Consider the following 144,179-nt stretch of genomic DNA (forward strand, 5'->3'; position numbering starts at 1 on the left):
CGCATGCCAGTCACGTATCAAAGCAAACTTTGCGTTAAACTTCTGTACTTTTCAATTCACGGTACAAAACAAGCTTAACCGATCGGTGCGGCAGCTGAAAAGGCTTTTCTGTTATTCTTCTTCTCGGATGTTACGGTCAAGATTAACCAACTGTTTAGGAGTTTTATTCTATAGTTGTAATAGTATATAAATGTGAATGTATACCATAAAATTAGCAAACAACTGATATGAATGCTACTGATACACAACAAAATAATATAGTTGCTTTGTTAAATTGATTTGTTTATCATCATGGCGCGCAAAGGGACGCTGAGTTGATATTGTGCCAACAGTTGAAGCAAATGTGTTCGTCTACATATTCATTAAAAGTTGTGCAACTCTGCTTCACTGCAAACTACATCTTTGACACTTTAGTTTTTAGAAGAACAAAAAAAAAACATGGAAAAAATCCTTCACCATAGCACACTTCACGAACTCTAATTAGCTTTCGTCAGCATTTCTTTGCCCGTGCCGGTGAGTGAAGATTCTGACTTATCGAGCACACTTGAACATAAAACCAGCGCAACTTTTTGTCCGCAGCTCAGCTGTCTTTTACCTTTCCTCTTGCTGCTGACAGTAGAAAAGAAATGAAAAATGATGAAGTTATTCAGGAAATCTTCCCCTTCTGCACCGGGGTGAAGCAGAATAGCATGCAGAGCAGAAAATAAAGCACCGACTACGAAAGCTCTCCTACCGGAGAAGTTTTCTTTTGCGCTAGCATTATTTAAATGAAACGTGCAAACGGCAAAGTGTACTCCAGTTCTAGAGGTGGGCAAAGAAGTGTTTCTATTGATTTTTTCAATCGAATCAATCTTAGAACATGTTTGGATGCAATTAGTTTATGTTTATTTTCAAATTCGTGACCGTCATAACTTAAACAATAATGTTTTTTGTTTTTCGTTTGTAATACAAGAAGCTCTTCAGCGTGATTGGTTTTCAGAGTTTATAGTATAATAAAAACAAATGAACAATTATGCTCAATAATCACAAATTTCGCCATTAATTACACGAGCATTAGCTAATTTCTTAACATCGAACAACGTTGTAATCTAGAGACTGTTGGAACAATGCCGACCGCGGGGAGGAAGCCAGCAAACTTGCCCTTATTAATGGGACTGTTTTGATCCACCTTCGCCGCTGGTCGCTCCCCGCCTCCCCGCTGAGGTCATTATTTAGCAGCAATGTTTAACGTGGCGGATAGAATAAAATTACAATTATTCACCTTTAGAACGGTTCCGAAATCTACCACTTCCGGTGCATGCTATTAAATCGAGCCCAACGAAGGTTCACGTTACAATCCCTACTTCCGCCAGCCGCTTGCGTGGTATGCAGGAAGCGGTTCTTCTAGGTGAATATAACAGCCAGAAAAAAAAACAAGGAAAACAACTTAGGATACTTTGAGATTGCTCCCATCGCTTTATTTGTGGGTCAGGATGGAGCAGGGCCGGGGGGGGGGGAGATCATGGGGCTGTGCACACCTTATTCGGTAACGGTAAGTTTAATTTCGTATTCAAATTGGCCACTTTGTTACTTACCGGATGGGACCTTTTCGCTTCGATCCTCCGCTCAACCGAATCTTCCGCCGCCCCGGGTGGTAGGTTTGCCGATTGGTCCTGCATCATGGGGCCAGGGGTGGGATGAGTTTTCATCTCGCTACCTGGCGTGCATTGTTGTTCGGGAGGGAAAATTTCGTAATTATTTTCAAGTTGTTTTGCCATGTTCCGTCGCACCCCGCTCTAGCCTAGACGGTCCGTTAATTCTTTGTGTAGGAATTCTTTTCCCTTACCCTGTGGGAGGGATCATTTCTGTGGTTGCTTTTTGATTGTCGGTAGGGCGGGCGGTACCGTGTGGCTTCCTTGCCATTGTTTGGAGTGGTGGTGATTTTCATTCAGCGCGCGGAATTAACAAGCACTTCTGGAAAGTTCAACCGACAGAAGTAGTTGAAGAATGAAGTGATATTTAGACCTTAAGGCTAAAATGTGATTGTTGAACATTATTTCCGTTCACTTCATTCGGTAGCTTTGATGGAGAAAATAGTCCAAGCATCAAAAGAAATAGCATTGTTTGAGCAAGACTCCATCCAACCCTCTCCACATGCTCACTACAAAATGCACATTACGTTCCGCATTTTGTGGCCCCAATAAAAGCGGCATCAAAAAGCAAGTCAGCACTAACGTCATTGGGAAGGTCGAATCGATATAAGCAGCTTTATATGGTAGATGCAGGGTAAATTTGGGTATGGATTTTACAGGGCAATCATACCATACGATTGATACTCGAGCCTGTTGTTGTTTTCGCCAGAGGGGAGATAAAACTGGCTTCCTTTGGCAACTTGAACTGGTAACGTTTACGGCTAAGCTAGGCTAAAGTCCGACCGGTTTGTGTAACTCCCAAACTATCGCTTCCGGGAGAACCGCTGGACCGGTTGGATGGTTCGGAAAGATGTGGCATTATCTTTATTTCTTTCATTCGGGTGCATTTTCTTACGGCTTACGGTCAATCCCGTGTCGGATTGGGCGGAGTGAGTTTAGCTCGGAAGTTTCACAATACTTTCGATAGCCTTGATTCCACAGTAATCGAGCTTTGTGACGCTCAAGTACTTTCAGTTTTTCAGAAGGAACCACTCTTTACGGTACCGTTGTATAGGCGATTTATACTGCATAGTGATGGAATTGTTGTTTCACAGTATGTTTGGTTTCTTCTTCGATGTTTCATTCGGTACTTAACTGTTTGATTTGATTGTTGTTGACGGTTTAACAAAATTTGGGGGAAAATTATAAGCTGTAACTATTTGGCTGCTTCGAAATCTTGTAACTGTATTTTTATTACGATTTTTCAAAGACTATCATAATGTATAGTGTTGAAGAATCTTTAATTTTTTATAGAATGCGTGTAATGTAACATGTTAAAATAAAACATGCAATTTTTGTATTTTCAGTTGTGACGGCCAAGCCATTGTTGCTTCGAAAAAGCAAACCATTGGATCCTGATTCATATGCAGAACAGTAGAATTTAATTGCGACGACTTTTAATTGTAGTTAGTTAATAGCATCGCGGACAAATGCTTCACACTGCGTAGATTGGCTGCTCTATGTAAAAATAAACTGTATCTGAAGTATTCTTGGCTTTTAGTGACTTATTGATTTCCCCCATAGTAGGAAAGTCAGTCCTACACGTATGGCGGCACGATCCAATTCGGGGCTTGAACCCATGTCGGGCATATTGTTAAGTCGTTCGAGTTGATGACTGTACCACGAGACAGGCTTAATGCCTACACACCCTAAATTGATAATCTTTATTGACCTAAATAGTATCAATTAAATGGAAATGGGAAAAACAAAAACAAATGACATTTTATGTTCATTATCAACATGCTTTCTTTTGAGCTTGACTGCCTGCTTCAATGAAGCTTACTTCAAAGGAATATTCCCGACCAGATAAAAAGGATTCAATATTTTTAATATAATCGCTCGGCGCACTTGAAGTAAATGTGTAATGCTGCCAGAATGAAATAATGCCATTGCTTACCGTACGTCAAAAGCAGTACATGCCAGGTTGATAGCTTTCATTTAAAATCGTTTACAACAAGGAATAGGTAGTAGAAAGTGTGCAGTGAAGGCTGTATGCAACCGGCGGATGTGATAGGACCCTATGTAATGTATGACCATAACTTTCCAAGATCCTTAACTATATTAAAACAAAATTAGGCAAACATTTCCGATGAGGAAAAACATGAAGAGACGCATACATAGTGAGTGTGTCTCGCTTTATCTCTTTTGCTTCGCCTATTGCTAATCCCTCGATCCTGGCTAGCCGTACATCATAGCGAACCGTCGATAGCTTGAGCCTCGTTGGTAGGAGACGGTTGCTAGGTTTGCCTCTTACTCAGCCTCAGATTGGTGGTAGTATGATCTGTACTTAATTGAATTTGAAACGGTATTTTAACAAACAGCAACGTACGAGCTTCTTGGTCCAACAGCAGCCTTGCTCTATGTATGTGTATGAGAGAGAAAGAGAAAGCAAGAGCCAAGAGTGAGCGAGATGGAAAGAGTAAAATGTCACTGAATCGGAGAGTCATTGGAGAAGGTTGGGAGGGTGTGGTCCGAGCAGCTTTTTCGTTTCGGAAACGATGCACGTACGTTCGAAGCTGGGAGGCTGTTGCAGAAACCATAAAATTGTAATCTAAAATCTAATATATTCTGTAATGAGAGTATGCCGCGGGTAACCTGCCTCCGCTAGGGCGTTGTGTCAAGTGCCGGCAGGTTCGCAAAAACCGATTACTTCAGGTGACGGTGTCAGAGTCGCAGTGTATCAAATTACAAGATGAGTAGAAAAGCTAATGGCTTAAAAAGCTGGAGTGGAAGGCTGGAACAGCAGCGTGGTATTTTTCCGTTTCATCCTGTTACACAAATCATTCGTACCATTTTCTAGTCTCTCTTTCTTTTCCATTTAATAACCGTTGGGAGATGTGCACTTTTCTAGCAATGAATTTTCAAAATGACCTGTCGTGATAGAAGGACGCTATGCAGTAAATATGGCACTGCTGTAGAGACACTGTTGACACTGGAAACAAATAAAGAAAAATATAAAAATATTAAACCATTTTTCCATACTTTGCTATCATCAAACATTGACAGCAATACAAAAAAAGAAGCTAGCAACGGAAATTAAAAGTATTTTGTATTTAATAGCTTGTATTCCGCTCGTCATTTGTTTTTAGAACATTCAATCCATTAGAAGCTTTGCGTTAAAAAAAGGAATTGCAGGAGCTATACCCCCATACAAAATGTGTAGGAACAATATCAACCGTTATATTTATCACCAAAAATAGTTAAAATCTGTTAAGTAGGAATATAGTAAAATTATGTAAAATAAAGTATCTGTTGTGTTTGCATATAGGAAAAGTAATTTAAATGTAGGCTATAACATATTTTATATTTAAGTTACATTTATTTTAGTTTATATTTATATATACTAATTTATATCGCTTCTCATTATCACTTCAGCAGTAACATGCATTTTGCAAACACGTATAAATACTTATATTTGTTTGTCAATATTTGTTTTACAATAATATGGAGTGTTTAGAAACAGTTTTTGAAATGCATTTCATTGAAAATAAAGTTTGTTCCTAACAAAATTTGTTTTTAACATCTTTTCAACTTGTCGCTATACGTATGCAGCAGTATTCCCTTAACGCCTAGCAGAATCGATGTACTCCATCGACCATAACAAGTGTAGCAAGCTGATATAGGGCAACGGTTCAGTTAAAAGTGTCTGAAGCGTATCGGGTAGAGGTTCGGGATAAGCACCAATCATGGCTATGCATAATCAGTGTAGCTGTATGTTTGACAAAATCAGTCACCCGAAAACGGTTTACTGTGCCCAGCAATTTCACTCAAACGAAGGGCCCATTTTCATACAAAAACAAAAAAAGCAGCACACATACACATACAAAGAGCGTTTTTCTGCCTTTGCTTATCAGACAAATATGATTGAGAATTGATTGGTTTTGTACAGTTGCTAAGTAACAGTGGGTCCAAAGGAAGCAATAAGGATATAGGAATGTATTTTTGGCAGTAACACGAACTTCCTGCTTTTATTAATGTTACAAAGATAGAAAAAAGATCAATGTTGTATAGATAGACTACTCTAATGTTTAATTTTAGATAGGTGGGCAAATTTATAGTTAACTTTTTTATGCTTTTTGATGCTGGACACATTTTGATGCTTCTTAAAGCAGAAGCAATATTTTGCGAGAAAAACAGAAACGACGTCATTGCAGTAAGAGACGTAGTGTTATGTTTGCTTCTCTACTTATCGCTATAGAAACCGAACTGCTCGTTTGTTTATCTGGCCTGTGGCGTACGAAGATCCAGCTGGTTATACGCTTTGGTAAGCCTTCCCTAAGCGCAAGCAAAGGTTGACAAATAAGATCGCTTATTCTCAGATAATAAATCGTCCTGACCACCCTTTAGCTCACCTTTGCAATTTGCAACGCGTAAGCACTTCCGGTGTCGGATGGCGCTGCGCTCGACCGGAATACGAACGAAGCGGCGGCACACGGCATGGCAGCGACGGAGTTTCGGCACGAGCGAGTGTTTGAAAAATTTCTTCGTTAAGTTCCGCTCTAACAAGCTTCATTTATCACTTACCGGTTTGACCCGGGTTGGCCGAGTGCCGTGGCATGCCGGTTACGGGCGACCGAGTGAAAGGTTTGTGGCCCCGCGCAGTATGCAACCCCGTGACGATGTGGCGCTTAAGCAGTCAATCACTCTGACAGAATGATTGTCGTCTGTGGTCACTTTATTGGACGATGTTGCCTCTCAGAGCGGTAGGTGAGTACGGATAAGGCAGACTGTAGAGCATAAGAGTGAACCCTTTTCAGACGGGGCGATAAATGCGGTGTGAAAGTATTGGAATGTTTATCAAACGGAACGGCATTGACTATGAGGGTTTCGCAATCGATCAAGAACTTGCCATGACATAGAAAAAGAATTGGTGAAATTTAGCGAACGTAAAATAAATTCAATTTCAGATACATTGGAACAAAATTATAATTTTACTGATGAATATTTGATGCTTAAAGATGATGGAAACACAATATTTGTGTTTTAAATTGCAATGATACTGAATATCCTTGGAAAAGTTGTATTTAATCCCACAGTAAAATCAATATTTAACAAATTTACATAATTTATTCCACGCAACATATATTGATGGCGACCTGATAAGCTGGATCATTATCATTTAAATCGATTTGATTTGTAACGTAGCAGAAAAACAAACAGTAAGCAGTGGTGCGGTATTTGATGAGCAATTTTAAATTAATCGGTCAGTGAACGAAGATAATAATAATAAAAAAAAAACACCTACACAAATTTCAGTTATGAGGCCTATCACATTCATGCTGAAGGTTGATTTTATTTCCGGAATGGTTGAAGCTGTACGCACCGCTTGTTCGACCGGTAAAGTTGGGAGATTGTACTCGGAACAAAAGTAAAAAATAAAACGCATACAAATCAACCCGGAAAAGTGCACCAGTCACCACAACCACACACAGCTAACCGCTGCACATCGCAGAAAGGGGATGTTGTTTTATCACCACCAAAACCATAAACCAAATTGAATGACTAACTAATGTTGTGCGGCACGATTTTGTGCGTATTTTGCTCGAGGAAACATTCGGGAGCACATCTAAACGGTTCGCAATATGCGTACCAAAATCCTGTGCAAAAGCTGCTTTTTGTGTGGTCTGTCTGGACAAGTGCCATGACGTATGGTATCCCTAGAGAAACATGCACACACGAGCAAAGGGGTAGTGAGTGTGAAAACACCTAATATTGAGCAACCTCAAAGTGAATCCGCAACAAATATCAATAGTTTGCGTATAAGTTTTTATCCGCCTATAATTAAGAATTAGAAACACGAATGTGTGAAAGCAAGGTATCAATTGCAACAATGCTTTATTGTAGTTTATCAGAAAGCAACAAATCTAACAGAACTTCATTAACTCATTAATTAAAAGGAGGAAAAAATACTTTGTTTAATGTTGTTCTATGCTATTGTATCTGCATGTAGTTCTGGGAAGTTTTGAACTTGTTGTAATGTTGTTTAAAGTAGTTTAAGTATGTTATATTTGTTCGTCTGTTAAATAGAAGATTATGTCGAAGGATCTATCTCGCGAGGCAATGCGTCATTGTGGTGGAAAAGATTAATTTATCATAGCTGTCAAAACATCTGGAATATGGAACCCACTTAAAACCTATATCCTAAAAAAATACACATCGATTTAAAAAGGAATCACCTTTTATGCCCGTTTTCTGGAACTAATATGACGGTAGAACACATTTTAATAGAGTGTTATAAATACTTTACCTAAAGGAAAAAAAATAAAAGCTTGGAGATCATTTAGAAGCTGCTCTATCAAACAATCTTAATTAAATAGAACAAGTTTTGACTTTGAAACAAATTTGTATGAGCAAATTTAGAAATATACAACAATATACAAGTGCAATTGAATAGCAACTTTTTTTCTTTTTTTTCACTTTCTATTATTGAAATTAAATTAACATTAAAATACCTTTTGTTATGAATTTTTACTTATCTTTTTGGACTATTATCATTCATATTAGTAGATCTATATTAAATACTATCAATATGAGTAAACTTTGAACACCTATAATTTACGAGACGCAAATGCTAAAAAGCCTCGTAAAAAATATAATAACAGCGTCTGTTAAAATCAAGAAGCTGCTTACTATCCAACACATGCCCTTACCCCTGCTAGGTTTAAAATCCTGCTAGATGAAACAAATAAAACAAGATATTTATTTTTATTATAATATAAAACATATTGGATATAAAAATTCTAAGAAGGACTAACAGTGTTGCACAATGTTGTGTACAGCTTTTGAAATCAATTGTAGTTAAGGGTTAATTATATATATCTAAAATATTTGTCGTTTGTCAACAATCATCACCATGTGTAAACTCCATCCTAAAAGCCTGAAAAGCTCCGAAAATAAACTACAGCAATGAGTGTTGCGTTGCGATACTATCCATTTTGTAATTAATTGGCATTCCTGAACTTATGTTCTATCTGTATGAAGACCCCTTTTCAGTTGTACAAAATGGTTTCACGAACTCCTGCTAATCTCAGGTCACAAATCGCAAACATGGCGGGTTTAGTCGATTCCAGTCTCTATTGAGATTGTTCGAAAAACTTTAACACAGTTTGAAAACACTTCTATAATTAACAAATAGGAACGATTAAGCCTTCATGGTATTCGTAATTTTGTGAATTAACTTAAAGGTATTAAAATTTGTATTCATTTTATTATCAGCCGTTTTATCGGTACTATGTGCTCAGTTCTTGCACTTTCAGCCGACTGAATATTTCCGACATTTGCCGTATTACGAGTACGCGCTGGTCGATATTTTCATATCGCTGTGAATCAGCATACCGGCGACCCGGCGAGTAAATTTATTCGTTCGTTATTTTACGAGCTTACTTCACTTTTCTGTTTATGATACGATGTTCCAAATTTATTATACCGAAGTTGCGGCTCATGAAACACTGAAAAGCGGTTTGGCCAAGGGCACGAGGCATTGGAGATATGTTTATTTCTTTGTTGGAAATGTATATATCTGTTGAAGGGAAATTTACACACTTTCAAAATTATTAGAAACTATAATGAAATAGCAAACGTCATGAAACACATTCAACAGATAGGTTAAGTTGAATACTCTACTCCAACAATGCTGGTGAAGTGATTTTAGCATTGCCCTTCCTTTGAAAGCCTTCTTCAGATAGGGGAAAAAACAAGCGGCACAGAAAAAAGAAGCAATTCTTATCCAATCATAGTTTTCCCGGGTCTTGGATCTCTCAACTTTTAGATTTCAACTTCTACCATTCCGTGTGCTGCACGTGCTTCAGGACGTTTGTCTGGGTTGGAATTGTACTGCTTTTTCAAGACGTGGATCGATACTTTTCTCATTTATTTTCCTTTTATCACGAGGACAATCCAGCGTGTGGATATCCGCTCGGCTGTCGGTCGGTGCCACTCGACAAGTTGCCTCGGCTCCTGTTAGCCTTAAACGCCCTTCAGCACTTTCCTCCGATCGGTCCTGTTTTATGTATGCTTTTTGTTGTTGTTGCTCTGCTTCTACTCACCGATGCCCACGGACCGCCATTCCAGCTCATGAATATTAAAATGGTAAAAAGTAGGACTACTGGTAGAGGTTGACAAAACAAAAAAGTGCAAAATGAATAAGCACACCAAAAAAAAAAAAAAATCTAAACATTACCAAATGCCTCGTGTATAGCAACACTTTCTCGCAAAGACGCAATGCTCACGTGGCGCTGCATATGTATGTATGGGAGACGAAAGAGAAAGGAAGCAGGAAAAGCCCGTTAAAGGGAACGTTGGCGATGTTGAAACTGAAAGAGCGGATGTTGGAGTGTTGTTCGCTCATTGCCGCAGGACTTTCTTTCTTTCCAGGGGTACATTTTGTTGAAATCTCTACACAATAGAGACTACTACTTCCTACGCAGATACGAATCGTAACCGAAAGGTAAGAGTGTTGATAGCTGTCTATCAGCTAAGAAATGTGAACAAATGAAATGCTGGACATCTTGTCTTGTGCACGACAGTCGTTCATGTTGCGCAATGATAAACATAAAAATGGGAAAATTCAATTTAATGTACAGGTTGCAATACCTCACAGTCAAGCATGCAGCTATACATATCGTGCTCTGCACTTTAAGTGCAAGTGTTCTTAACGCCTTTAAATGATTTGTTATACAATTCCAGGAAGCCAAAGGCTGCACGGTAGCATAAGATCATATCGCAATCTATACAATTGCTTTACACGGATAAAGTAACGGCTTAAATTAGAGTGTATCAGGAAGCTCTTTTAAGCATGCTTTATAATGGGACCGGTTTGATTCGGATTCGGGGACAAATTGAAAAGAACCGACACAAGAACCGACCTGTACTATACTGTTCGTTGTAAATCATCGTACACCCACAGATTGACTGACGAAAGAAACACGGTGTGCTTTGTGAGGAAACGGTACCACACTGGAGAGCTGGTTTCATGGCCGAAGAAGAGTGAGTGCTTGGGTAGTAATTTCCCACAGAATTGCAACATTGTTTCGTCGGGGAAAAATCCAGGAGCACAACATCAGCTTAAGGACAAAAGCAGATAATCATCATTCACACAAAAACACGGCTACAGTTTCCAGAAGTGCAGTGGCACTATCCGGGATTATAGTGCAATTCTGCTGCATCCAGCTCGTACCGGGGTGGTTTACAGAATCATCCAGAGCCGTGTCGGTACCAGCCGTTTCTACGGTGCCCATTCACCATTATGCGGAAGTGAAATCGGTGAAGTATCGTAACACAAATGTACCGAGAAGGGGAAAAACACAAAACGATGGTACGATCATTTCGGCGTGCCTCTCTCTGTACGTCCCTTTCGTGGGTAAACAATAGAGTACATCGAACGGGATGGAGCGTTGGTTGTATCTCGAATGACGAGATGGGGTTAGTATTGTGTTCGTTTTAGATCCGCATTGCTCGGGTTGCCGAGTGTTGCAGTGTAATGCACATATATAATAGGTTGATTTTCATCCGGCCCGGGTGTTGGAAAGGTGAATGTGTAAGGAAACCTTATCACATTTGTGTCTACCCCGTAGTGTCATACAAGGTGGGCGGCTCATTAAAGAACGCCAGGCTCAGGATAAGCAATTTACACTCGATGTCGCTCCTTGTCTTGTCTGCCATAGGTTATGGTGGCTGATTATTTACGTTTGTTTAGGACCATCCATTAATTTTGTAATGTATTTGTCTAATGCCTGTAGGAGGGTTGTGTTATTTGCATTTGGTGTTTTAGCGGTATTTTAGTTTGTCTTTTTTATGGGTTGTTTTGCTACATCGATTCCAAAGATGTACTGTTAATTAATTAGAACTGATTGGTTGTGTTTATAAACCGAACTATTAAGTTACAACACGATATTTTAAAATTATGTAACTACAGAAGCAACTCATGCAATCCTCAACAATAGCATAATTTTGAGTTAGAAACCATGGGACTTAAATACATTGTTAATGATAAAGCTCTGAGAAAAGTGGATTTAAGGAGACAAATCAATATTGTAAAAATTACTATTTTTTCAATGCATGTAAGAGATTAACTGAGTTGTACACCACTGCATAAGTAACCGCTAGTATAATAGGAGAATTTTATAAAGAATTACGATCAGTCGCACTGAACTCACATACATGTGGAAATAAATAATTTTGCTGTAGCAATAGTAGTAGTAGCGTAACATTTTAGTTTTTATTTATAATGTAAAAAGTATAAATACATTTAAAGACTTTAATTTTACTTCAATTCAGAGCGTAGAACGAAGCGGAAGTAACATCATAAACGGAAAGTGTATTGTTCGATACAATACTAACTAAACCCCTTTGCGGAGAACCAATTTTAACAAAAAAAAATTGAAAGCACATCTTAAGCTTTAAAATTAGTCGATGATAAACCAACAGAGGAAATGTTTAAATGAATGAAGAAACGTAACAAGGAACACATCGCGTCTAGGAACTGCTTCTCTGCGAAAGGCGCTACATTCCAACCCGTAAGCATCGTGTTGCCATTTATCCGTTCGAGCTCAATATTTTATTTCATTAGTTACAACCGGTACCGAAGGCGGCCTGGCTCCTACTTGAATGGAGGCGAACACAGCGCCTCCAGGGAAATCAAGACCGGGCGCTTGGGCGCGGACAGAGGGCTAGAAAAACGGGATACGGAAACGGTTCATTTAAAATCTGTTCGCAAACGGTGCGACTACGGAAACAATCTGCTAAATTATGTATGCACTTCTGATTTTACTTTACAGCCATCGTGCAGTGGACCAGCAGACCTCGGATAGCATGTTGGGATGGACCGAAGGGGGACCATAGGGCAGCCAAACAACGTGTTGGACAGATCGCTAGTGTCGCCAAATTTATTTCACCTCGTTGAAAGCACCATAAATTGTTACGAGTGATGGTACAGCGAAGCTACTCGTGTTCTCGTGAGGGTCGAGATGTCATGTTGCAGCTGGGTAAGGTGTGCCGTTGGTAAGATGTACCGATTGCGACTGCTTATCGGGATCGATTTTCCACTGCCGAGTGGTTGTAACACACCGCACCATCATACTCACCAGCAGAGGTTCAGCTGGGGGTTTAGGAGTGGCGGTTCTGCTGGAGACGGGTTGTACAGCATGAAAGGCAATTCATTGGGTTCCGATTATTATTGGTCGAGCAGGAGGAGGGCACTCACGTCTGCTGCCAGCCCCAATTCATTGCCCTGTCATTAAAGCTCAAAATAATTTACCAGGATCCGCCTTACACATTAACGCAATAAATGTCTGTTGAAAAGGTATCCATTAGAAGTTCTGTCGATCGGTTGAGCCAGACCTGGACTGGGCAAGACGGCAAGATTAGGTTGGATAAGAGGAGCCGTCTCTTCTGTCAGGCATAAGCTTTCTCTCAATAGGTGGTTTCGAGGAATTGTATTTTGGCAGCACTATAGACAGAGATTCGTTTTATTGAACGATGCAAATTACCGGCTCCAGCTTGTGGTTGTTCGTCAGAGAGGTGTTGCCGACTTTAATGGAACAGTCTTAAGTGAGTAGGATAACGTGTTTGATGGAGCAAAGACATAACATTTAGATGGCATCCTTTGTGTGATGTACTTTTCAGCGTTTTCTTATTCAACTGTATCACGTGAGTCAGAAACCAACTGTACGAAACGTTATGCATGTAGTGGTGCATGTGTTTTTCGAATAGCCCGATAATCATGGGTCCAACTGTTGAAGTTGAGCTCAAAATAACCGTAATGGAAATCGCAGCTTGATGTATTGATACACACCACCCCGAACGGAGCTAGAAGCATTAAACAAGGGCACGTACCCAATGCGAACACAAATCACTGTAATCATAGTTAATTTTAATTTATGTCACACTCACCAACCAGCCAGCCATTGGACGCGTTCGAAATCCCCCCGGGTGGCTCATACTATTATCAAATATAATTAAAATTGATTATCCACCACCGTCTTACTGGTGTGTCGCTGGGACAAATTTCGATTTGGAGTTCTCTCTTTCTCTGTCTCTCTCTGTATGTCCCAAACGGGTACCAGTGTTTCAAAAGTTAAATCAGCACTTTGCTCCCGGGTGGTATCAGCGCTGCACTCAATTTGTGCTAGTTTCGTAGTGCTATCTCTGCACAGTGCTTTTGACTATGGATCGGTTATGTACTACTGTTATTGATTATCATAGCAATTTTGGTTTTTGGGCACTGTTGGGACAGTTGTGTTGTGGTGACGGATAGTATTTGGTGTTGTCGACCCGACCTCAATTGGATGTTGTCTGTGCTTGATTTGTGCATTGAATAACACAGATTGATATTTTGTGTTCAAGTTTGACTGCATTACAAACCTGTACTGGTGATAAAAAACTTGAATGTATAAAAAAATGTCATAAAATACAGTTTTTTTAAAGAAACGATTGGCATGAGCCATGATCTTGCTTCCACGTTTCATGATATAATGCGTCTGAGGTACGAATCATTGTACGTGCCGGATTATGCAACTTAAGATCGCTGATGCCTCTCACAACCAAATCAGTCCTTTCCCACACTACTGCTTTCTAAGGAAATGGTGTTTGTGTTTCAACCCGAATACGTACTTACTTTAATGCTGTAGTAAAACTGGCGAGCTTTATGAACGTATCATAAATGAATACGTGATACTCTGCATCCGTCGGAATGCAAATAACGTGCGTTCAGGCAAAAGCAGCATGCTCACTATACGTTCATTAAAATCCATCATGATGGGCGTTTTGGATCTGGACCCTCTATTTCGTTGGTTATGTAGAAACAAAATTTTGAAAAAAAAAGCGTTTTTTATTTCATTATCTTTACAATGCACAGTTCCAAGTGCTCAGACTTTATACTAAACGACAACTTCTTTTGGTTTTGGGTGATTTTCAGGCACGATGACGTAGGTTTAGGAGACATAACGTTCCCTTCTCATAGTTGGTAGATTTGTCCACCGACCAGCTTGCAACGATAGCTACCGTGACACAAGCCAGCAAAAGATAAGCGAAACTATTTAGCTGTGTTATGCATTTTAAAAATGCCTGCAACCGTTGGACGGTATGCAAGTGCTTTACTTTGTGCGAGCGATAATTTTCCACGCGTTTCAGACAATCTTGGAACGACCGGTAAGGTTGATGTTTTTTTGCGTTGCTTGAACGTTGCCTACGTTGTCATACCTAAAGATGTGAAGGTCGAGGATCTTGGAAAAAATAAATTGCTTAGTTACAATATTATTTTGTTTTGTTAAAATTTTATTTTTGTGTATTTGAGCTATTTCTCGCAGGCATCTTTTTGCTACCAGAATAGAGCTTTAAAATATAACTCATAACAGAGCACTATTTTCTTTAATAGAGTAAGTATACTTAAGTGCTGGTCTCGTGGTACCGTCGTCAATTCGCACGACCTAACAATATAACTGTCAAGGGGTCCAGGCCTCAAAGGATCGTACGTTGAAATCAGTCCAGTCTGCTTTGGATAGTCAATAAGTCACTGAAAGCCAAGTGGTACAGGTAGTCCTTAACCGGAAACGGTTGTTGCGTCAAAGAAGGAGCTGAAGCATATTATGTTTGGTAGCATAAATACTATATATAATAAATACATATTCACCATAAGCATTGTTACACAAGTAAGAGGAATGAAAGGTTTGTTTGAGCTTGAATTTTAAATTGTTTTTAAACTGTTAAAGGAATGATCTCCACTTGAACTAAAATATCCTTTAAAAGTATATTGAGTATATTGAGTTTCAATACTCCATAATAATAGGCTGTCAGTGGCTTATTAAACACACATAGCAGGATATTTAGTTTTACGCATGGGGGGCATTGTCCAACCGGTGGTTCAGCCCATGACGAGAATATTGGTAAGTCATACGAGTTGACGACTATGCCATGGGACCGACCCAAATGCTTTTATAGCTTTCACAACAAACTTTCATAACTAACCGAAATTCCGGCGGGTCATGTGAATATTGTGAATTTTAAAAGTGCACCACTGGCTTCACTTGAGTAAAAATAAATAAACATTCCAAATAGGCTCTCGTGTATTAAATCGGAAGCTCTTACTAAAGCGCAACCGTCAGCGCTATGATTGTATTGCTGTGTCTGTTACTGTAAGCCCGTACCGGTGCGGTGGACGAGTTTCGGCGAGCTCTTGCATTCGGGTGAAATTGCTGCTTCCATCGTATTATTGCTAACGACCCTCATAACAACTTTCATAAGTTCATTATAGCCAATATGATGAGGTCGTTCAAGTAATGGCGGAAGGTATTGAGCAGGTAAGCAGAAAGCAAGTGCGGCTAACATTTTGCGGGCTTCACCATACCCGGAAAAAGGTTATGTCGTTCACGATACCTTCCCAAGGTGAATGATATTGATTTTTCGGGCGAACACTTCCGGCGGGTAGCTGGATGCTGGAATTTATGGAGCTTCTTAAAACCTGTGAAATGGCTTTTTATGCAGTCCGACAAAAAAAAAAAAAGAAATGTTTGCATTGGCGTATCATTTTTGTAAAACGATTTTATATCTTGCAAAACGATTTGATTAGTTTGAGTAAAATTTATGCTAGTTGTATTTTGAGCAAGAACACTATTTGTAAACGACAAATATGAATGGAAAAGGGTACCTTTTTTGTGTAAAGATATATATAACCGTGCCACTCGTGTTGTAAAATGCAGTGCTCAAAGTAACGGCTATGAGATAGAGTGCTGAAGCATTTGCAAAGCCGTCGAGTGCCTGCATGCAAAGCAACCTGTCAATGTGTAATCCCTTATTTAGTGCTTAGTGGCACTTACATGGTTTCGCATTTAGGAAACAGCTGTAGAAACCAGCGTTGATGGCTCAATTTTTAACATATCGTTTTCCGCCCGAAAACGATGCTTCATTAAATACAGCATTCCACGATTCGGCCTTTGTGCTAAGGGGACGTGCTAAGGCTTTACTCGTTAGCGACAAGCAGCTTAGTAGTTGCTTACCCGGGATGGGCATAGGCAGTTACCATCCTTAACCATGATAACACTCCTGTCCCTCGTTCCTCTCTCCTTCAGTTTGAGGTTATCCGAAATGTTCCCTCCCTTCTTCGCCAACGATCAATAGTGTTGTTCGGGCCTGAGAGTCTGATCTGCTTGTGCACATACATACATACCACGGTGGGAACGATTTCAACGGTATAAGGGGGAATGGCTTGTCACCGACCTAATAGGCGGCACAGGTAACGATAGCGTCCCAACGGTGGTTGCACGATAAAAGGACGAAATGAAAATTACCAACCTCACTCAGTCGGCTTCCGGTGCTTTTGAACGGTGCCAACCATCGGAGGATGCCAACCCTAGCCGATTTGAATAGGCTACAAAAGGTAAACGAAAATGGCTACATCCGGCTGCCTCGTGCTCAGCGGACCAACGATTGGGCGCTAAAGGGCAAGGGCATGTAATCTTAGCTGGTCCAAATTTTCCCATAATGTTGTATCCTCCTTCTCGTGTCCGGGAATGGGGGCTGTGTTTTGCGTTCGAGTGGTTACCGGTGGGGTGCGGTAAGGGTGCGGGTTTGTTGAGTGCCTTTTGCCTCAGTGATGAGTTTGGGGGCGATGCGTCATTTTGTGGGGTGCTTTTTTGTTGTTGGCGGTTTCGTTCACTCCACACCGGACGTGCGCTTTACACATAATAACCTAAATATGACAAATGATAATTTCGCCTTTCTTCTCGAATTCGTTGAAACGGAACCCATAGCACGCTTTCCGCGAACACCTTATATTGCTGAAGTTCGTTCGAGTTTTCCCATCACTTTTTTTGTTTGGTGCACTCTGCATGCGGTTGAACGGAAGTGGGAGGATAAAAGGAAGCGCTAGCGGTGAATTATTTAGCTCTAGAAGCTTCTTTCTTCGTCTCTCACTTTTACACCTATTCGTAGTTTTAATTTGTCATCGTTTGCGAGCCCGAACACAGCGCACGAAAACCGCCAACCCATGTTGGTGGGCATGTGGGCAGGATGGCCGGCTCACGGTTTACGAAAAAAGAGAAGAAATACTAATTCCACCGAAAGGTTATTGGAATGCATAAATCAAGCGGGTTATTGTGCCCGCGGGCACATCGAACCGTGGGGTGGAGTTAGGCGGTGGAGGCGAAATTCTTTAAGGTGCGGCGCATTAGCAGGTCCGTTGAGGTGGGATGGTTATAGTGAAGGATCGGAATGTGTTGAGCGAATGGAAGGAAAAGATATGAATGAAAAGCGTGCAGACAGGTAGTTAAGTCCGGTATTGAAGAGCTGAGACATTATGAGATATTAGACAAAACAATCGGGTGATTTATTGCGCTGTTAATTTGGACAGTGAAGAGCATTATCAGTGAGAAAGTTTAAAAGCAAATTATTATGTTTTATCTACTTAGAATGAAATGGAGCTGCACAAATATATAAAACCTTAACTTTATTATTATCGCACTTCATCCTCAGAGTAATAATAATATTTATTCTAACTGTTTCATCACATTAATTCATGACACATTTTTACTATGGAACTATACTGTAATAGTAGCAATTATTAGAAAAAGAAAAAAAAAGCCAATGCTCCCAAGAACTGGCTACTGCTGCCTTGAAATGCTGCCAGTGCTCTTTGCTTTTTGGTCAGACAATATTAACAGTCATGTATTGTAGGTCACTTTAGGCATACTGTGCTCATTACACCGACCAGGAAAGTTGTGAGAAAATGGACTTAATGAAAAAACAAATTTCCTTTGTTCTGAGATGAAGGTGGCGCTGCTAATGCATCGGCCTTGCACGAGCTTGCCGTAAGCCTCGTCTCGGAGCGAACGTTCGGTCACGTCGATATTCGGCACTCTGCATTGCCTGGTGAGCAGCTTGCAGTGCCAAAATTACAGAACTGGCAGTACCGGCTTGTTGTTATGTTGTTTGGTAAACCAGCATGTTGAAGCATTGTGTACTCACCTCTTTCATGTTTGTACAGGGCCGATTGTCTTGCACCTGTTTGCTAGTTAAACTGTATACCAGGTATACCGTGTGGAAGCTTAGATTAAACATCTTTTAGGGTTGTGCGTGTGTGTATGAGCACGTATATTATATTTCCCACATTTCTTTTGCCCTGTTTCCGGCTTTACTAAATGAGTTAATTTAAATGTGTGCGTGTTTTTGTTGTTGTTGGGAATGGTGTGCTGTTATGAAATTAAACTGTCGCTATTAAAAATGGCCGCACTTCCGAAATGGGATTGTTTCAAAATGGGCGTTGGCGAGATATGATATTAGCAATTCTATTATTTATAGAGAAATTAATTTGCATATCATAGCGATAGTAACAACCGTGTCGTTTGCTTTTTTTTTGAGCGCGTCCGCTCCACAAAACATCACCACCGCCAACACCAAAACAATACGGTGAACTGGCGCGAGCACGAGGATAAGTCACGAGATCGTGCGAATAAATCATCCATATTAGCGCTTGGGTACGGTGCAAGCACTGCAGACGAGTAGTGATGGGCACAGCACACGGTTGCACCGCACGATAGAGGGTGGGGGGGCAAAGCGGGCGTTTCGGGGGTGGGTACAACCATCGGGCCATTGTTTTGTACAATCTTTTCAAACATCAGGACTGAAACGAGATTTTAATTAATACGTATTCCAACCGAAATGAACTGTAAACCACATTATTAAGCCGGGGTCGGTTCGTTCATCACGGCCAGGTGATATTGACGGTGGCGTCGCAATGGTGCCGGGAGTGCTGCGCGGTAATGCTGCGGTGAAACGAAGTTTGCAAGTGATTGAAAATCATGTACCGGCAACGATTTAGGACACTTGCAGCGTTACATCCTGAACGCCTGCATGCACGGTGCAGCACAGGAACAGAAATGCATGAGCGTATGCATGCATGCACTCGCCTGGCAGAACGAATATGCCAGGTGTGCTATTGTAATTATGAACAGTTTAATTAGATTGCACCACCTGGAGCTGGGAGTGCTGGGAGAGAAATGAATGCTAAACACGCAATACTGCGTGGAGCAATTGGTGTCTAGCGGGTCGTATACTCACAGCACAATGTGTACATTCTGTGAATGGTTCTCGATTTAGCGAATATAAACTGAATCATTTCAGGGCTATCACACAATCAAAATTTCAATCGCACATGAATCACAATGATTATTGATGTATTAAAATATCCTGATTGAGGGTGAGTTTGTGTATGTTGCTTGGAAAATGATAAAACCATAAGCTGAGATGTATTTGGGACCACATTTATTCAAACGATATCCTGCACAATCAATGATATAAAACATGGGATTTTAATTTTAATTTATCAATAATACCATAAGCTCGTTTTACCGCAGGCCGTACGCCAAAGAAAACTACCCGATCAAACTGGGAAGCATAACAACACTGTTGTATGTTTTCCTTGCCCTTCACACTTCACTTACCATCCGTAATGAAAACTGACGTATCGTGTTTCTCCCCACTGGGTCACGAATACGACTCATACCACGCCACCGTTTAACCTACACCGCTGTATAGCAATGGGATCCCAGAAAGGGGAAATTTTTCATTCGCACGCAACGTAGAGCTTCACCGCATCACCCGCGTGCAGGTGGAAAAATGGGCAAAAAATAGCAAAATAACGAAAATAACAGCCACCGCGTAAAAAGTCGAAGCAGATTGAAATGTGCTTCTCAGTGGGCGTTGGTGCGTTTGCGTGTATGTGTGTGTTAGTGTTTTTTCTCGAACAAATTAATTCCTGCGGGAGGCCACAATTTGCCAGGAATTGCCAGCGCGAGGTATGTTTTTATTCACCCTGCGCACAAAAGCGGCTCAAAAGAACAGAATGAAAAATCACACACGCATATAAAGGTCGCAAATGGTGGATTTTAAGTATAAATTGCTTCCCGGAATAAAACTGTTGACTGTAGAGCAATTTTACTCCAAAAATCATCAAACAAAATCGATCAAAAGCGCAAAGCAGCAAAAGGGTGGCGGGTTTATGAAACTCTTTAGCAGCGTGCTTTAGCCATGTCTTACGCTTGAAGTTCTTATAATATCAGCAATTCTCGCATCTACCACATCACAAGTATCGACAGCAGAAGAATAAGATGGCAGTGGATATATTTTTAAATTAATTTTCTAGGAAAATATCAAAGCTCTGAGTGTCGAACCTTGGAGCAGAGTTTGCAGAGCGCTGTTCCATAGCGGACTGGAGCGACAGCAGGACTGGTGCTTGCCAAAGGGAAGCTGAATAATGCTTTCCCAAAATTCTCTGCAACATGATGCTGGTCTCTTGGGATCCATAAAATTGTTGAGTGTAATTAAAACTGATTCTGCTGCAGTACCGTCTTGCGGATGGGTGTGACAGCGTGGCGGTGCGATTAGTGCGAGGCGGATGGAACAAAAATGCCATCACCTGTCGACAGCACGGGCACACACATACACAACGCGCGAGCGGTAATTGAAAATTACACGGTTCGATCTTATCTTACCGATGGGCAATGATTTAATAGGTGCTCTGAAAAGCTGTCCTTGGTGAAAGCCATGTCCCCTGTCGATAGTAAAATTAAACGTTCGTCGCTTGGCGCACCATGGGTACAGCGTGCGTGCTACTCTCGAATGGATTGATTTATGGGGAGATTTATGACGCAAAAATGTCTTGTCCCTCACGTGATTTGAACGTGAATGGTAATTTAGTTGGAAGCGAAACCAAAGATTGGTCAAAGGTTTTCCGTAATTAGGGGCGGACCTATGCGGATGCGGCAACCCGAATCTAGCTGGCGTGACTAACTGTTTTTATGTTTGCAACTACAAGGTGCCGAGAAGCTGAATAGCATAAAGACAAAGGAAAAAGGATCAATTTTATGCTGCTGACAACAGCAAGCCCCACCTGCAAACGGCAGCTACCGAGGACATAATTAATGATATGTTTATTACCCATCAGAACCAACGCCTCTCAACAGCCGGACACTGGCCAACTCAGGGGGGCGCACACGCCATCGACCCAGCTACGGGTAAATGATTGATGCCAGCCAGGGTGACCTTTTCGCTGTTTTCGACACGAGCAACAGGCAGCAACATACCCCCTTGAGTCTTCCGGGACCGTGGTTAGGGAAACTTTCGGGCAGGGGTGGTTAGTTGATCATCGCTAACTGGAGAACGTTGTGCACCAGCCTACGAGACGAAAGGCTATAAGGTGACAACAGCAAAAGACGAACCCAACAAAACACACTCCATCGAAGCGCAACGGTTTTTGCTTTGAGATATACGAGCTGATAATTAAGCCAATCATTCCAATAACCGGCAAATATCGGCTAAAGTTTGCCCTGACAGAGCGCAAGTTTTGTGCTTGAAACAAAACTCTTCGTTTACGGCGCGAGAGAGCTGGGCGGGAATTTGTTGTGCATGTTTAAATAATTCGGATAGCAGCAAAGTTTGCTGAAAATTTTCATTCTTTGCCGACTTTGATCTTTACATCTTGCAAGCTCAAATGACGCGTTTAAGGTACATTCATCCGTTTTTTCCGAGACTTATCCATTTGAGTCGAACGACCATTGTGCGTATCGGTGCGGTTAAGATTAAATGAAAGATAAATCTGTACCGAATCGCAAGTGGCCGCCCTGGTCGATATAATCTTCTCGAAAGCTGACACACTTGCTGGTTGCAGTGTTGGTGTATTTGTGTGTGTATGTGTGTTTCTTCCTGCTGGCAGCATCGTTGGCAAAAGGAAACGCACCGGCAAACCGGCCGGTGGCAGCAGCAATGAGAGGGAGTGCGCCCACAAGTGCGTACATCTTGTTTGATATGATTTTCAATCCGCTCATGCTTGCTCGCTCGGTGGCCTGCTAGGGCTGGCGCAAGGGAATGGAAAATTTCCAGAAAAGGAAGATTAATTAAACATCATTCCTCCGGCTGGCGCTCCGCTTCTGGCGCGGGAGCACATCATCTTATCGCACTGTGGAAGCGTACGCGAGTACGCCGGGAGGCTCTCCCGCTTTAATTAATTGCATTATACAGATCGTTGCTGGTGGGGTGCCTGAGTTTATGTTTCGAGAGAATTAGCGCCCGAGCTGAGCCATGAAATTGGCCCACGCAGGCCCGGAGTTCGTTGGTGCAAATGACATGGTGAAAGGTAGGCATTTTTTTCTTCCTCATTTCAACTACTGCAGGTAATATTTTACGTAATTGGTATTCGTTAACGCGTCAGGTTTTGGCGAGTGATGATTTTGCTTTCCGAACTACGCAGGACTATCGAGATAGGAATGCGATAATTTCGTTGGAATTGAAATTAATATGTATGCAACAAAATATTACGCGTGTTTTATTATAATTATTTCATTAACGTTATGGACTCAGATGTCATTTTCATATCTGGAAAAATGAATGTGTAAGAATAGAAAACTACTAAGTTTAACAGTACTTTTTAGGCAAAAATGTTCAAAAGACGTCATCATTAAAAAAAAGGTTAATATTGGTAGCGATATTCCAATATATTACAAATCAGGCTAGTAATGTTTAACATATTTTATTTTTCATAGATTGTGTGGTGTAAATATTAGTGGTTCTCATATATACTCGTTATCTTATTCGTTAATCTAAAATACGATTTTTGCTAGCTGAATTTAAGCAAAATGAAAAAGCCAGTTACCTTTACTGATATGCTTAAAAAGTTTCAGTAACAGTGCTTTGTACAACTATCGATTAATTAAATCATTTAATCAATTTAAATCAATTTATAGGACACAAACTTCATAACACTAGTTGTTGGAGCTGTCCGCATTCATTCTCTAAACGGTTCGTTTGATAAAGGTTTAAAAAATCATTCAACATTAACGGCTTATAATAAAATCGTCTGTGTTAAAGCTTAAGCTATCAGCCTGATCGCCCGACTTTGCCGAAAGGCGTCTGTCGAAGCGTACAACCGGATAATGGTGGTGGTACATACGATCAATACATGTCTGCAATTTCAAGACACTCGGTATCCATATCCTTACCCAGCCATGCAGTCTCACACATGCAGGGAATGAATTTAGCACCACACGATACTTGCTCAATGTCATGCTGGTTTGACGATCCCCATTCAGTGGATTTCAACCATAACCATAGCCGGTAACAAAACGGCAACAAACAAGAGGTTGAGGGAGGGTGAGGATTTGCACATCAGGAGACATCCCGACAGGCGGTGCATTCCAGACATACGAACAATTTGCACTCGCACAGTGATGGAACGGGTAGCTCACAGCCCGTGGCTAACGGTGTTGGTGTTGGGTTGCAATCGATTTTACTTTTGTTTCATCTAGGGGTTCATGGGGTAAAATGACCCACTTAAGGAAAATTTATGTATTGCATATTCAATAAGAAGCGATTGTTGATTTTTATTTTATATGTATTAATATATTAATATTAATTAATACAGTTCTTCTTGGTGCATTGTTGTAATCTATAATGGAATTTTTGCCATTTTTCGCTCAAAACATCATGTTATTTTAATTCTTGTAAGAACGGCTTAGTTGGCTGTATCACTTCACATATCGTATTATAAACAAATCAATTTTGGAACAATTTGATTTTGTTATCTGCTTAGTCTAAAACACGCCTATTCTGGGTTAAAATTCACCATAGCAAAGAGGCAAAACGCAACGTTTAGAATATTTTTGATTGAAAGATTAGTATATCTGCATACTTGTCGAAACAATTTTGTGCGATTTGAAGGTCTAATAACAATTTAAAGGTCAATGAAATCCACGAATAAAAGACATCCATTTCCGGATTTTGATCCTTTAACGAAGCAGTTAAAAAAATACATCAAAACGTGCCCAAACCTAACCACGTTTCTGTGCATGTTGAACTGTATAACTCTCACAACAACAATTCTTTGTTTCGTTCTTGACTGCTTGCTACTTTATCACGAAAAACGCGTTTTCATACGGAATTCAAAAAAAACGTGCGCTTTTCTCCAGAAGTGCATATTACCCCAGCAACCCCTACGTAGTCTTTCGCTTGCTTTGCGTCGTTGATGTATGCTTCTACTCACAACCGAAGGTAGAAGTGGATACTATTTCGTAACCATGTCAAACGCTTTTGTTGTCCACATGCTGATCCACCGATTGTCATAGTGGTCCGCAACCTTCTGTAGACAAGCTTTTTTTCTTTATTTTGATAGCTTCGCAAGCTTAGTTTTATAGGGATTTATTAGGCCTCGCCTTATCGATGGATCAAATGGTCCGTCGAAATAAAAAGAAGGCTCTAGCTATTTATAAATAGCTACCAAGTTTGCCACGAAATCCGACAATATGCTCAATTCAGAATTCCGGTTAAAAATGGTGATTTGCGTCTTTGTAAAAAAAAACATTGCCGACCTCTGATTTACCCGAAACAAAAATAAATGGTTTGAAAAAGGGTGGAAATTAAGCTCAGGTACGATTCAGTATGGACGTCATCTCCTGCTATGCTCGGAACAGTGCTTTGTGTCTTCAATGCGCAATCGATGCATATATCGACCCTCCAAGGATTGCAGTAGTATTTGCCCACCTCGCTGTGTCAGTAGCTAAATACTGCATCACCAAACTGACAATGGAGACAGCGGGAGATGGGAAAGTGCAACACCTCTGTTATACGGCTCATTGGATTGTGGTTTTGCGAGTCAAGCCACTGGAAAATATGTGTCTCGTCGAATTACGTTTACCGCTTCATAGCGTACGTACCCAAAATGCTACAAAGCGTGACATAAATATAGGCAAATGCTTGTTTTGCATGCAGCATGTTTGAGGGTATATTTCTTCCCTGATTTGTATGAAAGTCTAAATATGCTATGTGTTTGTGTTCGCGATAGTGCAGCACCGCTCGCCGCATTGACCGCAAGTGTGGATTAAAAAATAATTACCTCAGTAAGCTGTGGTTTGCTGAAAATATAAACATAAGCGCCGCGTGGAACACGCGGATGCATGCATCAAAAGCCCTCGTTACGAATGGCAATCGGGTGATTGTTGCGTGTATTGAAGTGAAAGCTTTTTTACACCTTTCAACAATACTCGGACGCGAATGAACGGCTCAAACGGGCGTATTGAAATGGTTGACCTCGTTTCCGTAGTCGGCATGGGCTGAAAGTGCTTTAGCACTAAAATAAGGCATTTCCGCGCAAATGGTGTGCGGTTTGCGCGGTTCCATTTTAAAAGGCGTTTGTTTTACGCAAATGCTCTCGCAACACAAGCCACAAGATGACAAGTGTTTCATGCGCGCCACAATCGTTACGAATAAAAAAGCAATAACTCTTCACGAAATGTTGCCTCCCCAACAATTGTCCAACTGCTTGCAATTGGGTAGATTAGAAATTGCGAAGGAAGCGACAACTGTGGGACAAATTTATAGCCCCCTTGAAATCACTCAGGCGTAACATATTGAAGGGTTATTTCATTTCGGCGCATTACATAATTTAACTGCACTCACCGCCGTCAGTACGCAAATGGAGATCGCGCAAGTACGGTACGATAAATTGAGCAATCGATTAAGACACGGCGGAAACACAGCGGTGCAGTGGGGCAGTAGTCAGCCACCGAACTTCAGGCGGGCATTCAATTTCAACACCACACCGTGTGGACAAAACCACAGAACATCGAGAAGACACGTGCCAAGCGCGAGCAAATCGGAGTTTTTGGGGGCAAGAAAGTTTTGCGGGGACGGGCAGCATTTCCGAACCCACCGAAGGAGAAGTGGATGTGGCAGCAAACCATAAATCATGGTCACTTCACCCGGAGCGACTCGCCGGCTCAAGGGGGAAGATTTGTTGAACAACCGGAATCAAATCCGGAATTTAGAGTCTCATAAAAAGGAAATAAAACTTCGCGCAGAACGTGCAGTGAAACGGGCCGGAAGTGGAATGGAGGCACACCATTTTTGGGGAAAGTAATTTACTTTTACTTAAGGGTTTTGCTTGTTTCGTGTTCGTGTCTTTTTCTCCTCCCTTCTTTGTGCCTTCGCATGAGCAAGCGCAAATATAAAAAAAATACAATGATCCTTCGTAAAGTCCTCGCTATGTAAAAAAGGTAACCATTTGTTGTGCGCACGGTAGTCCTGGGGGGATCATTGTTGAGCGTTGTCGCTGTCTTTTGGGGATGAGTTTTAAAGGGGATATTTTCCTGCACACTATGCCACTCTCTCTCTCTCTCTCACGACCACCATCATCAAACATTGACGAGCGATGCCGCGAGTTGTTGCGTTGCGTATTGGCAATGGTGTCGTTTAGTTGAAGTTTGCTGCGCTGCGAACGTTGCGTTATGGGCGGTTTTTGTCGGTATCGTACCATTGGGGAAACTTTTGTGTGAGGATTTTTTGTTGTTGTTGCTGTTATTCTGGTTGCTGTTGCCAACTTCCCAGAACTGTTTGATTGTGTTTGCATTGTTAGACGAAGGGCACGAATTTTAACACCACCGACCGGTAGGTGAAAGGTGTTTAATTTGTCCTCTCCTTTCTGGTCTCCGTTCCCTTTTGCCACTTGACCACCCGATCGTTTTCCGGTGAACAGTCGAGAATGTTAAATTTACGATGAAATTCAGAATAAATAATGCAAAATAAAGTCATACAGAGTGAACGATGTGCTGAGGTCTGCAGATTTAAGTTCTAGATTGCAGCTTAAATGGAGGAAGCTACCAGCGGGAAGATTTAGCTGGTAGATCTGTTGACGTAGAAGTATGTTAAAACTCGTGCCAATTAATTTCTGTTGTGATTTTATTTTTATTAATGTGATGCCAAAGAAAAGAAATTGTGTACAATGGAGTTTCTAGTAAGTTAGTGAAATGCATTGATTTTTTAAACAATATTTACTTACCCGATTTCAATAGCTTGAATAAATATTTATTATTCAACGTGTAAATTTCCCACACACGCTGCTCCCCGCAGTAACCATCCCATGGGTGAACACAACTCGAGTAAGTACACAATCAATTCAATTTCAACGCTTCCGTCGCCATATTTATTTCGAGCATCGGTTGGAGAACGTTACTTTTTTGTATCTTTGATTCGAGTCATTCGATCCCACCACATTGCCTGCCGTCCAACCAATACGTAATCTCGAGCTCTCAGCTTCTGCTTCGCGAGCTTCCGGAGTATTCCAGTGTACATTACAGTTTGTGGGTTTGTTTTTTTGTTTGTTTGTTTGGTTTGTGTGCTTTACAAGTAGTTTAAATTCCCATCAAATTTGTATGTTACGTGTGTTGCTTAGCGTGCGACGTTTTGGTTTTGCCTCTTCCGTGTTTTCTTGTAGTACTCTCTCTCTCTCTCTCTCAATACCTTTAGTTTAGCTCATTAAGTTCGGAAATATTTACAGTGTTAAAAGTAATCTGCACTGCTCATCTTATCTTTTTGCCGCATCTTTTGCCGTCCTGGTCGTGTACTGCCTCAACGATATTTAGTTCCTCCTCTTCTTACATTTGTTCATTGGGTTGGTTTTAGTTTTGCATTGTATACAGAGTTTGCCGAAACGATCTTTCAAACGACTGGACAGCCTACGGGAGTACGAAAAAGGTGTGTGATGTCGCTTGGAAGAAAGGATGCTAGTAGGTAAGTTAACTCTCACCGAAACGGGTCGAATCATCTCTCTTTAGTGCTTAACTTTACGTTTGGAATGAATTTTAAACACACAATTATAGCTATGTTTCGGTGTTTCTTTTTTTCTGTACCGCTATGCAATTCCTCCTGCAGTCCCTCGGTTTCACTGTAGCACGTATGATGTAGCAAACCAACGACCTAAATCAACTAGACGACGGCAAACGCAAAAAGAGTATCAGAGAGGGAGCAATGGAAGGAATGCATGCGGGTAGATTGTTTTTGTGATGACTGTAACATCTTTATGTGTTTCTTTCCCTAAATCAATTCCACCTTTTGCCATGAGTTCGATTATGTGTTTTTTAGTTAGTGTTTGCTCCAGTAAAGGTCACGGATCCTTTGCACTCTGCGAGCATTTCGCACGGAACAGAACGAGAGTTTTGTTCGATAAGGTCAGTCTTTAGAAAATTCTATTAAAATTAAATCGATCATGCTTTAACAAAGATAAAATCTGTTCGAACAACGTGAAAAACTTGCTGCTTCGGTACTACGTGTACTACGTTTTGCACGCAGTGTGTTTGCTTATCTATTTAAACAGAATTTCATGTCTCACACGCCGATCACGCCCCTTTATTCGTCAAAGTGTTGTCGTTATTTTTTTTTTCGTTTTACGAAAGTTAAAAATAATGTTTGCTTTTGATAAGTGTCGTGCTTGGGGCGCGCGACACGCAAACGGATCATTATCCGGTAACGATATCACACAATAACACGGTTCAACGGTAGTTTCCCATTCGTGTGAAGTTCCCAAAAACCCTCCAAAGTTTCACAAATTTTCCTAAGCTTCTTTCAAAGAGGATTTCTTGCAGCTATTTTTTGCGTCACGTTACTCAGTTATTCAACGTGTCAAACAAAGCTAAACAAAGTATGTGCTTATAACAAGCATCTTAAGCACCGTAATCATTCTATGTCAAATCATAAAACATGGGGAAGTGCTTGGCTAGCAAAAAAGGCAATTTACCAAAATTACAATCCACTTTTAATGTGCCCGATGGACAACGTTATTAATAAAGGCTTGTTGCTCATTTTTGGTCATAATTAAAACTGGTTGTTTTTGTGTGACGGTCCGGGGCCTCACTTCATTAACCGTGTGTCTAGGGGAAGAGGATGGCGTTAGCATCCGGGGGGGCAAACGAGGGGGAAAAAGCGACACAGGAAATTCCATTCACAGCGCACAAATCACGAGTCACTGAAAATATGTTTTGCACATAATCCACCGCCGGTGGCAGAACGAACAAACGCTTTCGGCGTGCCTGGCTGAGCAGCGCAAGGTCCATTCCAACGTGCGCTACTAACAACAATGATACAAGCAAGCGAGCAATGAGAAAAATCAACAACAACAACAGAAGAAGAAAAAAAAACAACCATCCCCAAATAACATTCCAACCCCTTATCTCGCTCGTTATGGCGGCTTATCGAATACTTAATCAAAGATACAACTGTGGCCGGCAAAACTGTGTGCTTGCATATCGCCCGCACCGGCCGTGTTGCGTCTGTGCTGCCGTGGCCCACATTCACACCGAAACCGGATAACCGGTTGAGGCGCTTTTTGCTTCCCGGTGTACGCCCGCTTGGCCGTCCGCCTACCTACGCACCCCGCACCCCACGGAAAGGAGTTTATTATGTACAAAGAGATTTTTATTGTTATTGTTATTATTTCCTAGAATTTATGATGCCGCCTCTTTGGTCCTACATTCAAACAATAGGGCATTATTTCTGTCCCCATTTCAGCCGCGCCTTGCGCCTCGTGCCGGGGCTCAACAGACGGCGAAGGTGTACCAGTATTGGGGGGCCAAGGGCAGGGGAAGCTCGAAGGATTTCGGATTAAGTTGGTATCCGGCCGGCACTGGCGGGGCGGGTCTGGCGGCTGAAGGGATGAATGATTCAAGGTAATGAACCCCGGAGCCTGGCACCGGAAAAGAAACCCATCGCCCGGGTGCTCCACTGATATCGCTTCCTCCCCTCCCCCCTCTTCTACCCTTTGGTTAATGCTATCAATCATTTGCGGGAGAACAATGGTTGGTGAAGCAAATAAATTGCCTGTTCAAACAGTCAAAACACGCCATGCGGGATGAGGGAGGAGAAGTCTAGGGAGGAATGGTACAGAAGAAACACAATCCAAGCCGACCGAACAACAGCACGACAAATAGTTGTTCGCTGGTTGTTGGAAGCATTTCATGAGGGAATGATAAAAATACCTCACAATTGAACGGTTGAAAAAAACTGCTTACAAACGCACAATTTCTAGGATCTACGCGGTGATGCGGCTCCTAGTTTGCTCGTTTGTCGTCGTTCTTTGCTGCTGTCACTGTTCAGCAGCACCGTACTGTCAAATAAATAGAACCTCAAGCAAGAAGGTACAATATTTTAACGACTTCGCCCTCCCGGAAACATGGCAACGGTGCTAGATTGCTTTCCCCTTTTGCAAGGCCTCCCTCTCCCAAAAGCTGCTATTTGCACACGAGGGCAAGTGGCGCGAACAGGGTCGGCAGTGTTCATCGAAAACTGTCAACGGTTGAGCGCGCTTGGCAAAAACAAGCCGCTTGGCAAAAATCAAAATATTTTCCAATTATCAGAACGCTTCCATGCAGCGGCCCCAACCCGCAGCAAACGGAAGCTTCAGCTCATCCCCATCCCCATGGTCCCGATGGTGCGGCAAAATGTTTTAATCATTAATTTGGCTACTCTGAGATGGGGCGTAAATGAGGCAAGGCGTGTTGTTGGGCGTTCTTTCAAGGATGGATGGCAAAATTAAGGCTCATCCCGTGCCATCTCTTCAGCTCAAGAGCAAAGGCAAAACAGCAGCAAAGGTGACCTTTGGCTGGCACTCGCTCATCCGAATCCGAAAGGGGAGGCACAGCGTGGAGGGAGTGCCCTGGGAAGGAGGATAATTTAGCTCAGGAAGTGTCACTGATAAATCATAAGCGAAAACCGTTCGCCTGACAGAAATGCAAAATTAATGTTTTAATTTTACCCGCCCCCGGTGGCGTTTGCCCGTCCGTGCCGGGCATTCGGGATCGTTGTGTGCGGGAGCGGCCGGAGGGAGGATGGGGAAACAAAACAGCCCGCCCTATTCTGGCACCGTTCGACATCATTATTGATTAATTACACACCTGCTTCTGGCAACGAACCAGCATTGGGGAGGCTGCTAACAACGGACAGCCGGAAGGATCCTTCCCGCGCGTTATCATCGCCGCTATCGTCAATCGCCCTTGGAAAACTTCACTTTCGCACACTTTGATGCAAACATACACACACACTCACACACACACATACATACACAAACACTGGTGGACATGGTCGGCTTGTTTTCGGCTAAAAATTGGCTTCGCTCCTGCACTGGCTCGGCCCGAACCGTCCCAGCGCGTGTGCTGCGGCCGAGCATCCCCTGGTTTGCACTAATTATTCATAACCTATTGAAATTCATCATTACCATCCGCTCTCTTGGGCTTGCGCGCGGCAGTGGCCGTACCCCGGGGGGTCCCCCTCCAACAGCCGGGTTTTTGCCACTGAAAAGAAGACCACGCGCCACCGGGCGCCTCCATCCAACGTTGGCGTCCGCTACGGGGCGGTTACAGGGCGGTCATGGCGCCATCGAACGCCAGGCTCCTGCCGTCGCCCAGGCAGTTCATCAGTATGTTCCGACCGTGGTCGTGGTCATCGTCACCCGGGGCAGCCACTACCGTTCGGTCCTCGAGAGCGAACGACACTTAACGTCACACGCGCAGCTCGTCCATCGTGACGGTCTGGGAGGGATGGCCCACGCTCACGCCACCGACCGTCGCCGCCGACAGGTTCGACTTGACGCAGCTCTTCTTCGTGAGCGTACCGCAGTTGCTGCCGATCAGCTGGAGTGCGTGTGCGGGCAGCATTCCACCGCCGTCGCCCGGCACTGACTTCAGGTGCTTGGGCGGTGGCGGTGCCCGCTGCGGCAGGTCGGCAAACTCGGGCGGCGGCATCTGGTGGTGCTGCAGCGCCGGATGATGGTGCCCGAGTATGGTGGAGGGGTCCGCCTTCGCGTGGATCGTCAGGCTTTCCAGCTCGCCGCAGATGTTGTTGGGCATTTGGCCGTTTTCGTTGCGCTTTTTCGTCTGCAGCGTGCCGTGCCCGCCGGGACCGCCCATGCCCGGGCCGCCGCCGCGCGGCTCATTCAGCCGCGTCTTGTCCCGCTGGTAGTACACGCCGGCAAAGATCAGCACGTTCAGTATGAGCAGACTGCACCCGATCGCGATCGTGACGCTCAGCGCGGTACTGTACGCGGCGAAGCCATCCTCCTGCGAGGAAGACATTCCACCGGCTCCGCCAGCCCCACCGCCTGCAGCGCCACCGTCATCGTCACCTCCCTCGGACGATTCGGCCGTCACCGGGTGGACGGGCCGGGTGCCCGGATAGTGGCGGCTACCGTTCGGCAGGATGCCGTACGAGGAGAAGTTCAGCAGCGAGAAGACCTGCGTGGTGAAGAGCGTATAGTTCGACCCGATCGTGGCCGGATCGCGCTGGGGCGGGTTGAGCGGTTTCACCGTTGGCAGCGCGGCCGGCTGCTCCTCGTCGTCCGACTCCAGCTCGTGGTGCCCGCTGGGGACGTCGTCGTTGCCCGGCTTATGCAAATCCGGCACGAGGTTCAGCCAGAAGGACAGCCGATGCGCCCGGTAGTGGTTTTTCAGCTTAGGCTTCGTGTCTGGTCACATGGAAAATCGTGAAAAAGAAAAAGCGGGTTAGAACAGGCTGAAAGAGGCACAGGCATTTCAAAAAGGAAATTCCTGAAAATTCACATTCGAACAGCCGGAGCTTTGAGAGCAAAAAATCAAACGCACACGGTACGATGCCTCGCTTAGGTCGGGAAGTCGGAGCGTTACCGTGCGCCCGAGGGGACTTTGACTGGTAAACGCGATGCCCGACGCAGCCTATCATCAAAGTGGTGCTATCGCAATCTAATCGCATTCGGCTGATTCCTGGTGGCCTCGGTGAAGGATATTTGACACTGATTGGTCTGCCCCCGTAGGCAAAAACGGGAAACAATCTCTGAATCAATATTGAAAGCAGCCGAAGCACATACGATTTCCGATCGTTCAACACACACACACACACGCAGTGGGAGACATGGAGGAAGAATCAGTTCGCTATAAATCCGCAGCGCACGCACACAAAAACAAGATGAAAAGGCGTCCGAGTAATGCGAGTAGTGTTTTATGCACTGGCCATTTTTTCGAATGCATTTTCAAGAGTTCTGCATACTCGGTGCCTTTGTTCGTTCGAACGATCGTTTTGTTCTTTTCGTTTGGATGACATTTGGTTGTGCACACTCGCACACAAAGAATAAAGCTTCATTTTCGCACCAGGACAGGTTGAATAGCAAAGCTGGAAAAGCTCCGAATAATGGAAAGGAGACCTCCTACCGAAATCTACGCAGCAGGGGATGGTTGGAGACTACTCACCAAGATTGAGATATTTTTTGTGCACACTCTCGTACGGCGTCCATTCGATGTTCTTGAAGCGCGTCCGGTCGCGTACGTGATCATTTTCGAGCTGTTCGTTCGGGTTGCTGTGCGGAAAAGAAGGAGCAGTGTTTTTTAAGTGCGTCATGCGAAAAGGGATGTTAGAAAACTCGACACTGAAAGGAATATAAAACCATTGGCGAAATTTTGAAGTGTACCGAAAGCATCACGAACACGGAACCGAACGCGGCACATAACAAGCAGGTAGTTCCGAGTTAGTGGCACGGCAAAGTACGAATCGTTCCCTTCCGGGTGATTGTTGATAGGGGGCTGGGCACTGGGCAGAGAGGGCGTACAACACGGACGTGCCCACATTGACGCTGGAGGATTGTGTGCCGGATTTGGCAGGTTTTTAGCTGCACGCGGTTAACAGCCCGTGAGACTAGGGACTGGGGAATGCTCCACGGGATGGAGCGAGAATCGAGTAGATGTGAACGCGTGACGACATTAGGATCGTGTCGACAAGTGAACAGAAGGAAGCTTTCAGGCGTGGATGGAAAACGAACGGTGGAAGATTTGAAGGGATGGAACAGACAAAACCCCAAAAGCAGCGTCGCACGTCGCATGAACCGGTTCCGTACTTACCCGGTGCGGATAAAGTTTGACCAGTAGATCATAACCGCTTCCGAGAGGGCGATTTCGGACTTGGTGTAGTTTCGCGTGAAGTGATTGAATCCTCCGACCAGTGGTGCACCGAACAGATACGGCAAATCCTCCCCATGGATACAGCCTTGTCGCTATTTGACGCCCGGCAGAGAGGAAAAGAGAATGAAAAAAAAGGATAGAGAGTCAGTGTGGAATAGACACCGAGAAACAGAGTTGTGATTGAGAGCAATGTGATAACAAACATGAATTCAGATTATGTTACGAGCGTGAAGCGCAAAGTTATGTGTCCGTGTGGCATGTTAGCTGGTTGTCGCTGTTTTTTGTTTTTTTGCTTGTGGTTGTTCGTCGTTTATCTTTTATTCCTTTTCTGCTTAGCGTCCGGAGCGTCGGGCGGTGCTGTGTTTCAGGTTCAACTCGAGCAGGGAATATGATTTTTTTTGTTGTTGTTTATGCTGCATTCCAGTTCCCCTTGGTTCTCTTGGTTGATTTCGCATTCCCACAGTTGGTGTTTCATGTTTTGTGGTTTTGTTGGCAACTTTGCGAACAAATCCATGCAACACCGTGGAGAGAAATTTGATAGGAGGACGGTACGAGCGTTAACCACACAACGGCAAAAAAGGCAAAAAAACCCGAACAATTGTTCTGGCGCTGGAAGTTGGGATCCTCGCATCCCGCTAACGCACACACAAAATCTCTCCGGCGCAAAAATGGTTGAGCCGGGGCACGAAAATCCAGGTCACGAATGTCAACTGTCGAGTCAACGGGCTCTGTTGGCAGATTTCGTAAGAAGTCAGCGTGCCCTTTTCCACGCAATATTTGCACAGCATTGGAAAAGGATTATGATTTGCTTTCTTTTTTTACTTGGACCGGATGAAACCGGCGCCAGATTATCGTTTTTACGCTTCGCACACGTCACCCCTACCCCCGGTTCGGTGTACAGTTCCGGTTTAATCAGCCCGATCGAGTCTTGATGACGTTTCCGAAACCACAGAAACCACACAAACCGCGTGCACAAACAAAACCCACCCATCCTGACCGTCTTGGGATGGCTTTTAACTTGCGTGGCGTTGGAAAACGCACCTTCCGAGATTCGAAGGCAAACCTGCCCCCTCGCTCTCCAAAAAACCACCAGTTTGCGGACCGAAAAAAGGAAAACGAAACACAAAGTGCCCTGCTAAAGTTGGGCAGCAGTAAAACCGTTCACTGGTGTTTGTACCGGAGCAATACCGAGCAGTGGGTCAAATGGCGCACATCTTCCTTGAAGGATACGGCATTCGTGTTCGTGCGAGGACCGGGCAAGGTGCAAAGCCCTCCTACCCGCTGGTTGGATAAGCTTTGGAGATTAGAGATGTGTGTGTGTGTGGTTTTACCTTCGTCAAGCGTTGAGTGTTGGCGGTGCGAGCGAACGGAACGACAGCATCGCAGCACCGTTCGGCATTGTTTATACGCTCATTAAATTGATTGTAAAACATTGCACAAATATTTCCCGCTCCCGGTGCAAATGCAGCCCACACGTACACGAATATTCAGCATTTGTAGTACGGAAGCCAAAAAAAAAAGCAGCACAATGAAAAGCAAATAATGTTCGTTCTGCGGTTTCGGGTTTCCACCGCAGGGTGGCGATTGTGGGCGAACATAGTTTTGCTGTCCTCGCAGAGGAACCAGGTCAGCAGTTTCACAGGCGCCTTGCTGTATCTGTAGTCTCGCGAAAGCTTTGTACAAAAGAGCTGCACATTCCTTCGACTCGGTTCGACTGTGGTTCGGTATGGGTGAATTCGATCAATAGGGAAGAGCGGGACCGAGCTTCGCAACACCCTGCGGAAAGCGTTTAAATAACGGAACGGTTCGTGGAAGGGAGAGCCAGCGGACAGCGGCTGAGATTGACAGCGTAAAGTGTTGGCCACAACAGGATATTTAATCTTTGACCCGGTCTCCAAACAAGAAGGAGCGCCGGTACAGTGTTGGTTGTTTTGTGCAGCTACCACCGCCACCAATGGATAGCACATAACCGACCGTGATAAAACCGTCCCATTCAATGTTGATCGTTCGGAGCGGTTGTTTTGTCCTCTTTCGTGCGTCCTTTCCACCTGTTTCGTTCCGTCCAGCCCACCGCCCGAAGGACATCAGCGATCGGACAGCGGACGAGAATACGTTGTAATAATTCATGGAACAACAGCAGCGTGGACGGACCACAGTTTTGCAAACCGTACAACCAGGCGATGCGATACGGGATTGGAAAATCTAATCCACCGCGAAAGCATTATGGTGATCCCTTTCGCTCAGCAGGCGAAAGAATTTCAATTTCAGCAAATATCTTAGGAGCGCTGGAGAGTGTGACGGGGAGGAGAGGAGCAAATTTGGATGCGTTTTGTTGTTGCCGTTGTTCGCCGTCCCAGGCGGCATTACGTTACACGTTCCCACCGGCAGTAGCAAACTTGAGCAATTTGCAACCTCAAACAAATTGGCATGGAAAGAATGTTTTTATTGAAAGTGGTAGAAAATGTTGGGAAGAAGGAAGGAAAAGTTTTGCTGCAAGCTGCTCAGCAGCGAACCGATATAAGAACCTTCCGAGCCTTACAATCTGCTAGAGCACAACTGATAGAACAATCATTAAAGCACTTATGTTTGCAAAACTGCTCTGGCGTCTGTTTCAAAATCGAATGAACGGAATCGCTGAGCAATCATTCGCTGTCTTTTCAAAAGCTTTGTTTTATGTCGATTTTTGATAAACTTTCCGAGCGCTCTTTTTGATTGCCGATCATCGCTTAAAACTCGGCGTGCCGGTGGTACTGTCAGACATTCTTGCCGGGTGGTGAAAAAGTTGGAGATATTCGCTCAACTTTCTTTCAAACCACCGATTGGATAAGATTTAACGGCAGTGAAAAATTCTTTCCCAATGCCCAAGAAGAAAGGCAGAAAAAGCGATAAAAAAGTGCCAAAATGTGTGAGACTCACTGGATGTTTTTGACATTTTATCTGCTGTGGACAGAAAATTAATGGATTTTCCGCCCAACCATTCGATTGGAAAATGGATGTATCCCCGTGTAAACGCTGCCCAGTGGTGCTGCGCACTGTTGGCCATTTGAACTCCGGTGTGACGGCAAAACCCGTTTGGCGTTTTCCAGCTGAAAAGAGTAACGTTTGTGTGCGTGGTGTTGGGTACCGGGAGAGCGAAAAACACAATCTCTCTCGTGCAGAAAAGGGGGGAACGAAACATAAAACGCTAATGGAGCTGATTACCGGAGCCTTTCTTACCTGCGGAAAGTCGCCAAATTTCGTCTGATAATCGAACACGTACAGAAACGAATTGCGGTGATCAGCGGAATGTAGGTCGGCCGTCTGTACGGCGGGCGCCACGATACGTGCATCGCTCAGCGCTTCTAGCGTCTCGTCTCTGCACGGAGGGCCGGGTGTGTGTGTGCGTTTGTGGCATGAAATCAAACAGAATGGAATATGGAAGAAAATAAATGGTCTGAATCGGCAGCGAACCAGGTCGGTGACGTGAGCCCCCCTGTACCTGATGTTGATGGGATGCTGCACCGGCCGCTCCCAGTCGGTGTACTCGTTCACGATCGTGGCCAGGATTTCGTTCAGATGGAAGCTGTACGTGCTTCGGACGTAGTTCTTCAGAATTTTCGCCCTCCGGTCCGCCTCGATACCGTACTGGACGTCTTCGGAGTTGAACGCAAAGTACGCTTCGGCCCGCGTCACACCGACCAGTAGATCGTACCTGGGCGGGAAGAAACAAAGGCGCAAAGGTTTAATTACCGGTGAGCGATTACGCCGACTGGTGATCCGCGTGGGGGTGTTTTGTCCCGGGACCGGAACAAACAGCCAGACCGTGCTCGGTACCTACTTGGACAATTTGTTAATAGCTAGTTTGCGCAACAGTATCGCGTTGATGGTGTTGAGCGTGTTGTGGATATGAGCGGATGGTTTCGTTGCAGCCGGATTGCCACTGTAGTCACTGTAGTGCGTCCCGTCCATCTGCTGTATCTCTCCCGTATCTGGACGTTGGGCATAAAGCGTGATTTAATTACTGGCTTTGTGGAAAGAAAATCCATTCGTTTTCCCACCAAGCAATCCCACTTGGGCCGGGAAGCTGTGTGAAGCTCGTGCACTGGACACCTACCTATTACAACACCGTCCACGCTGGGTCCGAACGCGTTGCCAAAGTCCGGTGCGCGCACGCTGGTGGATAGAATGTCCTCGAGCGGTTTGTCGCGCAAACACTTCAGGAGCAGCTGGTGAGGTAGATCGGGCGAACAGTTCACGTGGTGCGATACGTAAGCGGCGAACTTGGCCGGCTCGCCCACCAGTGACCACGGTGCGAGCCCCGATCCGGACATCATGATCGCCCGATGGAAAAGCAGTCCTGGTGGGAGAGAAAGAGAAACACGTGAGCACGTGGGCACTGCTGACCTTTCGCTTCACAGCTTAGCGCCCAGTGTCTGTTACGATGAGCATCTCTCGGTGCCTTCATTGATGTGGATAAAACGCAAATTGCTTTTCACGGGTAGGATTCTACGGCAAAACCGCCGTGTTACACCGGAAAAGCACCGGTGCCTTTTTGGCGTTGCAGCAATTGGAATCGATTTTCGGCACACGCTCTGCTAAGCATCACCATTGTAATGCACTCAAGAGCACGCCACCGTGCCATTGAATTGAGAAGAGTGAATTTAAATCCCGTGCGAAAATGACGTGCGGCTACGCCCGTGGACGAACGGTGAAAATGGTGAAATCGAAACGCCACTCAACAGGATCTAACACAGGGGGCGCATAATGGAGGGCCTTTAGCTGTCGGTCAAATATTTAGTGAAACGTTTCATTAGCAGTCGACGGTTAGCCGGCCTGGCAGGGGAATGGTTATTACCTAGAAGTTAATCATTCCGCTCTAGTTGGCTCGCGACACATCGCGTCGTGCGCTGTGCAATGAAGGCTTCACTGATTCGTACAGTTAAATTTGAAGCAAACATAAACAATTTTCCACAGCCAGTGCAGCCGAAAATGGAACATTAGCAAACATGCCATGCCAACATGCTGCCATCGACATAAATCAGCAGCAGCAGCAGCAACAGCAATCGTATGAATTTGGAAATGGCGTTATTAATGCTCGTGCAGTTCCGTGGAGTTGTTTTCATTTTATTCCTCTATCACCTCAGACCTCCGCGCTCCCCCCAAAAAAGCTCGTTTAACAATGACACGTACAGGGAAAATACTAACAACAAAAAAGGCATGGAATAAATCATAAAAATTGGTCACAATTTTTAATGTATCGCACACGTGACGGGTCTGTCGCAATGGCAACAGTGGGAAAGCGTTCAGCCGTGGCTTGGAGCGAAACAATTTAAAATGCAGCATCTTGGATTTGCGTGTTTATTGATTTGGACGTTCGTCTTGTTTTATTATTAAACGTAAACGACACGCCGTACCACGAACGACATTCGTATAGGATGGCTGCCGTTTTGGATAAAGCATTGCTACAACTGGCAGGGACTGTGTGATGGCGAGAGAAAAATCTCTCACACCTTTATATTTATCGTACAGTTCTTCCAGACTTTAAGGCGCCTTGCCTTTGCCTCGCGCAAAGCTTACGGATTGCGCCCACACGCCCCAAACATAAAAGCTTGGTGCTCTCGCTCCTTGGCACGATGGTGATGATGGATTTATTCATTCCATTAGCGATCGGGCGATGCGAGCGAACGAATGGAAATGTTGGTAAAGTAATTGATGATTATCAAACAAAAATTTATCTTGCCCATAATGGAAACGTGACAAGCGAATAGACGCGTCAGATACGCGTCACGGTGTCTTCCACGGCGTCGGCGTCTTGTTTTCGCGCAAACCGTACGGCGCCGTCATCGTCGCTGCCGTCCATGACTGTTTCATTGGATGGTGAATGAGAGGTTAGCTGTTTTCTTATGCTAATTTGAAATGGTTTCATTCACGAGCGGGAACGGTGGGCAGCATTTTAAAGCTGCAGATAGTGGTTTTACGATAATGGTACGGATGGCGTACTTTAAAGTGATTCGTTTAGGGAAGGCGAAATTTAATGAATGTTATTATCGCCGCACGCTTTTTTTCGACGCTTTGAAGCAGAGGACGCTGTAACAATGTTTGGGGCCGAACTTTCTCTTTTATGCTAAGCTCACCTTCTGGGACAGCGGCGGAGGCGATCAGAAAGTGAACACAGGCGGCACCGGTTCCGTGGCCTGCGAGTGTTACACTTTTCGGGTCACCACCAAAGGCCTCGATGTTTTCCTGTATCCAGTGCAGGGCGGCAATGATATCCATTAGACCGTAGTTGGCCGGCGCTTTCGAGAACCGGTCTACGTTGGCATTTAAAAATCCTGCTCGATGAGAGAGAGAGAAAAAGTGCAATATTAGATTGTGTTGCTGTGTTAGCATGCACGCCCCTATTCCTCCCACGTTACTTGCCTAATATTCCTAAACGATAATTGATTGTAACTACTAAAATTTGTCCATAACTGGCTAGAACCGATCCATCGTACGGGTTCCCACTGTTCCACTCGTAGGATTCACCGTGCACGAACACCACGACGGCGTATTTGGAGGTGCTGGAGCTTTCCCGCGAGCCAGCTGAAAGGATGAATTAAGCCAAAAACAAATAAGCACTCCAGGGCGACTGTGGAAATTCGTTGGAAGAAATCGCACGGTGTAGAAAGGCCTTTCGAAGCGGGTTTCTTTCTTGTTTCTCTAATTGTTTTGCTGTGAGCAGGGTTGAGTAAGGAACAACAACAAAAAATGGTGATGAGTGAAGTGAAACTGATTCCATGTTTTGATAATCGGGCCTGTCTGTTTTGACAGCCGAATGAGCGTAAATCGCACTTCAGTGAGGAGGAAAAACATTTTGCGCTAGATTGAATGCGCCCGAGGCGAAATGTTTTGTCGCCTCAAGGACGTCAGCAACAGCTCAAGCATCGTTACCGATTTTTTTTGCCATTCGCTTGCACCCGTGCGTCTAGCGAAAGAGCATCCTTGTTGTTGTGTTGAAAAACACTTGTCGAAAATGAATTTGGTGTAATCCCCATTGGAGCGTTTTCCACTCTTGGGAACAGTCGTCCCAAAGCAAATTTGATGCTTCGTGAAGGATTGGAGTTTAAGCCGTGATTGAAGCTTTCAATGTTGGTTAGCAAAAAACTGGGAAAAATACCTCCTTTATGCTGCTGCCGTTTGCTGTCTGTCCTAAGTCTATTTTGTACGTTTACTTTTATTTTTCTTTTTAACAGTGTAATATGAGGTTCAAATGTTGACTGTACGTTTAGTTTATTTGTTAAATTAATCAATAAAAAATGTAAAGTTGAGCTAGATGTTTTCAAAAATGTCTTCCCTGTTAAAATCCCATGTCTGAATGCCTAGTAACTCTCAGGAGCTACTAAAAGCCTCTCCAATAATCGCATTCTACGGTCTAGCACCTCCCACCGGATCGTTATCGGGGGTTGACGGGCTGGATTGGAGAGGCACAAGCCGGAGCACATAAACTGTCCGGGCTATATGATTGCTTCGAACAACGGATCAGCGTCCGCGTGTAAGGCTTCGAAAAGGAGAATCAGTAGTTAAGCCGAAGCGCTTAAAAGTTGGTTGCCATCGATGCCGCGACGTATGTTGCTTGCGCCCACTTCACAAGCATCCGAAGCGCTTGCCGTGATTGTGTGTATGTGTGTTGTGAAATGAGCTTTTCCTTCGGTTTCTGCTCAGTCGCTTCCCTGCCCTATCATCCGACGTCCGGGACAAAAAAGGAGCCTTCCAGGCCGCCTTTGCGAACGGGGCTTGCCTAGAAAATAAAATCTATCTGTCAAATGAGCTCCAAAGGTATGTGAGCTGCGCTAAGCTTATAATTGGATGCTTATGTCATATTGTAATCTTCTCTTTCCGTTTTGCTCCATTGGGAGCGGATTTGCTACACGTTTAATCCATTAGAATCTTCCTTTGTTGTTGACTGTCGGCGTTCACTTTCCGGCTGTTGGATGTTGGTGGGTGTTTTATTTATCTTGTTTTCTTCTTTTTTACTTCTCTGTCTCTCTCTCTCTCACACACAGTCTCGTTGTTCTCCAAAGTCTGTCGGTCTTTTTGGTCGGCCGTTTTTTACGTCCCCAGTCCCTGTTTCTCCCATTCCTATAAGCTACTTGCCTATCATCCGTGTAAGTATGGGAAGGCTCGTGCCTTGGGCGATTCGATACCGTGTCAGTGAAGTTCTCTTTGTTACGTTTCCTCTTTCAATACATCCGACAAATGGCGACTTGTTAAAGCGGGTGGTAATGGTTTGCGATACTGGAGTGCTGGGGATATAGTTTGTATGGTTTCGGTATTGTGTGCCACCGGTTGTGCGTGTTGGCATTGTACATCAGTAGCGGTATAATGGCACATCGACGTGCTGGCAACAAACGCTTACACTTGGCTATACTTAACATGGTTTATGAATTAAGCGGAAGGTGTCTGTCAGTGGGGGTTTCTATTGAATGTTGCTAACTACAGCAGTACATAAAAAAAATAAAATACGCTCTTAACAGATATCACTTAAAACTAGGCAATGAATTCGACCGAAATGGAGGCATTATATGATATAAAAAACTATTGTTTCGTTTAAACCAGAAAAAACAGCTCGCGTATATTGGTTAAATTAACTTTATGTTTGAAGCTAGTTTTATTGTTAAAAGCAACGTAGTGTTTAATGATGTAAAAACTCCATACAATGAGTTTGGGGATTGTGCGCGAAATGATTAGCTATTGACAAATTAAAACAGTAAAAAAAATAATATTTTCGATACCGCATGTGGAAACTGCCAGCATTTCGAGATTGTATTGTATTTTATTTTAATATTAAGCTAATAATTCATCGACTAAAAGAATTTAACAAGGTCAAAGTTCAGTATTAAGCACTCAGGATTCAGCATTCAGGTTATAAATAACTGTCTCAACCTACGTAAAACATTGTTTTCAAATATTTGTGCCAATCGTGAACGTAAATATGATTGCACTGAGTTTCAATCCACGCTGAAATCCATTTTCTTCAAATACGCCAGGTAAAAATTATAGTGCATAAATCAAGCGTTCAGGGATTTGTTGAATATTTGCACAATAAATTTCAATATGCCTTACATTTTTCATACCTTTTTCAGCGTGACCCCAAGAAAGAGAAAGAGAGAGAGCAAGAGCTATACGGGTGTACTCGCTCGTTTGTCGTTCAATTTTCTTCGTGCGACAAAATATGCTCCAGCGCTAACACAATAACCGCAGGCCGCCTTAGACATGTGAGGGGTACGGTATTCGGTGCTTGTGTTGCTTCGTGGGCCGCCTTATGCTATGCGATGGAGCCGTATCTTTTCTTCTTGCCCCACTCTCGCTGAACGTGGTGGTAATGGATGGGAGGGAATTGGGAAGAATTTATGATCGCAACCGTGAAGGACGAAAACCGTTCGAAGGATGGACAAATCGATTGGCCGGCAGGAGGTTGTGAGGGAAAAGCTGGGCAAGTGTGAGAGACCGCCAGGGCTAGGCGTAGAGTGTGTGTGTTTGTGTGTGTGTGTGCGCACACATACACACGCTGTTCAGGGTACTCGTCCAAATTCAATTTATCTCAATTCAAGTACGAATTGCTATCCACTGACGGGTCCAAGCGCTACCACTTGAACACGTATCGAATTTTCTTCCATGGCGACCTTCGCTTCGTTCCATGCGAAAAGTAGCGTGGTGAGGTTGAAAGAGAGACAGCAAATACAAATGTTCCAGCACATGCAGGATCATTTTTAGGGCGTGGAGAAATTCTTACCGGGCTTACCGTACTACACAGCACACGGCCAGGCTTAGTGTTTTGTATTCTGGTCTGGCCGTAGGTGTAATCAGAATTCATCTTTATTAAATAGGTCCATTAATAAGATATCCCACTAGATCGAATTCAATTGGATGGCGGCCATACGGTTAGGTCTCGTGCGAACGGCCAGTTGAGACAATCGTGCAAACGGCATCAGCGTGGGGTTTTGTATTTAATTTCGCACAATTTTAGGGGTAGAAGAAACAGAGCCTAGTCGGGGGCCAAACTCAAGGTTGTTTTCCGTGAGCCTAGCAAACTACTACTTGCCGGTACCAACTTTTCCATTTAAGAGGTAGGAAAGCGATTGGAAGTACAAAAAAAAAAACACTACTAAAACAAAACAAAAAACATACAACACAATCGACCCACACTTGAATTGCTGCTTCAACTCGTTCGACCCAACCCGGATGCATGTTTCATGAGCCAAATGTGGAAGATCTAAAGCAAGCGGGAGCGTTGGACAGGAACGCCCGCTGGCGCTAGTTGGTGCGAGTATTTAATTCCGAGTTTTATCGATGCGCAACGACCTGCCGTAGTCGCAGGAAGCTATCGAAGGACGAGAAACGGCCGCAAGTGTAGCATGGACCCGGTCAGTACATTCATGGGTATGTAGCCACCTACCCAACATAGTTATACACGTATGTATTTTGCAGCAGAAGCTCTCTCCGGTGTTCAATAGAGCTTCACGGGACGCCTTCTCATAGGTCCACCGGGCTTATTGGTCAGGCCAGCAGTTGGTCAGCAGTTGTTTGATTCCGGTTCAAACGAACGGTGCTCATTTAATATTTATGAAATGCTGTTGTCCCTTTTCGCTTCATTTTTTTTTCTTTCGTCCCACTCATGGGTCAGATGCTGGCTAGGGAACTTATTTAGGACACACGGGTGGCGGGTACTGGACCCGAGGACAGGGAAGGGATGCCCAGCAGACTGCTGCATTTGCAATGAGTACCGGATGTCTTTGGGAAATTGTGGGGCCGGACCGGACGTGAGCAGATGATACACCCACATGGCAGCTTGGAAAAAGGTTGATTAATTTTGAATAGTTCAGGAAGGATAATTGCTGGGTGAAAGCCCTCTGTTGTCTTGAGACAATGGTACACAATGACTTCATCAAGTAAAATGCTAAGCTGTGTGAGCTATTTTTGCCAAACAAACTACACGCATCATTTAAAGCAAGTCAGCTTTCATTTTGAGTCACTTCTACTTCTTCAGGGAACATTTTGATTTTATATGTTTACATCAAGTGTAGTTTTACGCTTTAATTACGTGTTATTTTATTATATTGGCATTTATCAAAATATGAGTTAAATAAGTTTATGTTTGATACATTTCCCTTTATTTATGTTGCTGTTTGTACACTTTTTCATTGATCTAATATCTAACCCAATACATTGGTTTATTATATTGATTGATACTAACCGAGATAAGATATCTGTGCCTTGTTTGGGCAATAAATATTTGTTTGTACGGTTTGTACCCGACCGTTACGACAGTAACCTCTACATTTAGATAATCCTTCGCACGCAAATGTTTGCCATAAAAACGATTTGTCTCTTCAGCCGGCCTCGGGTACGGGCTACCACGTATCGGAATGAATAATTTTACGCCCGTGTCGAAACTTTCGAACCCTGGAGCGGCTCAACCGTATCAACCGGATGAATCAATCAAAGTCAATCGTATGTGGCCACATTCACGTGAACCTTTCGCAGTTCGCAACCTTCGATTAGCATTTTCGTACGCCTGCGAGAGAAGAATTCCAACCACGTCGTACGGCTCGTGGCAGGAAAATATGTAAACTATGCTTATATTTCGAACATTCATCCACGCCCGAAGAGAGCCACTCTCGGGCACTCATCCATCATTGCAGTTTCCAAATCGAACCCCTGACCCGAGGCGCTTTAAGCGTGCGTGCGACAAACGGCCGTGTCGGCGGAAATGTGAACCACACTCCCCTTCTCATGCCGTCCGTTGGGGACGTTCGTTGGCACACTGTTTGTGGCGATGTCGTCGTCGTCGTCGTCATCGCCGAGCATGGTACGTTCCGGCCATACCGAGCCGTCGAGCTCAAGTCGGAAGTGTCAAGTCACGCTGCAAACCGGCGACTGGCGCCTGGATGCTTCGGTACGGTACGCTTGTTTGTCTAGCGGTCCCGGGAGCCGTGGACTCGCTCGGTACATTGGCACTGCATAAAGCGTTGGCAAATGAGTTTGTGTTTTGGGTGCGGCACAACCCATCGTGAGGCGGTACCCAAAGGCTTCACAAACGCACACAAACAACGTTTCGGACACACATGTGTGTACGGTCCCTGTTTCCACCATGCGTGGAAAGGATAAGACGCGTGAGTAAACAATGAAATCATTCCACTCTGCGCCACCCGCGGGAGTCTTGCGCCCACGCTGAATTGAGTACTCTCGGCGAGTTCCGAGTACGGGGAAGATTTATTGATCAATCAAACAAATGATTAATTGTTGGTGGAAACTGTCAGTTACGGGCAAATGCGTTTCGGCGTCATGCTTGTCCTCGTCATCGACGAACGACGAGTAAAGTTTTTCGCCCTCCAGCTCTGGTGCAATCGAGTGACGGCCTGACGCTACACACAAACACTTACACACATGCACAACCCCGCTGGGAGCGGAAATCCTCCAACGTTGAGCTGTGGGAAATTTAATTTATGTGAGCTAATAAGATGAGACGTCACATTTTGACCCGTTCGTTTCATTGGGCTGGTGTGTAGCCCTTGCCGAAGGGTGTCGCAAACTCCGCTTCAACGCGTACAGGCAACCGTAGCCGTGGTTGGTACGTGAGGGTATTCCATGGTGAAAGATTTGCAGCACAAGTTGTAGGAATCTTAGGACATTTCAGGGTCGCGTCTGCAATTCCTTGCCCTGGTTTTAGGGCTCGTTCACGAGAATCTTCCCTACATCGAATCACTAAAATACACATATACACTCACGATTCATTCCAGCGGATTATGAAAGGGGGCAAGAGGTGGCACACATAAAAAAGCACCCGAAGTTAACTACACACCCACTGGAAATGGTGTGTATAATTAATGACGGGTTTTATGGGTGTTATGATAGAGCGAGCAGTAATTGGAAAACTCGTGGTACATGAGGGATACCTCGTTCGGGTGGGATACATAAAATATGTCGAACATGACCATTGTGTTTTTCTTCGGTTTGTTTATGGTGGAAGGTAATGATACGATTGGATTGAATAAACGAGGTGCAATGGTTTGGACTAGCGTTGGTACAGGGCAGCAAGAGCGTAAACTCTTGTACTGGGTAGAAAGTGGAACATGAAATCGATCATACTCATTCGTGTTTTTTTGAATATTAATTAACTAATAGGATAACATAAAAGAAACCTCTCTGCAAATCTGTTAATGTTATTGAAGGTGTTGATTACATTACACGCTAGATTGTGTCATTTCAGCTTTTATGGTAATGTAGTTCGTAACTGATTTTATTTTTAACTTGGATGCAAAATCTATAAAGATAAATGTTTATAATTTGATGGTTACTGCAACATAGTGTACATTGCAACAAGTACATTAGATATGAAACATATAACATAACAGGTACTGCACCTGAGGGCCGGCATTGATTAATTATTGGTTCAACACATTGCATTGAAAAACGTGTCTAAAGATAAAAAAGCCCTTCCAAATTGTTCCTCACAAAGGATTACAGCTTGCTATGTAATGTTTTTTTTTAATAATTGTGGAATTATCATACCGATTGATTTTTTTTAAATTCAGAATGTTTAAATAACCTGTTTAACAGCTTTCAGGCACATTACTTTCATAAATTGATGATAGATTATTCAATAAAGCACAATTATTCCTACAAACAGGTGCGGAATAAAGATTTTTTTTGCAAGATTTTGTTTCGATTATGATTCTGATTCGAATAGAAATCACCATAAATGAAGTTCTACTAAAAATGAAACAATATCGATCTTATTTTTTTGTTAGACTATAAGCATTGGAATGATCGCAGCATTTGGTGTACGAAAAAAAGGTGTAATGCCAAAATTTATCTAATAGAGATATCTCTTCCATATTACGACCATAAAGACGGTTCAAAAAACTTAAAGTCTGATATTTGAGTTGGTAGGATAATGAAAAATGTAAAAAAATATTACCTCTCGGACAAAACTCCGTGCCAAACCAAGGTTTAAATGACAGATAAGTGACAAAAGCTGTGTACTATTTGACGATAGATTATGAAAATTTTGCATGATTATCTGGTGATAAAAATAATAGTGTACTAAATTCTTCAACAAATTAAGCAAATTTAAACAGTTACACAAATTCAATGTAAACGATTGTTGATGGTGTGCTAAAACGTATACTTTTCTAGGAAAGTATTTTTTCTACACACACGACGAATGTAATATGACGTTTACAATAGATCATTACAGGCTCAAATATGATATGATGATTATGTGTGGCAGCACAACTTATGTGATAAACGAAAAAAGTTGGTTAACATCATTCGGTAAGTTGAGCCAGAGCTCTTACAGTACGTTCATAGCGATGCATTTATTATTAGGGAAACTTTGTCATTTTATAAATTTGCTATTTAGTGGACCTAAACGCATAAAGCATCAGAAAATGAACCAAAAAACTTGAAATTATCTGGATGAAGTTTAACACACAAATATGTTTAGAAACAGTTTTAAAGTATAAAAATGTCGTTAGAAGCACGTAATGTAATTACTTAAGAATGGATTTTTGTCAAACATACTGCAGTGATCAAGTGATTAGTATGCTGTCCAGCTCATACACCCCATGCTAAATCATTTAATTACCCCAGTTCATTGATGTTTTTTTTTAAATGAAAATAGTCTAAATTAAACAGCTTAGCTTAGTTATGTGTGAACAATTGGAACAAGTCCAGTATCATTCGTTGTTATTTATACTTTTGCTCATAAAATATAGGTTCAGAGAACTAATTTGTATCAATGAGGTGTATTTTCATTCCTGGAATGTACATTATGTATGATCACGCCCTGATGCCAATGTGCGTATGTATGATATGTTACAATAAAAAATTTAAAAATTTAAACTGCTGCTATTTTAATAACTTTTTTATTTACAAGATTACAACTTTAAACGTACTAGAAAGATTATGAATTATTTCAATCATTTGTCGAATATTGGAGATTAAAACAGTCCATGCATTGCTAGGGAAAAATATGAAGGGCTTGATAAACATGGGTTCAATTCCTGTATGGACCGTGCATCCCATACGTAAGACAGACTATGCTGCTTTGTGTAATAGCTCAGTCATTGATAGCTAAGCTCATTTGTGAGTCAGGCAGGTTTTGACCGAAAAAGGTTGTTGCGCAATAGAAGAAGAAGAAACGGATAATATTAGTAAATCGTAAAACATGTTATGAATTTTTATTATTATCATCCTATTTTTATTATTATCATTTTTTGTATGAATAATTGCGATGTAACGAAGCTTTTTTTTTTTGTATTTGATCTTTTATGCCTTTCACGCAATATGCTATCGCGATTACATATTCTGACGTATTCTTAATGCACACTTGATACATAAGATCATGTTTCAGCAATCGCATTAGAATGGAGTTCTTCCGCAAGGTAAAGTTTAAATTGAATATATTTCAGTTCATCCATTTACAAAGTTTAAATAAATTGTGAAGACCATAACGATTGTTGGATAACAAGGTGTACTTAGAATATGATTTATTAATTTCCATGCTGTAGGATATCATACGATTCGTAATGCTTACGATTTGTACTTTTTAATTGTTTTTGTGTTTCTTTTGAGTAATGATTGATTACACAGTGATGTATACAAATTATTCGTAGCATAAAAGATTAAAATAAAAAAGCGTTTGGTGTGTTACATGTTTGAAGGAAAATTTGTTGGTAAAAAACAATTCATGTTGCAAAACACTTACACAACTGTGCAATAAAATGTTTAACATAGTTGTTCAAAATAGATGCATTTTGAGTGGAACATCGCTGGATATGTTATGATAGTATTTATTTAAAAAAAAATCAACATTTCGAGAAAGCACAGACTATCCAAAATAAAAATAAAGTCTAAAATAAACTTGGATGCGGCCGCGAACTTGGTTGCTCCAACAATTAGCCAAGCAGCACTTGTACGTAAACATTTCATTTCATACTGTGTTTTACTTTAATAATTCGGACGCCAAAACGAAGACACACTAGCTTATATAGGTCAGAAAGAAATAAGGAGCATGTTCAATTAAACGATTCATTTACCATGGCTAGAGTAACAGCTGCTGGTCGTGAGGATTACTATTAAGCATCTTGAATCGATTTTGTAGAATATATAAGTGTTAAAATTCAAAAGAATCTTTTTTAAAGGCTAACACTTATCTATAAATAATTTAAAGTCATTGTTCATTTGAAGCTTAAAATCGCAAAAGCAAAAAATTTTAGAACAAAACATCTAAGATCAAGCTGGCATTTTATTCCAACCTTTCATCTAAGCGCGATTGAAATATCACCCACTAATTATTCCGCTTTCAATTTATAGGAAAAAAATCACGGATGTTTAACATAACAAACGAAACGGTTGATTAATGCTGAAGGTTTTGTTTGATTTGGAGCACAATTTATTCGCAATCGCGCATAACGTCCTGTAACCGAGGTGCGGTGCAATGCGCTTACCCAAAATCAAACAAACTCAATTGAAACAGCTTTAATTTTCCTAGCGTGCTACCGGGTGAACCAGATCAAAGCATTGATCACGTCCGTGCAGTTCCCCCTGGGTAGAGCCAACCAAAGGTCACAGCACACACATACACTGACGCTCACAGAAACCTTCATTTTCGGACGCCCGGAAAATGTTGTTCATTAGATGAAAAGCAGGTTCACGGGTGGCCGGTTTAGATTTTTCGTGCCTGTCTTTCCTTTCCTTCGTGCTCGATGACGACCTTCTGCACCCTCAATGAAGGTGCTTTCGGGCAGGAATTCGTGAGTTGATTAAGAATCACCGGCATTTTAATGGCGATTGAAGAATGTGGCCAACAAAGACAGACTACCTTTTTTACGTTGCTCATGCCCTGAACCGGCCCTCGGTAAGCTGCGTCAGGCATCGCTTGTTCGAAATAAAATATGGTGGATATTTTGCTTTTTTACACATTCTCTCCTGCTTGTTTCTTCTTCCCAGCAGGGGGAGTGAAGTCTGCGGCGGATGGCCGGCCGGATTCATACTAGATTATGATTTCATCGAACGACGCCGAAGGACGAGAAACCATAAAAATGGCACATGAAACAGCGTTCCTTGTACTAACCGTTCAACCGGTCCGTGCGGCAGATCGCGACGACCATCGGCAGCTCGGTCGGCTGGCTATCAAAAAGGGATTTTATTTTATTCGTTCTGAACTTTGTGCGAAAGGCTTTGTGGCAATATTTGCTTTCTATCTCGCTCCGAGGAAAGGCCTGTTCCTTTCTTTCTCGTCACTGTCACTACGATTCATTCACGTCTCACTCATCGCATCGCGTGGCACTTCCACGACATTCTCGCCAACTCGCGTGAAGCATGAAAACGGTCAAACAAGCCCCTGATCACGGGGCGATTTGCTGTGGGTGCCGATTTTCAGCGGCCCACTGCTCGCTGTTTGCTAATCCTTCACTTACAAAAGCTAGTAAAACCGGGCAGCCCGCAGTAAATGCGTGCCAGCTCAAGGGCTTCTCGCCCGTCCGTCGGACGAGACAATGAAGGATTTCGTAAAAATACCCTCGAAACCAAAATCCCACTTGGGACTTGGGAGCGGTCCAGTGTGCAGCATTCTTGCCCTTTCTTTGTCCGTTGTCTTATTGCTTTCCAGTTTCTTGGGGCGTGGTGCTGATAGGAAAACGCAACTTCAACAAATGACCAGCAGAGAGCGCGAGAGAGACACAATGGGAGCTTTAGAGTGAGAAACAGAAGAAGAAAAAAAAAACATGCGTTACGAACCACCACACAGCCACAGTGGGTGGACAAAATGGACCCTTTTTTATGTCATTTTGATGTTGCAAAATCGATACTTAGCGGGTGGAATGATGCTACTGCTTTCTGTTGTTGCTCCTGGCATGTGCCGCCAGTGGTAGTGGTGACACTGTGTGCTGGATATTAAAATATAATCTCACATTCTTCACCCAGCATTTGACGCCTTCGCGACAGTCGACAGCAGAGGCTTTTTGGTGGGATGGTGGTGAAGGGGTTTCAAAGAATGTGGCCTACGAACAGGGCGGAGGGCCAATTTTATTTTCCTCATCCACAGCCACAAAAGTTGCTAGCGTAATCTTCACTTTCCTTCGGGCAAAAAAATAGGGACAGAAACGGAAGATGGAGGCAACCTATCCACCCAGCCTCATCGCGTATGTCCTTCGGAAAGGATATTCTAAATCTCATAAAATCTCTTGCGCTTTACGCTCCCGGTTGTTTTGCGGCTCGACGACTTTTTTGCTCTGTTCGTTTGCGTAACGTTACTCGCGTTTTTTCTTGCAGTTGTTGTTTTCTTCTGTTTGTTTGTTACGGGTCTCGGGTGTGTTTTCTGGGCAATGGTGTCTAGATGTGTGTCGGTTCGTGTGTCTTTGTTTGTTTGCGCGCTTTGTTTCTAGCTGGAACCGCTCTAATGATACTTGCAATGACGGTGGAAAAACAAGCACACATTTGGCAGAGCAGCAAACACAGGACGCGGGACACTGAGCGATGTTTTATGCTTATGAGGGTAGCTAGAGGATTGTTTGTGTGGATGTGTGTATGTGTTGTTTTTCGCTTTCGTTCGAGCCTTTCTACACCATTGTTATCTTCGCACGGGCTCCCCAGCCAGATGAGAATGTATACCTTGCGTTGGTACGTAGATGTTGAGATACAGACAGTCCTCTGATTGATTGCGCAGGTAGGGCAGGAGGCGCCTCAGGTACTCCAGCCTGCCGCGCGGCATGCGCTCCAGGGCAGCCGTTTCGTTATAGATGTCAGGCAGCCGCTGGGGACAGACGGGACTGAACCTAAAGGAAAATGCGTTAAAAAAACGAGTCCAAAAATCGACCATTGCCGTGAGAAAAAAAAATTGGGAAAATGTGTTAACATAAATAAAGGAACCGTCCCATCAAGCGCGGTAACAAAATCCCCACAGCAACCACGCACAGCTCATCTTTTTGCGACAGCTTCAGCGTAAGCCGGTCGCGGAAAGAAACTGCGAGTGATTGTGCTCCCCCCCCCTAGAGGCAGGATGGGCGGGATGGGTTTATTTTTATCGCTGAAAGGGTGCTCGTGCTAACCTGTCTGCCTTTTTCACACCGGACCAGAGCGCCCCGGTCACCGGTGGCATGAACCGCAGATTGCCCACCGGGGGCGAAGCGTACGGCACGCCGCGGAACGCCTCGACCGGATCCAGATGGCGCCCGTCCAGGTGCTCGATCGTGCCGGAAACGGCACCGTACTTGGTGTGCACGATCCGCGAGCTGGTCGACTTCTTGAGCGTTTCGTTCTCGTCCATGCTGTTGCTGCCGGGACCACCGTTACTGGGGCTGTTGCCGCTTCCGCTACTGCTGCTGCTGCTGCTGCTGCCGGATCCGGCAGAATTTATGGGAGCCACCAGCGAAACGGTGAAAACAACCACCGCAATAATCACCGTTGCTGGCAGCATGGTTACTTTATTCGTGTCGTTTCGACTGCTGCTGCTGCTCGTGCTGCTTCAGCTGCCACATTGCTGTGCAAGCTCATACATCACATATTTTGCACTGTGCTCGCTTTTTTGTTATTCCTTTCCTTTTCTGGTTGCGAAACTACACTTTCGTAATCGTATTACACGCCACTATGCACTCACGGTCGCACCGCTTTCTTGCCCCTTTTCACAGTGCAACGAATCAGATGGAAGATTTCGGGTACAGCACAGAAAATGATCCTCTTTTTTCCATTTTCAAACACAAACACAAGCACTCTTTTTGTGCTGCTTTTATGGAAGCTTTCTGTATTGATTTTCGCAGAATAGCAGCACTGCAGCTGACTACGGGCACGGCAATTCACTCGGTTTCACAATTTATTTGGTTAAGCTCACCACACAACATTTTCATTTAAAGCCTCAACACCTCATTTTCTGCACTTCACCTTTGTGAATAAAGCTTTTAAAGCGTGGTTTTCCTTCTGTGTGGTTTTCTTCGACAAAACTTGTTATTCACTGCTTTGCTTCTCTCTGCACATTTGCAATTTTCACAAAGCTTCAGCTTGATTTCACCCGAAACATCTCTTTTGTTTCACTCGTTTCATCGGCTCCAGGCACACCGCACACTTGTCGCCCACTTTGTCACAAAGCATCGGGTAAGGACACACCAGCGCAGCGCACCGTCTTTCATCGGAAGAATCGGTGCAGCGAGAAAATGCAATCATTTATCACACACACACATACACACACACATACAGATTGCACACACTTGGCCCGTCGCTCTTCTCGATATCACTTGGCGATGAAGCGGTGCTTTTTATCTTCCCCCGCAGTGTTCTTTGAAGCGCCGTTTCGTCAGGCAGGTTGAATAACTGGCGTAATCCCACCGGCGAGGCGAACGAACCGCCGGGGAGGGATAACTCGACGACAAACGCTCACTCATCCGCAGCCTTGGGCTTGTTGTCGGGATGGAGTAATCCACTTCGCACATACATCCATCGGGCACTCGAGCGGTCGAACATCGGCCTAACGAACCAGCTAAACAACCGCAAGGGTGTGGGTACACTCGCCTGCTGCCACATACACTGCACCGAGCCCGAACCGAACCGAGGACGGGGATGAAGTGTAGGTTCAATGCCAAACGGGCGCTACAGAACGGAGTGTCCTTGCTGGCACCGTACGGTACACGCGTGTCGAGTGTCGAAGCATTCCTACTCTTCCCATTGGCATCCACAATTCACACGGCGTCCGGGGGTGGGAGATACGCGATGCGAAAAACGACAATAATTTGACATAATTCCAACCGACAAAACGTGGCCCGCGGGAACTGACACACTGGGGCGGGGGGCAGGCACTATTTCAAATCAATGCCAGTCACCGAACAGTGACAGGGCCGTGCCCGTGCAAACACGTATCCATTCATTGGTGAACGTAATCGATGCAGCATGCACAGGAGCTTCTGGGTTTGGTGCTGAGTGCCGGTGGAGGCGCCCAGCCTTGCACTGCTCGCAACGGCGGACGCGCCTGTTTACCACGCAAATCAGACCGACGATATACGACCGATTAATTCCATTGATGCCGTTTCACCGTGCGCGAAATCGTGGCACATTGTTTGCGAATGATTAGCGCGCTGCTAGCTCGCTTGCCGTTCGATGTTGTCCCGTGCTTGCTCGATTGCCTAACGAGGCTCGCGGCGAAAACGATAGGTTCACACGCGCCCACGTAGGAAGGGGAGAACAAAGGAGGAGGAGGAGAGAAAGAGAGCGAGGGCGTTGGTAGGGGGAACACGGGGCGCACTAGATGGAACTGCTGACGTATGTGACACTAAACGTACGCGAAATGCTACAGCCCCACGAGCAGCACTGGTTGGCGGAATGGGCGAGAGAAATACACCACACGCGAGCGGCACACATCGAACGCACTTCACTCAGCTCTATCGCGTGTCCTAACTCCGACTGAATGGGGCAAATGTGTTACGTTTGGTCGGTGGGCCGTAGGTTGGCAGGAACTTCAAGGGTTGACGTTTGTGACACACACTACTAGCCAGGGAGCCTGCACTGCTGGCCCGTGTGCTTGTGTGGGTGCGCATGAGCGTCCGATATTGGGCGAGCAGGGCGAAAAGGTTTGGTAGTCGCAGCAGCCCGCAGCAGCCCTAAGCAACCTCTGGAGGTGGGTTACCGAACGACGGTACACTCACCCGTTGGCTGCTTGCTGCGCATGACTAACAAATCTTTTTTTGTTTTGCCGTCTACGTGAGCGCCGTTCAGCTGATTCCCGTGAGTGTCCCTCGTGCAGTGCATTTTGTGCCATAAACGTCAGGGCTGCTGTGAAAGGTAGGAAAATTAACGAATAATTTAAATTTGTAACAATTTGGAATTTAATCACCCGAGTTTCGCAGACTTTTATTCATGTCCCTTGTTATTTATTTTTATTATGTTTTGAGTGATGGCCTGGTCAGGCTTTGGCGACTTATGAAGTATTGCACAACCGAATAGTCAATCCTTACTAATGGGGACGATCAATATGAGGTTTGGCTATACGACAAGCATGTTGTTATGTTTTATTAGTTGAATAACGACTGTACCACCGCCTGTAGGTGAATTTGGTTGTTGTTTTTTGTTTTTTTTCCTAATTTCAAAATTCTATAATAATCAATTAGGTGACTTTGGAGGATGGAGATAAGGTATAAGAATAAAGTGAAGATCACATTAAGTGCCAATGTTTAATGTTAACCTAACAAGCAAGGCATTGGAATTGTTTATTAGGATATATACATTAATTTGATGAGATTTTTTGATGTTTTTTGCTCATTACAGACATGTACTTTTTGATAAATGTAGAAAAAAAGCAAAAAATTAAGGCACACTTTTAAAAATTTTAAATTTTCTTTCGTGGTTGTCATACTGCCCAGATGTCAAACTGGTTTTCTCATGTTTTCAAAACCGGTATTTTACGGTATATCAGCAAAATACATGGTGATACGCATTTAAAAGTATTTGACAGGAATCCTTCAAAGAATTCTACAGTACATTAGTGTGACGAAGTTGTCAAGGAGTACGACTCATGCAGATAGCCTTGTACTAATGATTTTTCGATTTTTTCCTCAATGGTTTAAACATAAATAATACTATCAATAACAATTTCTAAGTGCCTACGCTTAAAAAATTGTTACGCGATACTAAGCTGAGGTACACATGTAGGTTGGTATTACTAGGTTACCAGTACTTATAAACTCAAATTTAATGTATTTTTATATGAAGGACTTTCATATGAAAGACTGATCGAGCTTTTTTGGGTAAACTAGTAACGCAAAAAGAGCTATCTAATCGAATGCGTTTATTCGGTCAAGTATAAAAAAATAAACAAATTTACAGAATATTATGTACTTAAACTAAAAATATATTTTTTTATACTAGCTGTATAGTGATTTTTGTTGTGTCAGTAACGCATTTGTGTATTTTTAACTTAATTTAAAATCATGGAATGAATACATTACTTGCTGAGATTGTTCAATGCATGTCGAAAGAAAATGATCACGGAAATTCGTCACAGACTGTCGTACCGCCGTCACGAAACAGTGAGTGCGATCTTCTCTTACGCCGCCTCGCGAGAGTGTTTGTTATGCAGCATTGCCAGCGTCCTCAGTCTTCGATCGATCGCGGCGTTGTTAGCACACGCAGCACAAGATCGCGGATCTCCGTACGTTCGTGCCTTTTGCCTTTGCACGGGGGTCACCAACAGCGAGTGGCGTTTGCCTTCGGGGGGGATTTCTTTTTCTTTTCAAATAACGAAAACAAAACTAAAATAACGACAAAAAAAAACAATCCGTATCTTGTGTGCGACAGAACAGACCGTGTTCGAAGATCGAGTGATCGAGAAAAGAAAAGTAACAACGAAACAGTGGTAAGAAGTCGCTCAGCAGTCGTTGTATGTGCGTGTGTGTGTGTGTGCGAATCGGAAGCGACGCCTTAACGATATTCAAAACAATTTAAACAAGAAAAGCAAAACACAATCCGAATGCATTGGCCCTGGTTGGTATGTGAAGTTGCAACGCGATGATGAATTCATAGGCCCTTGAGTGTGTTTGAGTGCCGTGGTGTGTGCGTCGTTAGATGTTGAAGAAGAGTTGTGCAGCTCCCTTTCTATGGCATTCAGTGATGTTTTGGTGTGTACGGAATGTTACTTTTGTTGCCATTGTGGTTGATGGTGGCTCAACAAAGCACGTGTTCAATATTCAAATATTCAAATTCGAAGTGATACAAAGCCAACCACTGTCCTCTACTTTACGGCAACGCAAAGTAGCACACAGCAAACAGATCGCAAGAAAACGTATTGCAGTGTGTCCCGAAAGGTGAGAGTGACTGTGGTTCAGTCACCTGGCCGTGCGAAGATGATCGCGCCCCTACGTTACTGTGCAGTGCTGTGTAGTTAGGATCGTGTCTTTGGGGGTATTTCTCTATGCGTTCGATCGTTGTACGTTTCACTGGTGAGAGCCGAAGGGGAAAGGAAATGTCGCGCAAAGCAACGCATAAACCGGCGCACGGGCGGGCACAAAACCGGAGCGCAAGAAAAGCAAGATCGCATCTCGTTGGCTTCTTCCTCTCGAGCGGTTTTATAAATAACGCCCCACGTACGAGCGGGTGTCGCTTCCTAGCCCAGCTCTTCACCGTGCGCTGCTTCGGAGGCAAAAGAGTGCTTCGTGCACAAGCGTGCGTACATTAAACGCTGGCAGCATTGGGTACGCAGCTGGCAGCGGCAGAGCCTGTCGCTGGGTGTATTAGATCCGCCCTTCTTCCGCTTCTGCCCGCCGAAAACGCACACGTGACACTGTGCGCTGGTGTGAGTGTGTGCGGTGTTTTATTTGCTGTATTTTTGTTTTCCTCATTCGCTCCTTTCACTTCCAACCCATCACCACGCGGCACCACGCGGTACGCGCGGCTCTGTTTCGGTTGCGCTAAATTTATAAAGTGTCACGATGTGGTTCGTTCCATACACGGTTCGTTCGTGAAACTTCAGGCACCCTGTTCGGGGCCGGGGTGCGCTTGGGTGCGTGAGTGAAAAAAGGGTGCAGCTGCGCCGGGTGGCCGAGGTGGATAAGATTAAATTAAGCGAAGGAAGCGGGAAACCGGGACGGCGGGACGTGGAACGTTGAGTGGAAAGTCATGCAATTTACGTTCGAGAAGAAACACACCCTTGCACGGTTGGCTTGGACGATGACGGCGATGACACTAGGAAGTGGATTTACGCAAGGAATCCCGGTCGAAAGCGTTTGAAATTCCTCACGAAACCATACCAAAACCGGGTAGCGCGCTAGGAGTATTGTTTTGTCCGCTCGATGGTGTTAATGGTGTGCGCATTGTATTTAAAATGTTGATGTGTCGCTAGCGTATAAAGTGTTGGTTTTTTTATACGATCTGTAGGTGATCATCGAGCGTAAGAGGTGCTGTCAAAGGTCACCCGAACTGTTGGGGCTTGTGTTGGTCATCTCTGTTGTGAGTTTTCTTCGACCAGCATCAGTTTCGTCACGCTTAAGAATGCAATCACGCGGTGCCGTGGCTAGAATGTTGTTTGTGATACGGTGTAAATGTGTATGTGTATGTGTTTGTTTGTTTTGTCGACTCTTGCTGTTACCTTGTTTCGAGGCATTCTTCTTGCGTTAGCCGTGGTAATTATTTTTAGTTATTTGGCTGAACATTTCTCTTGCTCTAGAGAGTGAAAGTATTGTTTTTTTGGCCACCGATAGCGATGTCATTTTGCAAAGGAAGATTATACATACTCTTTTTTTGTTCAGTTTAAATAGTTTAATGAAACGTGAAAACGTAGGTAAAAATCTAATCGTTCGAAAACTTGTACATGATGTAAATCATGACTGTTGCAAGCGATTATTTCACATTAAAGAGTGTTTAATTTGAAGTTTGATCGATATAAATGTTCATTCAAATTTGAAATGTAACAGTAACTAGAATGATTGTTGTGGCTTGAATAATCTTGAGCTAATTTTATTTTAATTTATAGACTCATTGGTGGTTTGAAGTGCATTGAATTGAGTTACGCACCTTTTCCACATTGTGAGTTTAAGTTAAAAATGTCAAAGCTTTTTGGAATAGTGGTATGCAATAAAAATGGAAAACAACACTCTCAATAGGTTAGCAAAGATTGACATGATATGGCTTCGATAACCTGAATTTTCATTATGAAGGTGCTTGATGGATTTACCTATATTATATTTGATGTATTTAAGGTATCCAAAATCGATAAGAGAAGATGGAATTGAACAAATTTCATATTTAATAAAATGTGCGCTTTCCTGATTAAATTGGTAGCATTGGCCTTTTTTTCTATTTATTGAATTTATGTGGTACATTATTCGATTCTTGTACAATATTTTACACAACTACTGTTTGTTTTTGTTTTGTTAATTATCAGAAAAATTATTTAAAGTATTTCCAATTGATTGAATAATTTAACAATAATCTTAGCAGTAAACACCATCATACGCCAACGCACATTTTATTAAAAATGAAATTTATTCAATGGAATCTTATAACATTTAGACGGTCAAATTTGTGAAAACGCCCGAGCCCGAGAAGCAAACTAGCGACAAAAGCAGCATTTGCATGAAATTGTAGTTGTTAAACTGAAGTGATTGAAGCAATGAAATAGATGCAGTGACGCATAACATGAGCATTTTAGAGTTTACTTCTCTATTAGTACCACGAACAGCAAGTTTCGAATAAATCTTCTGAATCATATTGACAATCCCCCATCGAAATGGCTGCGAAATGGTGGTTTCAGTTCAATTTGAAGCATGCCTTAAGGTATAGACAAACAAAAAAAGACACATTAACAGTTCGGCGAACGCTTAGCCATTAGCTTTCTCGCATTACAATGATGAAAATGCGTTCAACTCGTAAGCGTTTTACTTAGCGTGTGTGTGTGAGTGCCGCGTGATGGAAAACGGAACGCTCGCAGAGGTTTCATCCATTATTTTTACATTTTTCGAGCATTTCCGGACAAATGGATAGTGGTGAACAGATGTTGGCATTCGCACAACGATCAGCAATCAGCATGCATCACTCCTCGCTTTCCCTTGCCATGCCACTTTTTTCTACCGGTACTCACACTGCCTGTATGGAAAAAGCCAAACCTCATCCGGGTACGAGTTCGATTCGCTTTCCCCCAGCCTATGCAGGTTCGTTGCGGAAGCACCAAACATTCCAACATACCTTCCTGTCTGCACGCCATCCATCGCACCCGGTTCGATCGGTACCGTCTGGGTAGGTCGCTCGGGAAAAGGTTACCAGAAAATTAATGACCACCTAATGACTGAAGAAAGGGGAAAGGGTGCACTTTTGGGACAGCAGCAGCAGCAGCAGCATGGTAAGGTAAAACTTCTGCAGCGCGTTGCATTGACTAGTTGCGCAAAGACGTGGAACACCGCTCCCGAAGATGGTGATGATGATAGTACACGAATTAATTAGCAGCTGTGGACTGTGATGTTCGGGAAGCACTTGGTTGACCAAACGGGGGTCGGAGGCGATGAAACAATACTTCATAAAAAAGGCAGGTTGATCAAGGCTTCTCCGTTCAAACCATTCAGGTACACCGACGAAGGATGTCGTTTTTAATTTGCAGCCATGCACACGGTTCCGGAGCGTTTGCTGCAAACTTCGAACACATCTGGCACGTTTTAGCCACGAGACAGAAACACATTTCGGGTCCCATTGGCCGCACAAGTAAATCAATCTTCTTCACTCGTTACCCGTGCGCGTTGCATGCCACTCCTGTTTTTGGTTGCCCGGGACGATGGACGGAGTAATTTTCATGTATCTCTTGTACGTTACGGGTTTTTTTGCTTCCATTTGCTTCTTCCCATTTCGCACAACCGCATTGACACTGGGTGCTGGGTGCAGAGATGATGAACTGCTGCACGTGCCCACAGCTGCACGGCTGCATTCCGAAAATGTAGCCACCCTCCTTGCAAACGGAACATATGGTACCGCGAGCTGCCGGTTGCGTTCGGTTCCGTTCGGTTACGGTTTTGCATCTGCAAATGGGTTGCAGCTCTGCCCTGTGGAGCCTGGGCAATGATATCGCTGGAGGACGGAGTGTATCTGCACGTGTGTGTGTGTGTGGTTTCAAGAAAAGATTGCATTTGCAGAAGACCGTTTACTCGTTTGGATAATTTTTCCTACTTGAGCTCGTGCCTGGCGGCACCCGCCGTTGGCAGTTGGAGCAGCTTGTGGCCCAGGGGCAATTAAAGTAACAACCGTGCAGTGCACTTCATCCGAGCCATGGAGCGAAACAGCGATCGGTTGGGTAGGGGGTTTGACGTATAATGAAGCAACGTTTCCACGCAGCGAAGGTGAATTTCTGACTGGCTGGAGCTGATAAAGAGCAACGGGGAGCCCGCAACGGGGAACTGCTGCTTGATATGATCATGTTGCCTGCGTGGCTGGCCCTCCCTTGCGATGCCCTTTTCAAATGAGGAAAAGGCAATAACGACATCACACAAGGCATCGTGCTCCACCATTGCGGCAATGTCTGGGCAAAGTTGTAGGTTACAGTTCGCTTCGTTCGCCTGCCCGGGGCGTTTATTGCTGCCCAGGGAAACGACGGACCCGGCCACCACAGTACCGCAGAGCAGGTACTGCACGGCGAAGGTAAAAGGGGGAGAACGCTTCGAGACTTCCCGAAAGTAGCCGGGATGGCACAGGGACCACAGACAGGAACAGATGTTCGATGGGAAGAGTTTGCTCTGCGTGTTTTTGTGTGCGTGTGTGTGCTGCCTCTGTTGCCGCAGTTACACGGTGCCTGGGTGTTGCGTACGCTCCCCACATCGAAGATGATGGAGTTTGACGCAAAAACGGGAAAACGCATTTGCTTCACAAGAAATGGAAACGTCCGTCCAGCTTCTCGTAGCCCGGCTCGAAAAGATGCGTTCCCGAATGGCACAGCGTACGGTGCCGGTGGATGGGGTTTAATTTTAGCTCTTCCTTCTCGTAGCGTCAGCGTTCGCTGGTGCTGCCTGCCCTCTGTGGCGCTGTCGGGTGTGAGCACGGCGGTGTACGCAACCGTATTCTTCTGGACCAGCCGATCCCCGGATATTGACCGGATCAATGCAAAAGTTGGTACGGGAACGGGACAAGTGGAACTTTAATTAATTGCATTCGACGAATCGCGAATAATTTCTGAATCGCGCACACTACACCGGGGAGTGTTTGAAAGGTTGGGTGGAAACGTGTGCAGTTACGGCGACGACGACAACGACGCTGTTTTGATCACCGATGAAATATTACCATCGACGGTTCGTATTCCTCTCCTTTTGGTTTGCCAAGAGTTTTCCCTCTCCCCCTAACTTGGAAGGTGTAGCAAGTGAGCACCTTTTACGATGGGCGTTGGTCACTCGATTCTGTGCACGGCCGAAAAAGGCGGAAGTCTGCAGCTGGTGCTGGTCTGCGTTCGCTCCCGTGTCCCGTTCAGTGTGTGTGCTTCCTTAATTAATAAAGTTTGCTCCGTGCGTACGGCGGCAAGGAAGCACTAGCAGGACAAGCAGGAAAAAACGCATAAAACCATCCGGTCACTTGTGTTTTTCCACCCAAACTGCTGCTAACTTCGCTCGTATCTGGCGAATTTCCTGTGTCGCTCGCGTTTGGCGGAAAGCGAACGGTTTATCTGATGCAATTTTTGTTGGTTCGTAGAATCGGGTTATGGTGGCCGGAGCGCAGAAGCCTCTCCTCGGCCTCTCCCCAGCGGCAATAAAACTCCAAGATTCATCAAGAAGTTATGAGGCGCGTTTGCGCTTCCCTTACGCCCCGCAACCACGCAAAACGGTACCGCGGGCGAACGTGTTCTACCGTGCAAACATACTTTCTTAGCGTATCGGGTTGACGACGGGGGGATGCTGTTGGGTGGGTCGAGATGTCAGGAAGAGAAGGTGTTTCTATTTATACGCGTTTGCTTTGGGCAAGCGGCAGCGTAAACGAGGTGCCCAAAGAATCCATGGGACGCGCACTTCGTAATGCCACACGTCAGATGCACGAAGAGCGATAATTATTGTTCGGCAAACAGAGTAGGCGGCCAGTGCGATGCGGACGAATGGTGATCACGCAACGGCAATATAGTTGCGATTTGCTCTGTGGGTTTCCGGTAGTAGCGTTAGGTATCGGATTCGACTAGCTTCTCATTGATGGCGATGAAAGCGAATGGTTAATGATTGTTGAAAGGCTATTGGATGGACGCATGTGAGAGAGCCTGTATGAAGTGGTTCGGGAGGAAAGATTAGCTCGAGCAGTATTCGTAATATAAAGCTAACAGTTCAAAAATCGAATAAATGGGGTCGAACCATTTTGTCACAGTGTTTATCAGCAGAACTTTATTTTGAAGCTATGTTGACGAAATGGATTCATTTTAATTTATACAGGGTTTTACAAGTCATAATCGAATGTCTGCAAAACAATGTCAGTTGCTTAAGATTCAGTTTAGCTGTGATTTTATTTTGTTTGATTGGTGCGATGCTATTTTTTACAAGCGCAATATGTTCTTTTACAGGCTTTTTGCATAGTTTTTGAAATTAAAACACGGATCTTGAGATCATACTATTGTGATTAATGCTTTTTAAGTTCAAGGCGTTTAAGCATTATATTTATCAAATATTACATATTTATTGCAAAAGAGGCGATTTTCTAGGCAAATGGTTCATACACATAGTACATGTTTACATAGGCTAGTGCTCGCAGTTTTTTGCACAGAAAATCCTATTTTTTACAATAAATACGTTATATTTCATAATTGTAATGCTAAAACATATTAAATAATTCATTTCATATAAAAGATATCAAAATGCGTGATTGAATTTGCAAATCGTTGCGAAGGGCCACTAAAAATACTATTTGAGCGATTTAATATTCATATCGCGGTTGTGAAAATAGCATCGGTGCGGTCAAACAACAACTTAACACAGCTAAACTGAATCTTTAGCAACTGAAATTGTTTTGCTGACATTCGATTCTGACTTGTAAAACTTTGTAAAACAAATGTAGATGCTTTTGTAATGTTACTATTTTGGCAGGTGTAAAGAAAAGAAAAAATTAAGCAAGTTAGATGCATAAGAATGCATAAGGATGCAATTTTAGTGATGTAAATCCTTTAGATGATTTTTGTGCTTTTTTATTCAATTAGATAAATATAGTTTGAAACGAGATGCAAAATAAAATTTCAATAAAAAATTGTTTTTATTTTTATTCTAAATTGCTTATAAATCTGAAATTCAAATGGGATTCAAATAGCTTGTTTTTTAATTGTTGCAAAACCTAAATGTATCCCAATAATATCTTAAAAAGAATCTACCGTGAATCCAACCCCCATCAACACACACTTAATCTTCGCAATTAGTATCATCTGCAATATGTGTCGAGATAAAAATACATTGCCTGTTTTGGTTACACATGTGGAACCCTAAAAAAAAAGTTTGCCTTAATCGCATACCAACCATTACCAATACGGGATTACCAGACTATTCTAAAAGAATTAAAAAAAGCAACATATTTAACGTGCCTTCCAACGGCACCATGAATGTGAGAGGCTGCAAACGAAAGATAAATAAAAACGCGTTGAATCACTGGTTCGGCAGAAAAATGTCACACTCACCGGGTTCTCTCTCTCTCGCGTGACATTGAAATGCATCAACGCAAAGGAATGTACAGATTGTTTGCATGAACCATTCTTTGGTTGGTACATTTTGACGCTTTCGCCTTTCCAGCCGCCGCACACGTAAGTCGGCACACATTGTGAAGGGCAAAATCATCCCCGCTTTGCCACTCCGAACGGTGTAAATGAGTGGGTGCTTGTGCCAGGTAGTTTACACATCCTCAAAACTCATGTTTTCACCAAGAGAACCGTGTAGGAGGGCGCTCAAAATCATCAAAGCTTCACCGCCCTTTGTAGGTAAATCATAAACCGACGGGCGCACGTTTGAAATTTGCCCACCATCAAACACCCGAACGACACTAATAGAGTGTTGGTGTTGATGTAAATGAGTTGTTTTCGAACCAGCTTAATTGATACACTTCCCCTTTTTTGTTGGTGTGACGTGATCGTTAGCGCGGCGATCACTGGAAGGTGGATTGGCGAATCGGACCGAATGTTGCTTCATTGAGATGCTTCGTTTTTCTTCTTTCCGCGTGACGTAGCACTCAAATTCTTTGAATTGCTTAGCTGCTTCATTCCCGAGAAAGAAAAAAAGAAGAAAACCCGAAAACATTATTTTTGAACACACTCTACAATACGACCATTTTGGCGCAATTCAAGAGCACCGCGCATCATAACATCCGCGCTTCTCTTTGAAGGCGTAAACCAACCAAACCGAACTCTTCGGGCAGGGAAGAGACGCAGGCAGCGCGAATGTTTTTAGTGCGGAAAGCGATGAGGGAAGCGTAGCGGGGAACATCGTCAACATAAAAATAGCCCGCACTAGATGGGCAGATGCTTGAGTTGTCGTCGTTTTGTACTGTGTGTGTGTGTGTGTGTGTGTGTGTGTGTGTGTGTGTGTGTTTTTTTTAAATTTTATTTTATCTCCTCTCTCTAGAATTTGTTTTATTTTTTGCTCGTTGAGGTTCATTTTTAGTTCAACCGCCTTTTCCGCCGCCACCTCAAATACCCGACCCGACGACGACAACCAGCAGCTCTAGTGCGGTGTCGTCCCTAATGCATCGTCGTTTTTTCTTGCTTGGTTTCCAATCTTCGCTTGACAAAAAAGAAGAAGCACAAGAAGAAAACAACTCCCCAATCCAAACAGGAGCAGGCCCCCATTAGCTGGTAGAACTCACTTAAAACCGTTTCGCGTTTCACCCGTAGTGTAAACATCTGATTAGCTGCTTACTACAGCAAAGGCGCACACGGGATGGGTGGAAAGTGCGCGTAGAAGCATTTTCTTTTTTATTTTCCACCTGTTTCTCTCACCCTCACACTGATACATATATATACAGATACACACACACACACACACACACAAACAGACGAGAAAGCAGTGCGCGGCGCATTATCATGTTGTGTCATCTGGGCCGGTAATCCTTCGCCTTGCCCCCAACCCTCCCAATCGTACGCCGATCTTCCTCTCAGCTCTGGCGTGCGTTTATAAGGCTCTTTGTATGTGTGTGAGTGTTTGTGGGTATGATGGTGTGCCGTTGGCATTTTAGATCAACATTTAGCTTCCACCGCACGCTTCTATGCTGTCCCCGCCGGGACATGCTATTGTTTTTCTCAAACGGTTTTGGTGGTTGAGGCTGCCCTTTTGATTTGTAGGTCGGTGAGCAACATTGCATACGCTCGCGTGCTGCATACATCCTTCCCTTTTCAGCGCAGCACAGTTTAGTTTAATGTTATCGTTTTATCTCTTTCTTTAGATTGTTGGTTTGAAATACATCACAGACAGGTGCAAAATGGTTTAACGGCCAAAAAGTCCCGATTGGATCTGGTTAGTGTGGCCGTTCAGTGAATAAACCTACACCGACAAGCGTAGCGAGTGGTAATTGTGATGATGTTTGATTTGATGCATGGTGTTGAACGTGTTTGAGAAGCGTCAAGTAAGTTGTATGAGAGTAAGTGAACATAGAAGTGAACTAATCCACTCCGTTCCGGTAGGGATCCGTACAGTGATGGTGTTTGAGTGTTGTGTTTTTACTTTGTCAGAGTTACAAAACATCGATTACCTTTTAAAAACTTTTTGTCTTGTGAAGTGTCAAGTGTTTCAATGTTTGACAAGCTAGTGTGCGGCGTGAAAGTGTGTGTAAGCTCCCCAAGCAACAGCAACCCAATTGATGATCGCTCCGCAAAGCTGTAAAACAACACAATGACGATATTGTTACTCCTGCTTCTGCTCACCCTATCGGTGCAGCCCGGGCAATCACAAGTGGAAACGATCCTGGACAGCAGCGAGTACGACGATCTGGGATTGCCCACCGTGACAGAGCGTAAGGGTCAGATGGCCGGGTTCCTTGCGAGTGACGGCAGTGATCTCTACCCTTCCATATCCATGTCCAACGATGGACCGTCGGTTCCGTACCAGCAGCGCCCATCGAACTATGCAACCAATCCATTTATAGTGCGGGCGGAGCAGTACCGCAAAGCGCACGCTAGTCTCCGACCACAGCCTCAGGGATCCTCAGCCCAGCAGACTCAGCAACAGCAGCAGCAGCAGCAGCAACAGGGCTACGATCCACGTGACGGTACACCGTACACACGCGATATCGCCGTGAAGCAGGGCATTTTGCGTGGCTCGGTACGTGTAATGCATCCCCAGTCGGGGTTGAAAAATGTGGACCAATTCCTTGGTATACCGTACGCGGAGGCTCCGGTCGGTTCGCGGCGCTTCATGCCACCGAGTGCGCCGATCCCGTGGAATGGGCTCAAGATGGCCACCAAGCTGTCGCCGGTGTGTCCCCAGAATCTGCCCAGCCTGAACAACGCCAACAACAACTACTCGAAGGGCCGGTACGATCAGATCAAGCGGCTACTTCCGTACCTGAAGGTGGAAAGCGAAGACTGTCTCTATCTCAACCTTTACGTTCCAAGCTATGGTGAGTTAAGCTCATGGGTGTGTTAATTTTTACCTCTTTTTAGTTTGGAGTCCCGTTCAAACATACGCTGACGCACAACGTCGGTGGTCCTTTGACGTCAGCACGAGTCCAGGGCTGGTCGGCACAACCAAAGGCGACCCAAACCTGTCCGGAACAAAATCGAAATCTTACTAATAATATCGACGCACGACACTACAAACCACTCCATCATAAAGCAAACGACTGTACGGGACGTGTGTGTGTGTATGTTTTTCTTGTTCCTTGGCTTGCTTAAGCTATTTACCTCCCAGAAGTAAATCGCCAGCGTCCTTGAATGTGGAGCGCCAAACGGTAAGGTGGCGCCAAAACCGAATTTCGATCTGGCGATCTGGCGCGTAAGCCGGCGCTGATTTGACTTGCCTGTGTGTACAGCAGCAACGGTGTGTCGGTGTGTTTGTGTTTTTCTTCTTTTGCTTCTTCTGATTCTCGTTGTTGGACGCGTTTGCTTTTGGCGCTTACCTCCCACGGTGACACCTTCCCACGTGTCTGATGGGTGGGAAAGCGAGCGCGTTGGAAATGTGGGTCGCCAGAAGGCCAAACCCCAAAAGCCGATCGCACTTGGAACGGGTCCACATTTTATTCTCGGCACTTGGTGAATTTAATTGGCTCGCGGGTTAGCACAGAGGAGCCAAACCGTCGCTTTTCGCTTCATTGTGGTTGTGCATTGTACATGTTTGCGAACGTGCGGGGTTTCGGGTGTTTTGATCGGTGGAGCAAATGTTGTTCAATTAAGTCGCATTTTTCTGGATGGCAAATCTGCATTCGGGGCATTGGCATAAGCATTTGCAAGGGGTGTACATTATAGATCGAACTTTAGTTTTGTAGCGTGGTATAATTTAGTTTGCCGGACTGTGTGCCCGGCAAAAAATAGCTATGGTTGAGTGAGTTGAGAGTGAGTGAGTTGAAAGTGAGAGAGTCAGATATTAAATTCTTTTAATATGAACTGTTATTTAAATAACAGTAGAAGAACTACTGCTGTTATCTAGAAGAAGAAGCTGTTATCTTTAAGTTAAGTGTGCATTTTTTTTGTTAACAATTAAAAACTTTCACTATTTATTGAATTCTCTTATCGTGAACATTGAATAATAAATAATGAATAGAATAATTTTTCATGAGTTCTCTCTTAAATCTAGGATGGAAATAAGAACTTCATAACCTTTAAAAAAAGCTCATTCAAAATTTTAACGCACTTGAAATGAACAAAAAGCTTTCACGCGATAATTGAGAGTCTGTTAAAAGTCCTGCACGACCATGAAACACCTTTTACCATAAAATGTGTTTCACATTATCAACGCCATTTTGATTCTAAATGGATCAAAAATGATGAAAAAAATAAAATAAATAAAGTACAAGTCTCAAAACTAGTATTTGTATGTGGTTCTTTGGAAAATCTCAACAAATACCAACTAGGCTTGGGCCATTCGTCTTGGGCATTTTGATGAACGTGTACGTACTAGTTTTTTCATTAACAGGTTGGCTGATAAGTCCAAGGTCTGACACATAGATGGCGCCGCTAGTATTAAATGCATATTATTTTTATATAGTACCAACCTTCAAATGATTCGAGTCAAAATTTGACGTCTGTATGTCAATTGGTTTGTGAGACAGAGCGTCTTTTGTCAAGCAACTTTTGTTATTTTGTTGTTCCACCAAGACAACGCACCGTTCCACAAGTCATTGAGAACAATGGCAAAAATTCATGAATTGGCTTCGAATTGCTTCCCCACCCACCGTATTCTCCAGATCTGGCCCCAGTGACTTTTTCTTGTTCTCAGACCTCAAAAGGATGCTCGCAGGGAAAAAATTTGGCTGCAATGAAGAGGTGGTCGCCGAAACTGAGGCCTATTTTGAGGCAAAACCGAAGGAGTACTACCAAAAATGGTATCAAAAAATTGGAAGGTCGTTATAATCGTTGTATTGCTGTTGAAGGGAACTATGTTGAATAATAAAAACGAATTTTGACAAAAAAATGTGTTTTTCTTTGTTAGACCGGGGACTTATCAGCCAACCTGTTACGATGAACTGAACGTGAATCGCGATTCATTCGTTCATTTCAGTTGAAAAAAAAAATGGTATTTTGGTTCATTTAGCAAGAAGAACATAATTAGTGTAATACATTTTGAACATTATTAGGCAGATCAGGATGATCTTTACTACGATTGGTAGGACGTTCTTTTCATTAACGTCCTGGTATTACGGTTCACGTTCATATTTGTATGTGAGGAAATGAACGGCGTGGCTTTGTAGGACGTTCTTTATTTCGACGGATGGACCGTTCTTTTCGTAAACGTCCTAGTCATTCGGTTCACGTTCATATTTGTATGGGGGAAATTACCGACTTGGCCAACTAAGACTTTCTTTATTTCAACGGGTAGGACGCTATTTTCATGACTAACTTATTACATTTTGATTTATAAAGAACCGACAAACGTTGATGAGATCGTTCGTTCTGTAGGATGAACTTTATGAATCGTACAGTTCTGGTTCTAGGGGTACACCTTTAATACCAGCTCTAATGTACAGCTGCCATTCTAGACGTAACTTTGAAATTAAATTGATTACATTACAGAGATAGAAAATGTATTCCAAACATCCAAATTCCAAACCAAACAAAATACACACAAACAATCATTTGCTGCAACATGTAGAGTTTTATTGCGACTGAGCCCTTCTAAAGCCTATACCTATAATTTTCTTTGTAATTAAATATGAATCCATGAATAGTCCGTGGCTTAGTGTTGCTAGTAGGAATGATCGAGGACATTATAGTGTGTATAAATTTAATTTGCATCATCATCATTTTTGGTTCCATTGCATTCCGATTACCGTTTGCAACAACTCACCAGTTCCTAGTAAGCGCGGCTTCTATTTTCATTACACGAATGAAAATTGCACATTACATTTGCACGGTTGAGAATGGAATTACGGCTCCTACCCTAGGTGTGGGTTATTTGCCGTTTGTATGCTATTTTATTTCTGGCGGAAGAAACGATACCCTCCTGTCACCTGGCTGGCAAGGTGTGCTGAGTCCGTAGCTTAAAACCGAATTCCGAACACAAAAATGCAAACCCACCAACCAGCTGAAAAATTTGCCCAGCCCTTGTGTAAATGTGCTTGTGGTAGTACGTATGTACGAACGTACACGACCCGCAGGAGCAGAAAAGCGGACAAGCGAAATTGGATTTAATAAATGCAAAAACAACTCACCATTCCTCGCTATGTTGCCGGGACAGCTGGGAGTGGCGCGATGCCATCAATGCGGGGGGCGTTCGGTAAAGAGCGTAAATTTTATTACGTTCAGCAGAATTCAATTACTGACCCACTTCACAAACGCGAAAATGATCGGTCCGGTCTTCCGTGCGCCGGCCATCATGCTGTAGTTAAAAATTTCGCCCCCACCGTTCCGACCGGAAAGTTGAAGAGAGTAAACGAAGTTCGACAGGAGTCACTGCGGTTGCTTGCAGTTCGGCCCCGTTCCTGTTGCATCCGCTTTTTGTTTTTCTTCTTTTTTTGGTGAAGCAATCTTCGGGTTCGGGTGAAGTGTGATCTTGGAACAATGCCAGTCCCAGGCTGGTTGGTATGAGGGTATGAGTGAACTATGCTGAGGTCAGGAATTTTGAGGGTGATGTTTTTGTAATGCTTTTTTCGCCGACAGCATCGTTTGATCGGTGCAGAAGGTTTGATTTTTTTTTGTTGTGAACAGTTTAATGCTGAAAACAGTGCTGCAAGCAAGCGAAGCATAAATGCTGATTTAATTGTCATTTGCATGAACGGCATGCTGTTGATTTAGTGTTTACTTTTTCTGCACGAAACGCATACACACACAGACTTGGCTCGTGTTCGAGGTTCAATATTACATTTCAAGTAATTAAATTATGTGTTGGACGTATTTGCCTCTTCAACGAAAGGTCAGCACGCTTCGCTCCCAAAAATCTCGCGAAAGCATAATTATGCTCATACAAAACATGCAATCTAATCAACCCACTATACAAAACGCACTTGTCGCAGGTAGTCACAAGCAGTAGCTCATGAGTAGATTTCAATTTTCGTGGCCACACCCTCGGCCTCTTACCACGACCGTTTACGCCTGTAATTTGATATTGAATTTCAATTACCGTGCATTGTTCAGCGGAGCGTTAGTTTGAACCTTCTTCACCTACCCTGTGCTGCGGAACACATCTCTATCCGTTCACAACACATCTCTATCCCACCATTTCTCGCTCGTGTGTTTGCAGATGGTATCGGACCGCAGACTAAGTATCCCGTCATCGTGTACATCCACGGCGAATCGTACGAGTGGAACAGCGGCAACCCGTACGACGGGTCCATCCTGGCCAGCTACGGTCAGGTGATAGTGGTAACGCTCAACTTCCGCCTGGGCATTCTCGGTAAGCCATCCGAGCACCGCGCTAATTGGACTTCTACTGCTACTACTACTACTATCTCGTTTCATTCCATTTCACCTGTACGTAGGTTTCATGAAACCGGGCATTAGCGATCATACGACCAGCAACTTCGGTCTGCTGGACCAGATAGCGGCACTGCAGTGGATCAAGGAAAACATCGGCGCGTTCGGTGGCGATGCCAAGCTGGTGACGGTGATGGGCCAGGGCACGGGAGCGGCCTGCGTCAACTTTCTCATGGTGTCGCCGGTCGCGAAGGGACTGTTTCACCGGGCGATCCTGATGTCCGGCTCGGCGCTGTCCGATTGGGCCCTCACGCAGCACCCGCTGCAGTCGACGATGCAGGTCCTGCAGGGGCTGAACTGTCCGCTGAACGGGGAGAACGACGAGGTGACGGCTTGCCTGCGCCGCAAACGGTACAGCGAAATATTGGGCGTAAAAACCGCGTCCCCCCAGTTCTCGACCCGGTTCGGCCCGATCGTGGACGGGCTGGTCATACCGAACATGCCGCACAAAGTCATGGGCCAGTACAGTGACATTTTTAGTGGGTAACCGTCGTGTGATTTATCCCATCGTTTGCGTACTCCGCGCGTGGTGTTCAAAAATTAATTTTGATTTATCCTTTTTTATTTCCCCTTTCTGCAAACGCTCACGCATCCACGTTTCCACCGCTTCGTCCGTACCTGCTGCTCGGACGGCACGTAGATACGATCTGCTGTACGGCATGACCGAGCTGGAATCCTATCACATCCTGAATGCGGTCGCGCTCACGTACGGCCTGCTGGAAAACGAACGAGACAATTTATTGCGATTTTACATGCAAAATCGCTTCGAAATACGTCCCGACCTGGCGCTCGCTGCAACGCTGCGAGAGTAAGTAGATTGCACCGGCTACCCGTTCGCGTTGCATTATTGCTCCAAACCATAACCCCCCCGGAGCATGTGACGCTGGGAAGTTGGCGGTGGAGGGCGAAAAATTTAAATTGCAACGATAGAGAAAACGGAAATAGACAGAGGCAGCGTGTTTCGACAGCGACTCATTCTGTGTGGTCTGCTTTCCCCCCTTCCTCTCTCCCCTCTACAGGTACACCGACATCTACATGGACCCGAACAAGGCACTGGCGGACGAGCATCGGGACAATCTGCTGGAAATACTGTCCGATGCGCGCGTCGCCGCCCCGATGGTCCAGACCGGGCTGTATCTGTCGAAGGTCAACCCAAAGTGCTACATGTACGTGTTTGGCCACAACAGCGAGGCGGGCGAGTACGGTCGGGTAAGTGGTTGAGTGGTGGCACTGCATCGCAAAATCATTTGAATGATGTCTAATTACGCTGTAACCGGGTTGCACACTGCACGGTTTATCTATTTTTTCGGTGGCTGCTTCTGGTTTTCCCTTTCTTCCCGTTGGCTGGCCGAATGCAACAGCTATCGCAAAGCGTGGTCGGCGAGGATCTGGCGTACGTGTTCGGTGCTCCGCTCGGGCAGGTGGGCCCCTTCCAGCATCACTACAATGCGCGCGAGCGGCTGTTTTCCGAGGCTGTTATGAAGTATTTCTCCAACTTTGCCAAGACTGGGTAAGATACCAAGGTTGTTTTTCAATGGGATTTTAAATAACTGTTGCATGGTGTAAAAACTGTATATTGCATATAGTACTGAAATTCCAAACATAGATGTTATACTAAATAATAACAGAGAATACAGATTAAGTTAATAGCAACCCTAACTAAAACGCTTTACAAATTAAGCTTTTGAACTGTAAAAAATAGCTTTACGCTAGGGCGCGTGAGTTAAATTTTTAAATTTATAAAACTGGCTACTTAATACAGGGTTTTCCAAGTCGGTTTCAAATGTAAACATCCAACATGTTTTTCAACAGCTGTCAAATGGTTTATTTGCTTCAAAATGAAATTTCAGTTTAAACACTTGATTTTCGACACACAACAAAGAACTGTCAAACTCAATCCAGCTTGAGCAGTGTTGAAAATCATGCCTTGGAAATTAAAAATTATTATGATGGAAGTGAAATGTCAGATCGATATGAAACAACATTTTGCATGCGGTGAATAACAATGTTTACTTTCGAAACTGACTTAAAAAACCCTGTAATGTGAAAACAAAATGTAACGTTTTGATTAGAATGATTAGGAATTTATTAGGAAAAACTACTTATATAACTAGAAAACAATCAATCACGAAAGTAATACAGTCGTTGTGTTTGATTTTGGGATTAAATTAAGAGCGGTCCCGTTGTACAGTCGTTAACTCGCACGACTTAACTACATGTCCGTTTTGGGGTCAAGTCTAGGTCGGCATATCCACGTAGGACGTTACGTAGAAGAATTAGAATCAAAGGCTACATATAATGTACATGTTGATTTACTTTACTTTACTAAAAAGTTTCACTCTTTATAGAAGGAAACTATTCGGCAACGGTTGAAGTATAATCTGATGAATTTGTCAGTTCCGGAGTATTGCTGATGTTTTTAACCTGGGAACGTGTAGTATTTAAAGTTAATTGTTTTGTAACTAGTCAAGCATTTTAAAATTAGCACAATAATCCTCATTTATTTATTTTCATTAAATCGTCCAAACACTTGTCTAGTTTTCAGTTTTTCTATATTGCAAAGGGTTTAAACGTTTGCACTAAATAAAACATGTTTTCGGTAGGATGTAGAAAGACATAAAGAAAGATAATTTCTATCCATGAATATCTTGGAACTTTTTGTCGTTCAGGGCGGTCGGTCATTTGGAACTGGGCTTTCCTTCGATGCTCTGATTGTTGTCTAATAGTGCCAAGAGGTTATAAATGCCGGAATAGGCATACACGAATTTTACAAAATGCCTCATGAAGTTCGTTTTAGACGCTACGGAGTGCCGTTTTTCGATTGCGCACGCTTCTAAACGAAGTAGCTTCTCTTTTTTGGAATTCACGATTAGAGTTCGACTGCTAGGGGTGTCACATTTTGTCTGCTGACTCATTGGATAATATTATTGAAAGTGCAATTAACATTTTGTTAGTGTGGAGATGATAAACCTATGAAAAATCGACAATATTTGTCCTATATTTAATGCAAATGTTAAACCGGCAGATGTCTGCAATATATGAAACTAATGAAATCTTATGATGATCAATCAACATGTGACTACTAAACCAACCACATTATCGCCAAACCATTTTAGAAAAACATTGCTAAAAGCTTTCCCCTTTGCAAGCAGATAGCCTAACAGCACACAGCACGACATACCGCAGCGGAGTTTTTAATTAAATTGTCAGATCGATGATGCTTTAAAAGCATGTTCCACATTACCGTCTGCCGGTGCATGCAAAACTAACCGACAAACTAATCTGCTTGAGAGGAAATTCCTTCAGCCCGGTCCGCTCCCACCGGGGAACATGGTTCAAATTTCCCAACCCCGAAATGTGCTGCGAGCTTACGGATTGATGCAAACGCTGTGGCTGCATGCGTGTACAACATGGGCGAAAGTTTGGGCCGGGATTTACATGCTACCCCTAGAGCGTCCTCCGCCATCCGCCGTGGCAGACCATGATTACAGCAAACAAATAATTGGTTTTCTCTCGCTCCTCCCTCTCGCCATCCACCCCGCACAGCAACCCGAAAGCGCCCTGGAAGGATCTGTTCCTGAATCTCAACCCGGAAGACTGGTCGTACTACGATGTGGACTGGCCGGAGTACAACAGCATCAACCAGAGCTATTTGCACATGGGCATTACGCCGGTCGTGGGCCACCGGTACCGCCAGAAGTACATGAAGTTCTGGAACGAGGAGCTGCCGGAAGAGCTGAAGAAGATTACCAGCTCGAAGGCGTACGCGCCGTACTCGGACTTCTTCAGCCCGCCCGGCGCCGGCGGGAAGCAGGGTGGCGGTGTGAGTGCGGTGGTTGGCCGGATGCGGGGTGGCACTACGCCCCATCCCGACTATCCCACCGGGCACATTAACCTGTACCCGATTCACGTCGACATCGAGCGGCCGACGGAGGACCCCTTCCGGGAGCTGCTGTACCAGATGAAGGATCCGCTGGCCGGGCCGGGGATGTACAATGCCCCGGCGACTTCCTCCGCTGCCGCCATCCCGGAGAAGGGTGCCAGCCCGGCCCAGCTGGCCGCCGGTGTCCTGGAGCATCCGAAGCACCCGAAGCAACTGCAGCAGTCCGGCAAGGATGGGCCGTTCGGAGTGACGGACGAGCAGGAGCTGGACGGGGGTGCGACAGAAATCATGAAAAGTGAATCGACGCTCACCATCCTGATAGCGGTGGCTATCGTGTTTCTGCTGTTCAACATCGTCGTCATAGTGGGCTACCTGGTCCGGCGCCATCTCGGACGGCCGGGAGTGGGCGGTGTCGGTGTTGGTGGTGTGGCGGGCGGTCGCAAGGTAAAGCGGAAGTACGACGACACGATGCTGGAGAGTGCGGCCGCCGTCGTGGTGGCGGGCGTGGGGCTCGGCGAGAAGGAGGACGGTTGCAATCAGCTGCACGGGCACCATCATCACCATCATCTGCCGCACGGGGCGTATCTGCTAGACGAGGCGGCCACAATGATGCTGCGGAAGTCGAACTCGTACGAGCCGGTGGCGAAGCAACCGTTTGGCGGCGAGCTGCACGGCCCGGTATCGATCGGCGTCGATGCAGTCGATGCACACACGAAGGTGTGCGACTGGATGGTGGCCTCGGCTGGGTGTCGCATGGCACCGGCCGTGCCACCGCACAAGATCAGTGTGGCGATCGATGCGACTCCGCAGGCCCGAGGCAACAGCGTGCTGCGGCAGGAACCGATCGAGATAACGAAGGCCAAGTCGTTCGAGTACGGGGCCACCGATGAGGTGGACTGTGCGGTAAGCGGCTGTCCCGGGGAGGGACGGATGGGGGAAGGCGATGCCAGCGGAACGGGCAGCAGCTCATCCGGCACCTCTTCCTCGTGCTCCAGCTCGGCGACGACCGATGAGCTGAAGCAAACGATGCCCGGTGCCGGAGCAGGACTGTATTACAACTGTCCCGACTATCCGGTGCGACGGTTCGGTGCGACCGGTGAAGGAGGTGAAGAGGAGGTGACGAGCTTCATCGAGCAGGACACTCCCGCGGGTGACATCAATGTGACGTCGCGCGACAAAAGCACCGAAAAGGATCCACTCTCGCCGGAGGAAGCGCTGCGCGTCATACAGAGGCGAAACTTCCCGAAGGTGCTGCCCGACCACCCGCGAACCGGTGGGACGGGCGGGCCGACGACGGTGGGCACCTCGATGAAGCGCCGCTCCCTGCCACCCCAGTCGCTGTACGGGGCCCTGCCCCACGGAAACTGCCACAGTTTGCGCCGGGAAGCGGCAGGCGCGGGCCGATTGATTCCGGCTCCGCCACCACGCATCTGCTCCACGCTGGGACGGCCGGCAGCCGTGCGGCAGGCGCGAGCCAGCAACAACTTCATCAGCTCCCCTCCGATCGTGGCCGAGGAGCCACCGGTCGAAGAGGAGCCACCGATCGCGCTGAACACCCTGCACGTCGGTCCCCTGTTGCCGACGCACCAGGAAAGCACCTACATGACGATGTCCCGCCAGAACTCGCTGGGCTCGGAGTGCGAGCCCGGCTCGAGCGAGGCGGACGACGACCGGCCGAGCGAGGAGCAGCCACCAGTCGACATCATTTGCATCGAGCATAAGCCCGAGAACCACTACAGCTACGTGCGGCCGGTTGGGTTGATGCGAACGCCCTCGTCCTTCAAGTGTCCGGAAGCGGTGTCCCGAACGGAGGGCGGAGAAGCGCGCAGTGTGGGCGACGGGGAAACGGGACAGCCGGCGCCGATCGATGCAGCCACTCAGTCGTTGCAGCTCGTGCGGGATAAGTTCAGTTCCGACTCCTCCGCCACCGACACAACGTCCGGGAGTACGGGCACGATAAAGAAGCTGTAAATAGCGCACACACACTAGACAGTGGACACGGACATGGCACCTTCAGTGCAGCGCCCGGCAACGCCGAGTTTGACTAACGAGCCATCGGACGGATATTGATTTGTTTTCGGGCTGCAGCCGAAGCTCCGAGGCGGGCCGCATCTTCGCGCAGCTGCCATAACGCAAAGGAGGAGGACGTTTTATCATGCACTTGAAGCATGGAGTATTTATTCTTAGGATCACGTTCCCGTTTCGCCATATCTTACGGTACGGTTGGTGTGGTACCCAGTGCGGCCGTTTCCGGTTTCTCACCCGAGAAACAAACAGACGGACGGTTTTACACATGTATTGGAATGGTTTTGTGCGCTTAGAAGCCGGTACTTCTGGGGGCAAATGTTGCCCGGACGGTGTCGGACCTACCAAGAGACACAAGCTGATACACACAGACACACACACTTGCACAAACAAACAAACATAGACACCTACATGCAGATGAAGATTCCATTTATTGATTACATTAATCCGGAAAGCTAACGTAGCAATACGACTGTGCGAATCGAACGACCCGTTGATCGATTTGTTTTGCCCGAGCGCGCCACGGCTGGCGCTTCACGACTATTTATTTACGCTATTTGTACAAATAAAGTAACACGCTAATCAAACACACGGTTTTAGCTTGTAAGCAACAGTAAACTGGTGGCACCATTGCGTTGATGCAATGACAATAAAGTAATTTTCTTAAAAAATATGGTTGCTCGAATTTCGATTGATACATTTAAGTATGTTTAGTTTGGAATAGAGTGTGCATTTATTGGTGAAACCTCTATTTGAGGTTAATTAGTGGATTTTTTATTTTTAGTGGCGACACAAGTCACGTGCTGACGTCAAAAGAATTGGTGTATATTTCAAAATGCAATGAGATTTTTCTCATTTCTAATGATTGTCTGAGTATCTGATTATTGTCTTCACACTTGTTGGCTTTATTAAACCCTGATTTGTGTATCAAATAACTAACTAGAAAGCTTGTTTAGCATTTGTATTTGTAGAGATTTGTAGACGAAAAACTGAAACTGAAAAGGGGCTGGTAGCGAATTAATCTGCTGCCAGTTTTGAGAAAAATCCTCTTTCTTGGAATTTGTAGCGAAATTGTAAGTAAAAACTATTAAGCTTTGTATTCTCTTCAAAGCTCAGTTCCATGTGTGCTTTGAGCATGGAAGCTTCCGTATTGCACGTAAGTAGATTGTATTCAATCGTGGCTTCCTCCATTTGCGTGCAACTTGTGTGAAACATTTCAAAAGTACAGTGAGTGCGATAAAAGCATTACTGTAGATTATTTGTATTGTTAGAAACTGTGAAAATATACGAAATGATAAACACTCCAGAAAATGACATCGGTGGTGTTTACTCTTTTACGCGTTTAACGTTGGTGTAGAATCGCTTCAGGCTCAGCTTTGTGCTTTTCAGTTGTAAACAATGTTTTGATAAATCATTACATTTGAATTGATTTTTTCACAAAAAAACACAATAAATCTACATATACGGTTTTTGTAGAGTTTAAGTGATAGAAAATTACAATTGTCAATGTCATACAAATGGTCACAATTTTTTAAAATTATCATGATGCCTACAAGAGTGAACAAAATTCTACTTATAGACAATAATAGGTCCCTAAGGGTCAAAAATTGATGCCTTAGAGCCAAAATTTGGCGGTACCGACTGCAAATAATTTCTTTTTATTACAAGTATCGAGTCATTGATATTGCAAAAGCATCTTATTATAAGTTTATTGAATGAAAATGTCTTCTACTTGTTACTTGCGTATCTTAGTACCTGATAGTTTTTTGCCTCCACTTTTTTAATTCTAAAAAACATAAAATATGAAGCCCACAATAATTCAGAAAGATTAAAAAAATTAATTTGTTAAAAAAATTAGAAGATGTACATACGACGTATGAGAAGTAAAGTTACTTTGTCCTAAAATAATTAAAAAAAAGTATTAATATTGAAAATATTTCAGAAGCAGTGTAAAACAGAATCAAATTACATAATAGAAAATAATTGTAAGAGCTATTTTTCCTGCCTTTAGAAGCTCTGTTAAACGGACCATGGTGACATCTTATCTCATCTCAGTATCGATTCCTTTAACAGACTCGTCAATCTCAAATGTAATATTTCTCATTTTAGCAGACGTAGTGAGGGCTTTAAGGTAAAGGCAATGATCGTAGACTTTATTTTGACTCCATCTACAATTTATGCATCAATGTATATCTGGTTTTGCTCTAGTTCAATTGCTTACAAAAAGTTGTGCTAGAAGCAAACGTAAGGACCAAATAAAATTATACTAAACTTGACCACAAAAAGTCTGAGAAATCGATTCTATCCATTACCAGAAATTCAAAATAGATTTGAATTATTTTCAACCGAAGTTTGTTCGAAATGGGGTTCATTTCGCCGAAGCTGTACTTATGAGGTGTATGAAGGAGTTGACCATTTTAAAACGAAATGATTGTGCATTCATCAATGCTTACCTGTTCTATGTTATTCGAAGCAATTTGATATGAACTATTTGTAACATTAGCCTACTCGCTGATGTTACAACGCTACGTATCTATTGCAATTATTTAAACGCAACCGGACGCCTATTTGAACCGCTGTGTTGGAGCCTCATCTAATTCAATGAAACCAGGATTAAATTGCTTGTTCAGAGATGTTCACAAAAAAACGCACACAAAAGCACACCATTCGCCGATTAAATGGTACGCTGAGGAAAGCAAAGGGATTCAGCAGGGAAATCAAGAGGAGCGCTTCCGTTCGCGAAAGAAAAATCACAACGAACTACGCGTGCGGAAGGAAAAGCAGCAACGTGCAAAGAAGAACCGGGCAACGGACAAAACAGTATAAGAAGAAAAAAAAAACACGCACACTCAAACTAAAGCCGACATGAAACTATTCGCCAATATCGAGTGCATCGGAAAGAAAACTTGATTACCAGTGGGTATTTTCGGTCCGGTAGGGAAAAACTCTTGTCCATTTGTTCTTCGGCTTGCTGCTATCGATACCCGGGCTGGCCCACTCAGCGCCACCAGCTCGTGTGCCTGTATGTGCTTCACTGACGTCTCCTCCCCCCTGTCCAGGAACCACCTTTGTCAGGAAGCTACAACCCCTTGGAAGAGTGCCCGTTCTCTGCCCTCTTCCCCGCCGGGAATCGCCCTGAAATGAATTAATTTTTAATTGAGTTTTTCTCGCTTTCCTCTTAAGCTTTTCTCTTCGGCTTCGCTGCACACCGAACAAGTTTGGGCCGGCAGGAGCAGCAGCAGCATTCAACCATGCAGCTCGCCTGCCGTGTTCATTATGGTTACTGACTGCCGCCTCGTGCCACTCTCACCCCGCCAGCTCGTGGGAAGTTCATTTAACATTTTTCTCCACCCGACATCCTTTTGTGCGTCCTTTTGTTCTTTGCAAAGGGGGAGCAGTCGATATTGCTTATAAAAAAATAAAATAAAATAAAAACGTAAGACGAACGTACCGTCGCCAGCTGTCGGGGTGGGAGCGAACAAGGTGACTGTTGTCAGGGAAGATTGTTTCGCCCACCAATTCGCAAGGGTGGGAGATTTTACTTCTTGAGCGGCTCCGGTAAGCTGGCGCGAGCTTGCAGGAACCATGTCGAACGCGGCGGGGCTTGAATTTCACCGCCCAAGAAGGCATGCCACAGCGCCAATCGGATCGAACGGAATTACGATAACTGCCCCACTTTCTTGAAGATGGTTGAATGGAAGCAGTGAAGGTGCAAAAAAAACCCGCCCTTCGTAAATCCGTCCTAATACCACCGGAGATGAAGGGCCGGCCGTGGGCGATAGCAAGTGGGTGGCAGAATGTATGGCAAATTGAATTGTTTGCAGATGCTCGTGTTAATGGGCACGGTAAAAGCTTGTTGGTTGAGGAAATAAATGAAAAAGGTGCTTCCCGTGTTTCGCTCCGAATCTCGGAACTCGGTAAAGTTCAACCGTTTCGTGTGCGTTTGGGGGTGCTTGAAGCCGTAGCCGCTTATTTACATTATGATATTTTTCGCCACACATTCAAATCGTGCGGTGAGCGTCTCAATAGGCTTCTCGTGTGTGGGAAGCATGTCTCAGAAGGTATTTTAGACAGGTGTGGTTGCTTCACTTCCTTTTGAAGCGATGCCATTCAATTTTATGAATGGTATGATTTAATTTTCTCCCAGTTTTCGTTGGAAATTTGTAAAAAACAGGACTTTTGTTGAGCTGGTAATTCACATTTCTTCAAATTGAACCACATATTTATCCAACAAAAACAGGTAGTTCAACTGAAGAAGATATAACCATATTTTGCGTTTTCTAATTTAATTTCCAAGAATATTTAAAATGTTTCATTAAAATGTTTCAAATTTGATAGGTTATTATTCAAAGTGCCAATTTAAAATTTTGTATTTTGTCACGATTTTTCAAGACTTATACGATTAAAATGTCGAACAAGAAATTCAATTGTCATTATATGTAGGTGATATGGATGAATTGAAACACTCAAACTGGTTAATTTAAAAATTTCAACTGATCTTATTCTATTCTGATCCTATTTTTTCAGCATTCTGTATTCAGATGAAGCTGTTTCTACAATTTATCGGCCGCAGTTCATTCAACATTAATTTGAATTCAATAAATTATTTTATACCTCCTTCATGACAAGATTATTACTACCCTGACTGTCATAATATGTATTAAACTCAATTGATCATCTATAAAATGAAAAGCTCCTTGTTCCCTTACAGCTACGATGTGTTGTAAAACATTATTCCTGCAAGCGCTTCAGTATGCAGCACATTATCGGTTCCGTCAACTATGGCACGAGTTATGTACCGGGCGTCCAAATGCACGTCTTACAATGCAAAAATGGAAGTTTATGCGGTGAAAGAACGCAAACACGCAAACACACCCTGAGAGAATGCACCAGCCTCCCCCTCCAAAGGGAAGTAAAAACATGGCACTGGGCCGAATAGATTCTTACCCGATCGTCGTTGTCATCGCTCGCATAAGTCACATGTGCAGCGTGCATCACCACCCAGCGTGCCCTCCGCGGTCTGGCCCCGAGGTGAACCGGCTCGATGTTTGTCAAAGGATCGAATGGATTGCTTTAGCTCAGTCGCCGAAAATGATGCCTGTACGGCTCTCTCAACACCCCTTTTTTCATCCCTGCTCACAACCTCGGTTTGGAATTGTTTTCCCGCATTCCCAGCGGGCGTTACCCCGGCCATTCTTGCTCCAAAACGTTAAAAGCATCGGCAAAGTTCCGTGACCGTGTGTGTGTGTGGCAACTTCGCTACGAGAGCATGGGACTTTTATGCTGCGAACGTGCCACCCGGAAGAGTTGGTATGGGTAGGTATACGCTCACATGCCCATGCATGTGCGAGCGAGTGAGTGAGTTTGCTAGCAAAACCATACCATGTTACCCTGCCGAAAGGAGCCCGGGAAGAGTGCATCGAGGGCAGAGCTATGATGTCCAAAGCACGCTAGGGAAATGCACCGAATTGAGTTAGCAAACATACTCGAATATCGAATGTCTTCGGTTGTCGAAGGTCAGCCGTGGCTAGAGGTGGAGAGGGTGGGAACGAGCAGCACTAGTCCGTAGTTTCAATGCTAGTAGCAGTAAATTTAACATGTTGAGCATGAAGGAAGGGCCGTGCTGTTGGGTAGGGTATTTTCTTACCCTCCAAAGCCACCGGCGCAAAGTGCATCCTGCACCCTCGCACAAGTGCACTAAGCTCGAGGAGAGCTTTTAGCATCAACGTATCAGCGCGGCGACCGGCCAAACGTTGTTAGCGGTTTGGTTGTTTAAGTTGTGAAAAGTTTTCCATTGGAATTAGACAGTCATCGGACACGTTTGTGAGCGCAAGTGTTTCGTTCAGGAGTTGAAATTCAGTTCTACTGCCGCTGGTTCGTGTTGGATTGAAACTTTTTCCCTGATTAGTTTCCCGTTTTCCCGCTTACTGTGGGCGTACCTGTAGTCGTTGTAACGCCATTCTGCCATTCCCTTTCAAACCATTCGTTTCCCTCGCTCAGGCGAATCCAATTTTCACCACAATTCGTGGAAAGAAGCATGCTCTTTTATTTGCCATTGTACCAACCCGTCCGGAGGTCGGATCACGTTGCTGGGATGGCGCACTGCTCGATAAGCGATAAGGTCAAATGACAGTCAAAACCATTCAATAACTGGTTCGGAAAGAAATATGATTAAACCTACCGCCCGACTGTGCGAGGCTGGTAAGCCGCCGGTTATGGATAGCTCCGGCCACTCAGCCGGCAAGCGCCCAGAGCTCTCCGGAGGAAGCGCTCTCGAATGAACTGGACCCGCTCATGCATGGCAAGCACTCTCGCTCCCGTCCGTTCGTTCAGGCAGTCGGGCGAGGTATTCGGCATTCAAATGGCAGAGAAAAGCTGCAGAGAAAAACTGCGTTCGAAAGCAAAAAGAAAAAAAAGTGTAAAAAAACGTGAGAAAAACGGGAAATGGCCTTAAGGGGTGGTGAAAAGGCAAATAAAAAAAAAAAAAAAAAAAAAAAACAAAAAATGAAATCCACCCTGATCCACAAGTAAGATGGTTGCATGGCCTGCCGACCGAGCACAGCAGGACGCGCGTGTATGGTCCAACGAAGAGCCTAATAACATCATCATATCGTATCGGATGTGTTGCGAGACAGACGTGAAGATGATTGTGTTAGCATAAAAACATGGAGCGTAATGAAATGTATAGCCGCGAGACATCCACCGCGTGCCAGAGCCGTCGAGTGTGGTAGATGTTTACGCAAAAAAATGTTGGGGTAAACGTGGACTATCACAAGAGCTTTGCACACCTTGGTTTAATTCTAAAGTAATTGAAGTGCTTTCGAAACAATGAATAGACTCGTACTACTACTTATTTATTTAAATGAAAACTGTAACACTGCATATTGCGTATTACGCTCTGTTACTGTCTCCATAAAGCTTCGTGCTTAGTGCAATTTCCTGAAAAATGAAATGTATTACACCTACAATACGTTTTGAAGCCACTCTCTGCACTTCTCGGAAGTATCACCTATCTTTCCAGCACATTGAAGCCAATTCCATACAAAAAATCCCATCGCTCACGATTGAAACGATTGGTAATTGAGCAATTTAAGATCCAATTCCATTCTCGCTTTCCATCAATCGTTTTCATCCAGAATGATTTTCACCTTTTCGGTAGCTGAAATGCTGATGTAATGGCACAAATCGAAAGCTACCATCACGCAGCGCATGATAGGAAACGGTGTTTTACACTATCGAGATCTTTCATACGGTTACGGTGCACACGAACGAAACTGAAGCAGGACTGGCAGGTTCATCATTTCTTTTCCATTTTCCTTCACTTCTGTCGCTATTCAGCGGAAGCAATTGGTCGACAAGATTGTTTGCACATTAAATGATGCCTTTTCAACCGACGGTGCCGGCCGTTGTCGCTATTGTCACAAATTTTTAATCCAGCGCTGCGGCCGGTCTTATCACAAATATAAATGGAAAATCGCTCGTACAAACCACCGCCCAACCACCGTGCTTTATCTCGAACTAGAAAGAAAAGAAACACCAACTGCAGAGCTGGGCGTGGTATGGCGCAGAAGAAGAAGAAGAAGAAAAACAACACGTTTTATTGATTTGTTCAGGGAATGAAATAGAAATCGTAATTTCAAAGACAGCTCTGACCAGGCACAATTGAAGGCCAACGGTATTGTTTGGTGAAATTGTGATGGAGGCTCACAAAACACAAACGGAAGCAATTTGACTGATTTGAAATGTTGCGTTCAGTATTCTCTGACAGATGGATTTGGTTGACAGATTGTTAATTAAGTTTTAATGTACACAACACTGTACTGTGGAAAACACAAAATGAATGTTACAGAAATAAGTAGCGGCTGAGTTTATTGGTGAACTTCGTTAATTTTCAATCATTCACCTTTTGGTAAAAGTATAAAAATAAAATAGCTGTTTCAGCATTCTACTTGTGAAGCTAATTCTGTTATGAATCGTAAAACGGAAATAAATTACATTCGCTATGACAAATTAAAAGTAATGACGTCGTTTATGCTCATGCTGTTAACTGTTTTCTTATCTATTCCGATCGATTGTTTGAATGTGAAATGATTGCAACAATTCCCTTAATTTACGGCCTCCTAGAGTGGTAAATTGTTTCGTGCTTATCAGGATAATTAGTATGTTGTACAGGTAGGACGGTGTGTTTTAAAATTCAGTAAATTAAAAATACAATGCAATTTATTTCTAACAAACACATTTGATGCATTTAAAAGAATGATTTAAAATCCGTTTTTAACTCAGGTCAAACTTGTTTTTTTTTAAATATCGGACGATGTTTTTGTTTTGATATTCTAAAGTCTATTGTGTTAGTACAATGTAATTGCAACTTTTGTTTTTCTCAATGAAAATGGAACTGCCTTTGTTATTTCCATAACATGTATGCGTGTTTATCGAGCAGAGCAATTGAAAGGCTCTATTCGGTTGCTTTTGCTTGTTAAACATTCAAAGTGCTCATGTGCAATGATGTATTGATATGATCGCCCCATTGTTTTATAATGACCTCTCATTAACCTTGTGTGATGATTAGAATCACTGTTTTATGAAAGCATTTCCAGCGGCCATCGATGTCGTTGGTCCACTCAGCGGGCCTTCTGCGCTGCACAGCGGTCGCAGGAAAGTAGCGTCCTTATTCGATCATGTTTGAAATGGTTGTTTGTTGTGCGATTGTTATCGCTTCACAAAATATTCTCTATCAACGCGCGTAAGAGGCAGCCCCCGTTGCGCCATTTCATCTCCAATTCCATACCCACAACAACTTGCTAGCGCATCGCAGCCTGCATACCGCTTGCTACAGTATTAATGATGAGGCTGAGCAAATATTTTGCCTTCAATTATCATTGATTAAAGCTTCACTGTTGATTCTTGTATGAAATGATTGGCCGAAGAAGGGAGCTCGTTCGATTATTATAGATGTGTTATGAGGTTTTTGTTGCTGTTGTGGTGGTGGTTGTTGTTATTTTGTACGTGTGGTTCTCCCGTTTGCCCGTAAGCGAACGCATGAACCGTGATGCAGGAAGCAAACATGATCAATCCGCACACTGCCAACGCACATGGTGTTTACGTAGAGCATTTTTTTTGTTGTGCTCGTTCCCTAGATGCTAGCACAAAACCGTTGGCAAAATGTGCAGAGCTGCAACAATGGCCCGCACCTGTCGTACCGGGCAGTTTCCAAATTTTCTTTCCAGAAAGTATATGTGTACGTATGTGTGCCGGAGTGTGGTTGCGGCACTACCCACTTATGACAGTGGTTATGCTGTTATATCACTGTGTGCGTTTGTGTGCGTATGTTTGTGACAAAAATTATGAAAAAGCCTTTTAGGCACGATCGGTTGGCACTGCCGGTTGCCGTTTTCGGTTGGAGCGAACGCACTCTCAGAAAGATACGACCCGTCGCATCCTTCGTCCACGGAAGGCATGCAGAACGACCGAAGCATTATGAGGGTGAAAAACTAATCTGCCCGGTTTTTTTTCTTTCTTTTACGCAAAGCACCCATCATACGGCGAGCTAGAACGTAACAGGAATCGTTTTGATTTCTAGCCGCTAGGATCGGTCGTTCAAGCTGTACAGAGAGAGAGAGAGAGAAAGAGCGTGAACCGTGGAGAAACGGAAACGGTAAAATAGCATCAAAGATAGTGCCTCCGACGCAAACTGCTGGTCAGTGAAGTGTAGTGAGGCCGGCAGACCGGCGGGCGTAGGTGATATGCTGGTGATGATAGTCGAGCACACCAACGGCAAGAGTGGCGCATCAGAGTGCTCGTGACCTCGCAGCGGTGATGTTGCTTCCTTGGCTTGGGAATGGGAAAAAAGAGATGCGAGTCTTCTACCGAACAAGAACAAGCTCCAATGTCAGCTACCGGAGATCGCATCCTCAGACAGTGCAGAGGCCAGAGACAATGCACGAAAGCTAACGTCGCAGCCAGCTCGACGGTCCCTTCCGTTGGCCTTCACTGGTGGAAATTTTAGGCATCCCGTTGCCCGTAGTGCAAACTTCTCCTGCAAGCCTTGGATCGATACCCAAAGCGGGACACTTTCTTCTACACTTTTCTACACGGTACGTCCCACTGTCCGCTCTTCTTCCCGCGTAGGATCTTTTGTGTGTGGACTTCGTAGCGAAGAATATCAATAGAGGTATCGCCTGTAGGACGTGTAGCTGGCGTGCCGGCGTATCGCTGTACGATACGATGCTTGCCGTCTCGGTAGACATGCCTTCCGGGGAGTTTTGTTTGCTGTGAACCGACACAGCTGCGCGATTAAAAACGATGATAAAATGCACAATTATTAGATGAAATTATCCGATTCGCCTTGGCCTTGGCCCCTTGGCGTGCTGGGTACGATCGACGTCCGTGCACGGCAAAATTAGCCCATATTGAACGCGCAAGAACAAAAAGCAACTGTGGTAGGAGCAGCAAAAGAAAAAAATAAGCACAAATATTAGCACAAACTAACACCGGTGGACATTTTGTGACGATGGTTTGCTATCTGGACGATGGAAGATTTATCCAACCCCGAGGGGAGTTGATTTGGTGCCACCAAAATCAGACAGACACGACGAATCTGGAGGGAATAAGAGTATAGGTTTATTGTGTAGTTTTGTTCCCGGCTTTTGTTGCAATACAATTCATTATGGTTGAGCAATGCGAATCAATTCCAGCATGCCCGACAGCGACAGCAGCCCTCATGTTATACTCTCCGGAGGTACTACAATGTATTTAATCTTCGGTTTAGCGGTGAGCACGATCGGTTTCATCACACGGGGGCAACACTTCTGGAAGGTCGACGTATCGATCTGAGTCGGTTCTGCAGTTATCTCATTTGTTTTTACGGAGGACTTTACGATAAAGAGACAGACATTAATGCGTTTTGTTAGTAAAAAACAGCAACTGTATCACGAGCAATTAAAACTTACAGTCTCATCGCCCATCGAGAGGGAGATAAACAACAACAACACAAGCACGAACGAGGTTAATCCTTTGCCACTCATGCTGATACGCTGAGTTGGACCAGAAAACTATACCCTCTGTTCGGATCTCGAAGGGCTTTTTATAGAAATCGCCAACATCTCGTGCATAGAGCGGGTCGATCACTTACAGCCCGATGCGTCGGTTGATTAGGTGAGGTTTGCAGCTACGATGCATCCACCACACAGTCGCTTATCGCAGGACGCGTGCGTATGTTTACTATCGCAAAACTTCAACAACACTTCCAACGGAAGCTTCATACTCACGCCGAAGAAATGTTGCTGGCAGCAGTTTATGAAAACTTCACAACAGACAGACAGCAAACGCCACATCGGACGGACTTCATTGCATCGCTCAGTCTGCTCAGATAAGGCTGTCGTAAGATGTGTAACTTTGAGTGAGCTGAAGCGAAAAGCGGAGCAAAGAATAAGCAGCTGCCCGTTATTTACCAGCAGCGAATGAATAATGCTTGTGATGTTTGTTTACTTCTTCGCCTTGATGCCGGTGGAGGGAGAAAGCGCGGGATGGAAATAAATTTGAAAACGGCAAAAAGCATAAAACGCACCGAACGCGTCCACAACCGTTTTGCTTTTCAGACACACACTCCGCGGGCAGAAGACGGGACGAGATTTGAATGCGAAGCGATGCGACTATTTATTTTGCGCCGGTTCAGAGTTCAGTGCAGGCAAGTAGCAGCAGCATATTTTATGGCTGTTCTTTCTTTAGCTCCTTTGCTCCCCATCGCATCGCGGGATTGTTGACGCAAACTACCTTCCGTTTGCCGTCTGCTTTATTGCGTTAGCAGCGTCAGTGCAGCGTGTGAGCGCGAGGCAGCAGTATTTCGCCCAGTTTGCCGGGTGGAATAAAACAAAAGGAATAAAATTACATTCATGAGCTTAAGTAAAACATAGATCAGCTGCTGCGTTTCGTTTGAAGAGGAATGCATAATTTAGCCCCACTTCTCGGTGGCTCACACTCACAGTGGCTTAAGTTGGAACGCCCCCTGCCCCATCCACTCAGCGTTCGGTTGGTAACTGGCTTAATTTTGACGCTAATCCATACTTAGTTGAAATGCGCGGAAATACGCTAAGACGCCTTCAAGACACATACGAAAAAGAGAGAACAAATGTGTGTGTGTAGATCGTTGCCAACAGACAGCGGAATTGGTGATGTTAGATAAAAAATTCACACCTAAATGCAAAGTGGCTGTTAGCGGCGAGCGGCAAACTGAGCGGGCTGCTGCGAAATGGTTGGTTTGTCGTAAAAGAAAACGATGGTAAATAATGAATAGCAATACTTAAGCTGGCACTGTTAGTGAGATTATTGTGGTGGAAGTTTGTGTTTATCTTTTTCTCGCTCTCTTTTTCTGTACGAAATTGATGATCAATTGAGGAAATTGTTTACGAGACGTAAGTAACAACTCTGCTTCCTGCTTGTACCGTTCAACGGTTCTGTTGATTTTGGAAACTCAGGATTGCTTCGGTGTAGTCCCTAGCTCCTCTCAAAACAAAAATAAAAGCGCACTTACGATAAGCACTAAAATGTGAGTGATGATGAGTAATAGGCGGAAGCATCACTGGGCCACCGATCGATCACCCGCTGCATCACCTTCACGGGCCGTTAGACCGGTAGACCGTGGCGATAAGCGCTCGAACATCGCAAACCTTTGCCCGCAGCTTCCCGATAGTGAAGCTGTCCCGCAATCAAAGTTCACCGTAACCGGTCGGTGTGGCGAGAAAGGCAACAGTAAACGAGCGATAACCGAGAATTGGGCTAGACACGCTACTGCAGCTGGAACCAGATGCACCCAGCACGAGGGGTTCGCCCATTATCGCACTTTCTTTTGTGCCGTGTTTGGGCGAGCGAGAGGGCGAGAAAAAATGTATTGAATTTTGACGCCCTTTAAGCCTCGACTGTCCATCACGGGACCATGCATCGACGGGCTCAGTTGTGATGGGAATGTGCTAGTGGGCAGCGGTAGTGTCGATAGCGTTGAACAGGCGGGCAAGGTAACGGGTTCGCTACGGTTAACGACGCGTCTTGGGAGCACAAATAAACACAAACAAAATGTGACGCTAGTAGCAGTGTTTGAAATGAAGCTTGCGATCGCCTCAATTGTGAATGATGTGTCAACTTTTTGGAACTTTTAGTCACGCGATGCTAGACTTGGCACCCAACAGCCACCTACCAAACGAGCCGGGGATAGCAACGAAAACGGCGCAAAAGGGTAGCTTATTTTGGCGCTCTTTTCGCATAGGAATGATAATCGAAGTGTGTGGTTCGATGTAGTTTGCGGCGGCGAGGGAAGAATAATTGGATCGCTTCCCCGCCCGCCCGAGTGGGTTACGTCAATGAGTGATGCTATCGACGAGTGGTGCGCGCGGATGATGCTGACGAGTGGTGTAACGCATTTGCCAGATTCGGGCTATAAAACCCGCCCGGTACGTGGGCGAAGCGAACGAATTGTGTGCGAGTCCTTGCTGGAAGAGGGTGGTGTGTGCCAATTTCGTCGTCGAGAAGACCGAAAACAACCAAAAAGGGTGCGTTCGAAGTGTTGTTTGGAGAGCGATTTTCAAGAGTGATGATTGGAGAGCCCTACAGCTAAAGCTCTCGTGCAGCGGAATTTGCGTGGATTTGAAGGTTCAACAACAACCAAATGTATACATTCCCTTTAGAGCAACGAAAAATAAACCAGAAAGTTATGTTGCAATTGTACTTGATACGTAGTGCAGTTTTGGTTTTTTTTTCATAGACTTTTTTGTACTCCAGCAGTTTAATACTTATTCTGCTCTGCAGTTTCCATCGATTGCTCAAACCGTTCGGCGGTCGATAAATGTTGCACAAGTCTGCACACAAGTCTCCGGTGCCGGCGTTAGTTGTGTGCCGTTCAATAAACTACCGAATACCGAATTGATCGAGAAATCAGCGGCTAATAGAGTGGCGTGGAATGGAGCGCCATTGCCAAGTCTTTGGATGTACGGCGATATACCCACCAGGAAGCCGTGTGGACGTGTATTGAAATTCGTGTTTGCATTTCCCAAATATTTGCACGTGATTTTGCATCGCATATCCTTTCGCTGTGATTCTCCTCCCTGTGCAAGTGTGTGTGTGTTCGTGAATATGTGTTTGTGTTGCGGATTGAAGTGGAAATTTAGACGAATAAACTCGGCTAGTTTGTGCGCGGTGTTAAATATTCGGGCCAAAAGCAATAGTTTTGCATCAAATTGCAAATTAATAATGAGGTTGGGTAGTAAAGCGCAACGCAAGACAAAGTGAATGATATTTATCTATGCAAAAGCATAACGCAGGATCGTTGTTTGGCATCCTTTAAAGGGGCTTCCATTATTTGTTACCCTGCAGTGTGTTAAATTCTGCAAATGATGATGTTAACACTATCACAGGAATTGATTCGAGTGGGTCGAGATGCGATTGAGTTATAATGGCGCAGTTGGGATAACAAAGAAGCCCAACGATTCTCATTACGACCATGACTGGAAGTACCAAACTCATCAACATATTCCCGGCGAGCTTTCGGGAACTCATAGGGGACCTATTTTATACTTTTCACCTCCACAAATCAACCTGTCTCTCTCTCTCTCTCTCTCTCTCTCTCTCTCTCTCTTGCTCTGTCTTTCTCACTAAACAAACACACATTCCTGGCTCGGATGGCGCACGGGATTGGGAACGGTTACAAAGTGTGCTTTATGGAAATTTGGAATATTAATATTTCACCTGCTGGGACACGATGAGCGGTTACGCAACGCTACGGAAACAACCATTCTGTTGTCCGTTTCGTCCGGGTAGTGTATGCTTCTTTTTTATCTTGCTCCACGTAACATCCTCCACAGGGAGCTACGGTGTACGTCACTTCACTTTGCAGCCGTGCACTTGCTGGGCAAACGTTTACGTCTCGATTAATTTTTTATGACACCAACCGTCATCGCTGGTCCCGTTTTTTCCCACGAGCCACCACCATTAAGGGATGCTGGTTGCGCAAACAGTCGTCGTTCTTTGGTTCGAGGGAGAGAACTGTTTTTTGTTGTAGTTGTTTAATTGTTGTTACCTTGATTTAAATGTCACCGTAGATTAATCTCCCACGATGCAAGTGTCATCCGTAACGACGCAAATGGCTTCCGCGAAGCTGACAGCTCGCCCGTCGGCGGCAGAGCGGCCGACAACAGCAGGCCAGAACGGGCACGAGGCCGGCGTGAACGGTGCACCCGCCGGCGCCCCAACAGCCGCAACGACCGAGCCGGAAATCGTCGATCCGTTTTGCAATGCGGACAATCCGCAGATAATCACCTTCCAGGACGTAACGTCCGCGGCGTTCAAAATCAGAAAAGGTGTCGAGCTGACGCCGTGCGTGGTACGTACACTCCGAGGATGGGTTTGGTCGCGCGATGTGGGCACTTTTTTCTGTAGATTTTTCACGCCTTGTTTCCCTCTCCCCTGTGCCTCTTGACTCTTGATGTTTGCAGAAATCACACTTCTCCGACCTGATCGACATGGACATCTACCTGAAGAAGGAATTTCTGCAGTTTACTGGCAGCTTCAAGGAGCGTGGAGCGCGCTACGCGTTGCTAATGCTGTCGGACGAGCAGAAAAAAACGGGCGTCATCTCGGCCTCCCTCGGGAATCATGCGCAGGTGAGTTTGCTGGTGGGTCCGGGTTGTCCCTACATGGCGTGGTGATGGCCCCGTTTCGTCAGTATTTGAATGCGAGCAGAAAAAAAAAAATAGAAAACCATTTCCAAAAGCACCCCAGTAAGAGTGCTCACGAGCTAATGTCCCCTGGGTGGGCAAAGAAGCCATCGCTGGCCTTGGTTGGCTGATTCTGGCAGCGATTTAGCTTAGCGCACCCGGTTCCGTTTGAAAGTTATTCACCGCTGTATCGCGTGTGTCGTGTTTTTGGTTTCATTTTTTTCCCGTGTTCCCGCATGCCGCGTTGTGCTCATCCGGAAATTGAAAACAAAAAATCACAACCCACGGCATATAACGACTGGCAGGGTCTGTCCTATCACGGCTGGAAGCTCGGCATCCCGGTGACGGTCGTGATGCCGCTGAAGGCTTCGCTGATGAAAATCCAAAAATGCCGTAACTATCACGCTAATGTCGTCGTACAGGTATGTCCCTTGCATCCCCGACGGCGGGTTAACATTGTTTTGACTGCTGACTATGCCGGCTGCCTGCCTGCTGGCGTATGCTTTCTAACCCGGTACTTTCATATCATTTTCACGCATCAAACCACGCTGGCTGGCCGGCTGGACAGGGAGCGGACATGGGCGAGGCTAAAAGGATTGCACTGAAAATGGCACACGACCGGGGACTCACGTACATTAACGGGTACGACCATCCGCACATCATGTCCGGTCAGGGCACGATCGGGCTGGAGATCGTGGAGCAGGTCAGCGACATCGACGCCGTCGTGGTGCCGGTCGGTGGCGGCGGACTGATTGCCGGTGTTGCAACTGCCATCAAAAATCTCAGCCCAAATACCAAAATCATCGTAAGTTCCGATCGCTCTCGCTCGATAGTTGGAATGCGCGTAAATACCGTGCCCGGCCATGGGTTCGAAGCAATTCCAGCTATTGCCTAATGAAACACGGTGTGCAGAATAATTCACCCCATTTCCGGTTGTGTTGCCATGTGTGTGTGTGTGTGCGCGCGCGTACGCTTTCTCACAGGGTGTCGAGTCGGAGAAGTGTCCCAGCTTCACGCGAGCGCTCGAGAACAAGAGCCCAGTGTTTGTCGCGAACCAGGAAACGCTGGCGGACGGGTTGGCAGTGCCGCAGGTAGGATACAACGCGTACGCCACGACCGTGCCGCTGCTGGACAAAATGATCGTCGTGAAGGAGGAGTGGATTGCGCTGGCGATTCTGCGACTGGTCGAGCTGGAAAAGTGTGTGGTGGAGGGAGCGGGTGCCGCCGGCCTGGCAGCCATTTTGGCCGGCCATCTGGATGAATTCATTGGAAAACGGTAAGCCGAAACCATCGATGGGATGATCCGAAGTGGGTTGAGGGGCAAAACAACAAAAAACCCACACACCAACGCTCCGTTCCGAAACCTCCGGCCATTCACGACCCGTTTTCTCGATCTCGCTTCTCGTTTCCGGTAGAGTGGTGCTGCTAATTTGCGGAGGCAATATCGATACGACCATGTTCGGCAAATGTCTCGAGCGTGGCATGGCTGCCGAGGGCCGTTTGCAGAGGTAACGTTAACTTCTGGAGTCCCTGGGACTCTGTCGGGGTTCTGCTGCTGCTTGTGCCAGTGACATAACATCCGCCTGATGCCTGATGGCAATTACCTGTGCTCTCTCTCTCACACACACATTCTCTCTTGTTTTCTCGTTGTTTTCATTGTAATGACCTACGCCGGTTCTCGGAACGGTGGGATCCGGACTCGTACTCGCGGTCGTTTCGGGGGTGGCACAACACAACGCAGATTCACCGTCACCGTCAGCGATGGACCGGGCGGTGTAGCTAAGCTGTGCAATCTGCTCGCCAGCCTGGGCGTTTCCATCAAGGACATAATGCACGAACGTGCCTTCATTCGTGATATTCACCATGTAGAGGTAAGTGAAAGCAGCTTGTGTTTGCCGTTTTGTGTGCTGTGTGTTGTTGTTCTGGGTTTTTGGGTGTGGTCCATAGCATAAAGAACCGTTGTTTCATAGGATACGCTAGTATTGCGGTCTTTCTAGGTATTTTTAAACACCAACATTTGCGCGGGATCTGCTGTACCCCGAAAACAAACGACCGATATTGCAGAAATCTTTCCCGCGCTCTGCCTACCCGTTTGGCAAACTTGCACCCCCCCCCCCCCCCCACCCCAAAGCAACGCACCACGATGGGCAGAGTTTGCGTTGATAGACCTGCCCAAAACAAAAGAAAGGAGGAAAAAAACACATCCGACGATGGTGGTAATGACCGGAAACATGGGGACGCTCGTTATGATTTAATTTACGGTCAATGGCCATACGTGGTCAGGCGTGACGACGGTCCGACCCGCAGACGGCTCAGACTGGTGGGCACGGGGTTTTGGTAGCGGCCGGAACCGTTTGTGCTGGTTTTCGCGGTCAACCAAGGCCGGCAGTACTTCGGGTGCGTCTAATATTTACCTTTCGACACAGGGTACGCTTCATTAGCGTGGAAAAGGTTTGGCGAGAACGGTCCGGATGATTGGATTTCGTGTTTTCTCTGATGTCGCTGTGGTCGGTTTTTGATTGCGTTGATTAGCGCACACTTCGGTTGCGATGAGTTTGCTTTTACCGTCTGGTGGCAGCTACTGTTTGTTGTATTGGGTGGGTGGGTGTATTTCTGGCTGTCCGTAGTGGGGTGTGTGGCAGTGTAGCAAACGTTGATTGAATGTCTATCATTTGTGAGGTATGTTTTTCTTATAAAGCTCCAATGAAACTCACCATCTTTCGAGCTAGTGAGTCGAGTGGACATATAGAATTCTGATAATTAATATTGCAATGAGTACACCGTGAGCTTGTAGCATAGGTTGTGGTGTATTGATTTGTAATGTGTAAATGTTATTATAGCCATGATGGAATTGTTGTATACATGTAAAGCACACAGTAACAAGATGTTTATTACATACTTATAAGCATTACTCAGAAAAGTGTTATCTATACCGAGGAAGATGTTGCAATAATGCATTAATTCGTTAGGTTTATTTAAGCTTTGAATTAAAATAATATCAAAACTGTTCTAAATAATTTAGAAACAATAATAACAACAATAATTATACAGGCGTCCCCGAGATACGACCTCCTTGAGCTAAGACGATTTGATTTTGACGATCTAAAGATGGCATTGAGAATCCTCAACTATCCGATCTTGAATATCTATATCGTGAAAACGGCTTTTAGAGTAAAATTGATACATTATCGAACAATGTTTTAAATAAAATACACGATATCATAGATTTTGACTCTCCAAATTCGGTTATGAACTTTATATTCACAGATATTCGACTTACGCCTTGCTTTGGGACATTTTTTGGTTCCAAATGCAGTCGTATCTCGGGGGTCACCTGTAATGACAATCTGTAGTTTTGACAAACTTTCATATAGTTCTACTGATTCTTGAAAGCAGATGTTCAAAAACATTGAAAAAAGTGTCATTAAGTAAAGGATGATACAGATACTTAATATTATATTGGTGCATTTTTTCTCTAAAGTCCACAGGCTTTATGATCAAAGTACATTGAGCTATTATTCCTGAAGTTAATAATTTAAGATTTTACTAAAAGTATAATTGTGTGATTGTTAGAACAAGTCAAGATACCTGCCATATTTCTTTTCGAACAAACTTTGTTGATGATTGAAACTGTGTTAAACAAATAAGTTTTATTTTGCTCAAAAATGCAATGTCTGTCATGTCAGCAATTGGGCTCTGCAGATCAACTTGTGTTCTATTTCAGTATTGGACGTGATTCATTTACATTTCTGTGAAAATGTATTATATTGTACATAATATATCGCCACATACATATTATGCTGCTTTGTGTATTAAGCAATTATAATATTTTAAAAAAATCAGAAAATGTTAAGCTATGCGCGGATTTTACAGATCAGCTTTTTATTTTAGAATTTTTGATGTTCTTTTTCGAATAAATTGTAAATTTTTAATGCCTTTTGGTTATTATTTCCAGGTGAAAGTGATTTGTGAAACACGTGACTGGGAACATTCAAAGGAAATGCGCAGGGTGCTGCAGGAAAAGTATAGCAAAGTTCACTTCTATGACATGCCAATGGCGATCACCGAATAGAAATGGAGCGGTCCACCGTTGTCATCGTACCGCATTCCATTCCAGACGATAAGCTGCAAATTTTCCCTCTCAACGAACGCGACTTCCGGTAGTATCCTGGTATCCTTCATCACTTCCATCGCGCTGCATGTGAACCTTACACTTGTGTGTTTTTGCACACTGTTTCCGATAGTTTCAATAAATTGACCCTGCCTTATACCGGCAAAATTGACAGCGTGTGGCACCGGTCACAATGGTAGCGTGCGTTTTATTTCTTTTCGCTATTGCCCGCATGCACTTGCCACATGCGCCACCTACACGTGTATTATTGAACTTTTTGCCGAACGTCGAATCGATGCAGTGGAGCAGGTCGCGAAGCGGTTTTATTTATGGTAATGAAAACGCAGTACGTGCATCGGCCCAGCCCATGTGCAGCATAGCGCACAGCAAGTGTTCGCAGCGACGATGGGCGTGAGTATGGTATGCACGAATGGTTGTACCTCGAAAGTGGGAGCCTGCGAACCGTGCCCTGGTATGGTTGCCATCCCACCGCACCCGCTACATGCGACCGAGAACTCAACCAGGGATTTGATTGCGAATCAACGAGCTCATACACGGTGCAACCATAAATTTTAAAATGCTTCCCTTTTCGCGTACCCGACCGCGGGCTCTAACCGGTTTAGAAGGCATTACCCATCACGCTCATTTTCTGCTGCTCCCTTTTTCTACCTGAGTGTAACGGTCGCGCATTGCAATCAACACGAGCATCGAACGATTTGAAATAGTTGCTTCCTCGGTGCGGTACGAATGCTAACTCTAGCTTCGCGAATATGAGTGTGTTTATGTGTGTGTGTATGAGTAAAACTAGCGCCGTTTGTGAGCAACAATTTTGCATTCTACAACCCGTAGCGAACGAGCGCTCGGGTCAGAGGGATAATTTATAACGATAGCACCACTAAAACCGTTCCACCTTAAACTTGTTACGGATGGTTACATGGGGCAAACGCGTACATGTAAGCTACACGATCACCGTGGTACATGAGCGCTGTTCGATGAGAGCTTAATTTTTGTACGGTTTGTGTTAGTGGGTAAGGTAGGGTGTTTTTCTACGTTCGACGCTGAAAAAAAGATTGCTTTTCCACAGTTTTAATACAACTGGACGTTAATGCGAATTGTATTTAACAAGAGCAACGAATTAGTTATTGTTGTAGGTAGGGATTGCTGCATTGAACAGCTATTGGGTTTCTGGGTACAACGGACCGGGCGCCTCCATCGGATCAGTAAAACATGGGACTAAAAATGTTCATTCCCTAACAATAATCCAGAAGGGTAATTTCAAACATTGACTTTTGAAGATGAATTAAATGATTCCAATTATACTTTCTTATAGGATTGTAATTGTCTAACGTTTCTTACTACTTTGATTAAAATATCTAAAACATGTCTGTCGTCTCCTTGATGAAAATTAAACGGTGAAAAACTACCCAATTTACATTTTCGAGCATTAAAAATCCACCAGTTTAAGGGAATTTAGAAAAAGTCCTTTGAAATCAACTGTGCTGCAGCTTTCTCGTAGCTTTCTTCTAGATTCGCTCGGAAATGACGTTTCATGTCGTTATAGTTAGTCATGTACTCATTTTATGCTTAAATTATACAACTTTTGTATAAAATAATGTCACACAAAATCAGCCATTACTTTTCATTAAAAACCAAAGCTTTAAATGTAAAATGAGCTCTAGGGCATCGTCCATCGATAGAAGAAAGTCTAATTTACAAAGACACCAAATCTTGGCGCTTTCAACACACTTGATCACACACAAATCCATAATTTCAAGCGTATCGAAAAAAGATTCGTTCAATGCTTCAAAAATGAAGATAAAATACAAAATAAAATGATGTCAAAACTATGAGGCAACTAGTAAAGTAATATTTTTTATATCAATAACGAAATAAGTAGTGTTATATAACCAATTCACAGCGACTTAACAACATGCCCGTCATGGGTTCAATCCCCAAATAGACCGCGCCGCCACACGTAGGACCGACTATCCTGCTATGAGGGGAATCAATTAGTCACTGAAAGCTAAGCCCACAAGTGGGTACCGGCAGGCTTTGACCGACATCGGTTGCTGAGCCAAAGAAGAAGAAGATAACCAATTTTAAAGTTAAAAAAAATCTAAAAGTCAATTATTTGCATGTAAAATACAGTATTTAGAATGGAACAAGAGATAATAAAAAAATATGTAGATGAAAATATAATATATTTATATATATAGAATATATGAAAATAATATAACAAGAGATAATTAAAAAAGAATAACACGTTTTTCCTGGATTTCCTTTGCACAGAGAATATAACATATTTTATTTCGGGATGAACGTTAAGATTCGCGTAGGATTAAAAAACCTCCAACGACAGTATCCAACAAATAATTTTCTGACAAAACGAAAACAAAGAGAAAAGGTCTGAATGGAAAAAAATGTACCTAATTTAACTCCTCGGAAAATTTTTGAAAACGCACCTAAAAATATCATCATTTCAATAGGGTACACCGAACATTATCTAATTGGTGTATGGTTTCCTTTTCAAATTTTAGAAACAATGGATAGAGGCAGTTTGCACACAATTAAAAGGCTCCTTCAGGGACCGTGGGGGCCATTGAAACGCCTACGTTAAGACGATTAACTACCGAGCGCGCTTAATTAGCAACTTCAAACGGTTGCCTTAAATTCCACTAATCAATATATTGGGCGTTGCTCGACCAAACGATTGTTTTAGCCCCAAACCGAAAGCGAACGTTGACGCGTGTCAAGGATGAACCGACACCCAACTCATCGTTCTCGGTTCTCGGAGCTGCCGGTTTGGAGCAAATTTCCATTGTATTGTATTTACCCGGCAGCTCCATTCCGGCTAATTGTTTTTAATTAACTGCGCTGTTGACGGTACGGTGTTATTTGTAATCAACACGCACTGGAATTTGTTTGGCAGGCTAATTACAGTGCATTGATTTCCGCTACAAGTTTGGTGCTGGAAAATGGTTGCCTGTGGTGGTGGTACTGGGCGACTCCACCAAACCGGTGATGAGCATGATTATGTAAAAATGGGTTACGAAACTTTAGCCTTACACAAATAAACCCTCACTTCAGAATGACACCTTCCGCAATGAGGGTTGAAATATGAAATGACAAACAAATCATCGTTTACTGCCAACGAATGTAGCGCGCAAGAGTCGGATGCCAACTGTGCGCCGAAAGCGTAAAGAAGCTCGCCATAATTGAGGTGCAAACTGTCGCTCAGGTGGCTTGATAAAATAGACGGCACACATACAAACACACCACACACACCACGTCACTGGGCACGTCTGCAAAGTTAAGATTATAGCGTGTGGTGCAAACAAATGTGTTACCTGTGGGGAAGCTCATCCCCACCGACCGCAATCATAACTAACTGCAAGTGTGCTAGACGAACGTACCCGTTGGCACATGGCACTGGGTGTGGAAGTTGTTCCTTTTCCCACCCATTTCGTTATTTGTGTGCGTTGTATCCAGTGTGCGTTTGAACCGCGTGAGGATAGCGGGAAAGCGATACCAGCCATTCGTCCCTACCGGAGGGAAAAACTTTCTCCAGCTGCACACAAACTTCACACCATGCTGTACACTTTCACAGTTGCACAGGTAATAGTATGTATGGTTGTGTGTGTCAAGTTTTGTGTTTTTTTTGTTTCAAAGTTGTAGCTTTGCTCGCGATCTTGTTTTTTCTGCCTTCCCCCACTGTTTGTTGTTGGCATATTTGCCGTTGGCTTCAGAACGGTGCACTAACTAAGGCTACCTTCACGCTTCGCTTCGCTAAATAGTGTGAGCCAGCCCAGCGTTTGTACCACTGCCGAGCAAAGCTGCTGAATAATGTGATCCTTTCGGGAAGCCGTCGCATAATATCTCAAACGGGCAAAGTTTGCCCCCCTCACCAAATCCGTTCCAAAAGTTGTTGCGACGAACCTTCCTCTTGCCGCGATTTTCTCATTCTTTTCTCCGTTTCTCCGCAGGTCGCCACGTTTGCTGATGTTTATTGTGCCTGGGTTTGGCAACTCTTACCGTCGATGCCTGTTTGTTTGCTTCTTTTCGATCGCGCGAGCATGGGTAGAATTGGTAAAAGTTTTTCCTTCTCTCTTTGTGCGTTTAAAAGGATCTCTTGCTGCTCCTTTTTTTCGGTTTACTCTTTCAAACAAACGAGCTATCACGTAAAAATTATCCAACAGAATATGACGAGTGGCAATAGATTGGGAGGACACAGAACGATGATTTCAACACACTATAAAATGGAGGACGTACAATAGATTGCAAAACTTTGCTTACCGGGGGTGAGAGAAGAAAAAAAAACGCACGTACACAAAATACTGTCTCCAAGTTTTCGAACGTTTCAATTGTGTCGTTATGGTTGTTTGTGTTGTTTTGAGAAATCAATTGTTTGGATTTATCTTCGTCGATCGACTTTTTTTTTGCAAAACCATTCCGTATCCGAAAACAATGATAACCATCAATATCCAATCAAAGCACTTTCTTTGTTCGTTATGGCTTACAAAGTAGTTAAAATAAGAATGCATCGCTGTGCAAGTGTATGTTTGAAACCAATCGGTCATTCAGATGGAAGGATAGAGTAACGAAGAATACAAACAGAGCAAATGGTGAACTTAGGCGAAGGACAGTGACAAAGTTTTAAGCTGCCTTTCGCTCTTCATTTAGTATCGTTGTTTGGTACAATGAGGTATCGAGATGGATTTACATTTAGCAAGTTGAAGTTACACTTAGTTCGTCGTGTCGATGAAAACGGTCTCTCTCTCTCTTCCAGTGAAGAACGTTTAGCTGGATAAACTTTTAATTGGGTGTCGCGAGAATGGAAGTTTGTGCCTTCCTACTGATTATAACTGCCGTTTTTGCCATTTTTAACATATAAGTCCTTTGTTGCGATTGCTGCGAGGATTTTTTAGAAAAATAAATGAACGAAATATCGTTATTGACGTAGTTTACGTAACAAGAAAAATGTGTTACCAAAACTGGCTTCTTTTTTGTTATGGTAGAGCAATTTTATCTGATTGATACAGTACAGATGTAACGAGATTCTTTGTAGTTCTCCTTTTCTTTTCGTTTTGCATCTCGTTATTGTTGGATAGATTCATCGGTTGCACAATTATAATGATGCCGCTTGTGTTTTAAGAAAAACAAGGTTGTTTGCATCTTTTTGCAATCGTTCATTACTGGCAACTGGTTTTAGTCGGCGCTCCATTCTTTACCGTAATTGTTATGGCTTTTATTTCACACCAAATTGCTGTAAATGGATCAAAAAGTTTAATTCGATTGTTTTTACCCAACGGCAGTGCGACAGTAGGTAAAGGACAATGGCTTTTCGGGATGAAAATCTGTTTGTTCTGCAACTGCGTTTTGTTTCATCAATACTAAGTATGCCGCAGTCATGGGCCCAAATTCAGCAGTCCAGGGTATCGTCAACGCCGACGAATCAGAAAAGTGTCCAAAGATGATTTGCAAAATATTTTAATAATACGGTAATGCCGAGAATAATAATAAAAATATGTCGAAAAGCTCTTCCTTCAAGTAAAAGGGAAATTAATGTTAGCGAACGCCCCTGGTTGTAGAAAAAGGAGCTCATATAGTGCGAAAAATGGAATGTCTAGGTTTTTTCAAACATTTTCCCAATGTGCACATGTTTTAGAAAGAGTAGTTAGGGCTTGCATGTAGCAAATAACTGTACACTGAACACAATTTTTATTGAATATGGTAACTTTCGATAACGGTACGCACGTGAAACAAGTGCAACAAGCAATGTGAAACAAGTAATGAACGAGAGAAATGCCCCAGGCGTTCTCCAGCTGCAAATTTCAATCATATTTGTTTTTTTTTTTAATTTTACACCGAATTTAATCAAGTTGGGCAACGTTTCATTGTATATTCCCGCAATTTATATGTGTCCGCAATATGAATGCAATGTAAATAGCGATTCTCGATTTGATAGCACTGCACTTCTAAGAAACATAAATATTGATTTAAGATTCGACTGATACAAAGCAGAACCCGGATAATTAATTGATAGGATTACTGGGAAGCATCGAAATCGATCGACATCAAATACGCTGTGTGTATGTATTCTTTTTGTTTTCTTCTTCATTCGCCACACACTTGGCACCAAACTGCAGCGCATCAACACTGTGATGAATAATGATGTTTTAAATTGCTCGCCCGCGGGCAAAGCGTACAACCTTCCGGGCTACATAAATCCTGTGTAACGAGGATGTTTTGCTTTGCAGATCGGAAAGTTTGTACAGCTGGTTCTTTTATCGCCCACGAACGCCATTTATCAATCAGGGCAAATTAATTAACCGTAAAAACAGCTTTTCTATCGCTGTGCCCGTCTCTGCCAGACGAAACTAACAACGTTTTGGTGCCTCAAACTTTGCTAGGATGCGAAATCAAGAAGCAAATCAATAATTTCATTGCTTCATCTTACACTGCTTCAGCTATGCAATGCTTTCGGTGCGTGCTTGTGGACGACACACACACACAAAAACGAACACTTTGACACACGCCACACAAGGGGTATTAATTCTTACACAATCTTATCGTTGATAGAGTGCACGGGATGATCAACGCTCGACCGTTGCGGCTTTATGTGTCTGCCCGCCCGGTGCTAAATGCTCATTGTCTGCTCCAGCATAATGAATTGCGATAATCGTCTGCAATAATAATGAAAAAGAACGATAGTCGATCGGCCACCCGGTCACGACCAGGAGTGGGCGGATACGAGTCGTAGCATTAACTAGCGTCTAATCATTAAAGCAAACGGTGCTCCGAAACGCTTCGTTACGAGGCTGGTGGATGCTTGAGTGTGTAGTGTTAGCCGATCATGGGCAAACAATCATCAACAATTGGCACTCAAACAATCGACTGCGGAACGGTTACGGTTAGCAGACGTTGGGACTATTGAGCCTTGCTGCCAGTACGCAACTGGTGCGTTTAGGACAGGTAGAGGTACTAATTTTACGTAGACATGCTGTTGGCACGAGCGGATGTGTGTGTATTCCTGCCCCGAAGTCACTACTATACAATGCAGCTAGACGATGGCTACCGTCTTTCACGATGGCTGCCGATTAGAGTTGGCAGTTAGCCCTACGGCATGGTAGACCATACAGTGACCATGATGGTGTTCTGAGTTGCTTCTTTCTTTCATAAATACGCTCAAATGCTTTTGTAGGCCAATGTGTACCAGTTTTATGTGCAAAGCGTACCTGATTTCGGACGTTTCTATCTCGGCACTGGTCGTATTACTCGATTACTGTTTCACAACCTTCAGTGCCGGGCTTGTTGAGCGCACTCATCGCCGGACGGTTGATCTTTACGATCCGTGGACTTGCGTGTGCCTCGCGTCGGTCTGCTCGGTCTGCTACGGAGACGTTCATTCCATTGGGTTTCATTTTATTGATTAACTCGCTGTTCATCGGATGTGTATCGCATTCCAACTCGCTCAGGATTGCTTTCTTGCGTCCAACGAGGCCTTTTATATGGCAACTTGCTAGACTCGTGTGTGAAGCGAATTCTATACGCTGTTTCGCTTCACAGCGTCTTACGTGCGTAAAGATTGCTTCGTCTTGCTATATGCTTTCAGGTACGCTGGATGGCCCGTACACCAACTGGTAAGCTCCTGGTTCATTTCCAAAGTAAGATTTCAATCTTAACAAACACAATCTCTCTCCGCCACGCACACACACAAACTCATAATCTGAAGAAACTTGGTGAGGACACACTAAGCAATGGAACAAGCAGCTCGTAAATAACAGCACGCCTCACACACGTTCGCCGGCCGTGAGAGCACTGCCTAATGAACCAAGCGAGCAGAATCAATTTGTTGCTGGCCCTAGCACCGTTCCCCAGCCCTGTCTGCATGTTGCCAAAGTTTTAGCCTATTTCTAGGGAAGCAAGAAACAACGGGCCAATTTGGGACAACATCCCATCCCCGTCCGAAATGCAAACAGGGTGTTTCTGGTGTGCCCAACTCCCCCACCAAAAACTAGGCTACAGATGTTGGTTTCATTGGCAGCGTTCCTGCCTGTCACTGGATAAGCCTTTCCCGTGCAGCTAGCTACATTTAGCAAATCAGGCGGAAAAGACCAACAAATCCCTAGTGGTAGCCCTGGGGCGTGTGACGAAATCGAGGTTTTTTGTGTGCCAGTGCTCAATTTAACGATTTGATTGATTGATTGATTGAATGATTTGATCTCCAGCTCATCAGGAAGTGCAGTTGCAGTTTCGTAATAAAATGATTGTCGTACTCGCTAATTGGTATAAGCGCACTAGGAACGGTTTGGTAGTAGAAGGGCTGTTTTCTGAAAGGACGCATGAAAACTAAAAAGGGGACGGGATGATTGTTTTGACTATTTCTATAGCACACATTTGAACTATTCAGACAAAATTAACAACACATAAGTAGAAGAAAAGCTTATAAATAAAGTCTATTAAGGCAACATTTTGTGGATAAACAATATGAAATTATTAATTTATCAGTAATGATTTTCGTGAAAAATGTTTTTTAGTGAGATTATAGCGAAAATAACTAATGAATTAATGACATACCGTTGGGTATAAAACATAACAACATACACAAGAGTCAAACTTTCAACATTCCAGTACGTGAGGCATGCGATTCAACCATAGTGGCACGCATTTGATCGTAGTGGCATTTGATTCGAAGTAAGCAGCACACAATTTGATACAAATGGCATGAGATTCTAACGTGCAAAAAAATACTACACAGTTTAAGTACTTTTTTTTCTTCAAAAGGAAGCTTAAGTAGATTTAGTGCTTTAAAATAATGTAGGAAATTCAATACAAACTCATAAATTATGTACAATTAATAAGTAAGACGAAAATGGGTTTCTTTTTCCTCTTGCCGTTGACCACCTATAAAGCGGTCATACTAGCTTATAAAGGCTTTTGAGTTAAGCATGACACAGCCGCATAGTAAGTTCTTGCTACGGGAGGAGTCCATATGTGGCTTGAGCACTCGTTGCTAAGTTGATCCAGTTGACCACCGGATCACGGGACTGCCCCAAATCGTCCTTTTTTATTTAATGACATCTTAAGAAGTTAAGCAATATTTTTATTCGGGATAATTAATTTTCTACCTTTCGATATCACTTTTCTGTTTGCCAGCTGTTATTCACGGATTCTGCGTCTGCTTATCAACTTATCGATCTAGCCAAACGCTCCAAGCTCAGCTTAAAAAAAAATCCCATAAAAACTTAATAACACGATCGAGTGGCTGGACTGCGTCTGAACAAAATCCATGGCATAGTTTTGGAATAAGTTAATTTATCTATACAAACTCTAACTTTTTACGGTGCGTAACAACAATCTCTGGAAAAACTGTAGGAGTTCCTAGAGATACGCTTCACTTAATGAAATTTGTTAATTTGTAATGTAATTTGACAACAATTTTTGATGTGTTAAATTAGAATGGTTGTTTAAGCTGTTATGTAGTAATGTGTCAAGCAATCATTGCCATTTTGAGTAAAAAAAACCTTTCAATATATTATTTCTAGACTAATAATTTCTAATATAAATAATAATAATTAAGGATAACCTTTAGCGGTGCGGTAAGCAAAATTACATCGAAATCTGTCCGACCGATTAAGCTTTTGTTGTTTGTATGCTTGTATTCCACATGCTACGTTTCTGTGCATGTAGAATTATATTTTTTTTTATTCAGGAGTAACGGTCCAAAAAGGCCGTACTGCTTAAGAGTAGAAAATACAAAAGTAATTCATGGCGCTACAATCCATATTGGCAGGGAGACATTTCCTTCTCTGAGCCATGGAAGGGCACCTTATCCCGGGTGTACTCGGACGGTTTGGTTTTAATTAATCCAGTCCATGATTTTGCGGTCCTATAATCGTGGCGAAGGTCTACATCATTCGGGTTTCGAGGTTGTCTATTCCAGTTGAGTGTTCCAAATGGCATTGCGGGGGTCTGTATCGTGTGGATTTCAAGCATTTTGTCGGATCCATCCATCAGAAGCGGTCCGAGTATATTTCCATTTAGTGGCTCAAATGACATTGCGAGGGTCTGTATCGTGGTAGTCCTTTCCTTCAGTGGTCCGAGTGACATGGCGGGGGTCTGTATCGTTCCAGTTATCTAGTAAATCCTTGCAAGAACATCGTTCGAGCAAGGATCTTCTGTCTGCCGTCAATGCCGATTACTCAGCCATACGCATTGCACTCATTCATTCTTACATTCATGCATACATTCATCCATCACAAACATACAAGCGATGTACAACATGTAACACATAGAAAAACAAGAGGAAATAACATAGGATGCAAGATTGCTGTTGCCAACAATGTTGGTTGGTTCACAGACATTTTGCTTAAGGAAAGTCACACAGTTAAGCCGTTCTCTCTACAGAAATCGAATATGGCCTTCAGGTATTCCCAGTCCGATGCCGCTAATATATCCCGAATCGGAATATTTCATTTCATTTCATTTCATTTCATTTATTTATTACAATATCCGTCATCAAGGCTAAATATAATAGACTTAAAACTAATTTAATACTAACAAATAAACAAAATAATTCATGAAAAACTAAGCCTAACTAACCTAGTCTTGACCTAGCAAAAAAGAGAAGAAAAAAAACAAGAGTAGAGCGTAGAGACTATCATAAACTTAACAAAAACAAAAAAAAAGAGAGTAATAGAAAACTAAGGAGAATAATTAAAGGGAATTAGAAGAAAAAATACGGTTACGGAAAGAGTTAAGAGAGGAGTCGAAATCAAAGAGATAGTAAAAGTGGTTAAACAACCTGAAACAGGACAGAAGAGGGTCATTGAAAGTATAAAGAGTATGACGTGTTTCAATTGACAGAGGATCACGTGGACGAAGAGAACGAGAGGGAACATACAGCGAGATGGACGAGAGTAAATCAGGAGCATCAGTAGCAGAAAGTAATAAGCCACCAATAAAACAAGCCTGAAACACTTGGCGGCGGAAGCTTAAGGAGTGAAGATTGAATAACTGCAATCGCGTTTCATAGGGAGGTAGTGAGGCAGCACCGAACAAACGACGAAAGGCAATCCTGGTAAAGAGGCGCTGAATGCTTTCAATTCTCGAGCAGCCATCAATAGTGGGAGGATTCCAGATGATACTTGCATATTCAAGAATTGGCCTTACCAAAGCACAATAAAGGATTCTTAGGATGCTTTGATCTCTAAAAATAGAGGTAAAACGTAAGATAAACCCAAGGGTTCGATTTGCTTTTAGTAGCACCTCATCAAGCTGCAGTTTAAAGTTAAGACGACAGTCAAGTATAATACCAAGGTCACGGATGGACATAACACGAGAGAGGGAAGCGCTAGAGAGAGTATAGTTAAATAAAATAGGAGAAAGAGAGTGAGAGAAAGAAATAACAGAACATTTTTCGGGACACAGGCGAAGTAAATTGGATGAACACCAATGAGCAAATGCATTGAGGTAATGCTGAAGTCTCAGACAATCAGAAGAAGAAGACACAGGTAAAAAGATTTTGATATCATCCGCATAAAGGAGATGACCATCAGGAGGTAAAACATTACAAACATCATTGATGAACAAAGAAAACAGAAGTGGACTTAGCACACAACCCTGAGGGACACCTGACGTACAAAAAAACTCCTCAGATAAGTACGACCCGGTTTTAACCCTGCATGATCGATTACTTAAATATAAGGACAGCCAGCTAATAATGCTATCACCAAAACCAAGTTTAGACAATTTAGCTAATAATAAAGAGTGAGGTAAACTATCGAAAGCAGCATGAAAGTCGGTGTATATTGCATCAAGTTGGGTACCGGCCTCAAAAGATCTAAAAATATTGGAAATAAAAGACATGAGATTAGTTGAAGTAGACCTACCAGGCATAAACCCATGCTGTTTAGGGCTAATAGCTGAACTACAACTATGAAGTATGGTTGGAAGGATACATAGCTCAAAAGTTTTGGCTGTGGCGCAAGTTTGGGTTATCCCACGATAATTAGAAACAATGCTACGGCATCCCTTTCAGTACATCAGGAATATCAGTACATTTTCCTAGTCTTTCGACCGCGTCCAGCAAAGCAGGTCGAGCAGACTCGTATTCCACGCAGGACCACAAAAGATGATCCATGTCGTGGAATCCAAGCCCGCAGCCACATACCTTGGAGTCGACCAGTCCTATACGCTGGAGATGTGCGCCCAATGCGAAATGATTAGACCTAAGTCTAGACATCATTCGAATGAACGCACGATCGCCAGGGGTGTTATGGAACCAAGGCTTCAAGCTTACACGAGGAGTGATTGTATACAGAAACCTTCCGAGTTCATCCGAGTCCCACAGATTTTGCCAACGTGCCATGCAAAACGCCTGTGGGGCCTGCAAGAACTCATGAGGAAGGATAGGCCTATCAAAGAAAGACCCTTCTGCAGCTCCCCTTTTGGCCAAATGGTCTGCCTGTTCATTTCCTGGTATACCACAATGAGCAGGTAACCATACTAACGATATGCGAAACGACTTTTCAAACAGTGAGCTTAAAACCTCTACAATTTCTTTCACAAAATGGTCTGGGCTCTTAACAGCCTTTACGGATTTTAATGCTTCAATAGCGCTTAAGCTGTCTGAAAAAATTACATATTGATCCGCTGGGCATGCACTTATCAATAATAAGGCATAAAAGATTGCGGCGAGCTCCGCTACATATACTGCATGTAGAATTATATACATTTTAGAATGATTATATTTCACTTTTCTCTCGACAAAAATTAGAATACAATAGTTGAACGCTTTTCAATTGGCATACTGTTTGCTTGAACACTGAATAGTTGGCTGACAGTTTAATTAAAAAAGTTTTTTTGTTTGTACGAAAAAAAAATGTTTAGTAAAAAGTTCCAATTAAAAAGCAAAAGTTCAACAGTTGGTAGGCAATCGAAGTTCAAGCAGTGAGTTCAGGTTGTACTTGTTTGCGAACAAAACGCATTTTTCAGAGCAAATCATGGTGCATATAGCAAGGTTCATATCACCCCAGCAACCTTTTTCACCCCGCATATCAGTTTAAATTAAACATGGCAAGTGTAAAAAACCCATGTAAAAAACACTGTTGGTTTATTCGAAGAAAATTCGCGATGAGTACAGCAATATACAACACTTTATAATTGACTTTTATACTAGGAAAGAATGACAGCTATTGTACGATGCTTGTAATACCTCTATGAAGTAATCAATTCATTTTAACACTTTGACCGCCAGCCTGACGTCACAGTTTTTGAGTGCGCACGTAGCGCATGGCAAGAGAGCGATGAGAGCGACAGTTTCTCGTGCCATTGTTATCACTCTTTTGTTTCATTGCGATAAGCGGCGTAGCACATGTCGTTCTCGTTCTCTCTTTCCTACCTCATTCGTTATCTAGAGAATCACTGAGCGTCAGTTGCAAAGCTGAACGGTGAGCAAAACCGTCATGCGAATTTATATGACACGGCGCTTAAAGTGTTAAAGCATATAGTCTGTAGCGTTCAATAGTACAAAATTGAACAACAAGCTCACCAAAACTTAAACACAAATTGACAAAATTTACTGCATCATTTCATTGAGCTACATATGTTCTGCAAATACAGTACAGCGTTGAGTTCTTTTCCGACATGTTACATTCATCCAAACACGGAAAACGTACACCTCTACTTTACTCTATATTCATATGTATGCAAGCGTTCACAATCTGCAATCATAAAAAATTAACATAATCAGGACTGTTATTTCCAATTATATGATAATCTTCCCTAGATCGAAAAAAAATTAACTTAACTGTCACATATCACAGCCCAGAATCATACTGTTGATCTTTCAAACTTTGCCATCTTTGCGGGAACGTATTTTTGCAAATCGATCGACGCACACGAAGGCACAAGCACCTTTCCGTGCGCCCTGTCCTGTCCCTTATCCATCTCAAACCGAATCTGGTCCGCTCGGGAATGGCTCTTTGCGCACGTAATACCACACGGCACAGCACCGACAAAACAAGCAAACTCAATTACACTTCGGATTTAGGGGTTTTCCTCTCCAGCCCCTATTCTATCGAAAAAGCTGCCCCGTTTCATTGGCTGCCAGCCCATTGCCAGTCCCACATCAAGAGCATGTCATGCGGTTAAGCCGACCGGGGGAGGGAAAGACGCTACACTGCCGGCATTGCGATACGGTTGAGTTATAAACAACCCATAAGTAAATTATGACATCGAAGCGTCAGATCGTAGCTGGGATAACATATGCTCTTTGCTGGTATTACTCATGTTCACTCATTGCTTCGTGACTGGCTAACCCTGAAGCTAAGCGGGGAGAGCCCAATGGTACGACCCAATTGTACGTCAGCGTAGTAAAGGCACGTCCCAGCACGAAAGCGTTGGAACCGAAGCGTCCACAAACCTGCACCGGACAAAAGATGACAGTTGTTTATTCTGACACTTTTCAGGCTTTGTTCTCGCACCATGGATAAGGGGAAGGAGACGGAGTCTAGTAAATCTTGCACCCGACATTGGTAATCATAAATTCATCGCACTGCAAAGTCGTCCGATTGTGACGTTGGCTTTCAGCGGCGGCAGGATCACTGCTGGACCGCGACGGCTAATGGCACCATTAGCACCCGTGGCAGGGCGGTGAGAAGCGTTTGCACCCTGCGCTGGGGAACTATTGTCATTAGACATTCAGGTCAAGTTTAGCATAAGGTCGATGGTGTATTATCGATATTAGCATTCGTCACTGCGCTTGGGTGGTATGGAAAGTGTAGCAGCAGTTTCTTCGAGCTACTGTTTGCTTTTCTGCTCATGGCATTATTAACAACGAACGAAGCACGATGCGATACACGGTGAAGTGTGCAGTGGCAGCGAGCGCGAAGAGCCAACTTGTGGATGAAACAAGTCGTTATACATGCATAAAATAATTAATTCAATCTTTAAACACAACGTTGCATTCATGATGAAGGATGTGGTTGCTCGATAGCAAACCGAAACTAAACCACACAGCCCGTGTCGGTGGCGGTCGGTCGGCCGGGCGTGTGCGTCGTTGCGCGATGGGGAACCGGAAACGGAAACGCTCTCAATTTCTGTCCCGCCGTTAAGCGATCAAAGCGTGGGTAGCGGAGGTCTTGTTGCAGCCCGTCGGAACATTCCTTGCGGTAGCGATTGAACCAATTTTATTCCCCATTTACCACATCAATCATGGAGGTGTTCGATGCAGTTGAGTTTTGATTGTTGAATCACCGCGTAATGTTAGGAGAGCACAAAAAACGTGTACGTGCCTCAAATAATTTTGCTTCCCCAACATCAGGGCACAATGAAACAAAATCGTAAAAAAAACTTCATGTTCGCTTTATACGCTACAATAAAGTGCCTTCAAAACCCGTCAGATACACGATTTTTTTTAATGCGGTTCTTTATCCTTTTTTATTCCTATTTTTCTTTCCATTTTCGAACCCAGCACATACTGCACTGTACATTAGTGTTTGATTTGGCAGTGTGGGGAACTCGTTGCAAAACTGTAGTGAAAGTTTGACTAGTAGCACTTGCTACCATATGTGACCGTCACCGTACCACGTTTGTCGGCGTCGGAAGTCTCTCTTCTCGCGTGTACGGCTCGCGCCGCAGGATGCAGCTTCGAAATCGTTCGCAGCGCTGGTGGAAAGCTGTGTATTTCATACCAAAACGCGCATAGCACTTGGCCAGATTTTACCGAAACTGAAAACATGCATATTTGTGTGTTCGGTAGAAGTTGGTATGTTTTTCGAGGTTTTGCTCCAGTTTCATCTGCTCGCAGCCGTTGCCGCCTGTGAGCGGTGCAGTGCTGTTTTTGAAACTAATAGGATTACTGTGCGGAATGTCGAGCAATGTCTAGCGCAGCGTGTTTCTATGTGTGTGTGTGTGTGTGTGTACGAAAGACGATCGAAAAGAAGTGGATAGTGAAAAATATGAATTTTAAATTACGTTCTTTTGCAGCGCGAACCACCGATACTGTTGGTGTTCACACCCCAAACTGAAGGATGCTTAAAGAACGGACGATCGCAGTTTTGTTTTACGGGTTTAGCTACCGTCTATGGACGGTTTATTTGTTGGTGATGCTATTTTATGCCTTGGTATAAAGTTTTCTAAGAATCGTACGTAGTTGAAGTTTAAATAACTTAGCTCTTTTTCTGATTCGAGTATTTTACATTAGTTCAGGCACAGCGTATCTCAGAAATAGCAAGTTTTAATAAAACATTATAAAGAACCTTTTATTATCTATTAAATCATACTATAAAATTTTAATAAACTACTTAAACATTTTTAACCATTGATTCAAGTTTGAATAACAGAATAAATAAATCAAAGCATGCTTATGGGGAAAGTTTTCCCATTGATATCCGGTTCTCATGTATCCATGTTTTCTGTCTGAGCTGAATTAATCGGACCGGTATTTATGTGGAACGACGACAAACGAGCAGACCCAGCATCGCTTGCTACGTTTACAGCCCAAGAGCCCCAGGTGCACACGAACGGACGGACGACAGTTTGGCCGTGAAAGTTGTGCGCCCGGATTGGCAAACACATCACACCCAGTCAGATTAGGGAGCAGAAGTTTACGATATAATATTCATCGAGGTAATAATCGTTCGTCACGTCTTGACAGTTCGCTAGCGACACGCACGCGCTAGTGATTTCTCCTTTCGAGGATGGCTTCTGTGTGTTTTTTTTTGCTTCATTCTGTCGCAGCTCCGAGTGACAGTGGCCGAGGATGCTAATAACGTTCGATCGTCGCTTCCGTCACGATTGACGCTCATAAAACATGGATCAGTTGTTCAAATACCGTTCGATTGGCAGGGACACAGTGTAATTGAATTTATCCAGCGTCTCATCAGTATTCGCTCCAGAACAGCGCAAGCATCATTTTTCCATTTGCATTTTTAGGCAAATGTTTATTAACATCTTGCGCTCGTCAGTTTGCTAAGTGAAACGATGCAAACGGAGAACACAAGAAGAAGGAAAAAAAACTAAAAACTGCTCATTATTTCGTTGCGTATTTACTCTTCTTTTGTTGCTTCGGTAAAGTCCAGTGCAAAGTGCCGCTGTCGGCGAAATGATGCCTTGCAGCGAGCGCTCGAAATACGATCGCCACGCAGCGCACAACGGATCGCAGAGAGATGAGAGAGAAAACAAAACAAAAAATACCCTCGCCCGAGGGTTTGATGGTTTATAAGCTCAGGCAAAGAATCTATATTACATCCTTTTTCAATTTTGCGATTTCAATCGCGTTTAATCTCCCCCGATAAGCCGTCCGCGGGCGGGATTGATTTTTAATGTTTTTCTTTTAATGCTCGTTCCTGTGAAAGCTTTTTCGTTAGTTTTACACGCTGCAAGCGTGCGGAAAATAGATCAAAATTGAATCCATTCAGCTAGAAATATAATCTGTTTGTCGAGGGACTCAAAGGCAGCACCCGTCCCGGTGTGAGTTGAGTTCTCTTGTTTTGCTTTAATGTCGCTCATAAAATCAAGACTGTCGATTCAATTGATGGCATCAGTTTTGATATGTGTGTGTGTGTACTTTTCAGGGAAACCGTGTCTCCTGTGTCCAATCCGTCAGCTCGCGATTCGAGAATGAGATATATTCACTCAACGAAAACAGCAACACCACCAACAACGACTTGAAGAAGCAGCAGGATCAGTGTAACAAGAGCAGAATCTTAAACATTAGCCTTCCAGGTTCCGGGAAACCAGGGTCCGGGAGCGGTCTGGCCTGCCCTCGCGACCATGTACATGCATCATAAAGCTAAATTGAACAATCCCCCGACCGATGAGGAATTGCCCAGATGAAGGATTTAAGGACACGTACGTGTTAGCCTGGTGGGCCTGGTGAGTCGCCGTAGCCAGCCTCCGTACCGGGGATAATGATGCCTATTTTTCAGCCACTTTCTCACCGACCACGGCACGTATGGTGGAAGATTCTTGCCCGTACCGGTGTACGGGTAGTTGGCACGTTTTACCATGGTGCACGAGTGGCGGACAGAGGCGGACAGAGGATGGGAGGTGTGATGGTCGGACTGGTTTAACAAACCTCTAGCTAGCACCAGAGACCGGCTTTTTTGGCCTTTGGCAGGGATGTTATGGCACACCTGGGCACTCCACCGGAAGAACCAGGTACGCTCACATGCACCGGAACAGGCATCGTTACCGTTGATGGGGGTAATGGTTTTGAATATATTTAGATTAACACACGTGTGCTGTCGTACGGGGTTTTCGCTTGGGGGAGCAGGCACTCACTCGACCGGGTACAGTGCTGCAAGCGCTGGTACTGTCCGAAAAAGGGATACCAACATTCATAAAGCCAAGCCACCGGCCATGCCAGTTATGGTCACTCGTTATATCTTAACGAGCATGGCCGATAAGGCTGTGTTTATGTGCTGGGAGTTGTGGTGGTGGTGGTGGTTTATGTGGGCTGAAACGGCTGGACGACGACGCATGCACCATGTTCTTAGTTGAGATAAACATGAGTTTTCATCAGTTATCATCATAGCAGATAATAAACCTGATATAACGTAGTATCACTGTAAAGTTTTGCTAGTTAATAGCCAAGCAAGGCCGGCTGAGTGTACTGTCAACAACAGTAAAGCTACTCAAATCACAATACATTATGCTTGCAAAGCACAAAAGCAACCGTAAACGATCGAAATGAACACAACTAGTTCCCCATCCTACCTGTTTGTCAATTTTTAACCCTAATTTGTGTTTGACGAGCCATCACAATTTCACATTACACTACGTATTAGTTTGTATGCGACTGTTCACCATGTGAAACGTTTTCGAATCCTTCCGAGAAAGATTAGTCAGCACAAAATGTAAAAAAAAGAAACACCGATTGCGAGCCGCCCGAACGAAGCGGCTATTATTGTATCAAAGGATTTTTCTGTACAGCGTTCTATCCACTTCAGCAACTGCTGTATCGATTGATCTTGGGGAAATAGTGTTATCGTGATTGCATTTTTGTTAAGATCCACCCCGTTTAATACCACCGGCATTTTATCATGGGATTGGCGCTTCCCAAACCTCGATCAAAAAAAGGGAAGGAAGGAATCCCTTTACGCCGATGATAAATCTTTGATGAGCGAGCTTACCGTTCTGGAGGGGTTTGCTTATTTCAAAGGCATTTCAAACCTTTTAACGTTTAGAATAGAGCGACCCTCTCGTCGGTGGGTACTGTAGCGTAGGAAAATATCTTAATAGTGTTTTCTCTCTATCTCTCTCTTTCAAAAGCCTAGCTGGATGTACATTCTTCACCAGAAGGCCATTCATGATTTATGTGCCTGTTTGACAGTAATGCCTCTTTGAAACTCGCCTACTATGGGAAATTGGTTGAAAATTTATGTGCTGAAGCTCAATTATTAGATTTTTTTTTCTTAATTTCAATACGTGGTCTTTTCAGGAAAATATTAATTCGTAACACTGTGTAACAGCAACACTTTGCATATTTTCGCATACACATTACAAACCATGACATATCTGAGTGAGGACCTTAGACCCTCATTACAGTCCGTATGCTGTGTGAACGGCTACTGATGATCAGCCCGCTGCAGCATACGCTAAACTATCTGTTGACAAAAATGGCTAGTAAAACATGCAGGACGATCATCATGAACATGCATGGAGCGCTTGAGATACGCAGGCTAGTAAATCGATTCAATATAAATGCAAATGAGCGTACAATGGGTGTACGAGTCTGCCTACCTTCAAGTGCTGGTGACCCATCGGGTACAAGCATCCTTAAAACGGTCGGCCGGATACTAGAATCAGATGGGACAAGGGTACTTACACGAGAACCGTTATCAATCTAAAGTGCTTGCATTAATTTGTGTTACGCTTGAATTTGCACACATTTATAACGTTCGGTAATAACGTTAAATTGAATACCTTCTCTGCGTTGCCCATGTTCAGCATGCTACGAATTTATGAAATAAAATTGTTTATTCTTACAATCGCTTTAAATTTGCAAAACAAAATGGAATCTGTTTGGTTTAGAAAAGATTGAAACTGTCGCGTTTGTTTATCCGTTGCGTTATTTCGAGACGTATTATGTTTGTGTAAATAGCGTCGAGGCAATCATTTCCTAACCAACGCCAGCAAACCATGTTGATGAATGTTTTGCTTTTGAATGGGCCATCCTGCTGCTTTTCTGCGAGCAGCCATCATTAATCATTCCGCTTATACCGAGGCAGAGTGATGTCGTTTGCATCAAACATCGGTACGATAATTATAGGTATTTTGTCAACACTAACGAGTTGACGGTTGCCCCACCCAACAAGGCCCACTCTCTGGCCCGCTCCACGCTCCTCACCGTGTCACCGTGACACCGGACACCGGATCGGTGGCAGCACGGTGCACAGTAATTTTTTGTCCATTTCTCGATTGTTGTTTTTAAAATCACACGGTAGTTATTGATTTCGTTTGGCACGTTAAACGATACGTACTGATTATGCTGCGTACATTAAGCAACAGTTTCCTATTGTTGTTTATTTCAATCATTCATTTCAGGTTGAAAGTTGCAGCAGCGGCTAGGGAATGGCAGCCACACAACGGGAGCAAAGCAAACAATTGCCAGTTTTCTGTGGAAACATGATACAGCTGATGTGGTACGGAATGGCAGCGAAACCGGAAAACTTACCTTCATCGTAACCACAGTCCTGACAACAGCTTCAATGTTAATGCAAACAGTACTATGCTAAACTTGTTTTTTACTGTTCTCATGTTGGCTTTGCTCTGCTGGGGAAACTTTTGTTTGATTTCTGCAGAGCTTGTAGCAGGCAATAGTAAGCATTCGATTGGCTGGAGAAACGATGTCGTTTGACTGGGTTGTTGTACGTTGCGTTGAATTGTGTTACACTCATCGCTTCCAGAACAGTTCTTCACCACATTACAATTAAACTTTTGTGCATGGAGATTTCTATGGAACACTATTGCCTTTGTTCGCTTTGCGATGTAATAGAACGTGCACGTGATAGGTGAAGGAAATTTCATAAACTTTGCTACACCTGCATAACTTTATTTGATGTGTTCAAGTAGCGTTGTGTTGGTGTAGTTTAAATAAATTGTGTTTTGAACAAAGAACTTCAAAACCGTATCAATCGTTTGGTTTGCAAATCAAAGTCAGCTTTGAGCATCGCTGTAAAGCTTTAGCTTTAGCCGCTTGAAAGGATTTTAGAGGTTTATACATTCATAAGCATCCGTTTTAAAGCTGTAGTTTTTGTTCCCTTACAATCCGCTACCACCACAAACGTCCAGTAACCAAACCAAACTCTTCAACGCTCAGCCTGAAATGATGGTAACAATCTTCTCGCTACGCTACAACACACACTTTGCTTGTTCAGGATTCGTTAACGGCACCGGAACACCTGTTCCCCGATCTGACCCATGTGTCCGGCGGAAGCCTGAAGCATGCTGGTACGATGTTTTCTTGTGCAAAAACTTTGAGGCCATTTAGTGGTGTACGGTGTATCGAATTAGAAGCAGCAACTTGAAACGGCCAACAGAAGAAGGGTGGAACAAGAAAAAAAAAAAGAAAGTGCATTGAAAGCTCGGCGTAAAGTTCTAACGCTGATGCTATATAGCTGTAGGGACAGCTGGTGTTCCGCAAGGACGGGGCTGCCCCGAGGTCAGCCACAGGTCAGCAACGGTCTGATTGGCGAGCGAGGGAAATTAAATGAAGAAAGTGATGAGAAAAGTGAAAATGCAACCGAAGCCATCCAAGCAGACGGTGTGGCGTTTCATACTTTGCGTACCTAAGCTTTCATTATTTTGTGCAATTGTAGCAACTGCGTTCAACCTTATTGCCTCCGTTTCTCGGACGTGCTGTAGCCGACTGGGATTGGGTCATTGCAACTCGTTCGTCCCGAAACCTGATCCAGGCTATCCGGTTTTTTTTTTGCTGTACTTGTGAGCTTGCAGCGTACGTTAATTCGAAATGGTCAAGAGTGAATGTGTTCAAGCATGAATTACTCATTGCAATAGGGCAGGTCAAGCAGTTTTCCCCGAACTTGTATTTCATTTTCTGTGCCCGTTGTGGAGTTATGGTAAGTTGGAGAGATAGTTAGATAGTGTGGCTTGAGATTGCGTTTCCCATTTTCCCGGTATGGAAGTAAAATCTAGTGTATCGTTTGATGTTTATGTTTAAATATTACTTTTCATACCGTTTTCAAACTACCTGCTCAGGCTTGTCGCCGTACATGCGATGCTGTAAAACTATTGCTGGCCTTTTTCCACGAAACGAAGTTGAACAGTTTTTAGTTTTTCATTTGTTTCATGTTTTTTTTTTTTGCATGACTAGATGTTCGCTAAAGTTTTCAAAATTAGCAAAAATGCTTTACTTCATAGCTTCGGGCACTTAGAAAGTTATAGTGAAAGTTATACTTTGTAATAAATGGTTCTCTTAATTTTTGAAAAAGTCCATAAAATGTTTATTCAAAAATTTACACACATTTCCTATGTTATGATAACACGGACTAAAATCCATTAGGTAAACGATACATTAAAAATGCGATTGAATAATGTTGTTCAACTCAATAACTCATCTGCAACAGTTACACAGTACTTTCAGCTTGTGAGTCTCGTTTGCACTTTCTTTCCTTCCTCATCCTCGGCTGCATGGTACACAATAAAGCTTTTCAAGCGCGCTTTATCCATTGCTTCATTCCCTTGCCCGAGTGGTATGCAAAGAAATTGAACGTTGCTGGAGAAACGCGTCATTAATTGCAGCACTATGCTATGAGCTGCAAACGAAAAAAAAAGTAGAAGAAAGTGGGAAGAAAACCATCCGCATAGCCATACAAAAGCGTCCGCACTTGGTGTGGAAGGGTACCGTGGGGTGGATGGGACGCGAACGTACCGAATCGGTGCCAACCGACTGGACAGGATTAAATGGGAGTCCATAAATAATCACCAGACACACCGACCGACGCGGGCTAGGTAACCATCAGGCGCAGAAATAAACCCAAACTCGAACTCGCGCGTCCACAAGGCTGGCCCTACTATTAGGGCCGTACCGTCCACTGCAGCCAGTGGATGCATCATAGTGGTGTATGTGCATTCTACAGAGTGGGCCCCGTTAAACGTTTGTGTGTATGGGAGCAGGATGAGTAGGAAGAGCAAAAAAAAAACGCCACAACAGCAAGCAAACAAAAACAAACACGACTGTATTCAAAATGCTGCTACACAATCGGGACACAGCAACATACCATTGTTTACAGGGGATGGTAAATGTGTATTTCATGCCGTCATCCTACATAACGTCGCAGATGATGAAGCCCCCGGTTTCGTGTGTGTGTGAGTGTGTCGCTATATTACAGCAATAAATATATTTTTTACCGTGTTCACCCCAAAAGTGTCGCTTTCCCAAACGACGTTTGCATGTTTTATGAGGGAAAATTATTATTATCATAATAAAGTTAACACAGGCACGGGCGGTGATGATGGGCCCGGCACAGTGACGTTGTGCGCAGTTACACACATTTACAGGTGCGCCGGTTTAAAAGTGGAATGAAGGAAAAATCAATGCCACGACGAATGCTGCGACAGGCGCTGATTGTGATGTCAAAAAATGGCGCATATTTTTCCGCCTTCGCTTCGTGCTTCGTTTCTCTACTTCGCTTTGCACGTTGCAGAACCACATTGGGTACGCTTTGGCTTCTGGCATCATGGGAAAAGCGTAACAGTGCTCCTAATGGTGAAATCAGCACGTGAATCAGCCGGCGACTATTTGTTGATGATGTGCTTTACATATCGTTTCTTCGATTATCGATTGCTGACGGTGCTGGAAATAGAAGCAAAAAAAAAAAAATGGTTCATTTCATCAGAAACCTCATGTGATTGATACATACCTGTGTCAGCGCTAGCCGTTCGTCTATCAATCAGTCAAATTTTAATTATTCTAATGTATTCGTATGCGTAACAGTGCTCCGTTTGATGTCACCCGGCGGTAGTGAATGAAGGCTCCGTTGATTAAAATTTCGCATTTCCTTTTAACCACTCCACAGTGACGTGCAGCAACAAACAAATCTCACCTTAATCTCCTTGCTTCCACCAGTGAGAGGAAATAACATACGGTTTGAAGAGCTTTCCTACCGCTGGAAGCGTCACATTTCGGGGCGAGAAGTGATCGGAATTATTTAATATGTTCATCCCCATCGGCTGATGGTTGTGACAAAACGCAAGCTACCTTTTTTGTGTCCCCCGCCCCTATTGTGTGTGTGTGTGTGTGTGTGCTCAATCTTTTCTCGCTCTCGTACAATATTGATGAGATTTCTGTGTAATCAAAATGGTATGATTTAGACCAAATGCGATAAAATCCCGTAGCTTCCGAGCAAAGCGGCAGATCCTCCGCACACCTATTCCGGATGTACTGGAGCAGCAGTGAAGCATCCTAGAGGGTGGGTTTTTATAGTTGTGCACCGAATTGAGGTAGATTCGATTTTCGAACGGTGAGCGGTTTCCGTCGTCCCATCCGTTGTTGCTTATCGCTTTTGCCTGGCACCTATCAACACCTCAGTTGGGTGCACCCGGACACATCAACAGGTCCTTTTACTGGGTACCGTATATCACCCTGGGCACGGGGGTCGGTATTATGTTGTGCTTTGTGGAGTCAAGCGGCATCCGGAAACTCGGAATTTCGGAGCCAGCGATATGCAGCTAGACCATCCGGTCCGGGTTGATGAATTGGAAAGAGTGTTGGCAGTGTGGTAGATTGAAATCTGATTTCCATCAGCTTCTTCTCCGCATGCGATCGTGGTAAATAGGTGATACGATTCAACATGACATTTGTGGTCGTTGTTATAAAGAAGGAAGCTCTTCCTTCGGAGCAGAGTCTAGCATTGGTTTATAAATTTTTTTCTTGCGTTTCTGCGATTCACAGTCAACCATACTGTAATAGAGAAACATAATAACGGAACGTTTTGTACAGCCGAATTCGCTCAACGTGTAACAGCTCATTTTCTTTATGTCACGTAACTCTTGTGCCTGTACATTGTGCCAAGTCTAAGCTTTGAAAAATATACTATTGGCACAAATGATTGAAGTCGCATTATCCTTTCAGCTTCACATACATTCAAACACACACACGCACACATACATGCACACACCCACACATGAGCTGCTGCTGAAGCTCCGCTCTCCAGACGGGTCTGTTTGATATGTGGAAAACATAAATTTCTGACACGCAACAAAAGCCTACCGGGATGCGGGTGAGTGCGCTTCGAAGAGTTAATCCTATTAGACCGAAACAAATTCCCTATCGAGCCTACATAAACCGTCCAAAGCACCTTGACGGTTCGCCAGCGTCCGGAGCGCGCGCGCCAATGTGGCCACCGTTGTGTTTTCTCGTACGTGCATCACCGACCGTGCAGCACCGGGACCATACTCGGCGGAGTTTCAATTTTGGCCGCTCAAGTTTGCAACAAGCTTTTCCGGGCAACAGTGGCTGCACTTTGTTTGATTACTTTTGCTCGGATTTCCGATGAATGGTATAAGTACGCAAAATATACAAACGAAAACTTGATCCCAGGGTGGCACGAAACCAAAACCGGAGACTGGAATGGAGATGGACGACACTTTTTTTTTTGTTCTGGGTAAGCCGTTAGCTTTGGTGCTGGAAAGAAAAGAAAGCGGACAGCATCGTGTGGTGGTGTTGCAGCGAATGTTTCCGTGGAACGGTAGACTTTTGGAACAGCTTAAATTAGAACAATGCTTTGAAGTTTAAATGCTCGGCGGGTTTGCGAGTCACCAAGCATTAAGATAGCAGATTTGGGTGCATCTTAAACATAGTACCCAACCTACACTTGCATAAATGAAAGCAATTACATAAATTGTAATAAATGTAATTAATCAACAAAATCACATGAATGGATACATTTTCTTCAATTATTTCCATTGCGAATCAGTTTAAAATATCAAGCATACCAATACATGAGAATCCGTAATATTAAGGTGGGTATGAATCTAAATAAATAACGTGTAAGTGATACCATCCTAAATTTTTAAAATAGTAATGTTAATCGTACTTCAAATTTGTCATTAGAACCCTAAGAATTTCATCCCAATTTTCTCCCAGCGTGAGATTCATCCCAAACGATATGTCCCATAAATGACAAAATGGCTGAAACACTAAGGAAATGAATTAAATTGGTTTGAGATCGTACCAACAAACCCAAAATTCCGAAGAAAAATACGCACAACTCAACTTCACAAATTAATTGAGTCAGGTTTCTGGCGTTCTCTGTCAACGCTGTGGTAAGGCGAACAAGTCGAAAATTGTGTTATGAATTTTAATTGAGTTTTTCCGTTCTGCAGGTTTTTTGGGCAGCATTTCTTTCTTTAACCATAATCGCGTGCCGCGTATTTCCACTGCTCCTTCAAATCCAAGATGCAAAATGTCCAGCTTTTATCGCAAATTGAACGTCACTGTGTTAATTGAAATGCGGAGTGGCATTGGTTTTAGCAGTCACGAACACTGTAGCATGGTATTTATTTTACGATTGGCGATTTCAAGGAGTTGGAGAATTTTCATTTTATTCATTGCTATTGATGATTTGTAATTTGTTCTCTTTTTATTAATGAAACTCATATCTCAATAGCTATCAAATGCTTGTACGAGTTAAAATCGGATTATCAATTCTTTAAATGAGTGAAATACTCTGCATTTGGTTTGAGTATATTTGAAACAAAACAAAAATGTTAGAATTTCTCAAACAAAACTTATAAGCGTTTGTTCCACGCTGCTAGTGGTAAGAAATAAATATATCAAATACGAAGCTAGCAATCTTTCCACGACATCAACCTAAAATTATTCTTCTAAGCTTTCGTAGCTCGCTAGGATCTCGAGCGCAGATTTATGTCTCCAAGGAAAAGACTACGTTTTGTTGTAGAAATGTATTTTCTCCTTCCTTGCGCTCTCACCACTCCTGGCGATACAGTACGGTCCACTGTCTGTTTGCTGCTGAGATTGGTAAGTTTGAACGGTACGATAAGGCTTCTATCCCGCTTAGACGTTTCGCCTGCCTCTGCAGCACGTTCGCGATTCTTGCCTGCTTTCGCCCAGTCGCTGGTGAAAGCGTCACTATCATTTGCCAGCATTTTGTGCCAACTCATCATCGCACGGCAAGAAGACGGCAATCATCTTAAGATTTCATCACTTATGAATCGTCTATCCGTTAGTAAGGTTGAACTACTCAGCTTCATGTTTGTCTTCCCGGAAGGTAAAGACACTACACCTAAGCCGGATGGCTTGGGTGACTGGCTGACACCTAGCTGAGCTGCTAGACAGACGGAGGGCTTTTATGGTATTATGTTTGTGCATTATTCCTTGCAGAGGGGAGCTTCAACAGCTGACAGTGTTATATTTTTGCCCTTCAATTGATGACACACATTGAAGTGATTTGGTACTGAATAAGTGAATGAATGAAACAGCAAACTTTGTGCCAGTACCTTTAAAAGCTTGCAGAATGTGTATTGAACTTTAGTAGTAAAACATAGGTTATCAAATTTTACGACACATTTCAAATTCGTTAACACCATTTTATACAACCTCTACCAATACGTTCAACCACATATGAAGCGTGTCTATTCAACGCTTCTCAAACGTAGCGCCAAGCACGTCCCTTCCTGTTACCGGACACCAATTGCGAATAGTTTTAGGCCAGTTGATCTGTTTGTTTAATCAACAAGCGCTCTATTCTGCTGAAAAACAATGCTGATAGCGGTACCACCAACCGCTGCTGCTGCTACGGATCGTTTGTTGTAGTGCAATTTTTAGCCGCCGTCAGCCCTATTTTCAAAACAGCGGAGCTTCAATTTTGGCGAAAAAATCAACAAACCCAGTGCATCCTTCTGCCCCGGAGAGGACCGGGAGCTTTCGGGCATGAAGTTGATGCCAGATAACGCCACCACTACGGTAACCAGGTTTCCGATTGCTTTCGGGATACTTGCAACGCTATTTGACGAATTTGATTGCCAGCTAGGTGCTTGAATCTGCCAACGCCACGAGTATCGCCGCTCGATGAATGAATTTACCCATTCAAAGTTTTTTTTTGTTTTGCCAGAATTTTCGTTCCCTAGGGTGAAACTAGACTAAACTAGTACAGGCATGCGATCGGGACGAGCCGAATAGCATTCCGTACGGTTCAGTTGTCAGTTTCCAATATACCTGCCGAAACCAAGTGCAATCTTCGCTGATGGATCGTGCCAAACTCAGATAGTTTCGATTTGAAGCGCTCCAGTGTAAGTATTTTTTTTATTCATTAGATCCATGTGAATGATTGCAATGATCCAATATTTGACAGAACAGTGAATTTCACTCGAAAATGGATGGATTATTTTGCGTAGTTAAGAGTTCGATGTAGCTATTTTTATTTCACATGAATTAGCACAAGCAGCATAGAAGCATTCAATAATTGATTAATTATAAAGTAATTTGTTGATTTTTTTTCAAATCACTTTTAAAATACATCCACACGATTTGAAAAAAAAATATATTACAGTGAAGTTTTTGAGCTGGCACTTGAAATATTTGTTTATAAGTCTTTCAGAGATCTTTTAATAACTTTGAGTTTTTTACTACTTTGATAACATGTAATGATAATATTTATCAAAACGCACACCTTCTGACACATAATATTGTATTTGTGAAATATTTTTTGGTATTGTTTGACGTAAAAAACTATTTTGAACAAAGTTTATTTAAGCCCAGTTATCGAATGCTAGAAATTTGGTTCAGGGTCATTTATTAGGCAGACGCAGCACAATAAACGCTATTCTTTCCAGAACCGGTAACTGGGAAGGTTTAGATTATACTTGGTTTATATTGTGTCCTTCAGCAACGCTATTTGATACTAGATTCCTTCGATGGAGATATAGTGCCATGAATTTAGATAATGCCATTCGATACCTTTTGTTAGATCCCCAGCCGCCCCCATCGATACGAACGAACGATGAATGTATTTTCGTTATATGTTCAATTAGTGCAGAGATCGACGCACCTGAACTACTCAATACTGTAAACTGATCTGCCCCGTCCAGGATTTTTAGGCCTAACTAAAAAATCCGAGTGTCATATTATCCCATCTGCTTCGGTTATTTGCATTGTGATGGGAGTCGTCTTCAGCCAAGTGTACAATTGATATGAATTAAGTATATTCCAGGCCACGTTCCGTGAGGTTTTAGTGCGTCAATTTCTAGCAATATCATGAACGGCGTATAAGCCTTTGTCCATTTAGTTGATCAAGTCATTATTTTTGTCCGATAAACACTTTTAACAAAGTTAAAATATGAAATCATTGTGGGATGTTAACCAATTTGATAGACACTTATACTCGTACAAAATCAAACTTAATTAGATTCCTAGCCTGGTCGTCTCTGCGAAGCATGAACTGACAACTTGATTATGGCTGGCTTGATGCCGTAGTTCATTACACTAAAAAGATGTAGATTATTCAGCTTGAAGGTAGAATTACTCTTACAGAAATAAACTTATTTCGTTTCCTTTCCTCGCCATAACCCTCGAAGCTCTGACTAGATTTGTAAAGTGTAGCAAGCTTGAGAATCCGGACATTACTGTGTAGATTGTGCTGCAAAACGCACAGAGCTTATGATATTATCAAGCACTGCACATTAAAGTACAGCCTGTCATTAAAAAAAACTCATAATTACACAACCCTTCCAGCGGCATATGCTGTGTATAGTAGTGAAGAGCTTATGATTCAAAAAAAAAAAAAAAGAACGGAAGGAAAACCAAATCCATCCTTTGCGCTACACTTCACTCTTGGCTAGGCCATTCCCAAGGCACCAGGTGTTTGACGGCGCATGGTTGGCAATATTGAATTAAATTTCCACAAAATGCACACTGCCAAAAGGCTCCCGGCAGTGAAAGGTAACGCGGCGAGCAGTTCGCTCAACGAGCTGAAACTGTTAGAAGTTGGCAGCGGGAAAGGAAAATATGAAAGAAAACTATCGACAAGCGTCAGTACGATGCTGGGAAAATCTTGAGTTATCCGCAACGCTACGTCATTCGACCTTTTTACAAATTGCTGCTCATTATGTACGTCTGCCCGAAGCGTGGAAACAAAAGACGAACAATGCAGTTTGCTTTCTTTCTATGCCATGTTTCATCTTCAGTGCCGTAAGGTTGGCTCTGACTTTTTTATTTGCTTGAATTTTAGATCGTTTTACATTTAAAATTGACCATCAGCGCTGTGAAAAGAGAGATTTTTTATTTTAATGTGGAACATGAGCGCTGATTTAAGGAATAATCGCACAGGACTTTATTGTGGTTTTTCCATCCCCCAGAAGCGTTCACACACAAACCAACTTTAATAAATTTTGCTTCACTGTTCTTTGTCTTCTCGTCGAATCACACAATCACACCATCGCTGGAAAGCCATCATTTCTCGATCATCATCACTTATAACACGTCCGGAGGGATCTGATCTTTTGCACAGATTGTCAGATTGGCCACGAGCATTGCGACCCCAACATTGCTGACGTGGATATCATACAAGTGTGGATAGTATGGACATTTGTGTGTGTGTATGTACGTGTTTGTGGTGCGGATCACAACCGCGATTGTAAGTATTACTCTCATGGATATTATCATTACCCTCACCGTACACCGGGTGGTGGGTTGGCGTACAGGGACAGGCCGTAGTAAGGGCGGTCGTGCACTGATGGAGCAACAAATTTTTCGTCTCGCATATTGCTTCCGGCGCTATATTGGGCATGCCCGGGATGGAATAAGAAAGCACCGCACCTTTCATGCCAAAGCACGCAAAACCGTTGAAGCCCGTCCAGTGAGTGGCCACTCTTGAACTGTCTTGAAAGAAAAGGCAAAGAGCGACGGGCTCGAGCGCTTTGCTAGCGAGCAGAGAGTCTTCTAGCTGTAAGCGGACCTATTGTCAATTACGAAACTGATCTACCATCGAATGCTGGGGAAAGACCTAACCGCTGGCTTGCGGTAGCACTGGAAATGGGGCGCCAGCAGGCACCATGGTAATAATGGATGGAATGTAATCAAGTGTAATGCAGCAATCCGGTAATCCTTTGGGCTAGACGGGTGTTTACCGCAAGAAAAATAATAATAAAAAGTTCAGCCCCGTAGACGTCAGCGGTAGAGTTGGAAATTTATGTTGAACGAGGAAGAATGCAGGAACAAGGGCAAAGCTTTCCTTTTGCAACGCTGGCAGCAATACTTGTGAACGATGAACTAGTGTCAAGTGTGTATGTGTGTTTTATCATTTCAAACAAGGTTTAATGTGAAGAATTTTTCTATTGAGAAATACTTTAAGCCTTATGATTATATTTCTCAGAAAGAATATGTTTGTTCAGTTGTATATAAGAGCCTATTTGATAAAACCCTTATTTCATATACGTGTTTAAAATAATGGGTTGCAAAAACTTGAAGCCAACACGCTTGTTTCTACTATACACGCGTTTACTCGTAGCCCTACACGGGTAAAAGGTTCAACCGTTCCTGGCTCATTTTCCTGCTAGCGTGGTAGCAGCACTACACGGTTGTAATTTAATGCCTTTCATACCGGGAAAAGAATGCAATCTTCACACGCGCATTTGTTTCTAGGAAAACAAGAGAAATGTCAGCAGTGCGGGTCCAAGTTGTTGTTCTTTGTGGTGTTCGTTTGCCGTATATAAAATAGCTTCACGCTTAGTACTAGCCACAAAAGGTGCCATGCGCTTGAAATGTTTACCGTGCCCCAGCAACTGCGGCAAAAGTGCAAATATGTTGAATATCATCACAGGTGAGGCAAAGGTGCCCGCAGCTTCACTTGTGTATTGTTCATTACCATAACAGCAAATTAAGCAGCAACATATTTGCTGCACGAAGTAGACGCTACACGTTGCCTCATTTTCATTTATCACACTTAATTACGTAGTGTTATGCAGTTATGTTATGCAGTTTTGCTTGTAAAAGAGGGAGTTTATTTACAATAAAATGAAACTTACTAGCTGAAACATAAATTTAATATTCTTACTTTCAATAGTAAAGAAAACATATCAGCAGCAAAGTTCTTCCTCAATGTGAAATAAATGCACTGGTACAATTAAGGCTAGGTGTGTTGAATTTCTGTCATGGGATTTCCCCTTTTGTTCCACAGCGCTTCATCAATCACTCACTCAACCGACCGCCGGCAACTGATACGAATACGCCTTTGGTGAGCTTTTGACGGCAGGGATCATCAGTCAACTGGTTCATCATTAATCCATCGATGGTGAGATAACTGTTGTGCTAACCCGTCTTTGATTTCCCACCACATTATTCTTATGAACTGTATCGGTCCCGGTGGATATTGTATGGTTTGTGTAACTATAACTTTTCCATGTTGTGTTGCTGTGAAATTTCTTTTATTTCAGGCAGAATATATGAGTGGGGAATTCAAGGGATTGTTATTAAATTAAGGGTTCAAATATATTTGTTGTAAAGAATACATACCAAATGAAAGAAGCACGTTTTTTTGGAAAATGTTTTAGTTTTAGCTTTCGTTTATTACATTCAATTTTTTTAAAGGATTTGCTTTTCTAGTGAATATTGATTTAAGCTTTCGGACCTCAGTTTTCACAGGACCGTTTCATGATCTCCAGTTTTATATTTAAAAAAAGCGGGCTTTGCAGTAGCAATGATGCCACGACCTTATTGTCCTCCGGGTAATAGGAATGGCAAATATAAGCAAACAGCTCTGTTTACGATTTGTTCCTGCCGTTTCATGGCTATCAATGGTGGAATAAATTAGCCTACGGGAGGGTTTGCTGTGCAGTTCAAAATTGTGAATTCACTTCCTGTCTCTAGAACAATGTTTGATCAGATGGAAAGCCAGAAATGGCAACCTTAACACACACGAAAAAGTCAATACATTTTTATGTTATTGGGGTGTGGTTCGGTTCTATTTGTATCTTGACCGTATTATCTTTATTTATTTACGCTCCGAGCAAACGTGTGCTATTTTTGAAGTGCTGTATCTTACTTGAAGAGTTTTAAGGCCTTCAAGAAACAGATAGTTCATTTCGTGATCTTCAAGCTGTGTTGAGTCGTTTTATTTGAACTGGTTGAATATTTTTAAAGTCTCCAATAAACTTAATAATGTTAACGCGCTTTCGTTGACTTAAAATTATGCTTATTGTAGCTACAGCAACAGTAGCAGTAGTAACAGTTTGGCATTATTCCCAATAAAAAAAATCATAACTCAGAAATCATCAAAAGTTCTTACGAGAGTACATCAAACAAAATTAGTCACAAGAAAAAAATCCGACTTAATTTTTATCTACAATACAAACAGAACAACACGCCACAAGTAAAATGCAGCTGAAATTCCACCCATGCAACGTTACATACATGTCCGGCAAAATAGCTTTTAGCCAATTTTCCTTCATTATGTTGCCTTTGACACTTTGTTTGCCCATTTTGTCAAGTCATCTTGGAACCATAAAATTTGAACCTCGTCACTACGAGCCCGCAGCAAAATGAGCAAGAAGAGAACGGAAAGAAAATGCCTCAAATATCTCTTAGCTTTTGAAACACTTTACACGACGAGCCGTGGGAGGGTGCAAGTGTTTGTATAATTTAATTATGAACCATACCCTTCACTCACACCCTCATCTCACGAAAGGTGCAAGTGTTTGCTATTCGTTCGGGGTGTCGAGGGATTTCCGGCGTCGCTGGAACGAGACCCCAGAGTTAGGGTCACGAACGAGTTGTCCATTTTGACGGTGCGCGTTAAGTATGTGGTCGTAAAATGTTTCATCATCCTTTTTTACAACCTTTTTCGCCCTCACAACTCGCACCGGTCCCAGGATTGGCGTTTCGCTTACGTTGTCATTCGTCCCACTTCCCACTTGGCCGGGCGTTGTGGTGGTCTTGTATAAAGATTTTTTAAACCTGCCACCACAAAACTAAGTGACTGGAGCGGGCTGGTCCGTCGTTTCGGGAGCTTATTCGAAGGCTTCACTCTTTTCTCCATTGCGTTCCGAACCGTTTTAAGAACATTCAAATGACGGGCGATATTAAGCGTCCCATGCTTAGGTCATTGTAGTCGTTACAGGGCCATCTCTTTCTTTTTTTTTTTGCAAACGCTAACAGCCGCCCGGTAAAGATGGAATGGCTCGGAATGGAATATTTTACGTGAATCTTTTCCATCACTGATATATCTGCCCCCATTTGTCATTTGTTTCGGACTGAAGGTTTGGTCCATTCTGTGTGTTCTTTTCCTTTTCAGCATTATTCCTTTTTCTCTCGGCACTCTTTTAACTTGTTTCCTTCATCTCACCCGGGCAAACGGATGGAAGGTTGCGAGTAAGGTTTCCTTTTATTCTCCTTTATGGGCAGTCCTTTGCGGGCGTGCTAGATCTTGCCGGTGCGATAGGAGCTGAAGCGACAGTGAATGAAAGCAAGGCGGGCACGAAACCGTGGCTCATCAACTGTCACAAAATGTCCTCGTGAGGATATTATTAATTTGAAATGAATTCATTTCGGATGAAATTACAAGTTTTAATGAAGCGAATGAATTATCGTTCTAATTGACTGAATTTGTCACCACGCGCACACCGAAGGTAGTCGGCAGCCGGCTGGAAGGAAAAATGTGGCGAGTTTTTCGACGAAGTTTGTTTTTAAATTAAACACCAAACAATGATCCTAAATGAAGCTTTGACGTTCATGATGGACAGATGTGTTTGAAAACTTTGAGCACATTTTCTGAGTAGTATAAATAATGGTTCACTGGTATGATTTTGTAACACTCTTTGCTTATTGTATCGACTGCTGCAAGGCCATTTGTTTTCAAGGAAAGGTCAGGTTTTTGGGACTCAAAATGAACTAAAAATGTAGACATATAATGGAATAAACCAATAAATGAATACATGTCGATAAGGTTTAAGGCGCATAATTGTGTGATTTATATTATTTGCGATAAATACATTTTAATAACTGATCGATCATGTTCCAGTTTGTGAGCATTATGCCATGTTGTGCATGTATGCGGTGTATACATATGAGCGCTGATATCGCTTCCCGTGTATAATGCTTTAAAAGTTCAATATTCATTGTTTGCTCCAGTGTGGAACACGATTCATGTTCACAAAACTGGCAGAACATGTAGAACCGTAGCAAGAACTACCAGCACCAGGACCGCGCGTATTTGCATATAAATTGAAGATCCCACCGTCTAGTTGCTAAGTGACCGAAAAGTGTGCGTACGCATGTATGTTGCTGTAACATTATATACGCGCGCGTGTGTGTGTGTGTTTTGCTACAGTGCAGCTAGCCCCTCTCCAGTCGGTCGGCACTGTTGATCAAAGTTGGCCACTGTACAATTGTTTCTTGATTACGTTTTCAAACAGACAAACACAAAGCGCACACAAACACCGCGTCCAGTAACACGTATGGCGGTTTTGCTACAAACAACACTAACACAACACACACACACACTCACAAACAACACCATCGGCTGTGCCGCTTTGTTTGGCTGTAGGATTTTTGTGGTGTAGTTTTTCTTTTTGTCCCGTTCTGCGTCGGCTGGTATCCCAAAATTGAGCATGGCGGGAGCAACTTTACCCTCACACGGGAGGCCCGGTGAGGGTTTTGTGCCGATGGCTACAACGAAAAAGCCATTTCCTGAGGAATTTATATTTTTAAGAAAAACCTGCCCAAGAATGTTTTCGCATACTTTTTGCTTGTAGCAAGATCGTACCAGCAGTTTCATAAGCCGAACGGTGAGCAGAAATGTATGTTGCTGCGGTATTGCCTGTACAGGAAGCTTCTGGGCGCTGTCGAACGAGCCGGAATATGAGACGGCTCGCAAATGGATAACATCAGTGGTAGGAAATTGAATTCTATCCTATCATAATTGTATGCCATAACCGGCCGAAAAGGAGCGGGCTGGATTTTCAAAACGTCAACTGCCTAGCGTGCCGCACAAAGGCAAAGCGCTGAGATGTTTCTGTTGAGTACGCAATACTTTCTCGATGATGCTTTGAGACAATAAAAGTGAAAACGTTCCGTAAAGCATGGTTGGGTTTTACTTGTGTTACACATTCGTACATTTCTGCGTCAGAAACAGATATCTTCAAAAGTGATATTGCGTTGTTTTATGCAATCAGCAAAAGATTTCCTAATAGATTTTGCTCCGTAAACATTTGCAAACAAGTTGTCATTTTGTCTTTGTTTGAAAAGGTGCTATGTGTTAAAATACAATAATAGATATCAAGTCGATATTATAATATGATTTGATAATATAACATGATAATAAAACATTATTTGAATATCTTTATTTGTAGGTGTACGTGCTGCCCTAATAAAACATGGCTAATTACTTACATATGTAAAAGACGGTGAAGGTCACAATTCAACTCGGCTGTAAGCTAAAAGTAAATAACAAACAGCCAGAAATATTGCGAATTTTTTTTTAAAATCATTTCGCTTTCTTGGTTTGATGTAAACATTTGGTAAAGCTATAAATACAGATGAAACAGGTTTTTATTTCGTTGCTGCTACTCTTTTCTTTACCAACCTTGTTGACTTGAAGTATTTCGCAAATTTAAGAGTACTTCCCAAAACAAAAGCACTCGTTGCAGTCGTCAGGTTCATAATACCACTCGCAGCCGCTCTCGAAATGAAGTCATGCAACGTAATCAGCAGCACCAGTTTGTAAGATACGAGCAAACCAGCCTGTACCTTTCCATCTGCCGTACCTTTCTATCCAAACACTTCATGTGTAAAGGCATCATCGTTTCAGTTTACCCGCTCACCCGACTCGGTTGCTGCGAACGCCGCCACACCGTACCGAATCACACCTGCGCAGCATGACATCAAGCGGGGGGCACCTTGAAGCAAAGAATAATCTGCTGCCAAACAAACTGTGCTAATAAATTAACACACTTCAGCATCACTGACGGAAAAGCAATTAAAATTAAGCTTTAGCCCCGAGCCACACTTGCCTAGCGAATGCGGCTCCTTTTCATTGGTTACGCCCTTTCTGTGCTGCTTTGTGATTGGGGAGCGTGAAGTAATATGCGAGAAGCTACCCTCAGTGCATGCCATGTGTGCAAAACTTTAAGAGGTTATGTGAGAAGAGAGAGAAAAATGAATCGCAATGAAATCCATATGCATCAAATATTATGGACATTATTTGCGCAAAGCAATCAGTTGCACTGAAATGAGTATCCGAAGTCGTGAATTCCTAATATATAATGATTTTAACGAAAATTATTAACTATTATTGAATATATTTTTATTTCAACGAATTTAGTCGTTGTATCAGAGATGTCAAACTATTGGCCCACAGACAACATATAACCCGCGACCGCTACAAAGTCTATATAAAAAAAGAAAAAATAAGGTTAGTAATTGTTAGACCATCCATCGCCATAATCCTGGTGATCGGTTTTCTATGCACTTTTGTAAAAAAAATATAAAAATTGAAACAACTGTTCGAGTTGTAGAAAAAAACAGATTTTTTTTAATTGAGCATTTAATTTTGAACACAATGTTGTTGTTTTGTAAAGTGATTAGAAAAATAATGAAAAATAATGAATGCATTTCACAACAATCCCTTCTAATGAATAAATTGTTTAGAGAAGGTGTCAGATCGAGCCCCTCTTTAGTCACGGTTGCAGCTTAGAATGCACATACATTTCTGCAAAACGTTTACAAATCAGCTGAAATCAGACGTCAACGCAAACACGTCTTACTTTTGACTAGATGTTTCAAACGAATTCAAGCTTTCCATGTGCTGCAAGTACCAAGGTGTCTAGATAATCTGCAGGTAATCTTAAAGCTCTGATTTTTGGTCGCCATAATAAAAAAAAGGATTTCTATGGAGATTGGAAGGAAGAGAGTTTCTAGCGTACGTAAAAGCTGTTCATAATCAATATCAGCTAAAAATATTGGTAATTAAAATCACATCAATATCAGCATAAAATTTCCTAATCTGCCATGAATAAACAACCTACTTAATCATTGCCAGTTATTGACATTATTTTGCGTAGTTAATCTTGTGAGCTGGTGTAAATTTTAAAAATATATGAGGCATATGGCTAAATAAAAATAATTTCCTGCAAACGTCCGTTAGTAATACGATACTTATATTTAATAAAATTATCTTTGCATTACAGTTTTTACAGTTTTTAGTGGTTCAGGTTACGTAACCGGCATCTCAATATGAAATGAAAGGAACTGCCAACGATTCGATTTTTGTATCATATAATATTATATAAAAACTTATACTTTACTGTTAAAGTAAACTTTTTTTAAACTTTAAACCTATCTGTAGCATTCCAGCAACGTTCATCTGTGCAAATATAACAACTTAAAATGTAGAAAAAGTGTTTAATCTTTTCATTTTTAAGTATTATTTTCTGATTGGAACGATACGACTTTGCCATTATTCCTGAACAATCAAATGAAGTCGGGCCAAGCTAACACCCTTATTTAACCACCAGAATGATTTTTGTTGTATTAAATGAATGAATCATCAACCATCGAAATTCTAGTAACGCAAAATTCTTGGAATATCTTTCGAAAACCGTGCCTAACTTTCGTTGATTTGTTCGAACAACGACGCAAGTTCCAGTTAATGCGATTATCAGCACGTAATTAACAAGACCAAATCCGATGTACATTTCTGGCTATTCTGTCTTAGTGCGTTAGCTCACTCCTTCATACACACACACACACATTAGCATGTGCACAAACGCACGCAGAGCAAGTAATGAAACGAGTCGAGTGCAGACTGGCTACAGGCCGGTTTTCTCCGCAAGCCTTCAGGGAAAGGATTTTACCGAAACCCCAAAACGGATGTAGCCGATAAGCGCCCAAAGGCTGAACAGGAACTGCTACTGCTACTGATTACGTTGTGCCGGATTTGTCTAATGACAGGAAATTACCTGCATGCTGTCCCTTTCATCGCCCTTTTCTGTTATTTTGGATCAAAAGACTTCTTTGGCACTACCTTTCTCGCGCTTCCTCTCTCTCTCTCTCTCTCTCTCTCTCTCTCTCTCTCTCTCTCTTTCTTTCTCTCTCTCGCTGTCTCATTCATCGAACAGCATACACGGTGGAAATAATTCCATTTTTTAGCTAAACCAACTTTAACCACCACCAGCTTATCAATTTGCAGTTTGTGAGGGTGCCACTTTAAAGGCGTACCAAGCAGAAAGCACACTAGAAATCGAAGACAATTGCCAGCAATGCGCATTGCGCTCCTGCTAATGCTCGTTCAGTGTGAGGCGCTTGCTATTTGTTCAGCTGATAGCGGAAGTTTGCTGGCCCGTTCATGTGCCGCGTCCATTTATGCCGGACGTTGATTTGCTGTAATGGAAGCGAGGAAGAATTAAACACACTCATAATGTGTCCTTGTGCTCGGTGGGTGTCCTACCGAAGCCGGCGTTTTTGGAGAGCCGTTACGAGCCCGGGACCCAAGAGCCAAATGGCTGTTGTCTAAATAACCCCACCATAGCTAGGTTGGCCGCTGGGCAGTGAAATCACCCACCAGCGCATTGGGAGACAACGTGACTTGGGTTGGTTTTTTTATGTTTTGTGTTTTGTTTTTCTGATGGGCTTTGCGCTTGGCTAGTCACACATCCGGCACTAATCCTTGGGGGGACATGTGTTTGTGGCTACACTTCAGCTTTTCGACACACAACATTTACTCTGTCGCGTACATACTGCTGGCACCGCGTGCCAAATTGATGGAAGGAAAGGATGCTGGAGGATGCGAAATGTTTGACGAAAGAATGAAGTTCCATTAGCAGTGGTATTGTTTACTTCCCCATCCGAAGCTGGTTGAAAGCACGTAGGGAGAGCGCCATTTTTATCTGTGATGGTTTTGGAGAGCGATTTGGTAAAGTGAGCGATGCATTAGGCTTCATATCTGAGGATATCATTAGAAGAGAGCTTAAAACAAACAGTTGAACAGGCAGTTGCAGCCCTAAGTCGGTTTTCGGTTACGTTTTCAGTGTATCTTTATTTTTCATTGGAATATTTAAAAAAAATCATTTATTTACGTATACTATTTAACAAATGTTAAGATTTACAGTCTATCTAAATAATTCATCAAATAAATGATCAAATTAGGATTTGTATAGATTTATAATGCATGCTATTTGATGATATGTGTTCATATGTTTTCTGCTCCTTCAAAATAGCTTTTTTAACCATATTTGAAGTTTTAAACAAGTTATGGGTGGTTTTGGCATGGATTTTGTAAAATGTAATTTGTTTGAAGTACGCAGGAATACTTCCATCATTCATCGGCCTAGTTGTATACGAAGGTATGCTTTCATCTCACCTGTGAAAATATTTTATCCGCATGAACTTTACTTTTAATCCCGGGAAATAATCCTTTTTCTGTGAAGTTGTTTTAAAACACGATACTATAAATCTATTTTTTTTTCTCCTTTACAGTACATGTAGCATGATGAACAAAATGTACAGCTGCAGTAAAATCTACAGTGCTACGAAATGAATGTTTTGAAACCCCTAATAGACGGCCATCGTTTCAAAGCCATTTAAAAACTGACATACTCATAAAACCACAGAGAACGTTTCTACGAGACAACTTCTGTGTTAAAACCCGCCTGTGTTCAGAAACGCCGTATCGTAGCTACCAACCTATCCTGTTGATGAAGTTTCATGATTGCAAAAATACAATCACTCAGGGCGCTTTTTTATCCCATTGCGCCATTGTACAATAGTAGTATGTATACAAAAAAATCATCACACACTTCGCCACATGCTGTCAAGCCACACTGGCGCCCATCGAGCACGTGAATGCACGCGCGATACGACAGCTAAAATGTAAGCAGCTTTGATGCTCCACGCAACGACAAACTGGACGCGTGCAGCTGGTTAGTTGCTGGTCTGGCTCTTACATACCAGCGATGACAGAAGGGTGCAAAAAGGCTGTTTTCTATGAAGAATGCGATAGGATGACGGTGGCACCGGCATTGTTGAAATGTGAAACAGGAAAAATGGTCTGCAGCGCTACACGTAATGTTGTTTCCAGCTGGCAGTGCTGTTGAAGTGTTATCTAGTACGGTTAGGTACGGCATTCGACAGAAAGGACACAGGACACTGAACACTGAATGATTGCAACGATGAGGTGGATGAGACATTTGAAAGCATGCCGCTAGGGAGCGCTTGATATGAATGTTCGGTAAGCGGCTTCGTTTGATTAAGTCCAATTAATTACGCAAGTTTGAAATTTTTATTTCAAACTGGTTGGATGCTTAAGAAACTGCAATGTTACATTCTACATCTCCTGTAATTGAATGCAGCATCATTATGGCACCATCGTGTTTTGCCGTGTGCCGTATTAATTAGGTCATTCGCTTAAAAGCACTTTGGCTTAATGAACTATTTTGCTGCAGCAAGAAAAGGCAAAAAGTACCAACAGCTCATCAAGCCACAGTAACTGACGATGCTGTCTCTAGAGCGGCCTTAACTACAGTGTCCGTGGAAAGGTATAAAAAAAGTTAAACTGTTTAATACAATGTTTCCTATTGGCCATACTTACCACAGCGCCGTAGGGTAGCTAATTGGAAAGGAAAGTTAAAATGCCATTTACAAGAAAGCAAAACATGCGCCAGTTCGTTGAACAGTGATGTAAGTTGTATATTTACACTAGATGTGCTCTCGTTTTCTTTTACATTTACGACTTCACTAGACTAGGAACAAATAATATAAAATGAGTTTTTCGTGGGCCATTTTTTTACATTTCGACGCTCTGGGAATACTTAAATCAACTTTACGGAAGAGCAGTTTTTCACTCAACAACTCTGCATTCAAACGAAATAAAAGAAACGAACAAATCTCCACAAATGTCGGGCATTTCAGATTGCTGATTGCTCTATATGATAGAGCCATGAGTCCACGTATGCTGCGAAATTGTATTGCCGATAACTAATCAGGCTGCACGTCAACTGGTTCCATCCGCAGCTTGCGCGCTGTACGTAGCGCTCCTCTCATGCCAGCGGCACAGTTTCACAACGCTTTTCACAATCTAAAAATTCCGTCGAACGAAGCCTCGGTACTTCCACGGGGACCGGAGGAGGGTTAGCAATTTGTACAAGCGCCTCGGTAAAATTCACAATTTGTTACTATGTCTCTAGTGTTACGTTATTTGGTTTCGTTTGACTTGCCTTCTCTTCTTCTCTCTTCGGTTTCTATCTCTGCCTTCCGTTCCATTTACCTAGCAATCCCTAGGCTGTGTTTGGCGAAACCAAGATTCGATTCCGGCTTCGTTACGTTTCATTGCGACAAATCGCCGATAAAGTTGTTACGGGCGTGCTTACGGGTAAAGCTGTCAAGCTGGCGTTAGTAAAAAAGGGGAAGCGAGAGAGAAGAAAACAATACAAAAAAAAAATCCACAGGATGAGGGTATCTACTTTTTAGTGGTACGTTTGTAAAGTATCTACAGTGGTGTCGGGTGTAACGGCATGAGCGGAGGTCCAGGGGGATGAGCCAAACCGAATGGGTTCGGGTCGGAAAGATGACGAAACCGAGGCAAAATGGGACAGGGTGCCACCGTTTGAGGCACCGCCAATAAGGTTTAAAACGCTGCACGATAAACTATCGCACAGGTCGATCTTGACAGCTTTACCCTACAGCTTTACATCAGCCCGATTTTCAAGCCCAGCCATAAAAAAGGATGCGACTGTGTTAGGGTAGTCCCCGGTCCCACCAGCCGCAGTCCACCGTCTGCCGCACCGGTGCCACCGTCAGCTGCTGGCCCTTCGTCCGGACGGCCTTCCGGCTCACCGGCAGACGATTTTAATGATTGATTGCGATGATACGGGTGTGACGTTTTGCTCGTGGTGCCACTGGGCGCGTTTTCCACCGGCAGCAGCTTTCCACCATAGATCGGGCCGGCAGCTGTGCCACCACCAATAACACCGCCGGATACCGGCTGCCATCCGAGCGTCGTGCACTGGCCACAGGAGGTGCTCACACCGTACGGCACGTGCTGCTGCTGGTGGTGCTGGTGGGGCTGCAGATGTTGCGAATAGTACACCGGGCTGGGCGCCTCCATCTTGCTTGTTATGGGCGGGGTGTTACCGTTGATGTTGCTGCTGCTGCTGCCGGGGATGTCGGTGGTGGCGAGTGTGATGGTGAGATTGTCACCTGATTGCAGCGGTGAGCCCTGGGCATCCTTGGGGCGCCGGTTGGACAGGGTGCCGGGCAGCGGGCCCGCCATTAGGTAGTTCGGCAGGATGAACATGGTGGTCGATATTTGCGACAGACTTCCGCCGCGCGGCTCGGCAAACTTGAACGCGGGCAGGATGGTTGAATGGTGAGCGACCGGTGCGGATGCGACGACCGGTTGCACGAACGTTTGCGGTGGCGGCGGTTGCTGCAGTGCGAAAGAAAAATCAAACAGAAAAAAATGACAATCCCACACACACAGACACACGTGTACACATGCGGAACAGTAGAATTAGCGATAAGGCTCGGGAAGGAGAGAATACGGGAGATGGGGAACCAATCGGAAACGAAGGCGATTTCTTTTGCTCTACCAACAAACCGAACACGCACAAAGTATACTGCAATGACGATGAATCGGACTAAAAATGGGACAAAGGACAGCGACGAACGTACGGGGCCGATGCAAAGTAAGATTGCCCGGCAAGAGCCAGCCTACGTCCCAGGTGCAATTGAATTGTGTGCACTGTCGGGCCGGTATGATGTACGATCGGTGTGATAGAGGCTCGGAAATACGGTAAGCTTGATTTATGCCAACAGCACCAACGTAAGCCGGGGCAAAGATAGGCCCGAGCGTATGAGTGGTGAATATTTCACGATAGAAGGTATAACTGTCCTTAAAGTATTTAAATAACACGTTTGCTATGCAAATGAATGTGGTTGAGTTTGCGCATGTTGTAATACGATTAGGACGCAATTTCAAGTGATGGAATGCATACGAAATTCATTCGAATAATGATATGATTTTCAGTACAAGAAGTGTATCTAGGTGTCCATTGGAGATAAGATTGTTATCATTTACATACTCGCTTTAAGCCGTTTAAAGTAAAAGTGTTTCCCTATTGAATAGATACTCTACTTTAAGGATGCCAATTTGCAACTAATTGCAAAAAAAAATCCAGTTTGAACTTGTTTTTCAAGGAAATTCATGTTTTTAACGCTACTAGTGACTTTCAAACTATGCACTTATTGTTTTTTTTTCACTACAAATACTTTAAATTTAATTGCCTTGTTGTTCTTAATTTTTGAGAATACCAAAATGTCAGTGTATGCATTAAAATAGGCAGGTTACAATTGCACCTCTAGGATTTTACTGTTAGATTAGACGAAAATAGTATCAAAAATCTCTTCTTCTTCTTCTTTGGCACAACAACCGATGTCGGTCAAGGCCTGCCTTTGTACCCACTAGTGAGGTGAGCTTGGCTTTCAGTGACTTATTGTTACCATAGCAGGATAGTCAGTCCTACGTATGGGAGCACGGTCTATTCGGGGCTTGAACCCATGACGGGCATGTTGTTATCTCGTACGAGTTGACGACTGTACCACCAGACCGGCTCCTCAAAACAGTATCAAAAATACCTCTAATATAATACATCAATACAGGGTTTCCCACGATTTATTGGTCAGTTCCCATGATTTTTTGGTGCGTTCCCACGATTTTTTGGTTGTATCCCATAGATTTTTGGTTCGATCCTATAATTTATTGGTATTTTCCGATTGGATATCAATACAATTAGACCAAAAAATTCTGGGAAACGACCAAAAAATCGTGGGAACGCACCAAAAAAATATGGGAATCCACCAAAAATTGATGGGAACCAACCAATATATCGTGGGAAACCCTGTATGCTTCTAGCCGTACGTGAAGTATCTTTCAGCTCGCATATCATTATACTCTACCAAGAAGATGACCAATTACGTACACAATCAAGTACTACTACTGCTGGGCCTCTGACAAAAGTTGTCAATGCAAAATAAACCCTACCCACAGGCAACAGTTTGAGTTCTCGATCCAACCAATACACCCAAGCGAGACAAACATTTGATCAAGCTCACCTCAACCGCCTTCACCGCCATGGCGTCCATCGTGTCCGGCATGCATTCGACCAGATCGAAGTCCTCGCTCGGTCCCCGGTAGCTGGACGGTGTCGAATGGCTGTCCGTAGACTCGGACGCCTTGATGCACCGATTGTTGCCCGACTGGAACAGCTTCATCTTGTACGCGACCAGCGCCCCGAACGACAGGCAGACGCAGCAGAAGAACAGTACCGCGACACTGACAATCAGCAGGTGTCCGTCATCGAGCAGCGAAGAGTAGTCACTTCCAGCGGAGCTGTCTGTGCCGGCTGGTGGACATAAAGGAGCAGCCCGGCCGCACCGCATGCAAACCAAAGGCAGAGCGTTAATTTGTGATGGTAACGAGCGTGAGTCAGCAGCACGCTTCAGACGGTTTGGCAGTGTGCCGCCGTACCGCCCGCAAAAGCTCATCGTG

The 144,179-nt window shown here is 43.6% G+C and overlaps 4 protein-coding genes across 22 annotated transcripts in view; 2 read left to right on the plus strand and 2 right to left on the minus strand.

Moving 5' to 3' along the window:
- Nucleotides 1–30,001: 30,001 nt before the first annotated feature.
- LOC3290865 (neuroligin 4-like) lies at nt 30,002–55,824 on the minus strand. The gene is made up of 11 exons (XM_061644346.1): nt 53,470–55,824; nt 53,033–53,196; nt 40,796–40,957; nt 40,510–40,707; nt 38,490–38,732; nt 38,214–38,364; nt 37,875–38,087; nt 37,613–37,751; nt 34,337–34,488; nt 33,692–33,798; nt 30,002–32,934 (listed from the first exon to the last, which is right to left on the minus strand). The coding sequence occupies exons 1-11, from the start codon at nt 53,835–53,837 to the stop codon at nt 31,973–31,975; spliced, it is 2,859 nt and encodes a 952-aa protein (XP_061500330.1). The 5' UTR covers nt 53,838–55,824; the 3' UTR covers nt 30,002–31,972.
- Nucleotides 55,825–57,491: 1,667 nt separating this feature from the next.
- Nucleotides 57,492–79,516, plus strand: LOC1274229 (uncharacterized). Of its 4 annotated transcripts, none has more exons than XM_061645524.1 (8): nt 57,492–57,755; nt 67,256–68,428; nt 72,703–72,855; nt 72,941–73,418; nt 73,576–73,743; nt 73,955–74,144; nt 74,297–74,445; nt 76,482–79,516. In XM_061645524.1, exons 2-8 carry the CDS (start codon nt 67,702–67,704, stop codon nt 78,787–78,789), a joined length of 4,173 nt encoding a protein of 1,390 aa, XP_061501508.1. In that variant the 5' UTR covers nt 57,492–57,755; nt 67,256–67,701; the 3' UTR covers nt 78,790–79,516. The 4 variants fall into 4 exon arrangements, with proteins under 4 accessions (XP_061501508.1, XP_061501510.1, XP_061501509.1 ...); XM_061645526.1 differs by lacking the exon at nt 57,492–57,755 and adding an exon at nt 57,779–57,887; XM_061645525.1 differs by lacking the exon at nt 57,492–57,755 and adding an exon at nt 57,780–57,883.
- Nucleotides 79,517–88,548: 9,032 nt separating this feature from the next.
- On the plus strand, nt 88,549–98,827 carry LOC1274233 (L-threonine ammonia-lyase). 11 transcript variants are annotated; one of them, XM_061663533.1, is made up of 10 exons: nt 90,900–91,120; nt 91,237–91,253; nt 93,930–94,210; nt 94,323–94,490; nt 94,850–94,966; nt 95,113–95,349; nt 95,528–95,820; nt 95,960–96,052; nt 96,286–96,415; nt 98,500–98,827. In XM_061663533.1, the coding sequence occupies exons 3-10, from the start codon at nt 93,944–93,946 to the stop codon at nt 98,614–98,616; spliced, it is 1,422 nt and encodes a 473-aa protein (XP_061519517.1). In that variant the 5' UTR covers nt 90,900–91,120; nt 91,237–91,253; nt 93,930–93,943; the 3' UTR covers nt 98,617–98,827. The 11 variants fall into 11 exon arrangements, with proteins under 11 accessions (XP_061519515.1, XP_061519517.1, XP_061519516.1 ...); XM_061663527.1 differs by lacking the exons at nt 90,900–91,120; nt 91,237–91,253 and adding exons at nt 91,653–91,853; nt 93,693–93,858; XM_061663531.1 differs by lacking the exons at nt 90,900–91,120; nt 91,237–91,253 and adding an exon at nt 88,549–88,937.
- Nucleotides 98,828–140,295: 41,468 nt separating this feature from the next.
- LOC133391366 (uncharacterized) overlaps nt 140,296–144,179 on the minus strand; it is a 13,767-nt gene continuing 9,883 nt past the window's right edge. For all 6 annotated transcript variants that reach the window (XM_061645161.1, XM_061645162.1, XM_061645165.1 and 3 more), the window contains 2 exons: nt 143,744–144,033; nt 140,296–142,058 (listed from right to left, as the gene is read on the minus strand). In XM_061645161.1, coding sequence (XP_061501145.1) covers nt 141,318–142,058; nt 143,744–144,033 — 1,031 coding nt within the window. In that variant the 3' untranslated portion in view covers nt 140,296–141,317. The remainder of the gene's footprint in view (nt 142,059–143,743; nt 144,034–144,179) is intronic.

Source organism: Anopheles gambiae, chromosome 2, assembly GCF_943734735.2.
Source record: "Anopheles gambiae chromosome 2, idAnoGambNW_F1_1, whole genome shotgun sequence".
Lineage (NCBI taxonomy): Eukaryota > Metazoa > Arthropoda > Insecta > Diptera > Culicidae > Anopheles > Anopheles gambiae.

Bases quoted from the DNA above. Each gene is read 5' to 3' on its own strand.
- LOC3290865 (XM_061644346.1), bottom strand. From the start codon at position 53,837: ATGCTGCCAGCAACGGTGATTATTGCGGTGGTTGTTTTCACCGTTTCG. The intron at 40,958-53,032 runs GTATACATTCTC...TCATCCTTTCAG, and splicing joins CATCTACGTACCAACGCAAG to CTGGCTCGCGGGAAAGCTCC. The intron at 34,489-37,612 runs GTAAGAAAGGCT...GGCGTCAAATAG, and splicing joins AATTTGGCGACTTTCCGCAG to CGACAAGGCTGTATCCATGG.
- LOC1274229 (XM_061645524.1), top strand. From the start codon at position 67,702: ATGACGATATTGTTACTCCTGCTTCTGCTCACCCTATCGGTGCAGCCC. The intron at 72,856-72,940 runs GTAAGCCATCCG...ACCTGTACGTAG, and splicing joins CTTCCGCCTGGGCATTCTCG to GTTTCATGAAACCGGGCATT. The intron at 73,744-73,954 runs GTAAGTAGATTG...TCCCCTCTACAG, and splicing joins CTCGCTGCAACGCTGCGAGA to GTACACCGACATCTACATGG.
- LOC1274233 (XM_061663531.1), top strand. From the start codon at position 93,944: ATGCAAGTGTCATCCGTAACGACGCAAATGGCTTCCGCGAAGCTGACA. The intron at 94,967-95,112 runs GTATGTCCCTTG...CCGGCTGGACAG, and splicing joins ACGCTAATGTCGTCGTACAG to GGAGCGGACATGGGCGAGGC. The intron at 96,053-96,285 runs GTAACGTTAACT...AACACAACGCAG, and splicing joins GCCGAGGGCCGTTTGCAGAG to ATTCACCGTCACCGTCAGCG.